Source organism: Anabrus simplex, chromosome 4 (genome assembly GCF_040414725.1).
Source record: "Anabrus simplex isolate iqAnaSimp1 chromosome 4, ASM4041472v1, whole genome shotgun sequence".
In the NCBI taxonomy this organism is placed as follows: Eukaryota; Metazoa; Arthropoda; class Insecta; order Orthoptera; family Tettigoniidae; genus Anabrus; species Anabrus simplex.
This window is the reverse complement of record NC_090268.1, coordinates 398,810,955-398,955,133: the sequence shown is the minus strand read 5'-3', so window position 1 is coordinate 398,955,133 and position 144,179 is coordinate 398,810,955.

The window sequence follows — 144,179 nt, the reverse complement described above, 5'->3', positions numbered from 1 at the left end:
TCTTCCACCATCACGTCGAAACGGCTGGATAGATCTCAACCAAATTTCATATTTAGAGTATACTCATCCCGGGGAAAGTTTCGATATGCATATCATTTTAAAATCTTTGAATAGACGGGGGTTTATAGGAAAACCAGAATGATTTTTCCACCATCACGTAGACACGGCTGGATAGATCTCAACCAAACTTCATATATAGAGTATAGTTCTCCCGGGGAAGGTTTCGATATGCATGTCATTTTAGAAACTTTGAATACACGGGGTGTTTATAGGAAATCCAGATTGTTTTTTCCACCATCACGTCGAAACGGCTGGATAGATCTCAACCAAATTTCATATTTAGAGTATACTCATCCCGGGGAAGGTTTCGATATGCATATCATTTTAAAATCTTTGAATAGACGGGGGTTTATAGGAAAACTAGAATGGTTTTTCCACCATCACGTCGAAACGGCTCGATAGATCTCAACTAAACTTCATATTTAGAGTTTATTCATCCCGTGGAAGGTTTCAATTTGCATATCATTTTAAAATCATTCAATAGACGGGGGGTTTATAGGAAAACCAGAATGGTTTTCCTTCATTTTCTCTTATACTATTGATTTTCTGTAAGCTTCGTTTACCGTACGTGAAACGTCTCTTCATTATAAACAACTTTCGTTATGTTCATAATTTACCTTACTCTTTACATGACGGAGAAATTTACAATTTTCTGCTGGTACCATGCTCTGCATTGAGTGACTGACAGACCGACAACGAACCTACAGGTTACCATGGCAACGTCTCTGACTGCATGCCAGCAGGGAAGTAACGTTTTGCCATTTTCCTCATCATGCTTTTAAATTCGTGGTTGTTCCTTAGGTAGAAGGCAAGAGAGGCGTCAATCGGCCTATCTGCGGGATATTGGCGGAATATCGTTGGATGTTATAACCGCCTTCGAATAGATTAAGTAATAACACCATTAGTCATCTTCTTATTTTTTGTTTACCTAGGAATCACTGGACCTAAATTTCTCCTCTGTTACCGCTTTGTTATATCCATAACTCACACTAGCATAATTTATTGAGGGTCATTTGATTTTCCAATACATTAACTAGGCATTTACATATTTGTCGTTATCCGGCTGTCCTCAGTTATAATCCATTTTCTATTACTTTCAACTCTCTTAACTGTATTATTTTCTTCCTTAATTACGCCGTATGTACGCGAGTGCTACATACTACTGGATGTATTTCCACCAATACTCATATTTAGAATACGCCTGTCCTTGATAGGTTTTAGGGCAAATATTGTTTCTAAATCCCTGAACTGACTGGGGGTTTATACGAAACCGAAACAGTGATTTTGCACTTCCACAAAATATACACAACCAACGTTAATTTAAATCTACCTGCCTTGGTAGAAATTTTTTTCTAAACCTTTTTTCTCATGTGCATCATTTCGATACGAGGATTAATAAGGGAGATATCATTAACGGACCGTTTTTTTGTACAAGTCCCAACGGACTTAACTCACGAGCGGGTGCGTGTAAAGCGTATTCCTTACAACTTGAAAACTACTGAAGACATTCGAACCAAAATTCATATTTAGCATCCACCTGTCCAAAGGTAGGTTTTAAACGTAAATAACATTTCATGTTCCGGAATGGACTGGCGGTTTATAGGGAACCGAAATGGTGATTTTACTCTTCCACAATATATACAGAACAAGACCAACCTGACTGGAAATCGACCAAACGTGATGGAATTCTACCTCTAAACCTTTTTTTCATGTGCATTTTTTCGTCAGGAGGATTAATAAGGGAGATATCATGAATGGTCAGTTTTGCAGGTTAAGTCCAGCGGACATAGCCAAAAAGGTGTTTTACATGGAGCAGATTCCTTATCTATATAAATCAAATCGTAACGACTGTGTGCCTCTACACTGACTATTTTGGCGAAATTTTCGTACAGCTTTCCGTTTAAGGGGTAATAATGACCATCTGCATAATTTTTCGTTTAGTTTCCTGAAAGTCCTAATTTTTACCCGCCTCGCCCAAAATCCAGATTTCGGCATAATCTGCCAGAAGAAAAAGAAGATAATTGAAACTGCCAAAATTATACGTTTTAGCCTGTAACGAACGGAAAACATCCAAGATCATTACATTTTTCACTTTTTATCCCCGAAGAATATCGAAATATGCAGGGAATTTTAATGATGGTGCAGACCTTCGGAAATTCCTATCACATAACAGATTGCACGATCTCCGTTCAATTTGGAATGATCTACAACCTTGGTCTTATGACTTTTTGCCGTATCTGTATCCCTTTTACGTTTGATTTTTCTCTATTAATGGATGTTAAGTCAATTTGGAATTTTCACATGCATAATTCAGACCTTCGATTACTTATATGAAATACAGAATCATCAAACTCTTCACGAAAATTGGCCCACCCAGTAGCCATATATCAGCCAAATGCTATGTATGTAGCTGTCACATAATTATCCGAAAAGTAATGTAATGTGAGATAATCTTACAAGAACGTTACCCTGTTCCACGTTTCTAACTCAATCTGACCCAATAATAGATGACATATCATAGGACCAGCCATTTAGGCCACTAAATCCGGCGTGTCTTATGGTATAATCATTTGTCTATATGACGTACGTTTAGTAGCAGTTAATCTGCAAATGAAGGTCTTCAATATTGTAAATACGCATATACTTTCGTATGACGATCTATATATATTCACTGATGTCGATTTGTAGTGATCGAGAAAGGGTTGGTCTGCTATTGTAATCAGTACTCCCCACACCGACTTTGACTGGCAGTATGAAAGGGTTCCTTCTCCTACTCCTGTGTAACTGTCATTAGTAAGGAAGGTCTACAATTGTAATGAATAGTTCACTTCTCGATTTGACTTGCAGAAGGCAAGTGAGCATGCAGTTTTGTTTAAAACTCCCCTACCCGATTGTGTTTGGCAGTAGGCAAGGGTGCCCGCCATTATAAAGAAATGTCCTCATCTAAAATGTGACTGGCATTAGGCATAGTGGCCTGCTATTTTGATGGAAACTCACCAACTTGGTGTGACTGGCAGTAAGCTGGCTGGAAGTAGGAAAATGGGCCTGGCATTATAATGATAACTGCACAACTCAGTTTCGAGTGATAGTAGGGTAATTGCCTGCCATTATAATAAAAACTGTAATCTGTCTGGAAGTAGGAAAGGGGGGCAGCCATTTTAACGAAAACTCCCCAAATCGATTCTGTGCGCATAGTAGGCAATGGGGCCTGCAATTATAATGTAAACTTCCCAACTCGATTGTGAATGGCAGTAGGCAAGTGAGCCTGCCGTTATATCACAAATCCATAACAATCACTTTACATTGGAAACAACGTACGGGGACCTCCCCATGCTCTTTCTCGGATAACGCTAAGAGACATGCAATTTTAAAACAATCTTATTTACTACATGCACACTATTTACTTCGATATTCGAATACAATGTAGAATACCGTAGCGAAGCACGGGTACAGTCGCTAGTATACAATACATATATTTTCTTTTGCTACTTGTTGAAATTCGCACTAACACATCGAAGGTTTTCGGTCATGAAGGGATGAGGAAGGGTTAGGATTGCGAAGGTAGTGGTGACCACGGACATAATTTAGGTACAGGTCTAGCGTTTGCCTAGTATGAAAATGGGAAACCACGGAAAACAATCTTCAGTGTTGCCGACGGTGGTATTCGAATCCACTGTCTCCCGAATGAGAGCTCACAGCTGTGCGACCTTAACCGCATGGCCATCTCACTCGGTGGTTTAATAAATCACATGATTTGTGCTTCCTGACATGCCATTGAACAGATATTCTGATTACTGTTAGAAATGTACAAAAATGTCTACATTCTATTTTCTATTTATTATTTTACCTTTCAGTTCTAATGTCTTATTTGAGGACGGTCGAAGTCACCTGAGGTTTTTTTTAGAAAAGGTTGTACTTTCATAGGCTATTTGTATTATAAGTTTCCACTACTATAGGTAAAATCCACAGTTGTATCCCTTCTGGCAAGCAACTCAATGTTGAAAGCATCCTAGGGATATGAGCTACGAATTTTAGGTAAATAAAATGTAATAAAGTGTGATAATATATTCTTTATTTGTTCCCAAAAATTTACAATCCTTTTGTTACTTTTCTTGTTATTATCTTTTTTGTTACCATTATCCGGTCGATTAGATTAGCAGTTTGCCTTTATCTACCACTACTAGCATTAATGTGAGTCAATGCATTGTTTCTGTTACCGTGGTTTGGTGGATTAGCAGAGGTGAAAAAAGGTGCCGGGGTGAATGGGTCTAACTACAAGGCCGAGATATGAATTAAAATTGCATTAAAGGTTATATTTTCGAAAATAGCAAAACATAACAATATTCACATAGAATTTCAAAGTTTAACAAATAACAAAAATTCAACAAATAACCGACATCAGGTACAAGACTAGGCAAAGCCAAGATTTATAGGCAATTTAACAATCTGGGCTTCAAGCCCCAAGTTTTACAATTCCTGAGCTCTCAGCTCACAAACACATATTTACCACAGGGCAGAAATCCCCAAATAATATGGAGCACTTACTCCCACCAAGCAATGTAAAGCCTCCTAGGGGCACATTTCCAATACTTAAAAGAGCTGACCCGCTCTCAGTTTTCCATGCCTATGAAAGGAAATACCAGGCTCAAACCTAAATTGCCACCAAAGCACAACTTACACAACATGAAACGGGGGTATCTTGTACCCGCCCTACTGGGCCTTAGTAGAAAAATAATAGGTTATGTTAATGGCCCAAAATGCAAAATGAATGGAGGCGTGAATTTGCACTCTTACATGAAACTTCTTAAAACCTAAGAGGCACTAGGCCGATGAAACAGGGGCTATTCCCAAACTATGGAGGTGACTCATATACTGAATAAATTTAACACCTTAAGGACTAGAAGAAAATCGGTTACAAAAACGTAGTCACCTCAAATCAAAATGAAGGGGAGCTCGATTAGGTAAAGCACTCTCTATCCCCGATTTACAGTTAAAGATATATGAAGTTTTTACATAAACAAGAAGAAATTTACATTTTTAATACATAGGTTACATGGTAAAAGTTTCGGACCTTCCGCGCGGGTTAAACTGCTGAGCTAGAAAGAAATAAAGATGTTAAGTGGCCATTACCTTACTGAAAAACTGCTGCCTGAAGAAAGAGGTGTTTCCCGCCTCCTGCTACTCGTTCATACACTAAGTCAGATCAAGTGGCCGAGAGACAAGAAAATCGGCAGTTTTTATACCCTCGGGGAAGATTCGAGACCTTTCATGAATAATTAAGCCACACCCACAGGCGTTTATTGGTTACAGTACACAGTTATCGAAGAAGACACGATTGGTCAAAAATTAATTGCAGAAATAATTGATTGGCTAACTTCGAAACTGGCGGAAAGAAAAGATTAATGTTGCCAACCCACAAATGAAAGAACTAAATTTAGTAATACAAAACTTATGAGTACAAAATATCTTCAAGAAAGTTCCCTCACTTCGCACCAGGGTGCATGATCATAGTTTTTAGTAGAGACATCTATGAGACAATGTCCAAACTTCTTGATAACTAGTAAACAAAAACACGTCGAAATTAACACCTGACATCTTCAGAGCAAAAGTTTAAGTAGATCCAGTTTTAAGTTCACAGTTTCTCCTATAGAGGAGTACTTTCAGGCGGAAAATTCAAATGTGCAGCGTAGAGGTGTACCAGTCGGTACAATTTCAAAGCCCTTATAACTACATTCAGTGAACAAACTTAAAAAAAAATCTAAAATCTTCTGAGTGTATTGAACCAAAGAACACATTACAGAAATAATTATTTAAATACGTTAATTCGGCTAGGAATTGAATAAAAGAAAAAACGACTGTAGAAACTAGCGATTTTAGGTTGTTTTTCCGGAACTCCATTTAGGCCGGAAGTGATTTTCTAAGTTTCTTTTTAGTTTGATAGAGCTATCCAATACTCAAAATTGGAAATATTTCTGGGCGCTTTAGCCCTTCAACTCTCGGCACGTTTGGGAAAATTGTTTAATTTTACGCTTTCCGTCTGGTAAGGAATATTTTCAACATGAAAATAAATTGATCTTTAATCCCGGTACAGTACAGCTATCGTATGTGTCCTTAATTTTATCGCGCAATTAACATTATTTCCGTCTTTCCTCACTAGTCCTCCATTGCTTCATGTAAATTGCGGGTAAATGTTGAAAGCAAGTGAATATTTAATGTGAAAGAGGGAGCAGATGTGTTCGATCCCACAGTTGTAGCATGTACAGCCCTACTCTGAATTATGCTGGGCTTTCCGAAACCCGACCGTAGTTCCGGCTTGTTGGCTCCGGCTCGGATTTCCCGGCCGTAATTGGCAAGTAGTTCAACCCCGCCAGCCGCCACGACTTTCAAAACGTTCTTTTATTTATCCCGTGGCTTAACGTTCTAGAGCTTCAAACAAGGACATGCTCTGCTCATGGCACGACACCGTAGCAGCGCCTGAGTTCTTCAGGTCAGAAGGAGATATTTATAAGAATGAACTTTTCGTGTATAATAATAATATTAATAATGTCCGACTCGTTGGCTGAACGGATAGCGTACTGGCCTTCGGTTCAGAGGGTCCCGGGTTCGATTCCCGGCCGGGTCGGGAATTTTAACCTTAATTGGTTAATTCCAATGGCACGGGGGCTGGGTGTATGTGTTGTCTTCATCATCATTTCATCCTCATCACGACGTGCAGGTCGCCTACGGGAGTCAAATAAAAAGACCTGCACCTGGCGAGCCAAACCCGTCCTGGGATATCCCGGCACTAAAAGCTATACGACATTTCATTTCATATTAATAATAATAACAGTAATTACTACAAGAAGAGATAGAGCCTCTGTGGCTCACGTGGCAGCGCGCCGGCCTCTCACCGCTGGATACCGTGGTTCAAATCCCGGTTACTCCATGTGAAATTTGTGTTGGACAAAGCGGAGTGGGGACAGATTTTTCTCCGGATACTCCGGTTTTCCCTGTCATCTTTAACTCCAGTAACACTCTCCACTATCATTTCATTTCATCTGTCAGTCATTAACTATTGTCCCAAAGAAGTGCGACAGGCCTCGGCAGCCGGCACAATTCATATCCTCGCCGCTAGATGGGGGCTTCATTCATCCCATCCATGACCCGGTCATTGACTGGGCAACAGGTTGTAGGTTTTCACTGCAGCAAGAGAGTCATATCGCCTAATGCAAAATTACGACATTGCAAGACAGTTGTTTTGCCGGAAACTGTATCCCTTGGAGGTCATTCTAAAATTACAGAAATCTAAAAACAAGAAAAGAAAATTATCCGGAATATTTGTGGTCCCACGAGAGAAAATGGAATGTGGTAAGAGGAGAAGAGCGGACCTCCACTCATTAACTGACAGGTTCATTGATGCCGTACGCAAGAGACATCTGAAGTTCTATGGCCGTATCTATATAATGGACAGCAACAGACTCATCAAAGGATTATTTAAAGTAATCCACTCAAAGAAGGTGAAAATAAACTGGCTAGAAGGAACTAAGTCCGACCTCCAAGAAATGTTTTTTTTTTTTTTTGCTTTACGTCGCACCGACACAGATATGTCTTATGGCGACGATGGGATAGGAAAGGCCTAGGAGTTGGAAGGCAGCGGCCGTGGCCTTAATTAAGGTACAGCCCCCGCATTTGCGTGGTGTGAAAATGGGAAACCGCTGGAAACCATCTTCAGGTTTGCCGACAGTGGGGTTCGAACCCACGATCTCTCGATTACTGATCCAAGAAATGAACACCATGGGCGACATTATAGAAGATCGTGGAGCTTTTAGCACAATAGTAACTAAGCACAAATTCGTGGAGAATTCTAATAAGAAAACAGGTAGGAAGTGGTCCACTCAAGATGCAATTACTACAAGAAGAGATAGAGCCTCCGTGGCTCAGATTTTAGGAGGATAAGAAGGAAAAATCCATCACGCCAACTATGAAGTTCAAAAACGCGTTCTTTGAATGGGAATAATTAAATAATAATAATAATAATAATAATAATAATATAGTAGAGGAAAAAAGAGATAAAATTTTCCACAATATTCTTGGCCTAAATTACAAAACGGATATGTACATAAGAACATCCGGACAAAAAACTACTCTAAGATAGACAAGGTCACAGACACAATGCGGAAACGCAGGGCTCGCTTCTACGGTCACCTACAATGGATGGGCGACTCTCGATGGACAAAATGCATTTTTAATAATTTTGACTGAAAACCAAAAACAACAGTTCCCTAGTACGTTAACATCAAGAAAGACCTCGAAGAAACGGGTCTACAACCAGATGACGTGCACAAACGAGGTTTTTTCTTCTTTCAGAAAAGGCATAGTGACTTTTGGGACTTTCCGGGATGTGAAGTGGACAACTGGTGCAAAGTGGGCGGATGACCGCCCTGCTCGACACAACGAGCTAATGTAAACCTACTGGATCAGTCGAAAACCGAGTAAACGCCATAATACATAGAATCCTATCGTGGTCCCGAGGTGGCCGATTAGCGAATAATAAATAAATAAACAAAATAAATAAATAAATAATAACAAGTATATAAGCCTGTCTTTGTTAGTCAAACTTAGTATGTAAAATATAATTGGAAATTTGAAATGAACATGTTAATAGATGACAGGAATAAATGCCATACTTCCTAAGTTACATACATGTCATTTGTATAGAATCGTAACCGGAATTATGAAATTTTCTTATGAACCATACTAAGTGATTTGAATTGGTCCTGCTAGTTGCGTAAAAGAAAAAAGAATTCTCGTTTGGATGCGAAGAAAAACCAATTAAGTATTGTACAATATTTTCTGGAGTATGCTTTTGAGAAATCTCAATGCAATTTTGGCGTACTTCTCCACTGCTGAGCTTTAGAATCCATTCACTATAGTTTGGCTCACCAGCATTTATATTCCTTTTTGGTTTAAACATCTTAATTTTGGGCCCTAGAGTAGAGTAATTTAAAACTGACTGAGAAAGGGTGGAGAAAAATGGAGACTGAAATTTGAAGTGGTTCGAAGTGATTCAAAACTTCTGCAGCTAATTTGACTGTAATTTTCAATTTCCGGTCATTGATTTGCAGATGTCCGAAATTTTTCCCTAAGTCCGTGTCTTCACTTTTGTTGCAACTCTTTTCAACATCTCAATAAACTCAAATAATAATACTGAATCCTTGTATTTACTTTAAATACAGTAACTTGGTTAATAACAGAAGCAACCGACCAATAATATTGTAGCCCAAACAATATGGCGGCCACGCATGATCGTTGGCTTCAATTCTCGCTGCACATTTGTGAGGTGCTGTATCGAATCTTATTCTATGCTCCTTGGCTGACGAAGACTGTTTTGATAACACGGCGACGTGCACAAATCTTTGCTGCATCCAGCGAATGCATTTTGCAATACGTGTCGCCATCTTTGTTATTCTACGCTAGTTGTCAACCACCTACAGCGAAGCTTCAAACACGTAATTCGCTTTAAAAAGCAACAAATTCCCGGTTTTGAGGGTTTCGTAGTATTTTTCTCATAAAGGAGACAGACAACATACATCTTGTTGGAATTTCAGTTCTTGAAACTGTCCCGTTTCTTTATAATCGCTGTGAATGACAGACGGAACAAGGATTTTATGTATATAGATAACAATAATAATGATAATAACAATAATAATAATAATAATAATAATAATTTATCCTCCAGCGCAAAGTAATTCTGCGGCTAAATTCCTTTGGGATGCAGAGGACATGATAAGAACTTCGAATGTTAGGCAAAAGTCTATTTACTTCCTTTAAGGACTAGGGGAAAATAATAACACAGTATGTTCACGATTGACGTAAAATAAAAGCGACTGGAAGCACTTTATATCGCCTAAAATCACGTGAATTATGAATTTGAGGCAATCATTGCCTAAAATGGCCAAAAATTCACACATTTTATGAACATCACTCATGCCCTGAAGTGTTACAAGTTGTTTCCTATGTTCTTCATAGGACTGAAACGGATTTTTCCTTTTATCCGTACTGCTAATCTAGTAACGTAATTCTCTCACTGTATGTCTTCAAGTGGATGTCGATTCCGGGCGACTACATGGATGGAGTGCCTGGTCCTGATTTCGAAAATGTATTTTATGTCCTTTAGCTTTCTTGAAGGTGTTCGCCCAACTCTATCCACCGTCCTCTTTCCCGTATTCCCTTCACTCTTCCAAACTACGATTTTCTCAACAGAATCATACTGTTGCATCGTGTGCTCAGAGTACCCCAACCATAGCTTCACAATGAAGGTCTCAAGGGATGGAACTGATATGACCTTATACAAAACCGTTTACTTTTATTTTAATTCTTTTCAATTCAAGGGACATCAACATTATCTTCCAGCATCGAAACTCAGGCGCATAATTGTGCTACCTACCTCTCAATGGTCCACCTTTGATAACAATATGTGGCTGTAGGAAAGACAAAACCATTTTTAAGGGCACTAAAGATCTTATCGAGACTTTGAAATCCTTCCTGTGAAGTAACTAAATAATATTGCTTTCGCCTGAACAGCACAGAAGTATTACTAACTGGCAGCCAAAACCAATAGTATACTGTCATGAAGGCAAGGAAAAAGACAATGTAACTCATGCTCTCAGTTTTACACTAGGACCTTTCAAATCACAAGTCCAAGAAGTATGTGTACCATCACAATATGATTTATAATGCACGCGTGGAATGGTTACTCTTGTGGCTAGGTACGACGTACAAAACGTGGAGAAATCAATACTGTGCGGCCCCACTAGAGGTAGCAAAAACCGCTGCTACATAACGAACCACTGAGAGGAAGAGAATTTGGATGTCCATGTAGGGTATCTCCACCCATACTGATTCGATACCTTCCAGGAGTTCATTTGCTGTGGGCGCGGGTATCCTCTAATAGACTTGTCGTTGTCTGACCATGTATCATACATTGTCTCCAGCGAACAAAACCTACAACACAACATCAATGTATGGGTGGAAGTGCTTAAGAAAGGTATGGAGGTGAATGTGGACAAGACAAAGACTTTGGTTATCAGCAGGAATGAGGAGAGACACTGTATCATGGTCGATAGTAAACCATTAGAGAAATTCACCAAGTTCAAGTATCTTGGCTCAATCGTCAGCTCAGGCGGGGAGATGCACGAGGAAATAACAGAAAGAATAGGAACAGCAGGGCGCTTGTTTAATGCCATCCGAACAAACTTCCTCAACAAGAAGGAGATCTCAAAAGGCACAAAGTTAGCTGTTTACAAATCCACCTTTGTACCCGCATTGAGCCATGGCTGCGAATCCTGGGCACTAACAGAAGGAACCAAGAGCAGAATCCAGGCGGCAGAGATGAGATACCTCCGCAAAGTAGTGGAAAAAAGCAAGAGAGACAGGATCCGGAATACAGCCATCCGGAAAATATTGAATATGAAGCCGCTAGAGAAAATCATCCAAGAATATCAATTGAGATGGTTTGGCCATGTCCACCGAATGTCGACAGACCGCTTTCCGAGTTTGATGAGGGAGGTGGGAGTTGAAAGAAGGCTCGAGGAAGACCACGCAAGACATGGGAAGAGAGGATTAGAGAAGCACTGTAGGAGAGGGGAGTCTCTGTACGAGAGGCCGTTGGCATTACCGGAGATAGGAGTAGATGGAGATCTCTCGTATCCTCGACACCTCATGGTACAAGATGACCGGATTAAGTAAGTAAGTAAGTATCGTACGTTACCGATGGGTGAGAGACCCGGTGATGCGTACGCCAAGGAAGCAATGTGATGTGGTGGTCATCTACGAACCGTCGGACTATGTGTGCCAAATGCGGTCATGCATTATCCTGTCGATGTAGGACCCAGGCTGGTTCTGAAGGTAGGGGACAATAAGAGGCTCCAACTCCTCCGCATGGCTACAAGCTGAGTGGACTAGGTAGGAGTGGGACTGGAATCCTATTTTACGTCCTATCATAACCCCAGGTGCCGGACCGGTTTGGCGGTGCACAAAGGAGGACTCGGTCAGGCGTGCGGTACGATGCCACCAGACACGCATGTGGCCATCGTGGTGTTGCAAACATGAACGGGATTCTTCGTAGAAGACCATGGCATGCCATTCATTCTTCCGTGCCCGACGTTCCACGATTCATTGACGCCATCTGTGGTGAGAATTTAGGGCAGTAACAGTAGCCTAATGGGCACCTGGATAAGGTGTCGCACTGCTCCAGACGGTGAATGGTCTTGCGTACGTACACTGACTGACGTACCACATGTCTGAAATCCTGAATGAAGGTGATCGTTTTGCCTGAATGGTCCGTTATAGCCACGCATAACAATCTGTCCTCACACCCTTTGGTGTGAGAGGATCAAGGGCTTCCTGCACATCACTCTTTGTCCCCATTTGACTCATTGATCCATTGTACCATTCCGTTTAGTTCCATTTTCTGTAACGCGAGAACCAGTTTCGCGGTACAATAATCCACAATCTGACAGACGACAATTCTACCACGATCAAAAGCGGAGAACTGTTCGTATATTGGCCGTCTTGTTCGAAGTGGCATCCAAATCCAGTCTGCGCACTCGAACAGCAGGGAAACACAACGTTACTGCCTTCCAGAGACCTCCACCTACGTACTAATTCGGTGTCGCCATTGGTGTACATGCTGCGCCACTAGGCTGAAAAACAAATCACATCATTTTCCTATCCAGATCTGCGAATTCCTCCATGTCGGGCCCATCAGGTACATCCATCTCGGTGTTACAAGTTTAATATTCAACATGTGTATTTAATTCCAGCCCCGCAGTGTAGGGGTGGTGTGCCTGCCTCTTACCTGGAGGCCTTGGGGTCGATTCCCGGCCATATCAGGGGTCGTTACTGATCTGAGGGCTGCTTCGAGGTCCACTCAGCCTACGTAATTACAATTGAGCAGCTATAGTATCTGACGGTGAAATGTCGGACCCCGTCTAGAAAGCTAAGAATAACGGCCGAGAGGATTCGTCGTGCTGACCACACGACATCTCATAATCTGCAGTACTTGAGGATGAGCAGCGGTCGCTTGGTAAACCATGGCCCTTCAGGACTGTTTCGCCATTTGGTTTGATTTTTATGTGTATGTAATACGTAGAACCAGTTTAAAATAGTACCTTTGCCAAGATTCTTCTTATTTATTTTCAGGAATGAAACCGGTATACTTTCCGGGTAGCGCGGAGTAACCGATTATAAATTAATAATTTAGTTAATTCCACACGTACGGCGCATTTGCACTACATTCTTCATAATACTTTTGGGACTGTTGTTGGGTTCCTAGCCTTGGCTCTGAACGCACAACTCTCCTACAAGTAATATCTATATGGTTTTCTTTATGAATTATTGTTATTTCAACTATGCTTGCTATAAATGGCACCAATCCCTTTTCTTCACAATACGTATTGTTACGTGCTCAAGCGGCTGTCAGCCTTGTCGCAGCTCTTTCGGTATCACCTGAAAGGGACTTCCCGGCCCGCCCGAGGACATGCCACGGCCCTTTCTCCATTGTCCCCTTCATCTAGTTTCTCCATGCGACTTCTGGAAGGAATGACGGGAAAGTTCGATCTCCAGCCGAACTCTGAATGTTCTAGTGGCCCAAAATTGAGGTATAAATACAAGGCCCCTGCGAGCTAGTGGTTGTCACATGCTATCCCAGGACTATGTGGTAACAGCCCCCAGTGAACCCACGTTCCTAGCACCAAACGAACAGGTCGACGACATATTGGACATCGCCCTACTGCGAAATATTCCTCAAAGACACACCATAAAGGTCATTAACGACCTAGGGTCGAGGCATCAACCAGTAATATTTACACTGGAAGCGAACCCGGAGGAATATGAGAATAACCCCAAGCGCCGACTCAACTATAAAGCAGCCAATTGGGGTAAATTCGAAAGAAAATTAGATTCACTCCTGCAGGGGACTGAGGACATACAAATAGTAAACCCAGCCCAAACGGATGAATCACTAAGAACACTCGTAAATGCGATCCAGGCAGCCACAACTGCGAGCATTCCGGTACACAAACCTAGACAAAACACTAACATTGAAATACCGGCCCACATTAAAGATCTAATACGCCAGCGCAACAGACACAAGCGCAACTGGGCCCGACACCACCGCGATGAAGACCGGATACGTAGAAATGAACTCAGGGTCGAAATCGAAACCGAAATAATGGAGTATAGGTCACGGATCTGGAATAACAAACTGAGTACATTCGACACAAATACCAGACCGGTGTGGAACTTAGCGAGATATTTCACGCGAGAACCACACGTGATCCCAACAATTAAGGGACCCAACGGACCAATATACGAAAATCAAGACAAAGCAGAGGTGATAGCCGACTCACTCGAGGAGGCCTTTAAGCCCAATGACGAACCGTCGGACCCCGCCTTCATTAGGCAAACAGAGGCCAAGGTAGCGGAATTCCTAGCAAACGCACCTAAGCCCGAGGTTAAGAAGACTAATATCCACGAAATTAGGTGGATAATAGATCACCTTAACCCGAAGAAGGCACCCGGCCCAGATGAGATTCAAAATATAATAATCAAAAAGCTAACACCGAAAGCCGTCGCACTACTCACTAAAATATACAATGCAATGTTCCAATTGCAGTATTATCCGGAACAGTGGAAAAAGGCGAGAATTCTTGTATTCGGCAAACCAGGCAAGGACAAATCTAACCCTAATAATTATAGGCCCATCAGTCTCCTGGACGCCCTCAGCAAAGTATTTGAGAAAATACTGCTGAAAAGGCTCATAGCACATATCAAGGAAAGAGGAATCATTCGAAACGAACAATTCGGTTTTAGAAACGGCCACTCCGCCCCGCAACTGCTTACCCGGGTCCTAGAACAAGCGACCATCGGACTAAACAAGCGGAGGGACACAGGCACGGTATTCCTTGATATCCAGAAGGCATTCGATAAAGTCTGGCACGAAGGCCTATTAGCGAAATTAATAGACCTCGAATTCCACCCAGGGTACATAAGATTAATTAAATCATACCTGGAAGGCCGAGAGTTCCAAGTAGATGTTCATAACACGCTGTCAAGCACGCGACCAATCAGGGCGGGCGTAGCCCAGGGGTCACTTATAGGGCCAATCCTGTTCATTCTATTTACGAATGACATGCCGACAGCGGAACTCACTACCACGCACCTCTACGCGGATGACACTGCTATCACAGTACAACATTTTCAGCTAGCATGCGCCCGAAAGAGACTACAAGTAGCACTGTTAACTCTCGAGCCCTGGCTAACCAAATGGCGTATCAAGGTCGTGTATGTGTATGTTTAGTCATCAGCCCGAAGGCTGGTTGGAGCCTCAACAGCTCCGCCATCAGCTGTCATAGATGGCCTAGGCATCGCTGAAGAGGCGTACTAGGGAAATGAGGAGTGAGGTAGTTTCCCGTTGCTTTCCTCACTGAACCAGAAGTTGCTATTACATATCAGTCTGCCAAGCCCACTGAAATGCATGCACCAACCGACCCTATGAGCAATATCTTCACACCATTCATAGCAGGGACTGGCTGCAGAAGAAATGGCATTACTAGCATCACTCATACCTCAGTCACTTTCATTGTGTTAAAGCTAAGGATAAAGCTGAGACAGATCAATGAAAGTAACAAAATTGCTCTAGCCTATACCAGAAGACATAGTGCACTGTAAACACTATGTCCTGCCAGCAAAGGTATCAAGGTCAACGTTGACAAATGCCAAGCTGTGATGTTCAATAGGAAGAACAGACGCACACGTATGCCAGCTAACATAAAACCGCTCAAACTATTTAATCGAGATATAGCATGGCACGACAAGGTCAAATATCTAGGAGTAGTCGTAGATAGAAAACTAACCATGCTATATCACATTAAAGACATCCAGCGAAAAACAAACGCACGACTGGCACAGCTCTATCCGATACTGAATAAAAGATCCAGTATTAACAAGCGAGTAGCAATAAACATGTACAAGGCCCTAATTAGGCCGATAATAACGTACGCAGCTCCCGCCTGGGGCTACACTGCTATGACAAACCTGGATAAGCTGGAACTAATACAAAACAAATGCATTCGAGCAGCGGCTAGACTCCCGTATGACACACCAATACGCCACCTACGCGCAATTGCGAAAGTCAGCTCGATAAGGCAACACATACGAAATCAAACACTCCGAATGTACAAGAAGTCATGGGGTAGTAAGGTCAACCCACTAGTCAGTGGAATAGGACGCTATGACGTCGATCTATACACCAAATACCCCACACCGAAACACATTCTGTTCAGGCACAGGGCCAGGAGGCCGGGGGGCCAAAACCGCCCTCGCTCTTAAACTGACACCAACTCACAATACCGCACCACTTAACACTATGCACACACACCGCAACACCTGTATATATGTGCATGCTTGTTTACAACATACATCCTTTCCCTAGATTGTGTTATGTTATTACCATGTTACAGATTTGGCCAAGCGAGCGAGGATTGAGAGAAGTAATACAACACGACGAAGGCAACACAGCCAAGAAAGAGACGATCCAATCCAACCCGCTCCCACCAACGACAAAGGAGTGGACAAAAAAAACCCACGCCTGCTAATATCATTAACTATTAATCTACTAATTGTACTTGTACTTGTTCTACAGGACACGAGAGCGGAAATGCGGCCCGCACTCTAAAGAAGAAAAGTAATAATGTATATATAATAGGATGTGTGTATATTTGTGTATATATTTACAGAGACAAGTGTGTGACACCAACACCGCAAAGAAGGGACGTCATCAGGCGGGAAAGAAGATGCCCCTTACAACAAGTAAGGCTTGGCACTAATCCCCTTCTCCTTAAAAGGAGACTTGGCACCAGGGACTGATGGCTGCTGGACCAAGGGACTAACCTGTGGCCCAAAGCCCAGACGCCAGCGGACCCGAGCCGCACCAGGCAGTGACAAGTAGGACTGATCCCCCATAATAATTGACAAAAGCTAGGTAAATGGTTATGATTGCATGACACATATTCCTAACTAACACAACCTCTGGTCTTTTTCCAGCCCACATCCTTGCATGTGCTATCAAAAGATGTCAGGTTTTACATGTAGGCTCTTTCTTCTTTCTGCCTATGTAGTTTTTCCCTGACCCTTCAATACCATACTTCAACACCATATACCTAACACAATCTCGCCTGGTAACGTGTCTGACATGGAAACAGGCAGATACTCCTTGTATCACTTCCCACTCTACCCAGCTATCTCTTTTCTACTTAGAAATTAATAGCATGTCGGAGGCCATGTAGATTGAGTCGATGGTCACGGCGGGGGAGCGGGCTACGGGGGCCTCCGTAAAAAAAAAAAAAAAAAAAAAAAAAAAAAAAAAAAAAAAAAAAAAACTAGTGGTTGTAGGACGAGTTCGACAGCCGTAGTGGAAGGACGTGTTCCTCCCGCTCGCTCTCTCTCTCTCCTTGCCAGGCGCTCTGTACTTTCCCAGTACTAGTCAGGCAGCTGTACTTGTTAGTACATTTTCGAAGGAGCATTGTCTGAGCTGTAGCACTTCTCAGTGCTCGCTCTTTCTTCTGTTTCAGGTTATTTTACAGGAGGACCAAGATGGAGAAGCCGACCCTACCAGTGAGACTGGTCGACTACGACTACCAGGGAGCCGTCGAGAAGCTGCTGGACGCGCTCGACACGGCGGATGTCCCCAGCTATGAACGCCCGGGACTGGTGGTGTTCAACCGGCCGGGGGAAAGCGACTACCAGGGGACGCTGAGCGTCTTCGACCACCTGAATGCGACTGCGGAGTTCATCGGAGAGCCACTCCTGCCGATCATCGGCATTATGGTTGCTTCCTGGGCGATCATCATCCGCCCTAACGACGCAGCCAGCTTCAGGGTCTACGAGGAGCGCGCGTCCCAGCAGTTCCAGGTTGCCCGGCTACCAGGACTCAGGGAGCACCTGGACGTCTCGGGCTACCAGGAGGCAGCCTCGCAGACGGAGCCAACGACCGAGGACGACGGCGGCGCTCCCGAGCGCCACGACGGCGCGACTCCAGTTGGAAAGCTGTACTCCACGAAGTACACGCAGACCAACAAGGCGACAACCAGGGAGAAGTGGTCGCAGACGCAGGCCTACCAGGAAGGGCCTGTTAGCCGGGCGCAAACCAGGAACGCGCCCGTGTTGGTGGAGAGCAGCACAGCGGTGGAGAAGGACGCCCCCTGGCGTACTGATACTACTGCCCAGGTCCAGCCTGCCTGCACGTCTGTCGAGTTGCAGACCTCGATGTGCGCCCCCCAGGACAGGGAACGCAGTCGAGTGTTAGCACCGACCGACGCCACCGCCGCCGCCAGCCAGGAGAAAGAAGAAGATGGCGACGCAGAGGAGCCGGCAGCTACCCCGGGGTTACCAGGCCGGGAGGAGGGCCACCAGGGCGAGGCCTCTTCCCCCGCCGAGAAGCAAACCTCGGGAACGACCGACGCCGCCGCCAGCCAGGGGAAAGAAGAAGATGGCGACGCAGCGGAGCCACCAACTACCCCGGGGTCACCAGGCGGGGAAGAGGGCCACCAGGATGAGGCCTCTTCCCCCGCCGAGAAGCAACCCCCGGGAAGAAGAAGAAGACGACGCCGCACCAGGAAGCAGAAGGCGACGCTGGCTCACCAGGAGAGGACCGCCAAGCCGCAACCCAGGACTGCTCCCAGGACAGCAGTCAACCGAGGAGCCAATCAGGAGAGGACCTCAGCGGGTAGCGGCAGTCAGGTGAGAGGGAAACGTCCCCCTCAGCAGCTCTTGCAGTGTTTCCGCTGTCTGAGGTGGGGCCACCGTCAGGTCAGCTGTGGGCTCGAGGTGAGGTGCAACCGCTGTGGTGGTGATCACTACTACACGGCCTGCGCAACACTTAGAGACGCGCCGGTGTGCGCCAACTGCTCGGGGGGCCACCCGGCCTCCCATCGCAGTTGCCCTGTCTACCGGGCCATGGCGCGGGCAGAGAGGAAGGAGGCCCGGCGCCATGACCCACCCCCTTCCAGGAGGCCCCCGCCTCGGCGGGCTTGGCCTCATTCTCCGGGATCGGAGACTGGGTACGAGGTACCCCAAGGAGGTGGAGTCGTGCGACAGGCCCTAGTGGTACTCGACGCATGGCTCCGCAGCCGGCAAGGACCGTGCTAGTCACAGCAGTGCCCAGACGGACTGATCCCCAGGTGATGGAAAGGCAATGAATTGGTTTATGTATTGTGCATGTTACCTGTTCCTAACTAACACAACCTCTGGTCTTTTTCCAGCCCACATCCTTGCATGTGCTATCACAAGATGTCAGGTTTTACATGTAGGCTCTTTCTTCTTTCTGCCTATGTGGTTTTTCCCTGACCCTTCAATACCATACTTCAACACCATATACCTAATACAATCTCGCCTGGTAGCGTGTCTGACATGGAAACAGGCAGATACTCCTTGTATCACTTCCCACTCTTCCCTGCTATCTCTTTCTTCTTCTTAGAAATAATAGCATGTCGGAGGCCATGTAGATTGAGTCGTTGGTCACGCGGGGGGAGCGGGCTTCGCCCCCCCCCCCCGATAAAAAAAAAAGAAAGCTAGTGGTTGTGTCGGAGAGACCAGTGAGTGCGTGGACTGGATCGACGGAACGAAAGACTAAACTGTGTGTTCGTGTATTTCTGCGTGAGTCAAGGAGGGAGACCGCTGTCGCGAGTGTGAAAGTAAATGGACCTGTGTTAATGTTCACTGTTGTGAGTATCGTCCTGCTGTTGAACCCCGTTGAGCTGTTTGGTTGCTCACTGCATGTGACTGTGTGAAGTATAAGTGGAGTCGAATCAACGAACAGTCGTCTTGTGTTGTACAGCCAGTGACACTGTGTTCAAGTCCTGCTGCCTAAGCACAGCGGCTGTAGGAGGTGACTGGACTTTGGGAAAGTGAAAGTAAGGATTAGTGTCCCAGGTAAAGGAACGGGCTGTACCCTTGCTGCGCCATAAGGTGGAGGGACCTGTGAATAGACTTGTAATTGGTGTGGCCACTCATTACTGGTTACAACTGCGTGTGTGTGTGTGTGTGTGTGTGTGTGTGTGTGTGTGTGTGTGTGCATTTATTAGGTCATCCTGAAATAAATTAAAGTAATAAAACAGACGGAATTTTATTCGTAACGGTATTATAAAGTATGTAGCAAAAAAATCCTCCTTCCACCCCTCTGAGTAGGAGACTCATGATTGTAGCGTTCCCCAATTGAAGAATGTGAGGTTTCCCAAGTATGCTAGACAGAATAGGAATGGGAGAAAAATTGGGATAAATAGATACACAGTAAAGAGGAAAGATTCATCAAAAAAGTTACGACCAGAGTGAAGGAAATGGAGAAACACATGATTTGGGCAGATTGTGAGACTAAAAGAACATTATCAGAATATTATGAAATTATTCAAAATACGGCAATAAGGAAAGAAATAGTCCGAAATAGAAAACTAATAGGTGTGGTGTGGTGGATAATGGGGTTTTATAAAAATAAGGGGCTGAGAGAGAAACACAAAGAAAGTCATTGTTTACTGTGTGTAGAAATAATGGAAAAGGCTCATCTATTGAGAGTATGTAGGGGAACTGATGCACTTAGAAGTTAAAATTTTGGTGGTGAATATAAATTAAAAATAGAAGGAGTGAAGGATTTCTATACAATAGATAAATTGTTAAACAAGGAATGGGTCTCAGCAGGAGGAATAGCAAAGTTCTTTTGTATTTTAAGAAGTATGTGGCAGAAGGAAATGAAAAGACATCAGCACTAATTATTGTCAAGTCCGGCCCCACGGTGTAGGGGGCAACGCGTCCGCCTGTCACCCGGCGGCCCCGGGTTCGATTCCCCGCCGGCTCAGGGGTTTTTAATTGTGAATGATTAATATCCCTGCCTGGGTACTGGGTGTTTGTATCGTCCTTGACGGTCCTTTCCTCACATTCAACACTTTACACTTCCGCCATTTACAAAATACACGCAGGTTCCTCCCATATGGTGCAAGTAGGGGCAAAATACATTTCTAGGTTTCTAGTCTTTTTAAAAAGAACAATTTTCAGTGGTAATGTGTTAAATTGCATGTCAATCTGCTTAGCTTGCAATAGATGAACTGTGTATTACTCAGCTGCCGGAATTCCGTGGTTGTAGGTCGAGAATTTACGATTTCTATTGCAGGCTGCTGCCTGCTGTCATTTCTTGATGGATGCAGTACTTTTGCATCCATCTCTTGGCACAGGCCAGAGTAAAGTGTAGCTTTCACCGAAGAGCCAGTCAACATCCATGGCTGTGACAATATGGAAGTTACTGGGGTATGGATAGTGCTGAGTAATAGTGCTGACAATAGTGTTATGAAAGGTGCTGCTCATAGGGTCAGTCGTGCTGCAATAGTACTTTCTGGCCCAGTGAGGAAAGCAATGGCAAACTACCTCACTACTCATCTTGCCTAGTACGCCTCATTTTGGTGCTGTCATTGGTTTTTGGGGTTTCCTTATAACCGCATAACCTTTGGTGGTGCTGTTTGAGGATCCAACCAGCCTCTGGGCTGATGACCTAACAGACAGACAGATTGCAAGCTGAGGAGAAATCTGTTCGGTTTCACAAGAAACAATTACTCGCGGAAATTAATATTAAAGGTAACATAATGTTGTCCTAGACAATAAAACACTGTTAATGCCTAGGACAAAAATAAATAATATTTAAATTTTTAACTACAATTTAGAAATTAGGCGAAAATTTTAATTAGGTGTAAGTGTACTGTTTAAGGTAGTAGTAGATAAATTTAAATGTAATAAAACAATATGCTTGTATCGGAATGATGAGTTGCAAATTTTTTGTGAAAAAAATGCTATTTGTTACGGGCGTCGACCCGGGTACGATGCGCATTGGTATCACCCAAATATCACTGTAAAATTTGCCACAAATGGAACATAATAATTGCTTTTACACATATCAAGTGAAAAATCCCTGGCAAATTAAGAAATATCGTCGTTATTTGAGAAATATGAAAACATACTTAAGGCTTGTAGACAGGACTGGTTTATGACGTACTGCGCTGCTGGTGCCGTCTTATGTTACTTTCTTCAGGTCCAGGGCTAGCACCGTGGAATGGGAGTGCTATGCCTGTAGATTCTCACTATCTTTGTCCATATGACTAGAGCGGCCAGTTCAGGCCAGTTCAAACAGCAAAATGGAAGTCAACAGAAAAATAGCATGATCCCTGGACCTATAAATATTTTTATTTCTGTTCGAACGAAAGTAGCTCGATCCCTGGACCAATAAATCACTAGTCCACTGAATTTTTCTTATGTACATTGGCCATACCATTTTGTCGCCTATTAAATATTGCATATCGCGATACAATTCATGAAATGATAATGTTTGACAAGTGAAGCAATGAAACGAAAGCAAAGAAAAAGCAAAGAACTTCAGTGAGCACAGATATCACACACGAAATCGTTGAAAGTGTAAGACAAAAGACATACGTGTGTCACTGTGAGCGCAACACCAAATGTACTTGTAAAGTGGTAAAGTACGTATACATAATATTCTCCAAACATCAAATATTTCTTAATTTGCCAGGGATTTTTCACTTGATATGTGTAAAAGCAATTATTATGTGCCATTTGTGACGAATTTTATAGTGATATTTGGGTGATACCAATGCGCACTATACCCCGTCGACCCATTTGGATCTTTTGTCCCTACTGTCACCATATTGTATGAACCTGCGTGTAATTGGAATGGCGGTAGTGTGGAATTTTGTGTGTGAGGAAAGTAAGATTAAGGACGTCACAAATACCCAGTCCCCAGGTCAGGGATATTAATCATTACAATTAAAAACCCTGACCCGGCCGGGAATCGAACCCGGGGACGGTCGCAATAAATGGTTACTCCCACTCCAGTTTCAGCTGATCCGGAACTAGGGGATGGGAGTATTCTATTCTATTCTGATGTTTCCCCAAAATTTGCAAGTAGCGGGAGATCTGATGCGTTACATATGCTTATGGTAGAAAAAAATATGCCGAAATTATTTGAAGGAATATTCACCGTATCAAGTGCTATAACTATTGATTTTACTAGCCCTTATATTACCTTTGAGATATTAATACCTGGGAATGAATACCGTAGCTGAGAATGAAAATCCACAGCCTGTTTCCACTCATTCGATCGGGTCAGGAATGGAATATATGAAGCCCGTATCTAGTGGCGAGGATAGGAATTGTGCCGGCTGCCTGTCGCACTCCTCTAGAACAATGGTTAATGAATGACAGATGAAATAAAATGATATTGAAGAGTGTTACTGGAATGAAAGATGACTGGGAAAACCGGCAAAGCCTGAGGAAAACCTATTCCACATCCGCGTTTGTCTAGCACAAATCTCACATGGAGTGGTAGGGATTTGAACCACGGAACCCGGCGGTCAGGTTTTAAAAAAGCTAGTAAAATAAATAGTTATAGCAGTTGATAGATGAAAATTCCGTCAAATAATTTCTGCATATTTTTCATTCTACCATAAGCATATAACGCATCAGATCTCCAGCTATTTGCAGATTTTGGGGAAACCTCATATTCTTCAATATAGGAACGCTATAATTATGAGTCCCCTAGTCGGAGGGGTGGAAGGATGTCACCGCTGGGTTCCGTAATTCAAATCCCGGTCAGTCCATGTGACATTTGTGCTGGACAAAGCGGAGGGGGGACAGGTTTTTCTCCGAGTACTCCGGTTTTCCCTGTCATATTTCATTCCAGGAACACTCTCCATTATAATTTCATTTCAACTATCATTCATTTATCATTACCCCATAGGAGTGCGACAAACTTCGGCAGCCAGCAGAATTGCTATCCTCGCCGCTAGGTGGAGGCTTCATTCATTCCATTCCTGATACGGTCGAATGACTGGAAACAGGCTGTGGATTTTCATTTTCAACCCAGCGGAGAGAGGCCGGCGGACTGCCGTCTGAGCCACGGGGGCTCTACCGTACCTAAAGTAGTCCATAATTTGTTTTCTTTATTGTAGACATTATAAAAAGCTGCAGTGCCATCTTGTGGCGTCTGGCAGGAGAGTTAAAGAACACAATGATGTTTTATAAATGGATTCTGTGTCAGTCACATCAGTAGAACAATTCCTTAAGAAGGTAAAACGAAGGCTTTTGATGCTTTATTCCACGAGGATTTTAATCAAATCTAAATCGGCATTTTCATAGTGATAAGTAGAGCTGGGAATTTTATGTAGTATCAAGTGGCATAATATGTACATAAATATGTAACAAAAAGCACCAAAATATGTAGCAAAATATGTAGAATGGGCAAAATATGTAATATCATATAATTAATATAAACTTACCATTTTGTCAGTTACAACACACTAAACATGCTTTATATTACATTTTGCAGCACAGTGAACAATTAAGTATTTTTCAATGTTCTTTGGAGTCATATTATATGAATATATCATACACATATTCAACAGAAACTCAATATTTTCAACACTCAAAGCACGTTTATTCCTTAAATTTTGTAGCACAGTGAACTATTAAGTATTTTTCGAGCTTCTCTGGGGTCATGGAAAGGCGATTGTCACTTAGGATGTTCTTATATGCAGAGAAAGATCTTTCAACATCACTTGATGTAACTGGGGCAAATTTTAGGAGAGGAATTTTCGCTGGAGAAATGTCCTCGAGAGGATCAACGTCATCTCCATTTAGAATTCGGCACACACTGTGAAATGTTGAATAACCAGGATTTCTCTTCAACATTTTTTGCAATTTACTCAATACACTTGCACCAGTTTCCCCATGCACAGCACTTAGTTTTTCAATAGCATCCTCCATGATGGCAATAGAATCTTGCAGTGGCAGTCCTGATGTTTCTAGACGTTTGATGGTTTCTGGAAGCCAGCAGAAGTTGCCCCTGATGTAGGTGATTGAGGAGACCACTTTGGAGTCACTAAAGTTATGTTGTGCATTACCTCGTCGTGGCAGACTTGAAGATCATTCTTGCGTAGTGTTGATTGGTTAGGAACATGTTGCTTGCAGTATTTTTCCAGAAAAGATGTGAATTCAGGCACTTCAAGTTCATACCATGGAATATTGGCTGCAATCATTGCACTGCATAAGTCTTTATAAAAAGGGTTACTTGAAGGTGAAGGCTGCATCTGTGTTAAAAGGATTTGTTTCTTTTGTAGACCTAACTGCTGGTTTTTTTCTATGCAGAACACTTAGTGCATGCTGCTCAAGCTGGAATTTCATGGAACATGCGATATATTTGTTGCATGCTTGGCAAATCACTACTTTGTCATCAGTTGCAAAGGACTCGTCAACTGCAATCCATTATTTTAACTTTGAAGCCAGCGAGGACGCTACTGGTGCCATGTTGACTCTAGAGGAGACTGATGTTCATGAATTATGTTCTTCAGCTGTTCAAAAGAAACTAAAACCTAATTGAGACATTTCAAAGGAAGACAGCTCTAATAACAGATTTGGAAATTCCTAAGTACATAACGAAGAGGTCACAGAAATGCGCTTAGAAAAATATTCCTGGAAACTCCAATATGAAAGTGGCTAGCTGTAAAGCAATTAACTCTAAAAGGGATGAAAGATTTAAGAGTGGCACATGTAAAGTAACAGTTTTCCTGCAGCTAATTGGAACCTTTAGAATAACCTACTTCGCAAGGGTCTCTACATCCACCTATCATCCTCTCAAATACCTGTCACTCGTAATTACCTTAATCCCCCTGTTGAGAGAACAGACAAAAGCCCCACATTAAGTGTGAAACTTCAATTCAGCAATTTATTATATATGAAAACAGGAAAACGCTAAAATATGTCATTTTATGTAATATCACTAAGAATATGTAGAATACCCACAAACATAAAAAAATATATAAAATGAAATTCGGTAATAATAACCCTAATATCGTGTTTTGTGAACATATGACTTTTCCCAGCACCTAAATAGCAAAGAAAGAAATATGTAATTAAATAGAAATCCCAGCTCTAGTGATAAGACATAGTATAGATTCTAGTTTCACCCGAATAATGTCTACAGTAATGTACAAAGGCGAATCCTGCAAGAAAGAACAACTAAACAAACTTTAGATTCGAAAATCTGCAGTAATTCAGTGATCCGCACATCGAACATTCTACATTCACCGACATTTATGTAATTTAAGGCCACTTTACAAAATTATAGGGGTGGTAGTGGAAGAAATGCACCGTAATAGCTGGAAGCATTATCATACATACATTTTATAACATTAAAAATACCTCTCCAGTTTGAAAATTTGAAAATTAAGAACATTAAGAAGTGGCCTATTACATGAATTACAGTACATAAAGTGTGCCCTTTCTTGATTGCTCCATTTCTTCTCCATGTCATTTTAATACTCTGGTTCCATAAGTTGGGATAACAACTCGGAGAGAGGCTGTAAGCTATATCTAGGCCACACCTCTCCAAGCCAGTTAATATCCGCAAAGGTTATAGAGCTTCATTTCCCTTCCCTTATACTGACCGTCCAATCCAGCTGTAATGCACTAAACTGGGAATGTTTATTGCCCTGCTAGTGGCAGTAGTTACGGAATACGGTGCAAGGAGAACGTTTATGAGGTACAGGTGTGCTTGTTTCCGAACCATACCTGGCAAAATACAAAGTTAATATAACGTTAAAAAGCGAGAGATAGTAAACCAATATTCAGAAGGATACTTTGCTCTGGGAAACAAAAGCACAGACAAAAAAGAACGCACACATGCACTGAAAAATCTCTGCACATACGCTCCAATTAATTTCAGTATTTTTACTCAGCAAGATTTACAGTTCAAAAAACAGGCACCAGTTGATCATCAAAGTATTATAAGCCCAATATTTGAACACATATTTTCTCGAAATTCACCAGTTACAAAAAAAAAAAAAAAGTCTTTTAACTAGAGTGTGCCTGTGTGTGGTGCACTTTTTGAAACCATGGATTTATAAAATGTGGTTGATGAACCTTTGGGGATTTCACAATAGTTTCCTGTGGGCTTACCAAAATGTTAGCGAGATAGTATATTTTATATTCTTCTTCTTGTTTCGTATAGGCCAGCTAAGGACCACGACATTCAACTATTGCATTTTGGAATGGGCTTTGATATTTGCCCAGTAGTTGCGCATCCTGAGGCTGTGTTGCTCCTTCCTCTCCTCTGTCCAAAGGGCGCCAGTCTTCTTTGTTGATAGTCTGTCCTGGAACTTCTTATGTTTAAGCATCTTCCTGAGTGCTGTCCGATTCTTTAAGATTCCTTCTGTTATTATTATTATTATTATTATTTTTATTATTATTATTATTACTATTATTATATTATCGTAATTATTCCACCACTCTTGCTACATCTTAGAGCAGGGGCTGGAGCGAATTATTTCGTACATTTGGACGTGGTCCTGTTCACGGGCAGATGCCCTTCCTGAAGCCTAACCTATGTAGAGTAATGTTTTCATCAATGCGTATTTCTGTGGTGGTGTGGTGCGTTTTGCGAATATAAAGAGGTTGTATTGAGACAAAGATAAACCTGCAGTCCTCAATTCAGAGGAATTTAAAACTTCTGGTTAAAACCCGATCCATTCAGGAACTAACCCAAGACTCTTTAAACTGAAGGCCGTGATAATGACCATTCAGCCAAAAGGCGGCATAATGTTACAGTTGGGGTTATTATTATTATTATTATTATTATTATTATTATTATTATTATTATTATTATTATTATTATTATTATTTGGCTTCAGATAATTATGCATCTTGAATATTCCGTATGCAATTACAAATCTGAAGTATTTTTATCTTAATAGTGCATAGTTTGTTCTTTCCTCCTGTTAGGACACATTTTGAAAGTATTCTACATTTTGAGTGTACACATCAATATTAAGCACAAATATAATATAACATTTGGCATATATTTGAGTTAGGTTCTGGAAACCTGTGCATCGTTCATACCGTTGTAACGGTTCAAATCCCGTTAAAAGATGATATCTGTATTTTTATTATTTTATTATTTTATCTGTATTATTATTAGTAGTAGTATTATTATTATTATTTTATCTGTGATATTATTACTATTATTGTAATTATCATTCTTATTCAATTCAATTTTGTAATGCTTGTCGCTTGCAGGATTGTAATTAGATGTAGGCCTATGCATATATACGTATGTGTAGAATAACACTCAAGATATGTACAGTGAGAATTGTTATATATCAGATGTTGGATATGGCATTGCTATATTGTGCAATACAGCTGACATTTCTGTCAAGTCATCGCCACGTCATGGCTACGTCATCGTGCTCACTTAGCTCTGAGCTCTGTTCCTTTGATTTTCTTAGGGAGCCCCAGGGGATTTCACCATTACATGCAACAGTTTGAGGCGTTGTGGTAGTAGGTCATTGTTATTTCTGGAGGTTACATAGCTGTGCCATGCAACGTCTATAAAACGTGGCTGCATATTGTAGCGTCAGTTATTAGTTAAACGGAAGCTGAACAGTGAAGAAGTCAAATGGATAAGTGGACAGTCATTATTCTACTGGAAGCAGAGAACACAGTTGGTCATTGTGTGAACGAGATGAAGACGACTCAATGAGCCATTAGTTGTTGGTCATTGAGAGAGTGAGGCCAAAGTTGGTCGGTCACCTAGTTGAAGATACGGACGCAAAGGCTTACCATAGAGTCACAGAGGGACACACTTGCATAGAAGTGATACCATACAGATTTACCAAGAAATCATATATGGAGAAGAAGCCGTCATATGGATACATCACCAAATTAGGCGTGACACATCTACAGTAAACACCAGATTTGAGGAATACGTCGTAATTACACTCAAAGTGTTGAAGGTACAGTCAAGTGAAACAGTGAGGGATATATTTTGTATAAATTGTTAAATGTCCGGTCAAGAAGAATTCAAATTCATGCCTAGTTTCTTTCAGTTGCAATGTCATAATTTCATGTTCTCATCTGTTTTATCGCAACAAGACTCACTATTTTTATATATTATTTAAAGAATATATTTTGTTCTATCAAACGAATTCATAGTTTTATTTCAATGACAGTAAAATATCTTAACCTCAAAATTAATGGGGAAACCGAACGCCAATCTCCTTTCCCCAGAACTTATATGGTATGTTGTCAAAAGTAAGCTTATTACCCCACACCCTGTTAGTATTAAATATTTACACCGTATTAAAGAATTGCCGTATTGCCAAATGTATAGCGCGTTTAAAATCAGCAACAGTATCTCTACATCCGGCCATGGCGTTGTTCTACATGGAACCCAATTAGCCAAGTAGGATGCTGATTCCTGGAATTTCACTTAAGCCAAGACCTTATTTTCCCCACTTCGTAAATAGTCGAATACATTGTCCTTTCATGCACAGTTAGGTAGTTCTTATCACTCCGGGTTTGGTTGCGTTGGAACAGCTTGTGGTTTATCGTACGTTAAACGACTTTGTTGTTGCTACTTAATTTATAATCCCTAAGGAGAAGAGAACTGTTGGTGATGTATTGAAAGCATATGTACGCGACTTTGAAGACTTTTCAGCTCATGGAATATTTTTTTGTAAATATTGTAGCACAGTTGTAATGGCAACTAAAATATTAAGTTCTACAACATCTTCAAACGGCGAAGCACACAAGGTGGTAATCTTGAAACAGGAACTTCAGCCTCTTGTAACCACACCTTTATTTAAACCTAGACCAACACGAACTAATTTTAACGCAGGCGTGTATAAAGCGTGTGTCTCGTTAAACATACCATTGGCTCAGCTAAACAATAAGAACTTAGTTCAGTTTCACGAGAAGTAGGCCTATACGAAACCACCAGTACAAAACTTACGTTCCTGATCTTTATAAAGTAGTATTGGGTAAACGAAAGGAAAAGGCTGATGAAAAATATATTTGGGTCTCACTAGACGAAACAACGGACATGGATCAAATATCTGTAATTAACTTTGTGTCTGAAATTTGGTGAGAAGAAGGAGAGAGTGAGAGACAAATCATATCTACTATATGAATGTGTTACCTAATATTAATGCGAATCACTCAACAGTTGCTGAATGTTTCAGTGATGTACTGAGATTATTGCGGGCATCACGCATTCTTTACGATCAGATTCTCATAGCCTGCACTGATGCTGCACCTTACGTGTGCAAAGCCATGGGATGTCTTGGAATATTATATCCCAAGATGATACACGTCACGCGTATAGCACATGAACTTCATCGAGTAGTAAAAGTTTATATCTCTACAGTCAAAAGAATATTTATGAAGGCTATTCACAAGAATACGTTTTGGGTACAGTTGCTAATGTACCGCTCCCGCTTTCACCAGTTCATACAGAAAGGGAACATAGCCGCTTATTATGCCGATTATTTTGAAGTACAAAACGCTATACCTACAGTAGTTGAAGACCTCGATTCTGAAGAAGGTGCGTCTATTAAAGGAGCAAAAGATATTCATCCAAAATGATATTCGTGAGAAACTTATGTTCATTCGTTGATTTGATGTGCATACCAATAGCCATAAAGAAATTGCAAGAAAAAGGACTGTCACATCACGTTGGTACTGGGATGTTTGAAGAAGTTGAACGCTCCCTAATGAACCTAACAAATCAAGTTTTCACGAAAAAATGCAGGGAATAGTATTAGAAAGCTCCGGTCTCCACCATCTTACAAACATTTGTGGTGTTATCCAAAGCAAAGAAAAAAATTACGATGCACCGATAGCCTACTGGAAGTCTCCGATTTCGGTATGTTGAAGTATCCTCCAATATGGTATCTGAAGTAGAGAGGGTGTTCTACATTGAGGTGTATGGTGATTTACTATTTCGTATAATGTGTCCGACTCATTGGATGAATGGTCAGCGTTGAGGCCTTTGATTCAGAGGGTCCGGGGTTCGATTCCCGGCCAGATCGGAGATTTTAAGCGCCTCTGATTAATTGTTCTGGCCCGGGGACTGGGTGTTTGTTTTTGTCCCAACACTTCCATGTTAATATTAAGAAAACACACTACACTACCAACCACCACAGGAACTCGCAATACTGATTACATCTATACTTCTATACTAATATTATAAAGATGAAAAATGTGTTTGTTTGTAACGAATAGGCTCAAAAACTACTGAACCTATTTTAAAAATTTCTTCACCCATAGAAAGATACATTGCCAGTGAGTAACATGGGCTGTATGTTATTTTCAAAACAATTCGATGTTGGGGGCACGGGGGAGAAATAGCAAAATAATAGGCTAATATAGGCAGAATATCGAATTTGTCGTATAAGGACGAGACAAAGCTCAATTTAATCCTCTTGACGCAAAGAACAAAACTTGGTAAGCCCTACGGGCCCGAAAACCATGTTTTAAGGCCCTAAAACCAACCGTTACAGAGATATTGGCGCCACACTACCCCTGCTCTAGGAATCGGATAAAGAAATGAACTGCCGTAACCATGACGACAGCTCCAGGATTCTAGAGCAGTGAGATTATGTATGTACGTTTGGGCATAGCTGCCAACGAAAACTGGTACGAATAAGACCTAATATCTAGAAAAAATATACTGTTGTGTGAGGCACTCATAGGATTCCTTTGGGCGGGGATGGAAAGGGAGTGAAGTACGAGTTTAAAAATCTTACTATATATAAAAATGGAAGTGCGTGTGTGTGTACATGACACATCTCCTCCTAAACCACTGGAGCAATTTCAACCAAACTTGGTATACGTATTACTTACTATCGGGAGACGATCACTGTTGGGGGTAAGTCATCCCTAGCGCCCTTAAGGGAGGGGTCAGGGGGGTAGTTATAATAATAATAATCGAGAATAGTGTCGAATTCATAGTTTTCGGGGTCGGTGAGTTGAAAAGTAAAACTCTAGAATTTTTTTAAAGTCCAAGTCCAGCCCCCTTTTAGGTAGGGAGCAAAGGGGGGGGGGTGAGATATAGAAATAATTAAAAACAGTTTCGAATTCATAGATTTCATGGTTTCTGAGATGAATAGTAATACTCCGGATTTTTTAAGTCCAAGTGAGGAGCGAAGGGGGTGAGATATAAATTTAATCGAAAAACTATATATAAAAATCTTATCTTCTTCTTCTTACTATATATCAAAATTGATGTATGTGTGTGCGTGGGTGTGTGTAAATGACACATCTCCTCCTAAACCACTGGAGCAATTTCACCAAAATTGGTACACTTGTCAATTAGTATCAGGAGACAAACCGCGTGAGGGTAAGACACCCCTAGCACCTGTCGTGACACAGGCTTTGCCACGACGAGAAATGATGAATAATCAGATTGACTTCCTCCGAGCGGTAATGAGGGGTTGTTCAATGGGCCTGGGAGATTTGCTACGTGTGAAGAGACGAAGTCCTCTGTTTCCCAAAACCTTCCTTTAATAGCAGACTGATGAGTATGTATAATTATATACAGTATTTACAATCTCCTTCCTAACTTCAAATGACGCTGACATAGAAGACTTGGCGTGGTCGAAGTATTGAAGTGAATACTCTAAGTCCACACTTGGACCTTATTATTATTATCATCGGAGACCTGACTGACAGGGCTTCCGCCCGCACTCCTAGTCGACTTGTTCCAAAAAAGCCTCGATCAGGGTATGTACCCCTGTCTTATACCTTCACTAACTTTCGCCTCCCTTCGAGAAGGCCATCGAAGTTCTCATCCTATGGAGACTGTCCTCAGACACACAAAAACGGAATTGCCTCCTTCCGTTCACTCTCTACCCACCTTTTCTGAAAATATACTACGCACCTTTAGCAGGGTGCAGCATATGATTCACCTACTTCGACCAAGCTTTACTTCTAATTACACAACTTGTTGCTTACAGCTTTTGGTGTGCCTTCAAACTCTTAAATCTTATATGATTCTTAATTTACTTATATCAGCATTATAATTATGATTCCTTGGCCTTGTTGCCATTACATAGTCATTACTATTAGCTTATAATTTCCCCTATAATATCAATGTATGTCTCAGCGACACCATTCCTCCTACGTTCCCGGTCAAGGGTTCGATCCTCCGAAGAATGAGTCCTGAGCTACAACTGGGGTTGACACGACACCTCCCCCCTTTGGGGAAAAATGAATGCAATACCTCTGCATTCATTTTTACTCTTACATTCTGTTAGTCTCCATGCTCTTGTTCGTGGGTGCGCTGTGCCAAGTTATCTCTGATAATTGCTCTACCCGTAGTAGGGCGTTCATGTAACTCTAATCCCGACAGCGATCCTGAGTGGCCGAGGGCCCTTTCAGCCAGTCGCGGATGCTGAAAATGGACAGTAATGTCCTCATCAGAGACCTTAGCTCTGTGGTCGTTAGCGATCACATTTTGGAAAATACATAAGTTGGGACAGTGCTCTCTACTGTCTTCTATGCATTTACTTAAAGATCTACACCTTCTACAGCAACCACAACAATAACAACAACAGACTATTATAAGTACTGCAAACAAAATAATACCAGTTACAATTTGATATACACTTGTATACTGTTGGGTCATTTGCATTTTAAATTCCCTTTCTTTCTGCATTACCAGTGCTTCTACATCTTCAGTCTTATGACTGGCTAACCTTAGGTCGCTTATATGATTCAGTAAACTTCCTACTGTAACCCTATTTAATTCTGGTACATCCTCTAATTTGATATCACTGTCTAATTGTTCACAACAATCATATATTAACATTACTTCTGGCAGTAAGTCCTTCTTTGTTGTCGTATTCACTGAACCTGCACTGTGAATTTTACTTGTGGGACTGTAAAATGTACACAAGTCTGTGAATTGTATTATTCCCACACCATTTAAACTTATATCACTGGTAATATCCTGACAAACACTGGTGACCTTTGTTTCATGAGGCGATACAAAAATATACATATTATCATCAATAGGTATCCATATGAGTTCATAAATCGACATCACACTTTTCTTGCAGTCTTCTGGAATAAAACTAACACCAGTTAACAACTTGACAATACAACTACCTTTTGACATTACATTATTAATAGGAAAATTTGCCTTGCATAATCTCTGTCCATTGTCAGTCCACTTGCATTGTTTCACTTGTTCATCACTTAATTCTACATATGTCTGTCTTTCTTGATCAACTAATACATACTGTTTTTCATTAGATATATACACAAAATGGTTTGGATTACTCTTCATGGGAGAGGGGAAAGGTACACAATGGTACAAATTGTACTTTATTTTGTTAGTAAGAGGGGTGCGTAAAATATACACCAAAGTATCTCGAGTTATATATACACTCACTGATGATATTTTCAGAATCAAGTACCCATAAGTGACTTGCAAATCATATGGCAGATCATAACCCTTAGAGAAATCTCTTTGGGCCTTCTTATATGCCCTTACTAGATCATCGGGACTTAACACTTGGACACTCACCGTGCCTGTCTGAGAACTTACAATACTATCTAATAAGATCTGATAATGTTCATGCAATTGCATCAGAAATCCTTGCAACTCAATTAAGTGTTTATTTAATGATATTTGCATTTCTGATTGTCTAAAAGCCTCATTTATACCCGTTGTTTCATTCTGAATGAAACTCTTAAGTTGCTCAAAATTTTCACTTAGTTTGAGTTCATTTGCTGTGATGTCATACAGAGTATTATTAATAGATTGCAAAGTTGACTTTACAACTAACATTTGACTTTTTGCTACTTGTATCATGGACAATTGTTCCTGTTCTAGTTCCTTAATTTTGCCTTCGTAATACATTGCAGCACTGTCATCGAGCGTACCAAATAACGTCCTTGCGATGGTACAATTGCATTTATTAACCCGCGCTTGCTTCGTTTCCCGTTGCCTTCCGGTGTTTCGATCCTAGTAATTTTCCTAATTAAGTCCTTAATCCCTTGAATCCTTTGAAATTGTTGCTCTACTAACATTATCTCATGTTCGCACTTAATATGTACTTCCTTTTCTATCTGAATACAGAGGGTTTTAGTCTTCTGTAAATTTCTACGGGCTATCACAAATAGATCTGCCAAACGTGTAAGGTTAATATAAGTAACCAGTTTCCATTCTACAGTGTATAATTGTACTTCTCCTTGATAATCAAAATAGACTCCGGCTGTATTCTCGTACCGTTTCATCTTGAAATCCAATTGACTGGTGGGTATGGACAGCCCTAGCAACATAACTGTGACGACCAGTACTCTCCAGGTCGTGCGGCCTGTCATCCCTTCCATCTGCCTGGTTCACTCACCTCCCTGCAAGGTAAACACGACTTTCACTTTCTTTGTTACTCTACCTTACACACTATACTGTTAGGTGTTGTGGAACCTACCGTCAACTGTTTATCTGTACCTGAATACACACTTAATGTGACTGACTGTCTTACTGTAACGTTCGTCTTCTCGTAATTATGCTCTGTACTAGTCTACTAGTATACTCGTGAGTAATTTTAATAAAATTTACGAATTCCTGTTCGTAACTGATATCTCTGTGAAACTTCACTCATGGGCAGCTCTAACAAAATTTTAGAGCCATCATTAGCCCATTCAAAAATTCTCTCCTTGTTTGACGTACCTGCGTCACTTCTCTTTGTTCTTACGGACAGATGATAGACATCATTGGCAATTAAGAATTTGAATAGCGTCTGTTAAAGACTGCAGCGGATTTACCTCCAGGAATGGTTACAGAAGTTAAAGTTAAATACAGGTATGAATCTACCGAATTGATCTTTATGGGGTTGTACTCCGTACCCTTGGAGTCACATTTCACGGGATGGTTCTCAACATGGTGAGAAAATTCCCTTCAGTGGATTCTGTTCCCACGAGAATCACACTGTTGTGGAAAATCACCGGCCTAATGGTGATATTTCGCAGGCAGAACCCGCCTCACTGGGTTCCATGCCTCACTCAGTGCGCCCGTATTCGTGCATAAAGGACTAAATACAAGGCCATTCCCTAAGTGGAACCTTTAGTCGCCTCCTACGACAGACAGGTTCGAATCGTGGTGTTATTCTGGCTGTGTAACTGTATGGGAAGAAGAGTACCAAAGTGTAGAGTGTTGTTTGCGTAAATCCCCGACACCACACGGGGTTATCTTCATGATAACGACCCTCATTTAGATATCCTATAGATTACGTAAAATATTTTATCTGTGAAATTTTTCTGTACCATGAATGAATTTCGTTTCAGTGAAACTAGGTTTGGCTTCACGCCCTTTCTGATTTTAATAATTACAAGCAGATCTCATTTATTTTTACATACAACGCTACCTAATTTACTCATTTAATTTCTAGTGACAGTAAGTGAAGGCTTTTTCAGAACGTGCATATAGCAAGTGCAGATAATTTTAATCCTCATTATAAACTAGAATTCTCTCCATACTCAGTTCGAACCCTGCGGTTCCTTTTTGACGAGTTGATATCTGGACATACAGTCTCGTCACCTGTAGTCTTTCTGACGGGTACTTAGGACGTACTCACAATGGTACTCCCGTACCAAAATTCCTAGGTTCCTCTCTTACTTAGGTTAAAATTTCTAGTACTTTCCTGATTTCGACGCGACCTGACAGAGTATTTCAACTAACTCTATCAGCGGTACACGATAATCCACAATGCCGTTGGAGTGAGGGAAGTGTAACTCACTGCGACCTAAATAGGAACCATTACCTTACATCCTTCTCTAATTAATGTACATTTTTAGTCTATTCTGGTGAACTAATATTTGTTTACCACGCTTGTTTACCTGTAACGTGCAATTCACTCCCGACACCTTAGTAATCTTATAAGGACCTTGATATGGTGGAGAAAGTTTCCTTGAACGTCCCCTTCGTAGGGCATCGTTACGTAACAACACGAGATCTCCTACTTTGAATGAAACTTCATTCTTAGCCTTATCATAGTATTCCTTATCTTGTTCCTTAGTTTTAATTAACGTCTTTCTAGCTATCTCATGGCTCTCTTGCAGTTGTCTGGTTAACTGCTCCAAGACATTCTGGCATTCGTTATAATTTGGTTCTGGTTTCCTTTGGAGAACACCAGGAATATTTGCCTTTCGCCCAAATATTAACTCAAATGGTGTATAACCTGTGCTAGTGTGCTTGGTCGTGTTATACACAAACATTGCCATAGGAAGATAACTATCCCAGTCATCTTGTGAACTGCATACATAATGTCTTAAATATTCTGCTAGCACCCTATGAGAGCGTTCCAAACTACCGTTAGATTGCGGTCGAAATGCCGCTGTATGGACCTTCTTGATTCGCAATATTCTACATAACTTCTTAAAAACATCTGACATAAAATTTGCACCCTGATCTGTCAGTATAATATTTGGTATACCGAATATACTAATTACTCTATTAATCAGAGTTCGTGCTATGGTTTCTGCACTTTGGTCCGGCATAGCACTCGCAATTAAATACTTAGACAGCTGGTCTTGACAGGTGAGTATGTACCTGTTTCCTGCTTCCGTTACATTTAAAGGTCCTACCACATCTAGTGCTATTTTCTCAAAGACTGCTTTCGGAGTATCTGTGATCTCCATCTTTGCCCTTACTTCAGGCCCGGTAATCTTATTCTTTTGACACGATGGGCATGAGCGTATATACCTTTCTACATCCTTTTGCATCCCTTCCCATTGATAGTGGTCTTTTATCCGGGCATACGTTCTGGATATGCCCTGATGGCCTGATACTAATGACTCATGACATTCCTTAATAATCTCTAATTTCTCTTGTTCTGTTAGCTCCGGGCTAGCGTTCCTAGCCTCTTCGGTTACATCCTCACTATCACTACCTTCTTCGCTTCCACTCTCAGGCTCTGTCACCTCTGCCGTGGCGTCCTCGGATTCAGAGCTGAGTCTCCGTGGTTGCACATTATTATCTGAGCTGACAGGTGCTTCTAAGTTGTCATTAGCCTCACACTCCTCATTACTAGTCTCTTGATTATTATCACTAGATTTAACTACTCGCACTTTTTGATCAGGCTCTTCGTTCCTAACTGGAATTCTACTTAAGGCATCTGCGTTGCAGTTACGCTTGCCTTCCTTGTACACTATCTCAAAGTCGTACTCTGCTAATTTCAATCGGAATTTAATTAATCTAGAGGATGGGTCTTGGACATTAAATACCCATTTCAAAGGCTTATGATCTGTTACTACCGTAAAATGCCTGCCGAACAAATACGGCCTAAAATACTTCACACTCCAAACATTTGCTAGTAATTCTTTCTCCGTCACAGAATAATTCTTCTCAACCTTATTTAAAGTCCTGCTAGCGTAAGCTATCGGCAAATCCTTACCTATCTGTCCTTGTGACAGCACTGTTCCTAAGGCCTCATTACTAACGTCTGTGGTCAATATGAAGGGTTTCTCAAAGTCTGGGTACTGCAATATTGGTTTCTCTGTTAACTTTTTCTTTAAGATTTGGAATGCCTGCTCTTGCTTATCCGTCCATTCGTACGGCACTTCCTTCTTAAACAGCTCGTACAGTGGTTTCGCTATCTTACTATAGTTCGGAATAAACCTACGATAATAGCCTGACAAGCCTAGAAATCCTTTCAGCTGTTTCGTAGTGGTGGGCTGCGGATATTCTCTTACTGCTTGAACCTTCCGATCATCAGGTTGAACACCGTCCTTAGTAATCACATGTCCTAAGAAAGCTACCTCCGTTCTTAGAAATTCGCATTTATCTGGACCTAATTTGGGATTTACCTCTCTCAATCTCTGAAAAACATCACGTAATCTTTGATTGTGTTCCTCTACAGAGCTAGCATACACAATCAAATCATCCATATACGCCAAACATTTAATGCCTTCTAAGCCTGCTAGTGCCGTTTTCATCAAACGCGTAAAAGTTGCTGGCGCGTCTCGAAGTCCCATGGCTAATCTCTTGTATTCATAATGCTTTCCTAAGGCAGAAAATGCTGTCTTTTCTCTGTCCTCAGGTTTCAGCAGTACCTGGTGGTATCCACTGGCCAAATCCATAGTGGAAAAATACTTCGCTTTTCCTAAGGCATCTAATATCTCAGAAATTAATGGAATAGGATACGTAGTTCCTATGGTGACGTCGTTCAAAAGTCTGTAGTCCACAACGACCCTCCACTTCTGCTTACCAGAAGCATCTAATTTCTTTGGGACTAAAAGGATGGGACTAGACCATGGGGAAGTTGAAGGAGTTATAATATCATCCTGTAACATCTGATTTATCTGGCGACCTATCTCCTCTTTCTGAGCCTCACGTAACCTATACTGCCTCACATGAATTGGAGGTTGATCTACACGTGTGGGGATAGCATGTTGAAGTATATTCGTATGCGTTAATTTATCCCCTTCTAGGTGAAAAAATCCTGATAAGCCGTACAGATAGCGTAAATTTTCTCCCTGTCTTGGGGAGCTAAGTGATCTACTCTAAGCAGCTCCCGTATTCGCTGTGTTCGAGATTTACCTTCCTGATTATGATTATTATTATTATCCTTCTGCGCGATCAGCCTCTTGGCTTGACTATCGCCTTTTACAGCTATGGCTTCTTCAACCTTGTGTACCTCCGCTGTAATTTCGCCTTCTACATCCAGTAACTTAACAACTGGGCTTTTTAACCGCCACTCCTTGTCAGTAGTGTTCAACATACTAACGAGTGCGACATAATCTTTGGCTTTCGTTAAACACTCAGCTAGGTATACACCTGGCTTTACTTCCTGCCGCTCTATCAAGCCTTCGGCTGACTGTTTGTCTACTTCTATAGCTACGATTTTCTCCACTCTTGGTTCGAGCACCACCCACATATCCTCTTTCGCCCCTAGTGGGTATCTTTTTCCTGCTATCACAGCATAGCCTTCCTTATAATTTAAGACGCTGTCTCTTAACACGTCCTTTCCAATTATACCGTATTGTTTCAAATTAAAGTAGTTGTCCACTACATGGAAGTCTGGGCATCTACCACCAACGGGAATTCGAACTTTTCCTTTGGTTTGCTTCGAACCTTTCGTTATGCCTCTTAACTTCAGAATTTCCTTGCGGTTAACCCAAGCACCGTAAGGAACACTACCTTCCTTAATAAGAGAGACATCACTTCCTGTATCGATTAAAAATCTTAAGGCAGCCTTACGCCCGGTTACCGTTATTAATACGGTACCTTCCTCATGCTGTCCGACCTTACTGGGACTGATGGTCTTATGGGAGGTCTCAAGCGTCCCTGACTTGTCTCCCTTATCTAGTTTAAAGCCTCTCTCTCGGTTTTAAACCAGCACTCTTTAGCTGAATGTGACCATCGCTTACAAATTCTACACCGCGCCTTTTCGCGTGATTTTTCACAGGATTTATTATTATTATTATTACTATTACCACTCTGAACATTCCTAGTTCGACTTCTAGGCAAGAACTCTGTCCTGTCTTTGGGCTCGCTATCGCATCTGGTGCGACACTGCCACTGTAGGTGGCCAACCCTGCCGCAAGCGTAGCAACGCCTGAATTCCGGCTTCGAATTTCTACGTGGGCATTCTGCCTTTTTGTGCCCTCTTTCATTGCACTTAAAGCATTTCGGTCCCACCTTATTCGCGCTCTGTTGGTAACCAGAGGTGCGCACTATGTTCACCTCGTTACCGGTCTTACCGGTCTCTCTATTTCTGTTTTGGTTAGCTAATTTCTTTCTACACTGCCGTGCCCAATGGCCTGGCTTTCCGCAATAATTACATTTTATCTCTCCTGTGGCGTTTCTTCGAGGAGTAAGGGATTCCTTTGCCTTTGAACTCTGATTCTTCTGCTTACAATCTCTAGCTATATGTCCCTCCTTATTACAATTAAAGCATATTAGCAGCACCTTGTTATAATGGGGAGATTTACTAGGTTTTTGCGCCCCTTGCGTGGCCTTGCCTTGCCACCGACCCTTCGTGTAGCTTACCGGCTGGGTGTGCGCGCCTTCTCTTCTAGAAGCCGTACTATTCCTGAGTAGTGCCTCTCTCTCCCTCTGGGAATTAATCATGGCTTCTTCTTGTCTAGCAATAGCTACAGCCGCCTCAAAAATTTGAGGGCTACGATCCTGTAGCTTACCTTGTATTCGCGCTGTATGAATCCCCTGAGTGAAAGCCGCTATCGCGATTTTCACTAACATCCTGCGTTGCCCTGTACGATATTCTATCGGTTCATTTTCTAGGATAGCGTTTCGAAACATCAACGCTATTTCTTCAATCCGATGGGCCCACTCAGCCACCGCTTCTTTCGGTCCCTGGCTTTTTTGGAACAATTGACACAAATACAAGTCAAAAGTGCCCTGTTTTCCATAATATTCCCAAAGAGCTTCCTTAGCTCTTTCCCAGTTGATTATGTCACCTCTAGATAAGAACTTTTCGCGAGCAGAACCCGTAATCTTTGTCAAAATATATTTAAAGAATAACGGTTGGTCCCTATCCTTAATCATACTCTGCGCGGCATCCACATTTGCAATAAACTCACGCAATTGCTCTAGTTTAGCACCACTAAATTCATGACCTATTAACCGGTATCCCTCAGTAACTGACACGTATAAATGTCCATCCTGTGCATCCCCCGCACTATCATAGTCAGAAACATTATCTGGCACATCATTGGGTACATTGGAATCTGCCATATTTACAACACTTGTGGGTACTTACCACTGCCCGAATATCTGCTGTCTTCTCTCGGTGTCTCGGCGTTGAGCTCCTCCAGGTGCCTCCTGCTGCTCTCCTGTCCTGATGTCCGCTTCCTTCTGCGTAGGCTGGAGCGGTAGGTCTCTCGTCTGCTGCTCTGGACCGGATCTGCGAATCTTCTTGCTTGAGCTAGCCTCTTCTGCGTGGCTCTTAAAAAATCTGTCTCTTCACTGAGGCGGAATCGAACCCAGTACCCCGCAGCTGCACACCAGTTTAGTTTTTCTGTCGTGACACAGGCTTTGCCACGACGAGAAATGATGAATAATCAGATTGACTTCCTCCGAGCGGTAATGAGGGGTTGTTCAATGGGCCTGGGAGATTTGCTACGTGTGAAGAGACGAAGTCCTCTGTTTCCCAAAACCTTCCTTTAATAGCAGACTGATGAGTATGTATAATTATATACAGTATTTACAATCTCCTTCCTAACTTCAAATGACGCTGACATAGAAGACTTGGCGTGGTCGAAGTATTGAAGTGAATACTCTAAGTCCACACTTGGACTTTATTATTATTATCATCGGAGACCTGACTGACAGGGCTTCCGCCCGCACTACTAGTCGACTTGTTCCAAGAAAGCCTCGATCAGGGTGTGTACCCCTGTTTTATACCTTCACTAACTTTCGCCTCCCTTCGAGAAGGCCATCGAAGTTCTCATCCTATGGAGACTGTCCTCAGACACACAATAACGGAATTGCCTCCTTCCGTTCACTCTCTACCCACCTTTTCTGAAAATATACTACGCACCTTTAGCAGGGTGCAGCATATGATTCACCTACTTCGACCAAGCTTTACTTCTAATTACACAACTTGTTGCTTACAGCTTTTGGTGTGCCTTCAAACTCTTAAATCTTATATGATTCTTAATTTACTTATATCAGCATTATAATTATGATTCCTTGGCCTTGTTGCCATTACATAGTCATTACTATTAGCTTATAATTTCCCCTATAATATCAATGTATGTCTCAGCGACACCATTCCTCCTACGTTCCCGGTCAAGGGTTCGATCCTCGGAAGAATGAGTCCTGAGCTCCAACTGGGGTTGACACGACACACCCTTATGGGCACGGGCGAGGGGGGCGGTATAAAAATAATCTAGAATATTATCGAATCCATAGTTTTCGTGGTCTCTGAAATGAATAGTGACACTCCGAATTTTTTAAAATTCATGTTCAGCCCCCTTTAGGGTGTGGGTGAGGGGGAGTGAGATATAAAAATAATCGAAATCAGTGTCGAATCTACAGTTTTCTGGGTCACTGAGATGAATGGTGACAATCCAGATTTTTTATCTCTTAGTGGTGGGGGGTGAGAGGGGGACAGTCTCATTGACAGTTGAAATCCTGTACATTGTATCTATAGTACGACGGCTAAATACATATAGTTATCACTTATTAATTTTTGACAGGATCAAATACTTCCCAGTCGATTCGAGCTTCCATAAGGACAAAGTTTTACTCGAAAATTAAATAATCTAAAACTTGAAATCACACACATCTAAATAATTCTAAAACTACATAATCATAACGTATCAATCTGCAAGTCAAAAAGGAATTCTATAAAAATTCACATCACACATAACTAACTGTTAATGCTAATCTTGACGGTAAATATTCAGAAACTATCCGGGCAACGCCGGGTACTACAGCTGGTCTGTCCATATAGGGAGGGCGTCAGGAAGGGTATACGGCCGTAAAACATGGCCAAATCCACAAGTGCGATACAGTTCACACCCGCCTACTTGGCTACATTAGGACTATGAATTCTACTACGTCACAGCGCTTCAGTATGTCTTTCGTTCATGTAACACTTTTGTGTGTGAAGTGTTTGCTCACTTCATTGAACTTCTTTGTTTTGCTTTGCTTTGCTTTGCGTTGCTTTGCTTGATGTTACTTGGTGGGGCGAGTTGTGCCTATAACTCATTAAATAATATAACTATTGGTCCAGGGATCATGCTATTTTTCTTTCAACAAAAATCGATTTTGTGTAACATATGATATACTTTTCACCTCCATGCTAGCCCTGGACCTCAGGAAGGAAACCAAAGACGGTACGATGAAGCGGAATGCCACAGAAGGGAGTCGTGTCTATATTCTCCGTAGTTACGTATCTATATATCTCTAGTAATAATAGTATTTATTAATTCACCACTAATTTTACTGTTGATTTGCGTGAAAGCAATTACTATCCTCCATTTAGGACAAAAATTGCAATGAAATTTCATGGATACGATTCGTTCACGTAAACGAATAAGCAGTTCTGCGAAGAATGAATTGAAATATACCGGGCGAGTCCTTGTTTATGGGAGGTAAAATGAGTGGATGAAGCAAATATTAAATTTAACACATTGATTACTTCGAGTTTTTTGTAATGCTCTTTCCATTGGATTTTTCATTATTTTTAAATTGTGTGTAGACCTATTATCTGCAACTTTTCACTTGAAGATAATTTTTGGACAATAAACTTGGTTCTAATTTCAAGTGTTCCTATGTTTTTTTCGTCAAATATTCCGCAGTCACCGAGGGAGTTAGCTGCGCGGTTCGGTTCACAATGCTGAAATATTGCATTCGGGGGATGGTGGGTTCGAATCCGATCATCGCTTATCCTGAAGATAGCTTTATTTCTCCGGTTGCGTACAAATACTCCGGCTTTATCGTGTAGAAGATTACCCAATATGCCTCAGGAATGATTTTTCCATGTCACGGAGGATATATTACACTGCTAAATGTCACGTCTTCGTAACTTCATCTCAATGTTTGACCCAATCAACCACAACAGTTCTGAAAAATGTTGCTATCCATACGCAAAAGTTCTTGTAATTTGCAAACGTAAGTGTAGAGTTCGTAATGACATGAGAAAATGGTGATTTATCTCTCAACAATTCCGTCAAGCACACACATGTTTATTCTTTGTTCTCATCAACACACGAACATCGCTGGCTGTCTACGGCCTACGCCTTTGATGGGATTGCACGTCCTGACATCATTCGGTAGATAGCGGCAAAGAGCGAGAAGATACGTCTGAATCTCACCCTCTGTATGATCGACCAGCCAGCTTGTCCACGTTTGAAATCAAGGGAGAATTTCCTCAGAACAACGGATGCTCTCGTAGGGAATGCACGCAAAGCCGGAATTTGCAAATGGCGAGGGAAGTTCAAACTCTCAGAAGAATGGCTGACGCCCTCCTGGTCATACAAAAGGTTGGCTAACATGGAAATCTCCCAAGATGCAAGATGCAAATCAAACCTGTTGAACAGGGGTTTTCGCGTAGACTCGCCATTATGTAATGGTGATTCTTCATAAACAACGCCTCAACTTCTCCAATGCAAACTGTCCAACTTCATGTACTATGGAAGATCTCATGCAAGCAACACCCGAGTCCCTGAAAGTGGCTAAATATTGGTCAGCAGCCATATAAATTTGCTCTTCTGCCATAGTCTGTGGTTATCTTAGAACCTTCTATTGAGGTTCGTCATTTCTAAAGAAAGACTTCACATTAAGGAACCAACGTTTCCAAGCACCGTCCTCGACAGGAAGTCACCTGTATAGTCCAGATCAATCACATTGGGACTTTTCCTAATGTTATGATTGTTATGTTGTTATATATTTTTCTTTTGGTTGTAGAGTTTGTATTTTTATGTATGCATTAGTTCTTCTGATATGATAAATAAATAAATGCATACATGAATAAATAAATACAATACGTACGAAAACGCTAAAACAGTCACAGCCACTTTCGAATTTTTACGTTGGGCCGTAATGTAAAACAGGGCAATGTTGGTTACTATTTGTCCCGAGCGCCGATTCGCAACACGTCCATCCGTGGGAAATTATGGATCGAGCGCATCGAACGGGGCTCGATCCGTGATCTCCCAGTCAGAATCCCTAATAATCATGGGCAGTGTAGGTGTAACGTATAAAGATAATATAAAGAAGAAACAGTGGAAGTGAGTTATTAAGTGTAAATCAAATATCAATGCAGTGAATAAGTGCAAAATTACAATTATAATTAAAAGCATTCTTAAAGCTAGTCTCAATTTGGAACATTCAGTGAGCCAGGGAGTGAAGCAATCTTTAGCATATTAGGATATTATTTGTCAGGGAATGAAGTAAATAGACCGGAAGGTCATGGCTGTAGGCTCAAATTGGGTGGACCAGTGAAAAACAAGCATGTTGTTGGTCACGCAGGAAAGTGCCGTGCAAACTAGGAACGCACGCAGTGGTGCAACAGTTCCTTCTAGAAAGATTATGTGGAAGGTCACTCACCAGTCACATGTATGTACAGGAGATGGGTGGGACCACGCTTGAAGTAACCAATAGGAAGCTAACATATCAGTGCTGTTAGAGAACATTGTAGTAGGGGATGACTTGTTCTAGAAATTCAGACAAATGATAAAAGGGAGTGACAAGGGAGACTCGTGGTCATTCTGGTCAGTCTGAAAGGAGCGGTTTCTCGGGAAGGGACAGTCACTAGGTCACATGGCAGAGAGCAGTCACTCTGTAGAAAATAGTCAGTGAAGGTAGCAGTTTTGAGGTGTTAGTCCGATCAGGCAGCAGTAGAGCCTGCCGATCAGTAGAACTGGTTAGCTGTGTCCGACAGGGTAAAGCACAAAGACAGTGCGTAGAGAACTCAATGATTGTTGAAGGAGACTGTAGCATCAGTTCGCGTTCGCCTCAGGAAGAGTTCTGTGTTCGAGTCTTGAGTTCACCAAGGATGAATCCACAGGAGCCCTACAGCGAGTAATCAAGAGAGAAGCAAGAAGAAAGAAGCTTCAAAACCCGAGATAAGTATCAACTAGTTAAGAGACTTTAAAGACTGAAGAGAATTTATAAGTGTTGTAGAATGAAACATAGAAGTGTGTGTATTTTTCTAAGGAAGTCAGAGACTGACAGACTGATTATTTAAAATCAATTTTGAGAGGAAAATAATTACATGTGTGCTGTAAGTGTTATTGTAAATTTGATAATCTATTTAGAATAAATTAGAGTAAGGATTTCATGGTGTCAGAAAGTATTTTCAATCAAGATCAATCTGATTTTTGAACCCTAGTGCGCAGCCTGTCAGTTCCCTAGGATACGACATATTATCAATTCGTTGTGAACTTCCCAGATTGGGGTATACTTAAGAGGCCCATTCACATTCGAGCGGGTTCGACAACCCGTCCGCGACCTTGGTTGCATTGACCGGCTCGAATGTGTAGAGGGATGGTTCGTGGTTTGGCTCGAGATGGGATTCATGTTGGTGGTTCGACAGATAAACCGGCGAATCCGTCCGGTCCGTCAACCCGTTAGTGAGCGTATGGCTAACTACCTGACCGGTTCGCCGTGCTTTTGTCTGCAGCTTCATCTACTTTTCAAGTATTTCTGAATGAGTTAATTTACGAAGTTAATCTCTTCGAATAACGGTATAATTTTTGAGGAGAATAACCAGTTCTGGAAAGAATGCATTGACATGTACCTAGTGAGTCCTTGTTTCCTAATAGCTGAGGAGACATTAGACTTCTCCCTGTCGCTAGAAACCGCAATGTTACGATTAACCTTTCTTCAATTGTTTTACGTCGCACCGACACAGACAGGTCTTATAGCGACAACGGGTTAGGAAAAGCCTAGGACTGGGAAGGAAGCGGCCTTAATTAAGGTGCAGCCCCAGCATTCACCTGTTGTGAAAATAGGAAACCACGGAAAAACATCATCAGGGCTGCCGACAGTGGAGTTCGAACCCACTATATCCCGGATGTAAGCTCACAGCTGCGCGCCCGTAATCGCACGGCCATCTCGCCCGATGAGGATATCGAAAACTATTAGAAAAAGACGATTGACATTCTATAGCCATATTCAGAGAGTGAACAATGCAAGACTAACTAAAAAAATATTTAATTATGCGTCCTCACTACAAGTCAAGAATAACTGGATAATCGAAATTGAAAAAGACGTCCAAGAAATCAGCATAACAGGCGAAATTCTGAGGGACAGGCCTAGTTTTAGAACGTTGGTGAAAAAACATAATTCTGCTGAAAAACCCGCCACTGCATGGAAGGGAGAAAGGAAGAAGAATCATAGTGATCGAATGAGAGGTTCTGGGAACAAAAGGAAGCAAATTAATGTACGTTTAATCGCACTCGTTAGGCCAAGTTAGGCAAAACGTTGTGAAATAAATAAATAAATAAATAAATAAATAAATAAATAAATAAATAAATAAATAAATAAATAAATAAATAAATAAATAAATAAATAATACACTACCCTTATAGGAGTTGAATTTTCCAACGCAAAAATTCCATATCTGCCATTAGACACATCATATTGTTTTCTCACCTGTAGTAGAAGCGAGAGGGGGAAGCGAAGTGTTTCCCATTGTTGAGGTACGCCATAGCTCGTGGTTTGCCGCATTGCCGATGGTACCCCAAGTCACGTGGCCGCCCGCCTCTTTCCTTCCCTGATCGCACTTAATTATTCCCACCTGCGAGCGGTACAGTCTGCTGCAATCAGAAAGGTCGACCACTTGCTTTGATGGCAACTTCCGTCTTTCCTTCGTAAACAAAAGCATAAGCTGAGTGTTAAAGGTGTTTAAACAGGCACCTGGTAGCGCGTTTGCTGAGTAGGTGTTAAATACGACGTTTTAAGTTATCTCTTCTACAAGCAACTGCGTTAAATGCTCCCTCTCTTGATAGCAGGAACATCGATACAGTAACCAAGTCTTCATTGACGATATTCTTACTTGTTTGGGATATTCTGTGTGTTCGTAGGCGGTCCCACTGTATAGAGGTAGCGTGCTTGGCACTTACCTGGAGGCCATGGTTGAGATTCCCGGCCAGGTCAGGAATTTGTACCTAGATCTGAGGGCTTTTGCATGGTCCAGTCAGCTTACGTGATTACAATTGAGGAGCTACCTGATGGTGAGATTGCGGCCCCGGTCTAGAAAGCCAAGAATAACAGCCGAAAGGATTCGTCGTACTGACCATGCAGATTTGTAGCAGATGCACAATAGCCCGTTGAACTCGAAGAAGGAAAAAAAAATGGTCATAGGGCTCATGCTGGGTGCAAGGGGCACCATTCCTAAACTACTGGTCACCTACTTACAGCGTTTTGGTTTTCCGAATGAGACCATCGTGAGCTGGGCCGTACGCACATTGAAAGCCGCGATATCGATCTTGAGGCATCACCTCTACGCTCTAACCACTTAATTAAATCAATTAAATCTGCTGCTTCTTTGTTTTCTCTACATTATCAATAGAATGATTGTTTTATACTCTGTACTAAATTTATATTACACGATATTGTTTGTCGGTTTGGCAACCACAGTCATTTAAGGAAGAATATGCCAGGCGACCCGCGAGCGCCGCACTTTCTACTTAGAAATGTCCCGCATGCACTAGTGACGCATTGGATGCCTAATAACTTGTTTCAAAGGAGCGCTACGACGTGCTGTATTTCGGATGTTGGGAAACAAGCAGCAGTCATTTTATTGCACACGTTCCATACCAAGGTGCACTTGTAAATACTCCAAAGATGCAGAAAAGAAAATTTAATAACTTATTAATTTATACACGTATAGACATTCCACTGTAAAAAAGAGTTATTTGTATGAAGCACAAACTAATATTGTTCGACAAAATACGTGTGTAGAAGACAGACGTTTGTTTGGAAGCTCCTGGGCATACCATCTGCGATCATCGGCTGTATTCCGACCAGATACTCTATAGATTTAAATGATGTCTGTGTATTCGTCGTTACTGAACACTCTAGCCAGTGCCGATATGTAGACAGCAAATGTAGTGCTGCTGTACCATACATCGGCTTCGTACTACGCGGTCGAAGACGAAGTTTACTAATGCAAGAGATTGCATTAGACGGGTAGCGCTGAGGAACATGCTGCGAGCGACCGTCCGGTTGTTATCTCTTCAAATTCTGACGTAACCTGCCTGTTGATAGTAATGCCCCTGTGAAAATCAGTTATCAGATATCCCGTTCATCATTTGTGCATGCGGAACACTTATAAGTAGAAAGTACGGCGGTGGCGGGCCGCCTGATATATATCAAATTTGTTTGCATCAGTCACTGATGATTGTTGTTTTAGGAGAAAGTACAACTGGGCAACCGTAGGGCCACCACGAATGGCGTGAAAACGGAAGACTCCTTGGGTCTCGCAAACCTAATATTGTCGTGGTTGGAAAAGAAAAAAAATTGAGCAATGGTGATCAGATATGAAAGGTGAAAGTGAGGATACGTAGGTGGAAGTAATGCCAGATTCAGCTATCGGATCCGTCCTTCCAAGTTGCGAGTCTCAGGCAGGGGTTACCGTGGATGTATACTACTGCCACATACATACAGTAGGTCCTGAGTGTTGACCATTACGTTCAAAGATACCAATATTACGCCCACACATAATTCTCTGACTCGCGATTTAACTTGCAGAGCTGCAGTTCTCGATATTAAAACAGTATAAATGTTACATTTTCTGTAATAGATTTGGCAGCTGAAGGTCTCAGCAGTCCAGTCAGCTGGTCGCTGTTGCTCTTCTGAGAAGAAATCAGATTTGACCCGGCTCTTAGTGTTAGAAATCCAGCAACTTGGAATAGTTACGGAATTCCTTTCGAAAAAAAAAATTGACAACCCACCGTCTTTAAAAACGGCTGTTGAAAGGCTGTTAAGCAAATAACATTATTACCATGTTTGTGATTAATACTATTACTACGGTACTGTTACTACTGTTGCTATTAACTATTAAGTATTAAGTATGACAGTAATTTCAACGATCTACATCATCGATACCACTTAACAAAATCAAGTACGAATACATTTAAAAAGTTAACTAAAAGCCGCTATGTCCAGTCTGTCCAGCTTATCTACTGGACCGATTTCCTACATTCATCTTTTATTCCCTCAGGAATTGCCTGCCAGTGCATCATCAAGTATTGAAAGGTCTCTAAGTTGAGCTGATTTTGAGTAATCGTAAAATGAAGTCGCTAAATGACTGTACTTATCGGGTTGCATACAGCGCAAAGCAATATCTGTACTTAAAGATATCGCCGAAGCTAAAATATTAAACATGGCAGACGTCTCTAGGCAAACCTGCAATTTCAAGCAAACTTGGTGCACGTAGGACTTCATGCTATCTGGATAGAAATACTGTGCGGGAAAGACACCCCTAGCACCCCCACGGTTTGGGATTGGAAGGGAGTGACATGAAAAGTAACTGAAAACGACCAATATTAGTGTCTAATCCACAATTTCTGGGATCGCTGAGGTGAGTTCTGACGCACTGGATGCCGTTCAAGTCCAAATTCATCCTCCATCGGCATGGGGGGGGGGAGGGGCCACGATTGGAAAGGTTAAAAAATAAACTGTGCAAAATGACCGAGATTAGAATTGAATCCACAGTTCTCGGGTTCACCAGGCTAATTGGTGGCAGTCCCAATTAGTAGCGGCGATTGTGAGCAAAAATTGTACAGCCGGGCTGAGCGGCTCAGCCGGTTGAAACGCTGGCCTTCTAACCCCAAATTGGCAGGTTCGAGCCTGGCTCAGTCCGGTGGTATTTGAAGGTGCTCAAATAAGTCAGCCTCGTGTCGGTAGATTTACTCCCACGGAAAATAACTCCTGCGGGACTAAATTCTGGCACCTCGGCGTCTCCGAAACCCGTAAAAGTAGTTAGTGGGACGTAAAGTAAATAAAATTATTACTACTATAAAATGTCTGCAGACAGCAAAACGTACCCGGGTTTGTGGGATATAACGGCCGGGGGAGAAGCGTGTACATGAAAATAAAAGGGAAAGGAATGTTACAACATGGTTACCTTTTGATTAGCTCTGAGCGAATTTTGATAGGGAGTTAAAGGCTGACGGTTTACCAGTGCGGCAGTAACAGATTTTCGAGATTTTGATTCAATACTATAGAATAAAACTTTCACCAAAGGAACAATATTAGACATGCATTGCAATTAAATAGAAATACGGCGTGATTTTACAATTAAAATTCATTTAGTATTTGACTACATACTAAGAAGCTAAGAGCCGCCGTGGCTCAGACGGCAGCGCGTCGGCCTTTCACCGCTGGATACCGTGGTTCTAATCCCGGTGACTCCATGTGAAATTTGTGCTGGACAAAGCGGAAGCGGGACAGGTTTTTCTCCGGGTTCTCCGGGTTTCCCTGTCATCTTTCATTCCAGCAACACTCCCCATTATCATTTCATAGCATTTATCACTCATTAATAAATCACCTTGGGAGTGGCGACCCCATTGTAAAAACAGCCTATATATGTTTCATTCATTCTATCCCTGACCCGGTCAATGACTGGATAACAGGTTGTAGGTTTTCATTTTCACTAAGAAGCTAACAGACGCGAGACTGCTGGACTGATGAATGCGCTCGGCAAGCGGATGAATCAATCCTCAGTGTCCCTGACCTTGGTAGAAAAAATAAAATACCCCTGCTAAGCTGTGGCGCTATACAAATAGTTTAGCCGCGACGAACGACATTTTGTGCGTATATCCGCTAATAATTTTGTTAATAATTAAAGGAAATGGAGGAATTAGCCGATAAGACAACAGGGCTGGAACACATTGCTCTTTTTAAATAATTTCTATAATTCCTGGTTTCGACCAGCTAAAATGGAATAAAATTGTAACGTTTTCTCCACGAAGAAGGCTCTTGCCGCGTTACTGAACAGTGATCGAAACCAGACGATTCGTGAGCATTCGCTTCAGAACTGTTGCAGAGATCCGACAGGCAGTAAACCGTTCCATTCGCACCACCAACAGGTCCTGCTAAAGGTATAATATGACTTCCACATCGCTGGCAACAACAGTTGTAAATAAATAGTTGCCACTATTAAAGTTCCAAATTTCGTATTTGTCTCAAATGACCATCAACTTCCCAGAAAATAAGGGCCGCAACAACCTTCGAAGTGAAGCAGAGTAATCTCTAACTTGTCCGGCCCCGCTGTGTAGGGGGCAACGCGTCCGCCTCTCACTCGACGACCCCCCGGGTTCGATTCTCGGCCGGGTCAGGGTTTTTTAATTGTAATGATTAACATCCCTGGTCTGGGGACTGGCTGTTTGTGACGTCCTTAATGTTCCTTTCTTCACACACAATATTCCACACTACTTCCATTCCAATAACACGCAGATTCATACAATATGGTGCCAGTAGGGGCAAAAGATTCACATGGGTCGACGCCCCGAACAAATCTTAAAAAAAAAAAAATCTATAACTTTAAATTAAACACACTCTAAAACTACAAGATATTGCGTAGAATATCAACTAACGTCTCAACAAAGAATTTTACAATATTTCCCTTGAAACATAGTTTATTCAAGACGTTAACATTCAAAAAAAGTACCCGGGCAACCCTTGGAGCAATTTCATATTGACACTTTATTCGACCTATTTATAACGAATGCTGCGGAGTGGCCCGGCTCCTCTACTAATGACTTAAATGTTGCACTTTTTGTTACAATTTGCTTTACCGAGCTCGATAGCTGCAGTCGCTTAAGTGCGGCCAGTATCCAGTATTCGGGAGATAGTAGGTCCGAACCCCACTGTCGGCAGCTCTGAAGATGGTTTTCCGTGGTTTCCCATTTTCACACCAGACAAATGCCGGGGCTGTACCTTAATTAAGGCTGTTACCGTGTTTTTGTGGTAGTTAGAGGTGAAAGAAGGTGCGGGGTGGTGAACAGGTCTCAAGCTACGAAAGTAAAATTAATTTAAAATTTAACAAGGTTATATTTTCTTTTCAAACTCAGAAATAACAAGAATGGCAGGTACAGAGTAGCAAGGCAACAAAGAGCAACAATAGTATTTACAGGTTTTGGGCTTCGGGCCCCGAACTTCCAATTCTTTAGCCCGAATTTACATGTACATAAGGTTTAGCAAAGGGGCAGAAAACCCCAATCATGCCCAGGAGCACTTGCTCCGAATTACACAGTAATACCTCCTAGAGGCACGCAGAAACAAATTGCAAAAGAGCGATCCGCTCTCAAAGTTTTAAGCCTATCACAAGGCCACACCTAACTCTACTTTCAAGCTGTCCTCTAAGGACATAAGCACAGGGGTAAAATACCCAACCTACTGAGGTCTATTAAGCGATAAAAGGATAATTACATGACCTCTAAAATAACAATTTGAGAGGAGGCGATCTGCACTCCTAATGTATTTGTTTCAAAACCTAATTTGGCTCTAGGCCACTGATGCAAGGGCTAATCCCATACTAAAGAGGTGACTTTAGAAAGAAACAAATTTACATAATGTTAAGGAAGAATAGGTTGAGAAAATAAGTTCACCTCAAAACAATATGAGTGGGAGCTCGAGAGGGTTAAGCACTCTCTATCCCAATATGTAGTTTAAAAGATAGAATAGATACAAGTTTCTTTACATTTTAAGGAAGGTTACATAATGGAAAAACTTCGGACCCGCCCCGAGAGTTAAACTGCTGAGCAAGCAAGAAAAGAAGTAATTAATCGGCCATTACCTGGTTGTTGACTGCCGCCGAAGAAAGAGGCGCTTCCCGCCCCCTGCTATGTACTTTACACACGAAAAGATGGAACAGAAGTGGCGCAGAGACCCTAAAATCAGCAGTTTATATACTCTCGCGGAAAGTTCGAGGCGTTTTAGGAAGGAAAACACCCGCCCACAATCTTTTATTGGTAGTTAAAGAAAACCCCTACACAAGATGAAGAAGAAACACATCATTGGTGGAAAATTAATTTAAGAAATTCGGGATTGGCTAAATTCAAAACAAGGGGAAAGAAAGGGTTAATATTGCCAACTTAAACAATGACTGAAGGAAATTTAGCAAAGAACAAACTTTTGAAATTAAATTTTCTCCAAAAAACAGTTCTTTTAGTCCGCACTAGGGTGCACTATTGTTGATCTTCAGTAGTGTCCTCTAGAAGAGAAAGTTCACACTTCTTACTACAAGCAAAACAAAAATACGTCGAAAATGACACAGTTCAAAAACTCCAAAATTTCCAGGTAGTGACATCTTCTGAGAAAGTAGAAAATTAATACCGTAGATAAAGTTCAGACTTCCTAAAGCAGAGGAGTTTCAACTGGCGCAAATTTTAAATAAGCGGCGTGGAGGTGTACCGCCCGGTACAAAGGCCACGGCCGCTTCCTCCCAATTCCTAGGTCTTTCCTATCCCATCGTCGCCGTAAGACATGTCTGTGTCGGTGCGACGTAAAGCAAATAGCAACACAAAAAAAAATTGCTTTATGTCGCACTGACACAGATAGATCTTATGGCGACGGTGGGATAAGAAATTCTCAGGGGTGGAAACGAAGTGGCCTTGGCCTTAATTAAGGTACATCCCCAACATTTTCCTGGTGTGAAAATAGGAAACCATGGAAAAATATCTTCAGGGATGCTGACAGTGGATTTCGAACCAACTGTCTCCCGGATGCAAGCTCACAGCTGCACGCCCTTACCGCACGGCCAACTCGCCCGATTATGCACCTTTTTCGAAGAAAGTGGAAAGTATAGCGTCTTATCTAATGGTTTAAAGGACAGCGGGAAAATCTTTCTCCACGCTTGAAAATACACAGCCTATGATTTAAACATACGGCCCATAATGCTTTATGTGGGAACATCGCCTTTAATTAACTGAAACAACCGAGTAGACCGCGAAGTACAGCATATTCTGTAGCAGAACGAATAATTCAGTACTTTTTTTTTTGGAGATCGGACAGAACTAGCACTGCCTGATGAAAGCACTGTCTGTTGCTCACTTTATGAGGCATGAAGCCTAAAGAGAATAGTCTAACCTGGAATATAAAAGAAAGTGCATTCAGCATAAATATTCAAGCACAGGATGAATTTAATTGGCAATCCGCTTAAACACAATAGCTAGCAAGACTGCATGCTCGCTGGTGTACATTCACAAGGCAGATTACATTCCGCCATGTGTTCCTGAAGTTATTAACCATCGTTAGAACAATTTCCTGCCAAAATAAAGCCCATCTCTGAGACATGTTCAGTATTCTATCCCTGAGTTCATGCCACACATTCTACAGACTATTTAAGGAACATTTTATAAAAATATTGCTAATGAATGATTCGAGAACTTAATGAAATGCCTTCATGCCTGGATGATCAGGGTTAAGGGTTTGTTTTTCTTTCTTTCTTAATTCCTTTACCGTCCAGGGTTGGTTTTCCCCTCTGATTCAGCGACAGATGCCACCTCTACCGCCTCAAGAGCAGTGTCCTGGATCGTGAGACTTTGGGTCGGGGAAACAACTGGGGAGGAGGACCATTATCTCACCCAGCGGCCTCACATGCTATGCTGAACAGGGGTCTCATGAGGGGATGGGAAGATTGGAAGGAATAGACAAGGAAGAGGAAAGGAAGGGATCGTGGCCTTAATTTAGGTACCATCCCGGCATTTGCCTGGAGGAGAAGTGGGGAAATCATAGAAATTCATCTTCAGGGTTGCCGACAGTGGGGTTCGAACCCACTATCTGTCGGATGCAAGCACACAGCTGCGCGCCCCTAACGAACAGCTAACTCACCCAGTGGTTAAGTTCTTGGTTTATCAGATGGTAAGTCTCTGGTAGGACCCCCCCCCCCTATTAGAGTGTGGCTCCAGTAAGGTTCCCACACAAGGATTATTTGATACAAGAGCTGGAAAAGATCCGAAAGAAAGAAGCACAATTTTTTATGGGTGATTTCCGGCAAAATAGCAATGTTACGAAAATATCGCAAATTTTAGGCTGGGAAGACACTAGGGTAGTGGAAGAGCTGCTCAACTAAGAGGTATGTTCTGAACAGTCAGCAGTAGAGAGATGGCGAAGAGTGACATTAGTAGACAAATAAGCTTAAGCGGAGTTTGTAAACGAAGGAAATATCATCTTATGAAAATTAATTTGGAATTCACGAGGAAAAATTAGAGTGGGGCAAATATTCATTTATAGGAAGAGGAATATTAAGAATTGGAGTAATTTTCAAGAGAAATATTCCATAATTTCTCTAAAGTCATTTAAGAAAATTCTCGGTGAGCAATTGATAGGGAATCTGCCATTCGGGAAACAGCCCTAAGTAGAGATCAGTGATGATTTGAATTTGATTTTTGATATAGGGTGGCTCTAAAGTAAGTAATGTTGGAGGATTTAAGTCCCCATCGTTGTCTACCCTCCTGTTTTGAGTGTTGCAATGGTGAATAGCCAATGAAGAGTGAGCATAACAAATCCTGCACATTTTAATACATTTTCTATTCATCCTCGAACCATTTCATTGACCTAAAATTCGTAGTTCATATCCCTAGGATGTCTTCAACAGTCAGTTGTTTGAAATGATGACATCACTGTTTTGAAAAAATACAGGGTGGTCGAAAGGTTTATTTTACACAAGACCATAAAGAATTAAATATTTTATAGGCAGTCTCCTAATACTGGTAAAAATGTCCTTGAGTCAGAAGCAAATTTTATTATCATTCATCCTGTATTATTAGTTTAGATAAGTGGGGGAGTAGCGGGTTCTAACATGATGGAGGATACAACTGATTTTGGTGTTGAGGAGCGTTTAGTGGCTTGCATGTTGGCTCAGAAACGTGCAACGACACGTAGGACAATAGAGAACGTTATGAAGGTTTTCGCGGTGCATTTTAGGGGATTGCCGCCATCACCAGTAAACGTTATTGATATGGGAAAAGATGTCTTTCGAAGGGAATGTTCGTGATACGCGCCGAGACTTTTGTTACTGTGGCAGAATCAATTGAACGATCGCCCATAAAATTAACTCGTAAACGTTCTGCCTGTGGAATTAACGACCAGAGGAATAGCTGACATCGTTACATTCTCGGAGGATGGTGCACTAGCACACTTTGCTCTGAGTGTCAGCAGACGGCTCAACGAAATGTTTTAGAACCGCTAGATCGGACAGGATCACAAGAGATTTCCTACCCCACTGCCATGTTACCCCACGAAGCTTGGATCTCACATGACACTATGGGTAGGGGCGGTACAATAACACACACCCTGCTTGTCGTAAGAGGCGACTGAAAGGGGCCTCAGAGGCTCTTAACTTGAAAACATTGGTTGGCGATCACGGGGCATTTAACTGGGTACTTGCATTGCTTTCACTTAATTGTGTCAGGCTCCTCACTTTCATCAATCATATACGACCCGCCTTGCTCAACCTTGTTCTTTTCCGACTCCGGCGGTATTAGGCACCGAGGTCTAGAATGTCTTTAATTTTCACGCGCTTCGTGCCCCTTGTCTTTCTTTGACCGGTATCTCATTTTTGAAAGTGTCGGACTCATTCAATTTTTTCCCTGTGATTAGTGTTAATATAATAATAACAATAACAACAATAATAATAATAATAACAATAATAATAATGCTATTGGATTTACGTACCACTAACTACGTTTACGGTTCTCAGAGACGCCGCGGTGCCGGAATTTAGTCCTGCAGTACTTCTTTTACGTGCCAGTAAATCTCCTGACACGAGGCTAATGTATTTGAGCACCTTCAAATTCCACCGGACTGAGCCAGGATCGAACCTGCCAAGTTGGAGTCAGAAGGCGAGCAACTCAGCCCGGCAGTGTTAATAGAGGTACACTTCCTCTTAAAATAATAATCACCACCACCACGTCCTCACCACACAGGGAAGTGCGCTCTGGGGTCTTGTTAAAGAAGAGGTGCCTAGACGTCACCATGTACATAACGATCAGCTGAAAGACGGACTTCGCGTAGCATTTTAAACGATCACCCCTTTTATGCTGCAGTGGATGCACGAAAGAACTTAGTGACGTACAAGCCTTCGCACAGAACAGGGAGGAATGCACACACACCTTTGGGAACCATAAAAGCATTTGTCTGCACCTAACTGTATACAGGATGTAGCAATATGGTACAGACAGACTTTCAGGACACATTCTTCACACATAGAAGAATAAAATATGTTACATGGACACGGGTCCGGAAACGCTTTATTTTCATGTTAGAACTCATTTTATAGAAGTCTACATAGTACCTTAATAAAAAGAAACACACTGGAACAGAACGTACCAGTATACCTTATGCACCTGCTTCTTACACGAAATGTTGAAAATTCCCTCCGTTAGCATGCATGCATCCATGCACCTGGGATTTAATGCTTCGGTGGGTGATCATCCATAGATTTCGTTATCGCTACGTATTGTGCGAAGCTCGAAGTAATCTTAAGGAGGTAAGGGATTTTTCTGCCCGAAGTCAGGTCCGAACCTCCGCAGAGGTGTGCCTGAGCCGGAGTTTACGTACGGTAGGGGTGGCCAATTCCTTTCAGCTCCTCCATTCCTTTACCTCCCACCAACAACGCGTGGCAACCCATCCAAATCTTGACCATGCCCAATGTTGCTTAACTTCGGAGATCTCACGGATCCCGGTGTTTCACCACGGCTACGGCTGTTGGCAATATTAAGGAAGGTAAGGTTAATTTCGCTAAATACACTACTCCACCACGCTAAAACAAATAAATCATCTTGGTTTGTCCTCTGTACTGAGCCTAGTAACAAAAACACACACACGCTCTTGTTTGATGGTTATACTTCTTATTTTGGTTCTGACCTCACAAGCTTCTTTCTCTGTTTTAGTTTCCTGGCAGAAAAATAGAAATGTGTTACTAGAGAGTCCATAGTACCTTCTGCATTTTACTCTCCTACGCACATTTATGAACTATTTGAGTTATCTCTAGTTTTGTGAAATTATACTAACTACACATCAAAATAACAAACAAATACATATTCGAATTTCTTCGCTACAAGGAAAAGCATAGAATAATGGATACGTTCTTGGGCTTATAAGACGAGAAGCCAGTACAGATTCTTTCGCTGTTCTGTTTATAACCTCTTTCCACATGCAGGACGGATAACGCATACTTTCACTCCACCCATAGGGGAGATAAAGAGTTCCAATAAATCGAAAGATCCATGATCTACGTCCACCAGGTAAAATCTATTTCCAGCAAAATTATAGCTGATTTAGCAAACGATCTTATGGACATAAATATTCGCAAGATACGTATTATGAAAAAAATACTACCTACTGCCTTCAGTGACGTTGCTCTGTCTAAGAGGCTTTGCTGTGATCTAGACGAAACGTCACAGAAATATGGTGGATACTCCTTGGATACGCCGCATTTTGTACCTAACGTAGCCTATTTAGAAAGCAGTGTTCTTGCACATGATGATAACTTGAGGAAGAAGGTGACGAAGACTGGTTGCCTGGTTACAACGGAGGCGGTTGTCCGACTCGTTGGCTGAACGGTCACCGTACTGGCCTTCGGTTCAGAGGGTCCCGGGTTCGATTCCCGACCGGGTCGGGGATTTTAACCTTAATTGGTTAATTCCAATTGCACGGGGGCTGGGTGTATGTGCTGTCTTCATCATCATTTTCATCCTGCACCTGGCGAGCCGAACCCGTCCTGGGATATCCCGGCACTAAAAGCCATACGACATTTCATTTTCAACGGAGTCGGTTTTCTGTCCACGCAAAATCGTCTACCTTAAATTGATAATGCTAATAATGTAAGATGCTTCAAGAATAGACACCGTAATTCCGTAATTTGTTTGTAAATTTCTGTGTGACCATGTCATGTTTTAATGCAACGCTCAACCCACTGCAAATATTTCAGTATTAAGACACGTGAATTGTTTAAGGTATGTGTGAATTTGTATATGAACGTTTTGTATGTACAATGCTAAGATAATAGAGAGTAATTGGACCGTTAAATCTACTGTAGGTTATAGTGTAAAATTTTGAAATACTTAAGGTACTTGTGAATTTGTATATGACTGTGTTGTAATTTTAAGTAAGTAGTAAGCTCAGCCTATAGTACTGTAAGCCGTAGTGTTAAGCACTGGAAATACTTAAGTTGTGGGTGAATTTGTATATGAAGATGCCGGATTTAGAATGTTAAACTAATAGCATTTCTTGTAATATTTTATTTCCGTGGATTGTTGTTCCCTTGTTGTTGTTGTGGTTGGGTAATTATGTTTTAACTTTACTTTATTATCACACTACTGTAAGTGATCACTATCACAGTGATATTTCCCAATTGCGATGTATCTGTTAATAATAATAATACCGGACGAGTTGGCCGTGCGGTTAGGGGCGCGCAGCTGTGAGCTTGCATCCGGGAGATAATGGGTTCGAACCCCAATGTCGACATCTCTGAAGATGATTTTCCGTGTTTTCCCGTTTTTACACCACGAAAATACTGGGGCTGAACCTTAATGAAGGTCATGACCGCTTCCTTCCTACTCCTAGGCCTTTCCTGTCCCATCGTCGCCGTAAGACCTATCTGAGTCGGTTCGACGTAAAGAAAATACCAAGAATAATAATATTGACTGAATTACAAGCTGAATAAAGAAAAATTAAAAGGAAAATACTCGTACCGCTAAGAACTACAGAAGTCCGGAAATGAAGAAGTAATGATTAAATATACCGGAACATTGAAAACATAACACATACATTGCGGAAGTGGCGATTGATATTTTTTGGACACTTGTACAGAATGGATCACAACACGTTAACCAAACAGATCTTAAAGTATCTTTGGAATAAGAAGTTAATAACAACCTGGATTCATGAAGTCGAGAAAGATTTTGAAAGGAATATGAGGGAATAAGAAGCAACAGAGAGAGACTTTTGGAAAGAACGTGTTAAAAATGAAAGAATTCCAAGATCGGGAGTGAAAGGAAACAGGCTCAAAATGGCCCGAGGCGGGGAAAAGGAGGCATAGTGAGCAACCGAAGGAATATTGGAGGAAGAAGAAGGAACACCAAAGGATAACGCATTGAAATTGTCACGTGCTCCCTCAAAAACTAAATAATAATTCCAGACAGATCCTTGGCCTAAAATAATATCCATGTTATTATACCATTTCTCTGCCGTTGATCAGGTCTGTGGTTCTGTGCGTCGATTAAGCGTAACACAGGATATTGCGAGCTCTGAAGGTGAGCTAAAAAGAATTGCTGACGACTTTGTAGTTACGTTATGTTATGCACCACTTTACATATCTGCACTCTACGAGTAATGGCAATAAAGTGACAGTAGGATAATACGCATACGTTTTAAAAGCCAATCATTTGATTAACGTCATTTCCTACTGATTTCTTATTTTTTTGCTAGGGGCTTTACGTCGCACCGACACAGATAGGTCTTATGGCGACGATGGGATAGGAAAGACCTAGGAGTTGGAAGGAAGCGGCCGTGGCCTTAATTAAGGTACAGCCCTAGCATTTGCCTGGTGTGAAAATGGGAAACCACTGAAAACCATCTTCAGGGCTGCCGATAGTGGGATTTGAACCTACTATCTCCCGGATGCAAGCTCACAGCCGCGCGCCTCTACGCGCACGGCCAACTCGCCCGGTGCTGATTTTTTGATTAGTAGTTTGGCTTCGCCCATTCTCATCACGCGACCTTGGTTTTGTAACGTCATTTCCGTGACACTTCTCGTGACATCCGATCACCGATTTCACACCGCCCTACCCAGGAGTTAGGAAGAAGTAAGAGACGTACTTCTACATCGAACAAGAGTCGGCTTCATCGGAGGTGTACAATGAGGAACTCAGGGTATTCATAGAGACACTCTTCCAGCCAGTGAATCGAACCACGAACTACTCATGAACTTACCATTTGAATGACAACTGTGCTTAGAGCGTAGCCCGCTCTTATAGTAGTTGTGATGATGGAAATACCAGACACAAGTTTTGTAACAGTTCTCTCCGTGTCATTTCCACTTTAGTAACGATTACACCGCACCAGGTTCTCATTGTCATTTATAATTACTTTTGCTGCTGCTGCTGCTCACAAAAATAAACAAAAGCCTGTTGGGTGGAAATTGTCTCTGGCTTCGGACAATGAAAAAAAATGTTGAAGGGACATAAATTAATTCTCCATTGCGCTGTGTTTCACTAGTCGATGTTAAACAAAAGAGGCATGAGACATTTCACGTCATAGAACGACATTAACTATCACCTTGAAAGCTTCCTCGTCCCTTCCTTGCCTGCAGTCCACTTTAGATAACATACATTATCTTATTAAAAGCTTGGTATTTTATCAACTGTAAAAGCAGTGGCTGTAACGGGAGATAATTAAATGTAACATGATCTACCTCAACGTAATACAAACCATCAAATATTCGAGAATGTGTGAATGTGAAGTGGCTCCTGTGGAGTTTGGTATTGTTTCCATGGCTTCTAATCAATTACACCCTACTTAGGGATGGTAAGGGAGAACATTTGCATGAAAATGCCCCCGTGTGGAACTTGTGTGTCATCGTTGTGACTGCAAAAACCACTATGTGAAATATTTTGGTATAGAACTTGGCCGGTATGGTTCTGTCATCTAAAGTTCAATAATGCGTGAATATTCGGAAAGAATTCCCGCTCATCGTAATATAATGTGCTGCGGGTGAATATTTCTTCACAAATATTATCGTTTATCACTAGACCTCGGATTTTTAGGTGGAAATAGGTTAGAATGCAAAGTAATTTGGTTTGTAGGAAGTGTCCTGCAACCCGTTGTACCATAATGTAGGAAGAGTAGCATCAATTCAATGAGTTCTCTAGGCTGTACTCCTAATATCTATGCAAATCTCATAGCGTAACCATTGCACAGTGTAGGGTATACTTGTCACTGGCTAAAGTATGTTTGCATTCTAACCTATCAGAACCTAATAATCCGGACTCTATTTATCACATACTGGTTTTCGCAGGTGCAACGACGTTATCTGTTTGTGAATACATGAACTCGCTAACGCCCAAAATTCGTTGACCGGCTCTTGTACAAATGGTCTCGGGTTCGATCAACGGCCGGGTCGGGAATTTTAACTTTTCGTTCTTAATCTTTTTACCGTTCAGGGTTGCTTTTTCTCTCGAACTAAGCGGGCTGCCTCAAGAGCAGTGTTCTGCAGCGTGAGCCTTTGGGTCAGGGGGATATAATTGGGAAAGAGGACTAGTATCTCGCCCAGGTGGCTTCAATTGCTATGCTAAACACGGGCCTTTTAGGGGATGGGAAGATTGCGAGGAATAGACGAGGAAGAGGGAAAGTTAGGCACCAACCCGGTATTTGCCTAGAGGAGAAGTGGGAAACCGCTAGAAACAATTTCGAAAGGAAGGTTGAGGTAGGAATTGAACCCCCTCTACTCTGATGACCTACCGAGGAAGAGTGGACCCCGTTCCAGCACTAGTACTACTTTTCTAGTTTCGTGGTAGAGCCGGGATTCGATCCCGGGCCTCTAGGTATGGCAGCTAATCACACTAACCATTACACCACAGAGGCGGACGACTTTAACCTTCACTGGTTAATTCCGATGGTTGGATTACTGGATGTGTGTTACGTCTCCAGCATTAGAATATATCATAAGTAGAGCCCTTTCTCACTGAAGTGTAGGTCGTCTTTACAAGTTGTAACCGTACAAGAGGGTTACATATTCCATTCAGTATTTATTATTATTATTATTATTATTATTATTATTATTATTATTATTATTATTATTATTATTATTATTATTATTATGATTAACCCGATTCATTAGATTTTATATATTCTGTTTCTCATCATTTAGACTGTAATAATTAGGTATCGCGTATATTATTGTATTTAATCATAGGTTAAGTGAAATTTATTTGTAATTATTCTGTATTGTAGTAAGTGAGATTTGTTGGTTTCATATTGTCATGCTGTGGCTTGTAACTCTGGCTAGATGAGCTGGCATAGTATTTTGCAATCGAGGCTATGTTTAACTGTGCAAGTAGATTTCCCGGTGACGCATTCAGCATAGTCATCCTCAATCCGCTTGGGCACGCTTAGACAACACTTGACTGATGACATCAGTGCGTGGGCACGTGATTGCGACCAAGTGTCAGTATTCGCCAGCTACTGTATGTTGAAGTGGAAGGGATGGATAGTGAGTAGGGAGATGAGTCGTCATCGCGAGGTTATATAAGTCAATGCAACGGTGGGGAGAGGTATTCTGTTCATATTCAGTTCATATTATTCAGATCATATCGTTCAGATCATATCGTGCAGATCATATGTAACAGTCGATGTATAAAATGGAAGAAGTGGTCTTAGTGTGATGGTCAGAGCTAAGAGTTGTGTTTGAAGAAGTAATAATCGAGGAAGTCTACAAGTGGTGGTTGTATCCGAGCAGAGACGGGTACTATGCTGATAAAGAAACATCATCTCCTTGTGAGGATGGACTTCACAAGATGTTTCAATAATATTTTCCAATTACTTATAATATATTGAGTGGACGTAATTACCTTGGAGCTCCGTACACGCGTACATGGTATGTAGGCCAACTCCTTGTTATATAAGAAGATAACAGCAGACGGCTCCCGACTTCAGCTCAGAGGTTTTCCCAAGAATTTCAAGTTCAACAGCGGTGTATGCCGACATCAGGTAATTAAAGCATCAGACATGTTATGCATTCATAACATGAAGAAGAATGTAATCAGCGGCGATATCACATCTCACTTCAAGTTAATGCCAATAGCTTTTTTGTTTAGATTAAATTTTCCTTTTATTAGTACCGCAAATCTCACGATATATTTCTATTGTTAAATTAAAAGACGTCAATGATTGTTCATTGTGACGTAAATTATAGTCATAAACTCAGTTTTATTTTAATTATAATAAGTGATTCCAATTCCATGTACAATCCTCAATTGTGGAAATGCAACAGTAATTTAATATTTTCCTGATCCATATCCCTGTATATTGCCAGATATGTGAGTTTATCACCTCACGCCTTGAGATAATTGATATAAGAGGTATGCTCTACCGAATTTTGTTGTTTTTCTTAAAAAAGCAACTGGCGCTCAAACAAATGTTATTTATATTGTGTGGAAGATATGAAGGTATAAGAGTAGTGGTTGGAGTAGCCACAACGTGTCGCCAGCAACGTGGGACTCGAAAGGTTCAGAAAAAGTGTTTCTGAATGGCAATATACATGGATCAGTTCTTTTAATGAGTACGCACATGTTAAATTCACCGAGTAATGTTAGGAAGGTCATTTTGTTGAAGTTTGTATTTAAGGGGTAATGTCAAGGGAAGTGCAAGGGGAAATAGCTTTGAGATCGCGAAAAATTAGTAGGAAACCGAAGATGGACAAGGATAGCAATATGCAGTCAGGTGATGAGGCTGAGGTTATTGTGTCCAAGGAAATCCAAGGTGGTAACATAAATAGGAAGTTGGTGACTAAGGTGGGACTTACCGAAAGTCAGAAAATAGTAGAAACTGAGGAAAACGCTGTCACTAAGATCAAAGTAAAGGGGTGATTGACTTGGGTTTATTTAATTTGCTGATGTCCAAAATGACTGAGCAGAATAATGCCATTAGTGAAAAAATTGAATCTCAGAATATTATTATGAGTGAGAAAATTGAAGCGGTCATTAGTGAGAAAATTGAATCTCAGAATAATATTATGAGTGAGAAAATTGAATCTCAGAATAATATTATGAGTGAGAAAATTGAATCTCAGAATAATATTATGAGTGGGAAAATTGAAGCTCAGAGTAATGTCATAAATAGTATTAATAAGAAGATTGATGATGTTAGTAATAAGATAGATCATAAGGTGTTAGAAATAAGTAAGCAAATTAATAATTTAGAAAGTAAGGTAAATAGGGAGTGTAGTGACATCAGAGCTGAGATGGAATTGGGTCGGAGCAATCTCCATACGGAAATAGAGCAAATTAGTGAGACATGCATCAAACAGATTGATGAATTAGGCGCCAAGATCGAGTCTAATAAAGGAGAAATCAATGAGTTAGTAGAAGAAAGGTTTGAAAAGATAACCAATACAGTGGGGCAAGAAACTAGGAAATGTATTTGTAGGGTAGAACATGTGGAAAGAAAACTTGGAGAAGTAGGTGATCTAGAGAGTGAACAAAAATCATTATCACAGAAGGTGAGAGAATCGGAAGAAAAGTTGCAGGAGGAATTAAGAAAAATTCAAGAAAAGGCTGAGGATACAGTGGAAGAAAAATTTCTGAGTTGCCAGAGAGTACTCCAGAAAGAAGTGCGTGATAGTAAGAATGTAGTGAGATAATTGTAAATAATGGTTTAATCACTAGAGATCATGATTTACCTAAGTTTTCTGGGAAAGAATTTAACCCGATGGAATTTATGAGAGTAGTAGAGAAGAAATTTGCTGTTCAATTAAGAGACAATATTATTAGCTGGGAAACTGTATTGGAGATCTTATCTAATGCTTTCGTAGGAGAGACTAAGTCTTGGTTTCAAGTATATAAAAGCTCGATGTCTAGTCTAACTGAATTTAAGGAGAAATTCATGGCTAAATTTTGGAGTGAAGGTGTTCAGAGTAGAGAGAGAGAGAGAGAGAGAGAGTTATGTTTGGCAAGTATAATTCTAACGAGGGTGTTAGAATGACAGAATATTTTTTAGCTCATGTTTTGGTGTGGAGAAATTTAGAATGTATTGGACCTGAGGCTGATATAGTTAGACTTATGGCTAAGCACTATCCCGATAGAATAAGAGAAGCTGTTTGTATGCAAAGAGTGGAGACTATTAAGGAAATGGAGATTTTGTTGGAAAGTTTTGATGCTTTAGGTAGTAGCTTGAATAATAGTAGGAAACTAAATAGGAATGCAGAAGGAAGGGGTAACCAATCTAATAATCAGGACAGGCCTATGAATAATCGTAACTACAGAAGAGAATATCAGGAGAGACCTAATAATAATTTCCACAGGGAGAGAAATTATCAAAATAGTTCGGAAAATTTCAGGACTGGGAGGCGTGATTATGGTAATCAACCAGAAGCTGGGAGGCGGGAGAATACAGGCCATAATAATAATAATAATGACGCTAGAGGAAATAGGCAACAGGGGAGGCCGACTGAGGTGTGTAACCAACAAGTCGTAACCGAACCAAGTACTTTAAACGCGCAACGGACTGTATAAACAGGTCACTGAGACAGTCCGTAAATGGTGAGTTCACGTATAAGGTAGATAAGTATGTTAATGTCGATCAGCCTATAGTTGTTAGTGAACATGATTGTGACCTAAGTAGCAATAATTCAAATGTTTTAAGTGACGACTTAATCGTAGACAATAAATTTTATAAGTGTAATTTAAATTTAGATATAAGGCAAGATTTGTTAAGTGATCTTATATTATGTAATGAGGATAATTTAAGTAGTGTTACTGTTACACCGACGATTGAACTGCTGATATGGGGCAGAAAAGTTAAGATTTTGTTGGACTCTGGTAGTGAGAAGTCATGTGTAAATTCCAAGCTGTATGAGGAAGTTTTGAGAGAGAAGTATGAGGTAGCGGAAATTCCAGTGAGGAATACGTTCATCGTAACAGCTGTTGGAAACAAGTCTCAAAGAGTGAATAAACAAATAGCTGTCTCCATTAGCATAAGTGGAGAATGTATTTTCCAACCATGCTTAGTTGTGCCTAATTTAGTTTATGCCGTTATTTTAGGTACCGACTGGTTAACGTGTCACACGGCTAAATTAAATTTTGATCTGTGTAATGTCAATCTTATTTGGGGAAAGAGTAGCAGGGAAGTCAGTTTACCATATGATGTTTTGTCAGAAATTAGTGCGAATAAAGTGTGTTCTAGTACGGAAGGGCCTTGTGAAATTCCTAATATTAGGAAAAATATTGATGTCTGCCATGTGTCTATACAGAGAGATTCTAGAGATGAATTGTATGAGACAGTGGAGAAATGTAATTTAGCGGAAAGTCAGAAGGATGAATTGTGTGAATTATTGATATCACATTGTGATGTTTTTAGTGACCGGCCTGGTAGAACACATCTTTACGAACACAAATTTATGTGCATGATAACTTTTGTAGGACTATATTGGATGAATTTGAGCTTGGTGACAAGGTTTTACTCAGAGTGCCACTCCCATCATCAGCAGAAGCTGGTCAATTTTCTAAGTTTTTCTTGTTATATCAGGGATACTTCACCGTAGTGAAACGGATTGGGAAATGTGCTTATTCATTAGAAGACAAGGAAGGAAATATCGTAGGCACATACAATATAAGAAATCTTAAGATATATCATGTGAGTTTGTGGATTAATTCTCATTACTATGTTAATTCACCAGATTTTATGAAGCTGGCACTGCGAACAGGACTTCAGTGAAATTAGCGTGTGTTGTGATATTAAGTAAAGCACGGCAGTGCAATAAACTCCAGTGCTAGGAGACAGTGTATATAATGAAATGTCTTCGAGAATTACTTATGAACACTCAATGAACGTTTGAAACGACAGAAGTGAGAAAGAAATGTAATCTCTGTATGTAAATAATACTGTATAATCAAAGTGAAAATGATAAGTGATCAATGTTTTATATGTGTAACAACGAACATCCAGATGGATGATACTATGTACCCAATTTGTAAAGGGCATTTTTATACATGTATCTATGGTGTACTCGATTTCAGGTGATTATGTATAGATTGTTAAGATTTCATGAATCAATCGATTCATTTAATCGATTATTTCATGAGGGAGGCGTTCTGTAACCGTACAACAGGGTTACAGATTCCATTCAGTATTTATTATTATTATTATTATTATTATTATTATTATTATTATTATTATTATTATGATTAACCCGATTCATTAGATTTTATATATATTGTTTCTCATCATTTAGACTGTAGTAATTAGGTATCGCGTATATTATTGTATTTAATCTTAGGTTAAGTGAAATTTATTTGTAATTATTCTGTATTGTAGTAAGTGAGATTTGTTGGTTTCATATTGTCATGCTGTGGCTTGTAACTCTGGCTAGATGAGCTGGCATAGTATTTTGCAATCGAGGCTATGTTTAACTGTGCAAGTAGATTTCCCGGTGACGCATTCAGCATAGTCATCCTCAATCCGCTTGGGCACGCTTAGACAACACTTGACTGATGACATCAGTGCGTGGGCACGTGATTGCGACCAAGTGTCAGTATTCGCCAGCTACTGTATGTTGAAGTGGAAGGGATGGGCAGTGAGTAGGGAGATGAGTCGTCATCGCGAGGTTATATAAGTCAATGCAACGGTGGGGAGAGGTATTCTGTTCATATTCAGTTCATATTATTCAGATCATATCGTTCAGATCATATCGTGCAGATCATATGTAACAGTCGATGTATAAAATGGAAGAAGTGGTCTTAGTGTGATGGTCAGAGCTAAGAGTTGTGTTTGAAGAAGTAATAATCGAGGAAGTCTACAAGTGGTGGTTGTATCCGAGCAGAGACGGGTACTATGCTGATAAAGAAACATCATCTTCTTGTGAGGATGGACTTCACAAGATGTTTCAATAATATTTTCCAATTACTTATAATATGTTGAGTGGACGTAATTACCTTGGAGCTCCGTACACGCGTACATGGTATGTAGGCCAACTCCTTGTTATATAAGAAGATAACAGCAGACGGCTCCCGACTTCAGCTCAGAGGTTTTCCCAAGAATTTCAAGTTCAACAGCGGTGTATGCCGACATCAGGTAATTAAAGCATCAGACATGTTATGCATTCATAACATGAAGAAGAATGTAATCAGCGGCGATATCACATCTCACTTCAAGTTCATGCCAATAGCTTTTTTGTTTAGATTAAATTTTCCTTTTATTAGTACCGCAAATCTCACGATATATTTCTTTTGTTAAATTAAAAGACGTCAATGATTGTTCATTGTGACGTAAATTATAGTCATAAACTCAGTTTTATTTTAATTATAATAAGTGATTCCAATTCCATGTACAATCCTCAATTGTGGAAATGCAACAGTAATTTAATATTTTCCTGATCCATATCCCTGTATATTGCCAGATATGTGAGTTTATCACCTCACGCCTTGAGATAATTGATATAAGAGGTATGCTCTACCGAATTTTGTTGTTTTTCTTAAAAAAGCAACTGGCGCTCAAACAAGTGTTATTTATATTGTGTGGAAGATATGAAGGTATAAGAGTAGTGGTTGGAGTAGCCACAAAGTGATAAGCTTTAACAGCTTCATTTGAAGTAATACTAATCCCGTATTGACTATAATCAATCAATGAATATTCAAGATAAACTTAAATATTATAATTAAGCGGTCCGCCTATTCAATACAATATATAATTTATTAATATCTAGGACATGTTTCGTCCCCTAAGGTACATCATCAGCTAATAATAAATTAATATTAATATATTAGAAATAAATATTAAAATTGGAAAGACACATTAAAATTTTTGACAATTTAAAATAAGATCTTCAAATTTGGTTAAAATTGTAAGTCATAAGACAGGTAAAACAGTTAAATTGTCCATATTTCTCTTGTTGATGTTCTGGAAAATACCAGTTTTGCTTATAAAATCTTAAAATATCATTTGTTGTAAATAGCACACTTGATTTGTATTCCTTGGTGAAAGATTTGTTGAAACTTAATAAGCATTCCTTAGATGGTATACTAAAATTTAAATGCTTCAGAATTTAAAGTCAGATCGGGGCCGTGATGGTAAAGTTCTGTGTTGCAATGGATATAATTTTATTTATTGTTGGCCCCAATATTAATAAATATTAGATATCAATAAATTATATATTGTATTGTATTATAATTATAATATTTAAGTTTATCTTGAATATTCCTTGATTGTAGGTCGTCTCTCAGACGTCAATACGAAAGACCTGCTTTAGGCTTCTAAGAAAGCCATACGCCATTATTTTTCTTGTTCTTTCTTGTGAGCGTTTCGGTACGAGGTCGGTTAGGAAGAGACTCGAAACTTAGTAGCAAGTTTTTACGACTGGATTCCCTTCCTGACTTCGACCTTATGGGATGAATTATTGTGGTAGAATGAACGGCGTAGTATATGGTAGTAGCAAGGGAGATGATGAAACCCGGTGCTGGAACATAGCCTATTCCTTTCCCTGTAGCCTATTGCACTAAAGGGCCTACTCAAGGCTTAATGTCTCATCCGATGGACGAATCACCTTCTATTTTATTTCAGGATGACCCAATAAATGCACACACACACATATATATATATTTAATGTACCCGTTAATACTAGTCATCAGTCGGAGAACACTGAGACACCTCAGGGGTGCTCAGTTCGTAAATAGGACGCCCAAGTAAAATAACCAAGGATGTGGCATGCATAGGAAAATGAACTTAAATTGTGGCATATAATAAAGAAAATACAGAGCAAAATTCATATATGGCATGGTTTATTAACAAAAAAATCTCAGATTGTCATCCTTCGATAACTATGATAGTGGAAATGATCGCTAATAAAATTAAAAATGCAGCTCTTGACGTACAAACAAAATAATCAAATGGGGTGGTACATGATTTTTCGCCCTATCTTGCCCTAACAAATCACAATTGCATATTAATTTCGATAGTTTTGTTTAGGTAAACAGATTATTTCATTTAATTCACTGAAAGCTCTGGGTTCTGATGATCCACTCTGAAATATTAGAAAGAAGAAAATAAAATTAAATTTTGTACGATAATCATATTAAATTTTCAATTATTTACCCAATGTTTACATTTTTACCATTACATAATTTCTCTTTAAACTTAATCGACTCAACGAAATAATTATGTGTTCAGTCACCAATCGCTTACTGGATTAGCGAAATTAAATAAATAACTAAAGTCTGGAAATATCGTGATAGTCATTTTAAATGGTCTGTCTAACACAAAATCTAGCTTCTGAAATGCCACATCACATATCCTGGATGCAAATATCAAAGAAAGTAACACTGCTCACATAGTAAAACAACATCTGAGACAATAAGATAAAAGATTAACTCAAAACTACCATAACCATGATTACAACACTAAGTCATACTAATATTTACAAATATTTTACAATATCTACACATTTGGCTACAAGGAAGATGATCATAGCGTCAGAATACCATCGAATAATTCCAGAATAGCTAAGTGTACCTCACGGTTTCTAATATTCAAGCAGATGACCTGGATGAAAGTCCTCGAACATTCGGGAAAGGTCTCGAATTCTGGAAAAGTCTCGATTATTGTTCCAGAACCACTGCGAGTTGACGCGAACATTACAGTTTTAAATTACGGAGGACTCGGGATAGAACCTAATTAGACATAACTCATCGAAGACGTAGTGAAACTCAAATATACGCAGACTCATCATCCACAATCACGCAAATATTCACCATATTACAATACCTAATTATCATTTGCCTCAATAATCATCTTCTATAATCATGGCGTGACTCTATTCTCGAAGAAATACATCAATTATGCACTACAATTTAATCTCTCTCGAAGACAAAATTATCACATTAATACTAGTGAAATCTATAATAATGACCCATATTATACGACGATATATTTGTGATCCGCCCCGGGATCTCACAAATTCATTACAATAGCATCACGCAACAAGTCCTACGCGTATACAATTCTCGAAGATCCAATCCATCTACCGGTTCTCGAGTCTCGATTTAACTATATCTACTCTGCATTTACATACACAGGTTCTGATTGAAAGTGATGGAATCATTTTTTCACGACTTTAGTTCAAATATCACACACCATTATATTCCGACGGATACCATATACAAGTATAATCCGCTTCTGTGCGACGACTGTACATCCAGTAAAATCTAATCTATGTACTCGAATGTTCTAACATCATTCTCCACCAATCGTGGCTATAATAAATTTATAAGATGAAACCATGAGAATTATTACCGCCTGATTCACCGAGCATAATTCATAAATCACGTATACCATTCAATATCACATTATGCCTATCTAACGGAGATAAATATGTGAAGATCATCTATTGGTACTACAATATGGCAAAGTACTACAACTATACAACTGCGACAAACTGCAAGACCATTTACCAATTATAACTACATAACTATCCCACTACAGAACAGATATTATTATACAATTGCGTCGACTTAGTTTTGCGATGTCTTCATGATGCTGGACGGCTGGTCGTCCTCAATAGTACAATCATATGTGCCTTCCTCTCAACCCATCGCTGCCAGCTACGGTCTCATAGTTTAGGCCTCCATCTCAGCACTCACACACACGGCGTTAGGTAACATCACCATGATGAGATTCGTAACTGTCCTCTTCTTGGATTTCAAGCTGAAACTGGTACAATAAAAATTAATACATTTGTCACACCACCACATCCTGGAAATATTGTCCAAAGAATATACGCTGTAGGAAGCTCGACTTATCTTGACGTCTGTTGTATTATGTGCGTTGACAAACAGAATATCCCAAATGATATATATATTTGTGGGGTATAAAACTACGTTAAATCAAAGTTCAACTTCTTCGGATCATGCATCAGGTATAGCCGTCCGCCATCGAACCAAGTCCTTCGCCTGAATGACGTATCGAAGACTGCTCACGTACGTCGACTCACTGACCCAGTAACCTACCTTCACCATCAGCTGGCGAGCTGGAGTCCTTGAAGCTTTGCGCACGCGTGCTCAGACCGGAAATCTCGTCAAATTCACGACTGTAATAATTTCCCACATTTGTTTTATTCGTAAGATAATATTCAGAACTGTTATCATTTTTATCATTATTATAATTGTTATTATTGGAATATACATTACCACAGAAAATAAAAGCTTTATCTATCTATCTATCTTTCCAGCACGCTGTTTAATAGTATCACAAGTCGTTTACTTAGTTGGATACAGCCCGTGACGGTCTACAGATTTATCGTACGCTCGCGAGGCGCGCTCTTTCTTTTTTTTCTTTCTTTCTTTCTTTCTTTCTTTCTTTCTTTCTTTCATAAACGGGTTCATTCCTAACCGCCGACACCAGTAAGAATTCTTATGGCTTAAATCAACTAATTAGAAGAGTACTAAGTCCATAGGTGAAGTCAATGTGAATGCAAAGAGTAGTAACTCCAAGATATACCACTCGGTTCATATATTTGAGCCATCCGGCCTATCGAAACTGTCACAATATATACACAATTCCTTTCAGCCATGAATAACAACACTTGTTAATTCCTATCTATTTACAAGTCTCCGTTCTTTACACAGCAAGGAATCCCTCCTCATTTGAATTACCTGAGAGGGCTTTAATCCTATTCACAAGATTATTTTCACTTCTCCACGTCCAGTCACCCCACACAGCAACAGCATGCGGACAGCTAGATTTGAATACAGGGCTACTCGCCACGCAACACCCGATGCCTATTCCTTGGTTCGACTCCAGAGACAGTTCAATGTTTCACACAGTCAAACACAGTGAACAACTAAACTGTAGCAGTTGAACTGCAGAACAATACTCCTCACAACAGCGACCATTAACACTGTTCCAGTTACACGCACGATAGCTGCTCCAGTCGCTGAATTTTTACGATCCTCTGTCCACAGAAATTTACACACACGCACACACACACACACACACACACACACGCACACACACAGTACTCCGTCACGTACCCGACGACACCCTGACGGCAGCCAACAGCCGTCTTCAGTCCAGCTACTCTCTCGACACTCCAAAGCAACGTCCACTCCTCGTTCAGCCTTAGGTGAGACACTAGCGACACCCACACCACTGTCACCCTCAGTCCAGCCACCGAACCCCGACACACCGAGTCCAAAATTGATACCAACTCTGAGCCCCACACTGATCCCAAACCTGAGTCCCATACTGACTCCGAGTTTAACACAGACTGACTGTTCGCGACTAGACTCCTTCGTATAGCTCGGGTGATGTGTACCGAAATATTCTTGATGTGGCTAGAGACGGAATATTCTCCCTGCACCTCGCAGAAACTCACAGAGAAATCAGCCGACAAGAACAATAGACGGAAAGACCCTCCAGGTAGTGTGGCAGCTCCCCGGTCGTGTGTCTCACTAGCCCCTTCCAGAAAAGTATCGAAAGGGGTTGTCACGTAACAATATGAACACTACGGAGAGGGATGGAAATGAATCTATGCTTTTTGACACGCAATCCAGAAAAAATAGACCAAAAGCATAATTAGAAATTTACTTGACTGAAGTGATCATGAGTGACGTCGTTCGTACAATCGTGACGGCATCGAAATGGCATTCTTTTCAAAATGCACACTTGCATTTATCCATATTTTTAAATAAAATGGCTAGATTATTACACTGAACTATCATATTAGTCATTTGGCTAGATTATTGCACTGAACAATCATATTTGTCATTAAACCATGCCTTTAGGGATCAAATAAGCTAAATTTAACAGAAAAACAGACATTGAAAACATTGAGCAGAGAAAACACAAAATCTTAAGAAACATTCTAGGCCCAAAACTCGCCGACGGACAATATAAGCATATAGGATATCAAGTAAATAGATTCACAGTTTCATCAGAAAACGCAGGTTAAGGTTCTATGGGCATATTAAAAGAATGTCCCCAGACAGACTTATCAAACATACACTCGAACTCTACGAAAACCGGAGTATAGCCAAACCAGATACAATGAAATGGATAGGTGAAATCAAAACCGACTACACCAGCAGCTGTCCAAAACATGGTAATCTTCATTTACAAAGTTCACAAATGGCAAGTTGACCAAGAGGGAAGACAGAAAAAGACTGGAACAACCTGGTCTGATGACAGAAAGGAAGTCCACAATACAGGAATGAAAGAAATGTGGGCGCAAATAAAGTCAATGCACGCCTCTTAAGTACTTTGCATATTCCTAATGGACTTCCTCGTATATAATAATAATAATAATAATAATAATAATAATAATAATAATAATAATAATAATAATAATAATAATAATAATAATAATAGTTTTATATTAACTAGGGTTAGAATTTCATCCATTACTGTATTACTGTATTTTTGTGTATAGATCCATTTTTTCAATTTATCAGAACTACTTGTCTCTCCTTTGGGTGAAGTCACCCCCTCGTGAGAGAGTACTTTAGGGGAACAACCAAAGAGACTGTACTCGTTCTCTTGTCTTCTAAGACCAAACACAAATCCATGATTCTATATTTTGCCGTGTAGCGAGGAAAATGGATGAGTGTGGATATTTTTCGAACGCAGCTCTTCCACTGGAAGCCACTACAGTATTTGAGTCCGTCAAAGTATATGATTTTCTCAAAACTGTTGGCTAACTGTATGTTTACTTCGATTGATTGGCATCGCGTTCATTTGCGCTCAGTTTCTCTGTGGCTAAGGGATTGCATTTTATAAGGGAATACTATGAGATGTGACTCCGGAGGGGCTCTCAATTTAGGAGCATGGTATGGCGACGAAGGGTCTTCTGGCTGAATCTCGGATTTATTCCGCTTACTTATCACGTTATACTTACTTTCATTATTCCTTCTGATTAAATTTTGTCACAATTGGCAAAAGAGGCATTTTTAGCACCGTAATGCCCCTACCAAACTTTCGAATTCTAGTTTAAACGAGAAGAATTTTAGTCCAGTTTATAGTTTTAGTTTAATGCCATAGGAAGAAATAAGCATTTTACACCTCCATACTGTCACGGTTAGCGTTATTATATGCATTCCTCCGAGTTCCGGTTCGATTTCCGGTACGGCCAGAAATTTACGATTGGCAGCTCACCTCCAATGAGGGTGTGTCTTAAATGAGTTGCACCACCTCGGAATGAGGACACGAGTTTACTTACCCCTAAGACCGACGTTTTCATTAAGTTGTGGTAAGTGCTTCCACACAGCCATTCGTAATTTAAGAGACGTGTTGAAAAAAGAAAGAATAGCCGAGCAACTTTACATTTCACGAAGATATAGTTCCGCTTCTTCAGAAGCATCCCAAGTGTGGTCATTTCTAATTATGTCGAAAGTTATGAATTTCATTGTAATTAATTGGTAGGCCTACCATAGTTTTCTTACCAGATAGATCACTTGTTCTTCTTTTTGGCTTTTTTCCCCAATTTATTGGGATCGGCACTTGTTGCGGATTTCGTCCGCTTTTACGGACGGATGCCCTTCATGACTCCAGCTCTATGTGGAGGGATGTATTCGGTATTGTGTGTTACTGTGGCGGTAAGTGGCGTGGTATGTGCAGAGGAGCGTGTAAAGCCGAAAACACACACACGTCCAGAACCAGAGAAATTAACCATTTGCTGTTAAAATCCTCAACCACCGGGCGAGTTGGCCGTGCGCGTAGAGGCGCGCGGCTGTGAGCTTGCATCCGGGAGATAGTAGGTTCGAATCCCACTATCGGCAGCCCTGAAAATGGTTTTCCGTGGTTTCCCATTTCCACACCAGGCAAATGCTGGGGCTGTACCTTAATTAAGGCCACGGCCGCTTCCTTCCAACTCCTAGGCCTTTCCTATCCCATCGTCGCCATAAGACCTATCTGTGTCGGTGCGACGTAAAGCCCATAGAAAAAAAAATCCTCAACCCCGCCCTGTAAACCGGAACCGAACCAAACCCCTTGGTGCAAGAGTCCCGAAGGGTCTTGGCCTACCAAGCGATAGCTGCTCAGCCCGAAGGCCTGCAGATTACGAGGTGTCGTGTGGTCAGCACGACGAATCCTCCCGGCTGCTATTCTTGGCTTTCGAGACCGGGGCCTCCATCCCACCGTTGGATAGCTCCTCAATTGTAATCGCGTAGGTTGAGGGGGCCTGGAACCAGCCCTTAGAATCAGGTAAAAACCTCTGACCTGGCTGGGAATCGAACCCGGGTCCTCCGGGTAAGCAGCAGACACGCTACCCCTTCACCGTGGGGCCGGCTCTAAACCGGACGAACCGAATTAATAAGATGCTCTTATTTTTTCTTCAGCATATGCAACTTATTGGGAATTAAACGTCTCCTAGTCATATCTTACACTGCATCTTACAGCAATTCATGTTCATACAACTTGATATAAGCTTCCATTTACATTTCAAGAAACATTGGCCGTAGGCTGTCCCTATTGCAACGGCCGCAGCGTTTTGTGGATTTCGTACTTATTTGTTATAAATAAAATACGAATATTATGTGGATAATACATTATATTCAACAGAACGTGGTACACTTGGAATGTGGGTAATAACTGAGTGAAGTATGGGTCTGTGACATGAGAAATAAAAGACGTAATTTAAGAGTTCGGGAGTTATACTACGAGTAAACGTAAGGTCAATAAATGAATTACTCAATGTGCTGGGATAATTGCTCGGCACAACATTCAAATTAAAGTGATGTTTGATAAAATCAAATGCCTTTTAATTTCTTTGGGTGTCTATATTAAAATCGGCCAATCTCATCATTAAATTTGTTATTCTATACAAGTGACCACGATGTAATCAGAACAGCTGAGCACGCGAGTCAACACAGCGCCATCTTATAAGATAGTATGTGTGTGACGTCACATCTTTGACACAAATTTTGCCTTACTTCGAAGCGCTACCTCATGAAAAGTACGATCCAGATTTCCAATTTTATTTTCGCGATAGGTATCCTCCTCTTTTATCTATCAATTCGGACGTTAAACATAATCGTAGGTTAAATACTCTCGGCGATATACGCGTTCTACCGAAACACTAAAAACCCCATTGTCGACGAACATAAGTCTACGTTAGAACCATGCAGCAGGGAGTATGTGTGGTCCGCTTAGAATATCTGTACCCTTTAATGTATTGCGGAGTCCACTCCAACAAGCATTTAGACATACATATGTCGTAGAGCTGGAGGGGTCATCCGAAAATGTGTGTAGCGAAACAGTGTCATGTAACAAAATGTGTGACGCGGTGTTACCAAGCAACAGTACCTTGAGTGCTGTACAGGTCGTGGACCTGTATACAGAGAGCTGCACAAGACGTGGACCAGTATAAAGAGAGCTGTACAAGCTTTGGACCTGTATAAAGAGACCTGTACAAGCCGTGGACGTGTATAAAGGGAGCTGCACAGGCCGCGGATCTGCATAAAGAGAGCTGTACAAGCCGTGGATCTATATAAAGAGAGTTGCACAGGCCGCGGATCTGCATAAAGAGAGCTGTACAAGCCGTAGCTCTGTTTAAAGAGAGCTTCACAAGCCGTGGATCTATATAAAGAGATCTGCACAAGCCATAGACCTATATAAAGAGAGCTTCACAAGCCGTGGATCTATATAAAGAGAGCTGCACAAGCCGTAGATTTGTATAACGAGAGCTGCACAAGCCGTGGCTCTGTATAAAGAGAGTTACAAAAGCCGTGCGTCTGTATAAAGAGAGCTTCACGAGCCGTGGATCTGTATAAAGAGACCTGTACAGCCGTGGACCTGTATAAAGGGAGTTGCACAGGCCGCGGATCTGCATAAAGAGAGCTGTACAAGCCGTGGGTCTGTACATAAGAGAAGAGTACAAGCCGTGGATTTATATAAAGAGAGCTTTACAAGCCGTGGTTCTATATAAAGAGAGTTACACAGGCTGCGGATCTGCATAAAGAGAGCTGCACAAGCCGTGGATCTATATAAAGAGAGCTGCACAAGCCGTGGATTTGTATAACGAGAGCTGCACAAGCCGTGGATCTATATAAAGAGAGCTGCACAAGCCGTGGATCTATATAAAGAGAGCTGCACAAGCCGTGGATTTGTATAACGAGAGCTGCACAAGCCGTGGATCTATATAAAGAGAGCTGCACAAGCCGTGGATCTATATAAAGAGAGTTGCACAAGCCGTGGATCTATATAAAGAGAGTTGCACAGGCTGCGGATCTGCATAAAGAGAGCTGTACAAGCCGTGGATCTGTATAACGAGAGCTGCACAAGCCGTGGATCTGTATAAAGAGAGCTGCACAAGCCGTGGATCTGTATAACGAGAGCTGCCCAAGCCGTGGATCTGCATAAAGGGAGCTGTACAAGCCGTGGATCTGTATAAAGAGAGCTACACAAGCCTTGGATTTGTATAACGAGAGCTGCACAAGCCGTGGATCTGTATAAAGAGAGCTGCACAAGCCGTGGATCTGCATAAAGGGAGCTGTACAATCCGTGGATCTGTATAACGAGAGCTGCACAAGCCGTGGATCTGTATAACGAGAGCTGCACAAGCCGTGGATTTGTATAACGAGAGCTGCAAAAGCCGTGGATCTGCATAAATGGAGCTGCACAAGCCGTGAATCTGTATAACGAGAGCTGCACAGACCGTGGATCTGCATAAAGGGAACTGCAGAAGCCGTGGATCTGTATAACCAGAGCTGCACAAGCCGTGGATCTGCATAAAGGGAGCTGTACAAGCCGTGGATCTGTGTAAAGAGAGCTGCACAAGCCGTGGATCTGCATAAAGGGAGCTGTACAAGCCGTGGATCTGTATAAAGAGAGCTGCACAAGCCGTGGATCTGTATAAAGAGAGTTGCACAAGCCGTGGATCTGTATAAAGAGAGCTGCACAAGCCGTGGATCTGTGTAACGAGAGCTGCACAAGCCGTGGATCTGTATAAAGAGATCTGCACAAGCCGTGGATCTGTATAAAGAGAGCTGCACAAGACGTGGATCTGTATAACGAGAGCTGCACAAGCCGTGGATCTATATAAAGAGAGCTGCATAAGCCGTGGATCTGTATAAAGAGATCTGCACAAGCCGTGGATCTGTATAAAGAGAGCTGCACAAGCCGTGGATCTGTATAACGAGAGCTGCACAAGCCGTGGATCTGCATAAAGGGAGCTGTACAAGCCGTGGATCTTTATAAAGAGACCTGCACAAGCCGTGGATTTGTATAACGAGAGCTGCACCAGCCGTGGATCTGTATAACGAGAGCTGCAATAGCCATGGATCTGTATAACGAGAGCTGCACAAGCCGTGGATCTGCATAAAGGGAGCTGTACAAGCCGTGGATCTGCATAAAGGGAGCTGTACAAGCCGTGGATCTGTACAACGAGAGCTGCATAAGCCGTGGATCTATATAAAGAGAGCTGCACAAGCCGTGGATCTGTATAAAGAGAGCTGCACAAGCCGTGGATCTGTATAAAGAGAGTTGCACAAGCCGTGGATCTATATAAAGAGAGCTGCATAAGCCATGGATCTGCATGAAGGGAGCTGTACAAGCCGTGGATCTGTATAAAGGGAGCTGTACAAGCCGTGGATCTGTATAACGAGAGCTGCATAAGCCGTGGATGTGTATAAAGAGAGTTGGACAGGCTGCGAATCTGCATAAAGAGAGGTGCACAAGCCGTGGACCTGTATAAAGAGAGTGTACAAGGCGTGGATCTGTATAAAGAGAGTTGCACACTCTGCGGATCAGCATAAAGAGAGCTGCACAAGCCGTGGATCTATATAAAGGGAAGTGTACAAGCCGTGGACCTGTATAAAGAGAGTTGCACAGGCCGCGGATCTGCATAAAGGGAGCTGTACAAGCCGTGGTTCTGTATAAAGAGAAGTGTACAAGCCGTGGATTTATACAAAGAGATCTGCACAAGCCGTGGATCTGTATAACGAGAGCTGCATAAGCCGTGGATCTGTAAATAGAGAGCTTCACAAGCCGTTTGTCTGTATAAAGAGAGCTGTACTGACCTTGGATCTGTATGTCATGACATCCGTTAATATCTCACATCACAGCCTGCAATGTTACTAGGTAACAACGCGTTACACATTGTATTGGAAGACATGCTTACGATCATTTCATTTTCCCAAAGGGAAATTTAATAACATTCTTATAGAATGCTGCTGTACTGTACCAACTACTGTCCGACGACGTAGTGAGACAATGGGGTGAGACAATGGGTTGAGACAATGTTAAAGAGAGAAAGGGTGGCAGTACTACGGATGCGGAAAACATAACAGGGCTATAAATAAACTAGTGGCAACGTTGTCCAGACACTCGCAGGAGATCGACATGCGCAAATACGATGTGGGAGCGGCCAAGCGGAACTGTTGTCGATACGCAGTTGCTCTTGATGGGCATTCAGTTGGTGCTGTGTCCCATTGAAATAGAAAGTGTCAATTTCACCGCTCCGAAGCATGTTTATATTTGGTTTTTTGTTTTCAAAAGGTGATCAACGTTTGTGGATTAAAATCGAGGTTGCCCGTGGCAAAAATGCTTCAGAATGTTAACAGCATTACATGGAGCATGTGATGAGAATACATTACCGAATAGGACGGTTACACGGTGGGTCGAGGCGTTTTGTGCGAGTTGGAATGATACTGCGGATTTGCACCGTCGTCCATTCCTCAAGATCAGATTGACATTGGAAGGTCTTCGACAACCCTCCGTACTCACCAGACCTGTTTCCAAGGCCTCTATACTCCACACAGTAGGGCGCTCCGTCACTGTCATCAACAGAGAACGCCTTGCCAGCGGTCCCCAACGGCTTTCCGATATTTGGCAAGAGATTTTGCGGGTGACTAAATTGAAGGAATGTTGTGCAGTTGTACTTGTTAGCTCATTAAATATTGCTGTCTATCAACATTGCTACTACTGTATGTACAGTACTCGTATAACCACGAGTTCATCACAAGCGTGTCGTTTGCGAGTAAAGCTAACGTGTGTAGAAGTTATAATTATTGTAAAGTAGTATCTTATTTAGTGTTAAACGTGTTTCCTCGGTTATCCAGAACCAAGCTGTATTGGCTTTACGTTGTCACAAGGGATGATTGTCTTGTACTATCACAAGGTGTATAATCACATCATTTAATTCTGAACAGAGGAAAAGCAATTATTAACAAGCTGATCCAGAGTTGTATGTCTGTTTTTAATAGGGGAACTCTGTTAGCGCCTCTAACATGCCTCAATAACAGAGCACCAATTTACACAATTATATGTCTCATAACTACTGGACGAATACGAAAGCAAAGAGTGGACAGGCCCGAAGTTTCTTTACCATTTCCTGTGAAGAAGAAGCAGCCAAGTAAAAAGAAACAGGAAGCAGACAGGTTTGATAGAGGTATAGTTCGCCGGTCTATGGAGGAACAAAAAGTCATATCAAGTTTTGGAAAGTTTCTGTCTTCGATCAAGTCAAAAATCAGTTTCCCTCGGCAAAGTGATGTTCTCAGGAATACATTATGATAAATAGGAGCCGTTTGGAAGTGTTCTGTGTGTAATTGGAAAGTATCAGTTAGAAAGACGTGGCACTGTAGATTGGAAATGGGCTAGTTCAGGGCAGACAGGAAGCCATTGCTTTTCTTCGATGAAACGTGGGTGGACAATAACCTCAAGCTTCGTAAATATTAGCGAGGTCGTGGCATACCTGGTGTAATGGAGTCCATAAGTGGAATTAATAGACTAATTGTAGTGCACATAGGATCAATGGACAGGTGTTTACCCGGCGCACAGCTAATTTACACGATAGGGAACGTGATTGGCGATTATCACAGCCAGATGAACAACGAGGATTTTTCTAAATGGGTCACTCACCAAATAACACGTAATTTACCACCATCCAAAGCAAAGCAAAGTCACCTCCGTACAGGCCATGAAGGCCCTTGGAGCAGTGGAACGTAAAGGCTTCCACCATTGTTAATCTCGCCACGTAATAGGGTAGAGTGGTTAGCTCTACACCAGGCCGCTTTTGCCCCCAAGGCGTACCAGGTTAATTCCCCAAGGAATTAACCTGGTACTCAATTTTGGTGTAGGATGAGTGAACCTCAGGGCCATATGCACCTTCGGAAATGGAAATCTCGTTTCTTAAATTCTACGACTTCCTGACGGGGATTCGAACCCCCATGTCCTTCCGGGCGAACCGAGCACGCCTTTACCGCCTCGGCCAGGCAGCCCCTTTTACCACCATCCAGTGTGATGGTAATGGACAATACAGCCTACCATAGCAAGGAACACAACAAATATCCAGGAAGAAGTACTAACAAATGAATTCTGGCAACATGGCTAAAGTTAAACTGGTTTCCTGCTTGTGTGTCCATGTGTTTTATTTATTTGCTATTTGCTTGACGTCGCACTGAAACAGATAGGTCTTATTGCGACGATGAGACAGGAAAGGCCTAGGAATGGGAAGGAAGGGACCGTGGCCTTATTTAAGGTACAGCCCCAGCATTTGCTGATGTGAATGTGTCCATGTGTAAAATCGTCCTTTTCGACAATATTGAACTTTGGAGAGGCGAATTGTTCAACGCACAGTGACATAGAGATCCCAAGACAACCACCGTACATGTGCGAAATTACTGCTACGTGGGATTCATTGACGCAGGTACGTAGCGGGTGTTATTCATATGACAAAACTTCCTGAAACAGTCCTGGATAGCATGAGTGAAAACGCGCCGGAAAATTAGAGGGGTAACGCCAATGACGTTAGAAAGATAAAATACCGAGCTCGATAGCTGTAGTCGCTTAAGTGCGGCTAGTATCCAGTATTCGGAAAATAGTGGGTTCGATCTTCACTGTCGGCAGCCCTGAATATGGTTTTCCATGGTTTCCGGTTTTCACCCCAAACAAATGCTGGGGCTGTACCTTAATTAAGGCCAGGGACGTTTCCTTCCCAGCCCTAGCCCTTTCCTGTCCCATAGTCGCCATAAGACGTATCTGTGTGGGTGCGACGTAAAGCCAATAACAAGAAAAAAAGAAAAGAAAGATTAAATAAACAAAAACTCTGGGATTGGAATGGACTACTGAAAAATGCAGCTGAAAGTCTTACTGTCCATTTTGATACCAGTGACGAGGATAACGACCATTTAGAGGTGGATGCAGAAGAGGAAAAATAAAAAGCGCGGGTGATTCAGGTTTTTACACCGGGAAGTCGATATTTTGCATGACAGTCGGTGCGCTTTCGAGCAAGTACTAGAGAAGTGCTGGGTAAATGGAGGGGATACACGAGCTCGGCCTTCACTATGCAGTCGGACAGGATTACATACGTGATTGATTCCGGGCACTTATTTCTATTTTAGGCAAAATGATGGAGCGATATCATACTGTTTTAGGAGGAAGTACAATTGGGCAACCAAGCTCTATTAACACTGACAGGGATAATATAAATTGAGATTTAGTTCTTGGCGCAAGAAAGGGAAGGGCAACTAAGGACAAGGAGGTGAAATACTTCCTAAGCCTCACAAACCATTGGGGTCGGAAAAGAACAAGAGTTGATGAAGGAAAAGCTGGAAGTGCGAAGACTGACGAAAGTAAGTGGGAGTAAACCCAGATTCTGATTATTTCAGGATGACCCAATAAATGCACACGCACAAATACACACACACAATTCTAATGATCTATGAACGGTCAAACTTACTAATTACAAGTCTCTCTCCTTCTTACGGCACAGCAGGCGGTCCATCCCGTTTCTATACCTGCTGACGGATAATCCTTACTTTCACTTTCCCAAGTCCAGTCACCTCATACAACAGTTGTGTGTAGACCGCTGGATCTGAACACAGGGCTACGGGCTATACAACACACGATGGCTTTTCCTTGGCTCGATTCCACAGACAGTCCAGTAATTCACAGAGTCACATGCAGTGAACAACTAACCAGCTCAATAGTGTTCAACAGCAGGACGATACTCACAACAGCGAGTGTTAACACAGGACCATTTACCTTCACACTCGCGATAGTAGCTTCCCTCGCTGACCTATGCCCAGCCTCAGTCCATAGAAATACACGAACACACAGTGCAGTCATCCGTTCCATCGTCTTCAGCCCACCCACTCAGTGGTCTCTACGACACCACAACAACAGCTCGCTCGCAACGGCTTGGCATTTATACTTCGATGTTCGACCACTAGAACATTCAGGGTTCGGCTGGAGATGGAAATTTCCTGTTGTATCTTCCAGAAATCGCGTGGAAAAACTAGATGAAGGGAACAGTAGAAGAAGGGCCGTGATATGTCTTCGGGCGGGCTGGGAGGTTTCCCGAGCTGGCTTAGTTTTCCACTATCAGGTACTACCGAAGAGTCTGCGACCAGGCTGACGTTCGCTTGAGCACTTAACAATATGTTGTGGATGTATTCTACACAGGGCAATATTATTGCTGAACGGCATTACGCTTGCCTCTGGTACCACAACTAAATTATAACGTGCCACCTAGATCAGTTGTTCTATTCCGTTTTCATTCCGCAGCGCCCTTGCTAAGTAAGGGTATTCGATGATGCTTCATATAAAAGCATGCATAATGATTACGCCTTGCTAATGCGATTAGATAAATCAGGTAAAATAATTTAAATACGAATTTAACACTAGATTGAATAATTGCACCATTGAAAAAAGTCAACTAATCATAATTTGTGGGAGGAATGGGCCTGTTTATTACCATCATTTTTCTCAAACTCTTGGAATCAGTCTGAACGCAGGCATTATAACTAACTTCTTGCTGGTCTTCACTCGGTTCTCTTCAATACAGTGACTGCCAAGACATTCGTGGATATCGTATTGCATCGGACGTCGACGTGTTTACTATGTACAAATGCCATTCCGTCGACAGCCCGCCAGCTTTTTCAAGAACAGAATTGATTGTTTCCTCACCCAATTTGCTTTATGTCACACCGACACAGATAGGTCTTATGGCGACGATGGGATAGGAAATGGCTAATAGTGGGAAGGAACGGCTATGGCCTTAATTAAGGTACAACCTCAAAATTTGCCTGGTGTGAACATGGGAAACTACACACCGCGTTTAGGGCTGCCGACAGTGGGGTTCAAACCCGCTCTCCCAAATGCAAGATCACAGCTGGGCGCCTCTAACCGCACTGCCAACTCGCTCAGTTGATTCATTTTGAGATATTAAATGTTCTACTATACTTTAAAGTAGGACCCCGTATTTGACCGACCCGTATATGGTATCCTTTTCCCCTCACATGTTCGTCCTTGGCCATAAATTACTTTGCTGAGGTGGTTATGAGTGCGTCATGGAATTTACCATCGTCTCTCACATTCGGCCTTTTTATTTCCCTGCATAATGTGTTGTGATAGGTTAATATTGCATTTTATTGCATTATGCCTGTTTGTTTTATACTCTAGTGTATGGACTCCGAAAGTTGGCAGTGCGGTTAGGATCGCGTAGCTGTGTGCTAGCATTCGGGAGATGCTGGGTTCGAATCCTACTGTCGGCAGCCCTGAAGATGGTTTTCCATGCTTTCCCAATTTCACATCAGGGAAATTCTGGGGATGTACCCAATCAATCAATCAATCAATCAATCAATCAATCAATCAATCAATCAATCAATCAATCAATCAATCAATCAATCAATCAATCAATCAATCAATCAATCAATCAATCAATCAATCAATCAATCAATCAATCAATCAATCAATCAATCAATCAATCAATCAATCAATCAATCAATCAATCAATCAATCAATCATCTATATTATGAATTTTTGCCCAATACAAGAAAATACCAAACCATCACATATCAATGATCTGCATTTATAGCTGTCACCCAGGTCGCAGATACCCTATGAATTGTTCACCTAGCTCTTTACGTTTAAAAAACTTGGAAATTTATCGAACATTTTAATTTATTCCAATCCGTTAATCCTCGTCCTATAAACGAATATTTGCCCAAATTTGTCTTCCTGAATTCCAACTTCATCTTCATCTTGGGATTCTTCCTACTTTTAAAAGCTATGCTTCGTATATAAATCACTAGAACCGCCGGAACATACTGTATACCTAGAACCGCCGATGCGGTCATTTTGACCGCTGTATTGGAATTATTATTTTTATTCTCAATACGTACAGTAACGCATTATTATCGTTTTAAATATGTATCAATAAGTTTATAGAACATTAATTATGGCATCTATCACGGAAAAGAAACAAATTATTTAATTACATTGCAAATGTAATATTTTCCTCATTTATTACAAACACAAAAACGTCACTATGAAATATACTTATCTAATAAACAAACATTGTTTTACTTCAAATTCTTTTAGTCTAAACGGTAAAAGAGTCTTTACTCATTATCAGAAAAGAAAATTTAACATTTCATTTGATGTAATTTATGACCAAGAACATGTTTGCCAAATCCACGTACCACAACATATTTGTGTCTTTCTTTTCCTGCAGTGTATTTGTACACGCTGATGCAATTCTGCTTCTTTAGAAGCAGGAACTGCATACCACGACTTTAGCTATGTTCTTTGAGCAAGAACCACACACTCGCTTTTTGCACTTTCTGCAGATGGAACTTGTCTCATTCCTGCATTTTTCATTTCGGATTGCCTCTTCTGTACCTTTCCTTGCACTAGCTTTCATAGCGTTCACAGTTTTAGGAATTTCTCTCCTTGATCGTCTAATGGTTCCAACAATATTTGTACAATTACTTTTCAACTTCTTACCAAGTCTCTCTGTTGTAAAAAGTTGTCTGTAGTCACTTTTCGTCCTTTCTTTTGAAACGACTCCATCAACTTCATTACTAAACTTTCGGGAAGAGTCCCGTCACGTGGTCTGAGGTTGTCTTTTCCTAGGTAAGAATACCCATTGCACGGAAAATTTGAGTCAACGTCCACAAGAAGCCGAAACTTAATTCCAAACTTATTTGGTTTGTTGGGCATGTACTGTAAGAATGGACACCTTGTTTTGCTTGGAAAAAGCTGCTCATCAGCAGGCAGATTTTACCTGGAATAAAAGTCCATTGACAATTTTCAATGAATTTGTTCCATACTTCTGACACTAACGCAAATTTATCAGTCTTCAAACGTTCTAACCTTGTAGTTCTGATTTCGAAACGCAAAAATATTCGGATTTCTCAAAACAGTTCCGCCCCATTTTTTCACCGAAGAAAGGTGACCCCACTTTTTAGACCAAAGTTCATCAGTTTTAGTGCTACTGGCTCCAAGAACACCACGAGCATACACTAAGACAATGAATGCCTCCGGTTTTTCCAAACTTACACTCCAAAATTTATCTCCTAGAACACGTTTTCTTTCCATTTCCGTACAGTGTTTGATGTGTTTCAATATAGATTCATCAATAAAAAGACGCCATGCACTCGCTACACTATCGTCAGGAACATACCGCTTTGAATATGGAGTGGGTTCTGGATTTGCTTTCAAGATGTTGTGACAAGCCATCCTGCCAGGTGTAGTATTCCCAAATTCCCTTACAGTCCACTCCGTGATGCCATCTGTACCTAGTAACGTAATACTTGGTCCTGAGAGGCTTGTGTTGATGCGTCCCCTCTTATTTCCAGCTTTTCATATTACATTTATTTTACTGCTGTAATAGAATACTTAAAAACTTTCAGTTCTCGGCCTATACCAGGCATAATTGCAGTCTAAATGCTGAATTTCAGGACCAAAGTTGAAATGTTGACATCAAGATAACGTATATCATTAGGGAATCATGCCAGCGGAAGAATGTTCGCTACTCTCAGAGGAGAGTGGCTCTTTAGCAGCTCTTGTAGCCACCTTTCGATACATGAATAAAGAAGAGGATGAAGAATGGCCGTACATAGACTATCAGAGTTTCATTTTTGTGCTTACATTATTGCAGGGAGAATAATTATAAACAAATATTATCTCAACCAGTGAATAAGCACATGTTCTAACACATTTTATTATGATAATCAATACAACGGTCAAAATGACCGCTCCGGGGGTTCTAGGTATACTCGTTACCTACGTCCTAACCAATGATGAAAAATTAATTAAATTTAATACGGATGATTCTGAATGGTAATCAGGAAAAGCCACTGAAGCTCTTTGCAATACGACAGAAAATGTGGTCAAAATAAGGCTTTGAAAATGTGTAGCGGTCATATTGACCGCTCCTGCGGTTATAGTGATTTGCCCAAGTTTTTGTCTTCCTGAATTCCAACTCATTTTCTTCATCTTGGGATTCTTCCTACCTTTAAAAGCTATGCTTCGTATATAATGACGTTCCTCGCCACATAGCCGTGTCTGTGATTCCAGTTTCTTACTTATACCATTTATATATGTAAGAAAATAATAAGGGCCAATAAAAGTGCCCTGAGGGACCCCCACTTAATCATTACAGGGTCATATAATACTTCACCTACTTGAATTCCCTGTTTCTTAACTAAGACCAGGGTCCCTACCTTCGCAATCCTAGCCCTTTCCTATCCTTCAGTCACCGAAAACCTTCGATGTCTTAGAGCGACGTTAAACCACTAAAAGTAAATCTACTTTATGGTGCTATATATTCTTACTACATATTGTGCTATACGGTATGTGTAATCAGTCCTTAAATAAATAAATATATATATATATATAAATAAAACAGCTAAATCACTGCTTCCAGGAGTAGGAGTGAGATGGATTCAAGAAAGAAAAGACATCCATAGCACTAGAATGAAGGAATACTGGGCTAAGAGGAAGAAAAACTCACAAGTGTTAAGAACCACGTGGTCCATCGTAGGCCTAAACGAAAAATAAGAATAAATAAATAATTAAATAAATAAATAAGTAAATAAATAAATAAATAAATAAATAAATAAATAAATAAATAGGGTCCTGGGAATCAACCTGGGAGGAGTCATTATGACTCTGGCAAATGGGAGTGAAATGCGTTGTTGCCAATCATCTGCAACATGAAGATATTGGATTCAGCAAGAGAATCCAACTAGCCTCTTTCACTCCAACTCCAGCACATAACCTGCAAGAGGTGCCCCTGCTAAGCCGAGCAACCCAGTGGAAGGTTGGGTACCAATCCCAGCGGGAAGTTGGGTCGGCGAACAGATCAGTGCTGGGGGCTTGAAGGCTTACAACCTTGACAGTTAACAAATTGTTACCTGCGGGTAACCACCCTAAACGTTTTTCTTAACTCTCGCAACATGGATAAAACGACCAACGGAAAAACTACCCCAGGTGGTATAAAATCCACCCCCAGTTTTGATGGGGCAAGCAAGCCTTTGGATTCTGGGGAGCTTGCACTTTCATGTGAGAAGAAGAAACGTTTTAAGTTCTTGGCGACCATCAACATCAACTCCCTCCTAGAGACAGGAAAACTAAAACATACGCTAGATGTTTTAACTGAACACAACATCCTGATAACAGCTGTGCAAGAGACCAGATTCCTCGATCAAGAAGTGATAGAATCACAAGGTTATCGGATCTACAAAGGGCAACCCGGTGAAAGAGTGATGAAGAATGTGCCTCACTTGGGGACAGGCTTCATAGTCAGCAGCAAAATGATCAACTCCATCATCTCCTTTTCATCTCCAAATGGAAGAACGTCCACTATAGCTTTTAAAACTCTCAACAAAGCATACACAGTTGTTAACTTCCATGCACCTACTAATGACACCAACAGGAAAGATATTGAAAATGTGGAAAACTTTTGGAGGGTACTCGAAGAGACAATGGACCGGATCCCAAAACACCACATAACTATTTTAATGGGGGAATTTAACGCCCAGATTGGCAAAGAGAGAAAATTCAAGAACATAGTTGGAGATTACCCAGCCCACAAGAGGACCAACAGGAGAAAGGCTGATTGACCTGTGCAGAAATTACAACTTAGTCCTCAAATCTACAGCTTTCAAACGCCTTCCTAGGAAAGCCATGACTTGGAGATGTCCTAACCCAATGCTTGGGGAATTCCAGCTGGACCACGTAGCCATCAGTAGAAGCAACAGCAAAGAAGTGCTGAATGTCAAAGTATTGAGAAGCGCAAACATTGATTCAGACCACTATCTTTCTTTGATAAAAACAAATTTCATCCCTCTTAAAAGCAGCAGGGAAAACCACTGCATCAAGTCGCGAATTCCAAGGTTCAATCCAGCCAGGCTGAAATATAACAATAACTTCACCGAGACCCTGGCTAAAAACAAAGACAAAAAAGATTGGCCCCAACTACAAAAGGCACTAATAGATGCAGCGACAACCACCATCCCGGCAGTCAGAAAGAACAAACATCCATGGTGGACAACTACTTGTGACAAAGCAATAGAAGAGAGAAAGCAAGCATGGCTAAAATGGAACCGTAAGAAAAGTCTGGGAAACCATAAAAACTTCTTAGAAGTTAGGAAAACTGCTACTAAAATTATCAGAAACACCAAGAGGCAGTACAATAAAAATATCATTGAACAAGCAGAGAGGGATTTTCAAAGAAACAACACTAGAGACTTCTACCAAACTTTTAAATCTCAAATAACACCCTACTCAGCCCCTACACTTCACCTTCGGGGAGCTGACGGAAATCTGAAAATGAACAATGAAGAGTGCACCACAGTTCTAGCAGAGTACTTCAACAACCTTCTAAATTCAAGGGAACCCAAGGAGAAACTGCATTTCGAACCTCAGAATGTTACTAAGTCGGACTCTCTCCCACCAACAAAGGGGGAGATCAAGAAAGCCATTTCAGAATTGAAATGTAACAAAGCAGCGGGCGAGGATGGAATCATAGCAGAGCTCTGGAAATACGCCGATGAGGAGTCAATCCAAAGTATCCATGAAATCATATCAAACATCTGGGTGACAGAAGCGTTACCTAGCGACCGGACCTCAGCTATCATCCACCCGTTACACAAAAAAGGCGACAAATCAGATCTCAACAACTACAGAGGGATTTCCCTTGTATCAGTGACGTGTAAGATACTCTCCAAAATATTAATCACAAGAGTAGAGGCTCAACTAGACTCCTGCATCGGAGAGTACCAGGCTGGGTTTCGCAAGTCAAGGTCATGCGCCGAACAAATCCTGAACCTCAAAACCATCATCACTTACAAAAACCTAAGCGCCTCGCCCTACGTGGCAACATTTGTTGACTTTCAGAAGGCCTACGATTCAGTAGATAGAGAGTCACTCTTCCAGGCACTCGCTGAACTGGGACTAGGTAAGAAAACCTTGAATCTAGTGAAAGCAACTCTTACCAACACTACTGCCAGAATCAAATTCAGAGGGGAACTGTCCCAGAGATTTGAGATCAAAACAGGTGTTAGACAAGGGGATGGCCTATCTACAATCCTCTTTAATTGCCTACTTGAAAAAGTCATTCGTGAGTGGACGAAAATGCTACAGGATGACTCTGGATTGAGAATTGGCTACAAGAAAGACAAGTTAACAGTCAACTGTTTAGCCTTCGCAGACGACCTTACACTCCTGGCATCCAGTGTGGAGGAAGCTATCCATCAACTATCCTCTCTCGACCACATAGCAGCTAAAGTAGGGCTGAAGATCGCCATCAACAAAACACAGTTTATCACCAACATCAAAGATGCACCCAAATCAATTCCACTGGGGGACAAAACAGTACAAAGGACTAACTCCTTCAAATACCTAGGAGAATGGATAACCCCAAACATGAATGAAGATCAGGCCATGAACAGCAGATGCATCAAATTGGAAAATGCCTACCACCTATGTAAGAGTATGTACAAATCCAAATCCCTCTCCCTTAACCTCAAAATCAGGCATTACACTACTGTAGTGAGACCGTCAGTACTATACGCCTCAGAATGCCTAAACATGGTAAGAAAAGGGCAACTTAGAAAACTGGAGCTGAAGGAAAGGAAGATCCTGAGAAAAATCATGGGCCCCATTAAAGAAGAAGGCAAGTACAGAATCAGGCACAACAACGAACTGTACCAACAATCGGAGAGCATTACAACATCTATGAGGAAGAGGAGATTGAACTTCTACGGTCATGTCATGAGAATGGACAATCAGAGGCTCACCTCCAGAATCTTCCACACCATCTCTAGAGGGAAAGCGACTAATGCCAAGTGGGCAAGACTCGTCAGAAAAGACCTTCAAGAATTGGACATTGCTCCCAGTGAAATTTATGACAGGAATAGGTACAGAACGTTGATCAGAACATCAAACTCTCTCCAGTCACTAACAGAAAAAAACAGTACGTCCGGGAGGAGGTGTGAAATGGACTCAGGAGCGAAAGACATTCACAGTGCAAGAATGAAGGAGTACTGGTCAAAGAAGAAAGCTGCTAGAGATAAGAACCACGTGGTCCATAGCAGGCCCAAACGGAACAAAAAAAATAAATACATAAATAAATATATTAATAAATGTAACACCTAAGTCACTGCGTCCAGGAGTAGGAATGAAATGGACTCAAGAAAGAAAAGACATCAATAGCGCTAGAATGAAGGAATACTGGGCTAAGTGGAAGAAGAAAGCTCACCAGAGTTAAGAACCACGTGGTCCATCATAGGCCTAAATAAATAAATAAATAAATAAATAAATAAATAAATAAATAAATAAATAAATAAATAAATAAATAAATAAATAAATAAATAAGTCAATACTTTTTTTGCTATTTGCTTTACGTCGCACTGACACAGATAGGTCTTATAGCGACGATGGGACAGGGAAGGGCTAGGAGTGGGAAGGAAGCGGCCGTGGCCTTAATTAAGGTACAGCCCCAGCATTTGCCTGGTGTGAAAATGGGAAACCACGGAAAACCATATTCAGGGCTGTCGACAGCGGGGTTCGAACCTACTATCTCCCGAATACTGGATACTGGCCGCACTTAAGCGACTGCAGCTATCGAGCTCGGTAAATAAATAAATAAATAAATAAATAAATAAATAAATAAATAAATAAATAAATAAATACATGTTCTGCAAATTACTACCAGGTTTTGTATGGTTATATCATTGGATTCCATGTAGTATTTATAAACTGCCTACTGCGCGACCTTCGCTTTATGTCACTGACCTCTTTCCAGACAATTCCTTGACATGCCTTCCTCTAATTGCTTACACAATTGTATCATATGCAGAATGCACCCAGTCGCAGGCAGAAGCAGAGAGATTTCTTTTATATTTTTAACCGTGGTGAAGTGTTCTGTACCAACATATCTGAAAGAAACTCTGCATTCTGAAGGACGCAGATTTTAAAAGCGTTATTGTAAAGAAGTGTGATGAAGAGGTATTAAACAAATGTTTAACGAATCCGATGTGTCGCGCCACTGAAAGAGCTGCGTATTGTATTAGAGTTTCGGAGAATTTGTGAAATGAATTCATAGAGACAAAAAGCAATTTCTTGAGAGAGGGGAAAGTAGTGTGTTATCAACTCATGAGAAGAAAGGAAAAAGATGTATGTAAATTTCTCCGTTACACGGAAAAAAACATAAAATCGCGGAGAAGGCGAGTACGGATTATTTTGTTGTTTCCCTCTTAATAGCCTCTTACGACGTGCGGACGGTACAGATAATGCAACCTTCCACTCCACCCACAGGGAAGATAAAGAGTTCAGATAAATCCAAGGAAATATAAATAATCAAGATCTACGTCCAACAATATGGCAGCCGATCCAACATACAACATTCACAAGCCACGTCACAAGACAGCCCCAACTGTCAAGGTCTACGTCCAACAAAATGGTCGCTACGGAGCGAGTTGGCCGAACGTTTAGGGTCACGTAGCTATGAGCTTACATTCCGGAGATTTTGGGTTCGAGTCCCACATTAGATGGGATTCCGTGGTCTACCATTTTTACAGCTATCAAATTCTGGGGCCGTACCTTAGTTAGGACACTAAGTTACCTTAGGGCAGGGCCTCTCAGGGTGCATGCGCGTGGTGCATGCACTGTGCACGGTGCAAAAGACGACTTGGCTTGGTTGACCAGCGTGCAGACCCCTCCACTCCTCTCTCCCCACACCTGTCTCACCCGTTCGGCCTGTCTCCGCGTTCCTCACCTTCACTGCTGTTTCTCCCCCACTGCGAAATGTGTACGTGTGGTGAGCGGGGACGCTCAGTTGTATGGGACAAGGTTACCAGTGTTATTAAAAAAATTAAAAAAAGTGAATTAGAAATACACATACATGTTTGAGAGGAATGTAAACATAATTTAAAAAAATGCAGAACCCGTAACCACAATGAAAATGCTACAGTACTGGAACAAACCTCATTTGTGGATATAGAATGCTCTTCTTCAAGATGTTTCAACTTCCTTAATTCCTCTCTGACGTTTCCTATGATTTCACAATAATTTTCCGAATGTAGTCTGTTGTAGTGTCTTTCAGCAGATGATTTTCTTACGCACGTAATTATCGTCCCTATCGTCCCACAGATTAAGCATTTGGCGTTATCGTCACGACAGACAAAAAAAAAACAAAAAAAAACAGAAAGTTCCCAGTTCGATTGAAATGGACTTTCGGAAGTCTTTGCTTTCTTCGAAACAGGTTGCTCCATTATTATGTTGTTGTCGTGCGCTTATCTATTTCACTGATAAACACATCGTCTACCACTAAACGCTTCGTCGCTCTCAGCACACTACACCATCCGAGTCAAGCCGAGTTGAGGCGAAGCGTACCGATGCACAGTGCACAGAGCCTATGCACCTCGCTCTGCACGCGTGAGAGTTTGGGCGTTTGAGAGGCCCTGCCTTAGGGGCTGCCTAGCTGAGGATCCGTTCACCCGGAAGGACGTGGGTTTTATTCCCCATCAGGAAATCGAAACATTTAAGAAACGAGATTTCCACTTCCGGAGGTGCACATGGCGCTGGGGTTCACTCGGAATACACACACAAAGGAGTACCTGGTTAATTCTTGGGAGCAAAGGTGGCCGGGCCTAGACCTAACCACTCTACTTCACTAATTACCGAGGTTACAGTAAGTGGCCCCTCTCAGGGCCTTCATGGCAAACGGAGATGACATTACTTTTTTTAAGTTACCTTCCCAGTCCTAACCCTTTCCCATCCTCGGGTCGCCGAAAATGTTCGATGTGTTAATGCGACGTTTAACCACTAGCACAAAAATCCTTCAGGTAAGCAACTAAATGTCGAAAACATCCTAGGGTTATGAGACACGATGTTTAGGTAAATAATAAAATATAATAAAGCATAAGAATATATTCTTTATTTATTCCAAAAATGACAATCTTTTCCTTAATCATCGTCATCCGGTCGATCAGATTAGCAGTTTGCCTTTTTCTACCGCTAGAAGCGCTAATGTGAGTCAATGCAGAGTTTAACTTACGCCCTTTTAACTACATTCGGTGTCGACATTTTTTCAAAAATTAAAAAAAGCACCTGAGGGTATGGAACAAACCAACACATACATAAATAATTTTGTAAATAAGTTAATGTGGCTAGGATTTGAATTAAAAAGACGAGTAAGGAAACAAGTGATTTTAGGTTGTTTTACCCTAACTGCATTTAGGTCGGAAGTGATTTTCGAAATTCGCTTTTTTGTTTTGATAGAGCTATCCAAGACTCTTCTCCTTCTTATTAATCTGTTTACCCTCCACGGTTGGTTTTTCCCTCAAACTCAGCAAGGGATCTCACCTCTACCGCCTCAAGGGCAGTGTCTGGAGCGTGAGATATTGGGTCCTGGGATACAAATGGGGAGAATGACCTGTACCCGCTGTGCTGAATAGGGGCCTTGCAAGGGGGGGGCGGGAACATTGGAAGGGATGGACAAGGAAGAAGAAAGGAAGTGGCCGGGGCCTTAAGTTAGGTACCACCCGGGCATTTTCCTGGAGAAGTGGTGAACCACGGAAAACTAATTCCAGGATGGCTGAGGTGGAAATCGAACCCACCTCTACTCATTTGACATTCCGAGGCTGAATGGACCCCATTCCAGCCCTAGTAGCACTTTTCAAATTTCGTGGCAGAGCCGGGAAACGAACCCAAGCCTCCGGGGGTGGCAGATAATTACACTAACCACTACACCACAGAGGCGGACTACCCAAGACTCGCAATTTGAAACTTTTGTGTGCCCATTAGTCCTTCAAATTTCGACACAATAAATGCAAAATTAAGCAATTATTTGTCTGCTAAGAAATGATTTGAACATTAAATAAAAAGTGGTCGCTGATTTAGCACACAATATTATGGCCATAAATATTCGTAAGATACGTATTATGAGAAATATTTTGTTGCCTTCAGTGACATTACCATGTGTAAGGGGCGTTGCTGTTACCTAGACGAAACACTAGTCAAAGACAGTGGAAACCAATTTAAAAAATGGCGCCATTTATACCAACTGTATATTAAAGGCAGAGTTCTGTCACACGGTAATAACGTGAGGAAGAATATGACGAACACTTATAACAGGCAGATGACGAACACAACTTGCCGGGTTAACATAGTGTCAGTTGTCTGTACACGCTAATTCCAGATAGACCCACAGTCCAAAAACATATCCATATTAAAACAGAACTGAGCATACTGAGGTGCATTTCGATAATTTCTAAGGTGTTTGTTCTTATTATTTGCTTTAAGTCGCACCGACTCAAATAAGTCTTATGGCGACAATGGGATAGGAAAGGCCAGGAGTGGGAAGTAAGTGGCCGTGGCTAATGTACGAACTCTAATGTGAGTCAATGCAGAGTTTCACTTAAGCCCTTATAACTACAGTTGGTCTCGACTTTTTTCGGAAATCATAAAACACCTGAGGGTATGAAACAAAGCAACACATCACAGAAAGATTGATGTAAATAAGTTAATTTGGCTAGGATTTGAATAAAAACGAGTAAAGAAACAAGCGATTTTAGGCTGTTTTTCCCTAACTGCATTTCGGCCGGAAATGATTTTCGAAATGTGTTTCTTTTGTTTTGATAGAGCTATCCAAGACTTCACAATTTGAAACTTTTCCTGGCTTTTGCCTGATGTGAAAATGGGTCACTATGGAAAACTACCTTTAGGGCTGCGGACAGTTGAATTCGAACTCACTATCTCTCGAATGCAAGCTCACAGCTACGCGCCCCTAACCACACTGCCAACTCGCCCAGTGTCGATAAGTCTGTGTCCATTTTGGATGATAAAATTGATTTTTCATGGGGAAAACTTCATTGTGCGGGGAGTTACGTGTATTGGGTTCATATGGAGAATAACGCTTTATAATATAATGTTATGGACTCCCCACTAACTTATTTTACGGTCTTCGGAGACGCCGAGGTACCAGAATTATTCCCATATGAGTTCCTTTACGTGCCAGTAAATCTACCGACGCGATGCTGAAGTATTTGGGTACCTTCAAATACCACCGGACGGAACCTGCCAAACTGGACTCAGAAGGTGAGCGTCTTAACCGTCTGAGCCACTCAGCCCGAAAAAAGAACTCTTAACACAACGAAAAGTGCTTATTGAAATCTTCGTAGTTTATCGTGGTGGCATGATTATGTAATAAAAATTAAAGAGCTTAGGTAAAGATGGATAGATAATAATCTGACATTCGAAAGGTGTTGGCGAAGGGACTACGAAGAGCAAACAAGCTAATAATAGGAACAGGCTAATATTAGCATGGCGACGCTGTGAACATTTTCGTGGAAAACTTCTTCTCGTGCAGTCTGCAAAGGCAGAATATAACGACAAATGACCGAGGAGAAGTTTGAGGAGTAGCTACAAGAGAAATTTGCATCTATCCCCTTCGTCATACACTGCCTCTTATCAGTTCCTAGAGATAGGTTAAGGTGCCTTCTCAAATCGGTAGCGGCGCTAAGAAGCTCGGGAACCCCGCAATAATTGAAAATGGACCCCTTGTTTCCTGATAAGGAAAGTTACAAATTTATTTACCAGTACAGGGTTGTATATTATTACAATGAACAACAACGATGTAACGATAATCATAATTACATAATTTAGTTTTCAAATCCGAACGAATTAAAATGATACACTTATATGATACAAACACACAAACCCAAGAAATGCATATTCCAATTACAGTAACCAAAACAGGCTCACCGCACAATATTAAGAAATAATCTCGTTTCTAGGACCAAATAATTTACAACTCAACCGTCCATCGTAGACCTACTTAGCAACACTGACTGCCGAGAGTTATAAACAGGCTCGAAACTTCAGTATTTAGAGTTTAGATAAGGAGAATGACTTTGTTATCGCGTTTACTGCGTTCTCAGAACTGGCTAATTACTTCAAGAGCCTTGTTGATTGTTGTGAGTGGCAGCAAGGGATACTTATTTTTGGAACAGGGTGGGAAACCCACATTCTTTCAGAAATAGCTTCCGTACTCGTATTGAAGAAAGAAGCTGTTCACTACGACGGCCTAAGTTTGGAATAACCCTCTGTAATACAGATAATACTGTGTTGTATTCTGTAGATTTATCAATATGTAAAACTACTCTTCAGCTACTGAATTAAGAAACAGTCATGGGCCCCTCACAAGCCATGGTTCTCACCGCCCCGCGGGGACTGCAGGGGTCCTTATTGCTGCCACTGTCTTAAAATGCAATTAAATCACCTGTGGTAACTTAGCCACGAAAGAAAAGAGTTCAGATGTTACGAATCCATGAGAAAATTAGCACTTAATTTACCGAAATCGTCAAACATAAAGAGCGAAATTTTGGTATTGATGTATACTTTCGATTTCTAGATCATACCGTCGTTCGGATTCCAACCTGGTAATTGAAAACAAACTAATCGCAGATTATCCGTCATTAACTGCGGGTAATCATGGATCAGATGGCCTGGAGGTGAGATCACACCCCACGTTTTCAAAACATTTGAATTGCAATTTTCCGGTCTATATGAATACTTGGTCTTTCCTGAACAGTTTGGTATATCATTTTTTGTAATAAAGCTGCATGTGTGTGTATTTTTAATTTAATTTTTAAGTTTACTTGACACTGCTTTTTTTTTTTTGCTTTACGTAGCACTGACACAGATAGGTCTTATGGCGACGATGGGATAGGAGAGGCCTAGGAAGTGGAAGGAAGCGGCCGTGACCTTAATTAAGATACAGCCCCGGCATTTGCCTGGTATGGAAATGGGAAACCACGGAAAAGCATCTTCAGGGCTGCCGACAGTGGGGCTCGAACCCACTATCTCCCGATTACTGGATACTGGCCGCACTTAAGCGACTGCAGCTATCGAGCTTGGTACTTGACGCTGCAAGATGTATACATCAATGTCTGCATCCTTTCAGATTTATATTCATACCTTAGTAACTACATGATCTAGAAGGCTGTGGTTTTGCTTGCTTCTCTTTGGATTTGTTTATCTGAGATTGGCTGCACGGATTGTGCTTATTTTTTGCTAAAGTAGGAAATACTTGCTATAAAATTGGCTTCATGGGAAAACACAAAATGTAAAAGGGGGATTTAACAATACCGTGTGCTCTCGGATTCCAAAAAGTAGGCATAAAACTTTTAGGATTAGGTGTGTTTAATGCAGTGATCTCCTTCAATGATGGGAATTCTGGAAGATTAAAGGTCTTAGATCAGGTGGAAATACATATAAGACAGAATACATTGGAAATTCTTGACCGAATTAGAGTGCAAAAAGCTGAAATTTCTGCTCAGCATACGACCAAGAAACCAAGAAAGAAGAAAAGAAGGAAGAAGTTATGCCTTAAAGATATAGAAGAAAGATCTTACTATGAAGAAGGGTGCTTTTAACCAGTTCTTCTGCAAGAAAGATGTAGGTTTCCATCTAATAACTGTTTAAATTGAATTTTCTCATCGAGATCGATAACTGCAGTTGCTTATGTGTAGCCAGTATTCAGTATTCGGGAGATAGTGCTTTCGGACCCCACCATCAGCAGCCCTGAATACGCTTTTCCGTGGTTTCCCACTTTCACACCAGGCAAATGCTGGGGCGGTACCTTAATTAAGGCCACGGCCGCTTCCTTCCCACTCCTAGTCCATCCCTGTCCCATCGTCGCCATAAGATTTACATAAGTGAAGCACCTTGTAAAAAAAAAGTCTCAAAACTAGAAATTTTCTACAAACGCCCCTAGGGAACTAATAGAGATGTAAGCAAGAAATTTATGAAAATAATGAATATAGTATAGGATCCACATTGAGTGTTTTGAGAGTGGTATAGTTGTTGTTTTTCCCAACCACCACAGAAACACGCAATAGTGATTACATCCCTCCATATAGGGTTGGCTTCAGGAAGGTCATCCGGCCGTAAAACAGGGTCAAATCCACACGTACGGCGCAGTTCGCACCCGCGACCACATAGATGTGGGAAAAAGCGGTAGAAAAAGAAGAAGAAGGTAGTTGATGTTGTGTTGTAAATTTTTTCAAAATAGGGGGATAATTAAAAAAAATTGTATCCCAGTTTCCAATGTGTACCTTCCCCATACTGGATCAGTGCAATAAATACATCCAGAGTTATAATTGGTAAACGTTTGGTAGTGATATCTTCAATAGTTTCAGAGATAATGTGTCAAAAATGACAGAAATTATCGTTGTCGGTATAGGGATGAGTCTCACTTTAGTTTAGGTATATTTCCAGCATTTACAGCATTTACCTGGTGTGAAAATGGACAACCAAAGAATATTCAGGACAACTAACAATGTGGTTTGAACCCAACATCACCCGGTTGCAACCTTACAGCTTAGTGACTCAAATCATGGAACGTACCTGAAGTCATTGACAGTGAAATAATTCCTTTGGAACAGTAGAGTGATGATTCCTGGTCATCTGAGCAGTGAGATCTGAATCACAAACAATCTGAATTAGCCCATCCACTGGAATAGGCTAGCTAAAACCGGGCGAGTTGGCCGTGCGGTAAGGGGCGCGCAGCTGTGAACTTGCATCCGGGAGATAGTAGGTTCGAAACCCACTGCCGGAAGCCCCAAAGATGGTTTTCCATGGTTTCCCATTTTCACACCAGGCAAATGCTGCGGCTGTACCTTCATTAAGGCCACGGCCGCCTCCTTCCCTTCCTAGGCCTTTCCGACCCCATCGTCGCTATAAGACCTATCTGTGTCGGTGCGACGCAAAGCAAATAGCAAAAAGAGAAAAACAGGGGTAACTAAAAGTGGTTTGCACTGAACGGTAACAATAGTAGTGAGAAACTCTCACCTGTTGGGGCTGTTAAAACATCCTCGTGAACATTTTCTACATTTGAATCAATTCAATCAATCGCTACTGATCTATAGATTCCCTATTTGTTGTCTTCCTAGACTTTTCTTAAATAATTGCAAATAAATTGGAAATTTATTGAACACCTGCCTTAGTAAGTCAATCCAATCCCTAATTCCCCTTATTAGAAATGAATATTTTCCCCAGTTTTTCCTTTTCAATTCCAACTTTGTCTTCATATTGCGATCCTTCCTCCTAGTAAAGACACCACTCAAACTTATTCATCTACTAATGTCATTCCACGCCATTTCTCCACTGACAGTTCGGAACATACCACTTACTCGAGCAACTCGTCTCCTTTCTCCCAAGTCTTCCCAGCCTAAACTTCGCAACATTTTTGTAACGCTACTCTTTTGTTGGAAATCACCCGGAACAAATCGAGCTGCTTTCCTTTGGATTTTTTCCAGTTCTTGAATCAAGTAATTCTGGTGAGGGTCCCATGCACTGGAACCATATTCTAGTTGGGGCCTTACCAGAGACTTATATGCCCTCTCTTTTAAATCCTTACTACAACCCCTGAGTACCCTCATAACCATATGTAGAGATCTGTTCCCTTTATTTACAATCCCATTTTACATTCCTTTCAGAGGTCTCGAGACCAACATATGGCAGTATGAATCTCTATACGGTTAATAAAAACAATGCGATTTGCCGCTGACCCCTGAGGCTATGAGAGAGAGTGGTCGGTGTTTTGCGGTGGACCAGATCAATAGCTCGTCTGCGAACCGCCAGCAGCAATCAGCTTCAGCTGGTTACCTACTTCCAACACTGTTGTTCCTCGGCCCACTCACTCTCCCAAAACAAAAACAGCCCCATGCGTGAATACTTTAGCATGGCCTTCTGTCTCGCTCTCACACACGCACACAGTCTAAAATGGAACCAGAGCTAATTTGACGTAGCAGGTAACTGGCACTAGTGTTGACCATAACATACAGCAAGTCAGGTGAAAAAAAAATGTGTTCAGTTTTCTATGCCAGTGATTAATGTGATCTTGCCCTTAGACTGAAATATTATTACACTTGTTCCGGGGATTCTGTAGAACGCAGAGGTGTAAGAAGGTGCGGACATGAATGGGTGGATAGAGAAAAGATTAAATTTTAATTTAAAATTCTAAAATTACTGGGCGAGTTGGTCCTGCAGTTAGGAGCGCGCAGCTGTGAGCTCGCATCCGGGAGATATTGGGTTCGAACCCCACTGTCGGCAGCCCTGAAGATGGTTTTCCGTGGTTTCCCATTTTCACACCAGGCTAATGCTGGGACTGTACCTTAATTAAGGCCACGTCCGCTTCCTTCCCATTCCCAGGCCTTTCCTGTCCCATCGTCGCCATAACACCTATCTGTGTCCGCGCGACGTAAAGCAACTAGCAAAAAAAAAAAAAAAATCTAAAATTTGAAATTTTATTTTTTCCTAGGTTTTTATTCTCAGATTTTAAACTTTGTTGAACAGTAACAAATAATAATGGTACAAAGGTTAGCTCGTGAGCTCGAGAAAAAATACTAGAGCAGCCTAGAACAACCAAACAACAACGATTTAAAAATGAGCTTGAATCCCCCAAGTCACAAACTTTACAGGAGCACCATTGCCCCTTTCTATAAATCCTCAAGGAGACTGAGCTCCAAAATACACTACATTCAAAAAGGAGCGTCTTTGTTTAACATACAAACTTCTCTCTAGGAGACCACTCTCCAATATTTACAAGATTCCAACCTTTCAAAGGCACAATTCAACTATTACATCAGGTAAGCAACAACCAGGTTCCACTACCTTACTCGCTCGACAGTCTACATTGCATTAAATAGGAAATGGAATAAGAGTATTTAACGGGGGCAATAAGTGCTCATTCTATCTGGCCTGAGTAAAAAGGAAAGGTTAAATTTATTGGCCGGAAATCACAATGTTAGGTGAACACTTGCACTCCTTTGCAATACATTTCAGATAAGTTCTAAAAAATTTGCAAAGGTGTGTTCTTGTAAGTTATGTTAAAGCAGATTGCTCCAGCTGTGAGCCACAGTACAGAACTGAGTTTCTCCCTATTGGTCTAGTAACAAAATGTCATTGTTGTCAACCATATTGGAAACTGAGATTTTGTCTTGATCCGTTGACATTATTTAGACGAACACAAAGAGCCAGCCGCCAGTCTACAGTAATTAAATACACAATGCTACAATCCGCCATGCTGCGAGGAATTGAACCGAGGTACATCGGAAATGAAATCCACTACACTGCCCATTCAGCCGAGAAGCTGCACCCATACGTCCTCCAATCATTTCCCTTATTTTTATCTCCGTGGATGCCATTATTTATCTTACCAATTTTACTTTATGTTTCCTGCAATATATGAAAGTAAGCAAATGTTCTTCCAGCGAGTTTCTAGCCTCGAGCAAATAAGAGTTGATATATCATAGTTCATGGTCTGCAGTAGATTGGATTGCCTGCACACTCTTGAAAACATTTATACGACGGTGAGCCTGTCGACAGAGCCTCGTCCGCGAAAACAGGGATATGAGCTTAGATTAGTTCACATAGGCAGACGTGGAAAACAGGATTATCCCACTTTCCAGTCTTCGAGCTCAAACACCAAAATCCTTTAACCCGTAGTAGTCGCGCTCACAGTTCGCAAGGAGTTTTCTCTTTCCCTTCAATATCCTTGAAATTACGAAGCACATCCTGTAAGCAGTGTGGCCAACATATTGGTGAATTTTAATTTTGAAACATTTCTTAGCGAAGTAGGGTCCCCATACTGCGAAAACGTCAAATTAAAGCACTTTCCTCAATTGCACCGAAATTGAAAGGCTAAATGGTCCGAAAAGATTTCAAATTGTGAGTCATGGATACGTCTATCAAACTTTTAAAAAATCGGAAATCACTTACGACCTAACTGCAGTTCCGGAAAAACAACCTAAAGTTGCTTGTTTCTCTACTTTTTCCTTTTTGATTCAAATCCTAGCTAAATTAACTTATTTACATAGTAATTTCCGTTAAATGTTCCTTGGTTCAATACCCCCAGGCCTTTATTTATTTTTTAAAAATGTCCACACCGAATGTAATTATAAGAGCTTAAGTGAAAATCTGTAACGTTCACAGCTGCATCCACATGTCTCACTATTCGATTACCAATCTGCGTGTTCGTACTATCAAGTTGCCTGAGGATTGCTTCAGCGTGCACCGCGGATTGTACATTTGCCGCTGTCAGTAACTGTTGAACATCCGGAACGGAACTATGGCTCTGACCATTCCTAGCTCCGTCGGCGGTGAATCTAGTTCTTACAACCGATGAAACTGCATAGTGAAATAGTCCGAGAAACGACTTGGTCCACCAAGCGAATATTCCTTGGAGTGCAGTTCTAATCTGATATTCTGCTGAACGTCAATCCCCCAAAATCGTAGTGGTAGAAGAAAGCAAACTGCTAATCTGATCGACCGTATAACGATGATTAAGAAAGGGATTATAATATTTAGAGATAAATAAAGAATACTATAACCTTTGCAACGTTGCAACCTTTCAATGGTCTCGAGGTCAAGAGCGAAGGAGCCATTGAAATAAATAAGTAGATCAACAGAAGCGGTGCATAAGTACACAACCAGTCGGAATACGTCCAGTCTATACGTCCAACTACGTACGAAAACCGAGACAACTCGCTCATTAAAAGGAAATTTAATGGAGTGAAATCAGGAAATTCACAAGCACAGAGCCCCGTGGTATTCGGAGGATTGAATTAAGAACATGAGTTGGGGTACATATAGAGACCGGTAGATGAAAGATCGTATTAACAGCTGTGAAAGAGAAATCTCATATGTAACATTCAGGTCCAGAAACGTCGCGCTGCGGAGACCATGGAACAGTGTAGAAATCATCAAATACGAGTTTACGACACAGCATAGAGGTAAAACGGATATATCAGCGGATGAATTGTTAGGAGAGACGGTGAATGACACATCTAAACCGTAGAGTAAGTTGTTTAAGAGGTTAATGTCAATTTAATGAAATACGTTGGCATTCAAGGTAACTGCTTGCTGTAGTTATTTGGCACTAGTATTATTTTCAGGAAACATTGGAGGAGAGCAGATGCAGTACATACCTTCCGATATTACAGTTTCATTGAACATGCCAGTAGTTAGATGTTGTTGATTTTCAGACACGGCGAAGCTGAATGTTCCCGATGAGTGTGACAGCACCATGATTGTTCATTTATTGAATTTATTTGTGTCTTTTAGATGATTGGCAGATAATCATATTTTTTATGCAACGTTAGGGAGACTAACCGTCAGGATATTCAAGTTGTATATTAGATAGCTAGACAGTTAAATGATCAAACAGATAGAACTGGGGAAAGCAGACTATGGACACATATTGACTCAAATGAATGAACAAAGTGAATGACTTCACGATTGGCAGATTTCATAACTATTAATAATTTCATATGTTATGGTGAATTATTTAAGAGTTAAAAAATTAACGCCAGATAATGTTTTTTCTTAATGTGTTTGCGGAACAACGAAGATTGATAAGATGTGTGTTACTTGTAATTCTCCGTCATGTTGTCTAACTAGATGATTATTATATTTTCTTCATGATAACTTAATTAAATGGAATATCCTTCCAAAATTTTATTGCGATCTTTCATTTTAAAATACAATTTAAGAGCCTTTACATAGTTACAGTAGGTAGGACGTGGGAATTACTCTGTTTGAGCTGATGTCGGAAGAGATTTGACCGGTATTCGATGAATGGCATGCCCGCGAGTGGAGTTTCTTGCGAACCTTTGATACTAGCCGAGGTTTAATTGAAGAAAATCATATCATTTCGAACCACCTACATCCGCGAACGGTCATAATACATATATTCTCATACTTAATTTTATTTGCTTAAAAATCGTAGCTCATATCTCTAGGATGTTTTCAAAACTGAGTTGTTTGCCTGAAGGGTAAAACTGTAGATTTTTAATCATCAGTCAGAAATGTTATGAGTTTAATGGATAGCGAATTTCCAGCAGACTTTTATCTTGATCTTCATTATGGACCATTAAGCTCGACACTGAATGTTTAAGCCAAGCGGAGAGGGCTGTGTAGCTGTGAGCTTGTATTCGAGTGGTTTTGTGTTCGAATCCCATAGCCTGCAGCCCTGAAGTTGGTTTTCCGATGTTTCACATCAGGAAAATGCTGGACCTTCATATTAATTTACGCCATGGCTGCCACCTTTCCAACTCTATCATTTTTACTTCCTTGTGTCTGGCTCCATGGCTAAAGGGTTAGCTTGCATGTGGCGGTCCTCTTTCCGGCCTTCATGGAGAGAGGCCGTAATATTATGTAGCCCGAGGATAGTTATTGGAGGACGTATGGATTCATGGTCGCAGGGATCCCGGGATCGATTCTCGGTAGGGATAGGTATTTTAACCAACATTAGTTCATTCCTCTTGCATGGGGGCTGGGTGTAAGTGTCGTGTTCATCATCATTTTATCCTCGTCACGACGCGCAGGTCACCTGTGGGAGTCAAATCAAAAGACCTGCACCTGGCGAGTCGAACATGTCCTCGTACACTCCTGGCACTAAGAGCCATACGCCATTTCATTTCCTTTCTACCGTCGCCGAAAACCTTCGATGTGTCAGATGTTAGGAGCTCTGCAGCTTGCACTGGGTGACGAAAGAGACTACTTTCTTGTATATACCGACTCGTTTTCTGTGCAGTCTATTTCCATCTGTTTCCCATAGCACCCACTGGTGCGGTGAATTCGTGACCATCTAGCCAGGTTGTGTGATGCTGGCACTAGAATCACTTTCACGTGGCTCCCAAGCAAAGTTGCTAGAAATTAATTTGCGGATAAAGCTGCAAAATAAAGAAAACCGCACTTTTACAACTCACATCTATGAATATACCTACTACAGATATTAAATTTTGTTCCCAGCTACGCCGAACAATCTTGGCGTCCTGAGATTCGGAGTAGCTAGCTATCCAAACTCCCAACATCCTGAGAGCAATTAAGACAACTCCCGTGTGGCGGTCCTCCTTCCGGCCTTCACGGAGAGAGGCCGTAGTTTTATGTAGGCTGTGGATATGTCATGGAAGATGTATGCACTCTTATCTCCTGAAGAGGGAAGACCCCCCCCCCCCAGTGAGTTCTTGTGGTGCCAAATTCACCGTGCTCCACATCGCCACAGGGCGTGCCTATCTTTCTAGCCTAAGACGGAACCTTGGCCTGCAGGACATACTCGATCTCATACTAGCCGATGACTGCAATACTGCTGTCTCGTCATTCGCTTTATGTGTGAGTGTGAATTAATAATAATAATAATAATAATAATAATAATTTCGTGTGGCTATTTCTAACCGGGCAGACCCTCCGATGAGGGTGGGTGGCACTTGCCATGTGTAGGTAAATGCGCGTAATTGTGGTGAAGAATAGTGTTATCTGTGGTTTTTGAGTTACAGGGATGTTGGAGACAGCACAAATCCCAGCCCCCAAGCCATTGGAATTAACCAATAAAGGTTAAAATCCCCGATCCGTCCGGGAATCGAACCCGGGGCCCTCTGCACCGAAGGCCAGTACGCTAACCATTCAGCAAACGAGTCGGACACTGTGGTTTAATCAACGGACTCTAAATTTCAAGTTTTCAGTGCCATTTTCGGCTCAATAAAATATTCTTTATTTTTTTAAAAATATTTTCCAATTCCTCCGTTTAATATATTTTAAAAAAGTATTTTAATTTTTGTTTCCAATTAAATTGTTCAGAGAGGATAGTGACCTGATTGTACTTCTTCTTAAAACAAAAATTGCCACCACTTAAACCACTAGCAAAAAAAAAATAAAAATAATAATAAAAAAATACGAAGCCTTCAGGGTTCAATTTACAAGCCTCTCTGAATTAAGTGAGTTCCACAACAATTTTACTTGCCCCGAGACTTCTTTTAGTGTCACAAATTTTACCTTTAAATTAATAAAATAGAGTTTAATTATAGTCGCATTAGTCTCCAATTTTTCAACCTTCATGGCCGAGTCAATTTTTATCCTTCTGCGTTCACCTCACACGACCCAACCATTTAAGCCGGTTTCTTGCGTACAGCTTCATTACTCGAGTTTCTTCCTAAATTAACCTTCCCCTCCTCATTACGATACCACCTGGACATTGTTCTCACCCTAGATTACAGCGAATGATTCTCGCTACTGTAATGTACATTAATTTTAACCTATGAAGAAGGTATCCTTAGTCAACCCATCTTTCGCTCCCCTTCAACAAAATAGGTCTGACGGTAGACCGATGCAAAGATACTTTCGTCCTAGAACTAACTTTATTCTTACATAATATCGTAGATCACTCCTGGGAGTGGTGGTGGTGATTATTATTTTAAGAGGAACTAGGCAACCATCTTCTAAATAACACTAATCAGAGAGAAAATATGGAGGGGATCCGACACTTCGAAAAATGAAAGTTGGCCAAGGGAAGACAAGGGGCACGAAGGGCGTGAAAATGAGACTCCCTAGGTCTCAAATGCTCTAATACCGTCGGGTCGGAGAAGAACAAGAGTTGATGAAAGGAGTTCGGATGGGATAAATGAAAGTCAGGAGCCCGTCACAAGTAAGTGGAAGTAATGCCAGGACTCAGCTAAAGGCCCCGTGGGCGCAAATCCACGCTCCAAAGGTAAGAGCGCCCGGGGCGCTTTGTGGTTTCCTCTTACTGCAAGCAAGGGATACCGTGGGTGTTATTTTACCGCCCGCACCCACAAGGTGTCTTCCTGGGAGAATACACATTCTTTCTTAATCCGGTTACCCTCCAGGATTGTTTTTTCCTTCGGACTCACCGAGGGATCCCACCTCTCCCGCCTCAAGGGAGAGACTTTGGGTCGGGAGATACAACTCGAGAAGAGAGCCAGTACCTCACCCAGACGGCCTCACCTGGTATGCCAAATAGGGACCTTGTGGGAGATGGACAGATTGGTAGGGATAGACAAGGACGAGGGAAGAAATCGTCCGTGACCTTACGTTTGGTGCCATCCCGGCATTTGCTTGGAGGAGAAGTGGAAGAAGCACGGAAAACCACTTCGAGGATGGCTGAGGAGGGAATCGCACTCCTCTCCACTCAGTTGACCTCCCGAGGCTGAGTGGCCTCCGTTCTAGCCCTCGTACCACTTTTCAAATTTTGTGGCAGAGACGTGAATCGAACCGAGACTTTCGGAGGTGGCAGTTAATCACACTAACCACTACACCACAAAGGAGGACCGAACACCTATTCTAAGTATCTTAAATGATAGCCTACGCCTGCTTCGGTTTCACATTCCTAAATTACAATATTTCTCCTACACTTTTCAGAGGATAAATTCTCGCTGACATTATGTGTAAGTAAATCAGCATTTTACTTCACATAAATTTATCGAGGTTACAACATTCTAAGCATGAGAAGAAAGAAAATAAAGGGGTGAGTTTCACGAAGAACTTCCAACAATCATTTGGTGAGTTAAACGGAAGTATTAGTGTTCGATCAATTCTTACTATGAAGGTGACATACAAGGGAGGTCACGAAAGCACAATTAGCACAGTTGTTACGTTTTTCTTTATCTTGTTTGAGGTTATACCGTTTTAATTATATATTGATCCAGTTTAGATTACAAAATGTAATACGATAAAATTAGCAATATTAATTCACCGTATAATGTGTATGTGGTGTTTGTATGTAATTCCAGCACTGTGGTCTATGCGGTTAACTAAACATATTGATACATATTTATTCGTCATTTTAAATTTTCTGCGAATTAATATTGTGAACGTATATAATTAATTATCTGGATAAAATGAAGAGCACTCACCCCTTCACTCTGTTCATACCTCTCTGATTTCTACTGAGAAATAGCTGCTACATGCTGAAGGATGTTGTGGTTCGAGCCAATAATCATAGAGATAATAATCACCTTTACTCCTCACATTCCTTAGTATTTTTGCGAAGAAAACTTTGTCTGTTTTACGGTTTTAATTTATTTCTGGAAGACGTAATTAAAACACATACACACACACACACACACATTATGAGGGGGCGGATGTTTTTGGCATAAAAAGTCCCTGAGAATTATCAACGAATTCCCTTAAATTTATGGGGAAATATTATAAAATAATGTAATAATTAGTTTAAATTCGTGTTTTTTTTTTTTTTTTTTTTTTTTGCTAGTTGCTTTACGTTGCACCAACACAGATATGTCTTATGGCGACGATGGGACAGGAAAGGCCTAGGAATGGGAAGGAAGTGGCCGTGGCGTTAATTAAGGTACAGCCCCAACATTTGCCTGGTGTGAAAATGGGAAACCACGGAAAACCACCTTCAGGGCTGCCGGCAGTGGGTTTCGAACCCACTATCTCCCGGGTGCGAACTCACAGCTGCGCGCTCCTAACCGCACGGCAAAATCGCCCGGTTGGCTATTTCTAGCCGAGTGCAGTCCTTGTAAGGCAGACCCTCCGATGAGGGTGGGCGGCAACTGCCATGTGTAGGTAACTGCGTGTTATTATGGTGAACGATAGTGTTATGTGTGGTGTGTGAGTTGCAAGGATGTTGGGGGCAGCACAAATACGCAGCTCCCGGGCCATTGTAACTAACCAATGAAGGTTAAAATCCCAGACCCGGCCGGGAATCAAATCCTGGGCTCTCTGAACCGAACTTTGAATGGTGAAATTTGCCATTCTTAAAGTTTTGGCAGTATCGGGAATCGAAGTCGGGCCTCCGAGGAAGGCAGCTAATTGCATTAACCGTTGCACTGCGGAGGTGGACATATAAAATAAGTAAAAATGACTTTTAAGTACTTTATCAAACTAATTCTGGTGATATTCTAACAAAGGTTTTATAAGTAATATAGAGGTAGTCCGTGTAAGTTGGACTTGCGTGTAATTTGGACCGATAATATGTTTGGTAATTGCAAGTTTGGTTACCCTCTGTCTGAGGCAAGGTCTGCAAGACAGCCGAGGGAAGTTTTCTTCCTGGAAGTTGTTTTGCTAATGAACTTAAGGTTGAAAGGGAAAGAGGAAAGCAACCTTAATACTCCATTCCTTGTATGCTTATTATGGTGACCTGTACTGTGAGGTCATTGTTTCATCATATACAGTGTTTAGCTATTACAAGTTGTGACTGACTCCTCGCAGCTAGCCTCCTTCTTATATCCTGATGATGGAGCATTAGAACCTTCGCGGTGCGGCTAGAGAGATAACTTTCTCGTTTCCCGTTCCAGAAGGTTCACGGGGAACACGGCGATAACACAATCGGCCATTGCTTCCAGCCGTCTGGGAAATGGAGTACCGATGGAGGCTACCACAGGGCTGTCACGTAACTGTGTCTATTTATCAAACTCCAACTTTTGTCACTCAAAATATTGTGACGGATTACCTGGTCCCTGAATATAAAGTCACTACTCAGAGAGGTGGTGTGTTTTCTTAGCGACAAAATGTATTAAATTATTATTCAGCGCTTTTTTTTACAAGTTCACTTATGTTTAAGATTCCCACAGGACACATTTTGTATTGACGATCGTAATCGAACGCACACCTCTCTAGTCTGTCGAACATCTGCTCCCCACAGTGCAACATCCTTCGCGGAGCAATTTACTGCACAGCTTGTCACATTTTCCTTAGTCAAGATCGTCTTACTCCTCCCAGGTGCACTGGCGGCTGACTCCTTGTTACTCACTCACTATTGGACTGAATCACGTTTGTTTCGTAACTCATTCAGGCGTTCGTCAGCTCCGCTCTTTATATAGACTAGAGAGAGTTTCTTGCTGTTTCCATTTCCAGATCATTCAGGGCGCCTTCTCTTTCGTTGATCAGCCTCTTCTAAGCAGTTCCTTTGTCGGGATCCTCAACATTTCCCCGATTATTTTGGTTGGCTCGTTGCTGACCAAATCCACTACGTCACCACTGTTCCTGCATTATCACCTCACGGCGGCACTGTAGCTTTCGCAGCTCACCTGGAATCTCAGTGTTCATTGTCACATTACTACAGCAGAATCTATTTTTGTCACGTTCATGAATTTGGAATTTACTTATCATCTTTCTTCTTCTTATCATTCTTTCAGTCCTGAGGATTGTGATCTCCGGGGATATTTCTGTTCTACAACTTTTCATCCGTCGCTATCTTCTGTCAAATCGGTTGTTTGTGTGAGCGAAATTCTGGTTGTATGTTTTGTGTAGTTTGTTCAACTTGTAGGAGTTCGTCCACGTTGCTTGTTCTGAGGGACATTGCCTAGGATTAGTCTATGTCTTTCTCGAGACTACCATCTGTAAGTCACATGATATGACCAAAGTACTTGAGAATTCTTGTAAGCATGGGCCAGTTCGTTTGGTATGGTGAAAACTACCACAGATTGATGTCTCCCCTAAGATTAAGAAATACAATGGGCAGCAGAATTAGTTTTCTCAAGTAGAGAATATGATATATATATATTAGTGCTATATAGAGGATGGTTGCCTAGTTGTACTTTCTCTTGAAACTATAATCACCACCACCACCACCACCAACACCACCTGCCCATGTTAGAGTGATATTAAACAGCTACCTGCCAGCAGGTCCTTTATTGTATCTTGAGGGTACACTACCATAAGATTTTCAGCTCGTGGAGGATGGACTTAATGGTACGAAATGTTAGCCCTGAAACCTGCAGCTCAAAAGATCTACGTTTCAGCACTATAGAACAAGATAAATTGCACTGGAGTCTGGACTGATTTCATATTCAGCTTTCCTGAGAAGATTCAGTCCTTTCAAGTATGGCATAGATGAGTCATTATGTTCTTGTCCATGCTTGTGCTTCCGCGGATCTCCATGTCACAGCTGTTGTTTCTAGTTATAACACCAAGATGCAACGGAACTTAAACTATAAATTCCTGGCGTAGTCTGTCCCAAAATAGGTCCTACATATCTTAAGAATTATTTATTCACCTCGTCCCGTACAACTGTAATGAAATAATTTCTCCTCACAAAGGCACACTGTATGAACGCTGAAAACAACCTACATTGCCGTAACAGTTCTCAGTAATTCTGTAATTTAAATATATTTTAATTTTCTTTTTTGATGTAGTAATTGTGTACACATTTCTTCCATCGAATCACATTTTAATACTGGCTCAATTTGAGGATGTCACTTTCTTTTCTTTATCGTGTGGATTCTTTCCCAATTACAGTTTTCACTGCTCCAAAATAAGACCGAGACCTTAAGAGCAGTGTAGTAGGAAATAGTTTAATTGAGATTGTCTCCAAGGATAGGGGCGTAATAAACTGCTGTGTGGAGCACTCGAAAAGGTAGTAAACACGAATTTCATGGCTAGTTAATGTGGGAAGTGACTTTGAATGGCACTCAGTTGAAAGCACTTCCAATTTTACTTGATGTCTCCATAGCTCTTCTTTAAATTTTAACTGCACATTTTCAGTAGTGATAGTATGTGTATGGTGTCATGAGGCACAGTTTGGTATTACTTATATATATTTGTTCTACTTTCATTTTTAACGTTTTGTTTATGATAGATTTTTGATCGGTTTTGCTTAGCTTTTTCAGGGACAAATTACATTTTGTCCTTGTTTTGTTGAGAAATGTTTGTATGGTAGTAAATAAGGAAAATGAACACTTTGTCGTAGAATTTTTAAATTTACGAATTGTTTCCCTAAAAATGTATTAGCCACATATGTGTCAGTCTCACTGAGGAGGTTCATTTTTGACAAAATTGTGTGTGCCGATAAATATCCCATTTTTCATCTCCAATACTTATCGATGTGGAGAATTAATTCTTGTAGTGTTCATAACTGTTGCGTCATTTGTAATTTGTTAGATGATCTAGATGTTATAACCATTCATCTGACCCACGGGTGTGCTGAGAGCGGTATGACGGCAGGAAGGCGTTCCCTCATCACCAAGGATACCGCGATCAGCCAGGTGTGTCTTTTCTTTTTGTTAGGTAGTTGTAGAGAGTAGAAATTTAAGTTTTAGTGAAGCGAGGTGCAGTTGATGGTCTGGAGATCCGCCTCAGCAGCATCTTCAAATTAGTTTAATTGTGTTTTTGTGTGGATTTTTAGTTTTTTGTCTTTTTCTCTCTGCTTTGTTTTGTTGAAAGATAGAATATATTTTGTTGGTTTATGTAGCCTAGTGGGTGCCCTAACATGTGGACAGGTCATCCGCCCTTGTTAGGAGCATCGTAGTAGATTTAGTAAGTGTGTTTTTGTGTTTTTCTTTTTTTCTGCTTTGTTTTGTTGGAAAATAGAATAGATTTTGTTTGTTTATGTAGCCTAGTGGGTGCCCTAACATGTGGACAGGACATCCGCCCTTGTTAGGAGCATCGTAGTAGATTTAGTGAGGTAGTTAGGTAGTTTTAGGAGAGTTATAGTAGATATTATATGTTTGTATGTTTGCCTTTGTTGTCTTTATTGCCTGTAAACCGAAGGTGTAAACTAGGGTGGGCAATAAAGAAATGTTTAATTAAAAAAAATTATAACCATTCGATTGAACGTCAATCTATTAACAACAACTCAAGAATTATTGTGATAACTGCCATATATTTGTGTAAATAATATTCAGAAATTCCCTCAAAATGAAGGAACCCGTGAAAAAGCAGAGTATGACGTGCCTTTCCTATGGGAGATGCTACAATTTGATTTAAGTCGCACCGACACAGATTTATGGCGACGATGGGATAGGAGAGGACTAGGAGTGGGAAATACTCGGCCGTGACCTTAATTATGGTATAGGTTCAGCATTTGACTGGTGTAAAATTGGGAAACCACGGAGAAACATCTTCAAGGCTGCCGACAGGGAGATTCCAGCCCACTAGGGAGATGATAATTCTATAAACATCTGCCGTACATATATGTACAATACTAATCGTTCATGGGACCTTGATATAGAAAATAATTTGTGCAATCGACTTGGTATATAAAAGGCTGGGTGGAAGTTTAATTTAACAAAGATTGCCAGCTTTGCATTCCGAGGCAGTTTGATGTTGAAATAATTTCAATTTCTCAGCCTTCATGGCGCTTTCATTTCTTTTGTGGAACCTCCTTTCTTAGACGGGTATGGTTTCTTCCACTTTTCCTCTGGCTATTGTAGTGAGAGAATGGTTAAAGAGCTTAACTTCTACTTAAAATAACCTCGCCATCAATGGTTTCTTATACCGTGCTTAAAGGCACTTACGGTAACTGAGCTTAAGTCGATGCATACTGCTGAACAGTAAACATTCCCTAAAATGGCAGACCAGGGACTCTCGTGTGACTGAATGAGTTGCTGTAGGCTTTTTTTTTTTTTTTTTTTTTTCAGGAAGATGTTTGATTCGAACCATGTCGACGGCAACCCTGAGTATGGTGTTTCTTAGTTTCATACATTTATTCTAGGTAAATGCTGGTACTGTATCTATATTACAATTACGGCCACCAATTTCCCAATCTTAGCTCTTTTCCATCCATGTTAACCCCCTTTGTTTGGGGGTGATAGAATAACACCCACAGAATCCCCTGCATGTCGTAAGAGGCGACTAAAAAGGGCCAGGGCTCTCAACAGGGGAGCGTGGGTTGTCGACCACGGGGTCCTGAGTTGAGTCCTGGCATTGCTTCCACTTACTTGTGCCAGGCTCCTCACTTTCATCGATCCTATCCGACCTCCCTTGGTCAACTCTTGTTCTTTTCCCACCCCGACGATATTACAGAACTTGAGGCCCAGGGAGTTTTTCAATTTCACGCTCTTCGTGGCCCTTGTCTTCCTCTGCACGATACCTTCGTTTTTCGTTATCGTTTTCTCTTTGGTTAGTGCTGTATAGAGGATGGTTGCCTAGTTGTACTTTTTCTTGAAACAATAATCACCACCACCACCACCTACCCATGTTAGAGTGATATTAAACAGCTACCTGCCAGCAGGTTCTTTACTGTATGTTGAGGGTACACTACCATAAAATATTTGGAGACCGGATCTGTTTTAAACAAAATGAGGCGTTGTTCAAATAATAATAATAATAATAATAATAATACTAATAATAATAATAATAATAATAATAATAATAATAATAATAATAATAATAATAATAATAATAATCATAATAATACCGAGCTCGATAGCTGCAGTCGCTTAAGTGCGGCTAGTATCCAGTAATCGGGAGATAGTGGGTTCGAGCCCCACTGTCGGCAGCCCTGAAGATGGTTTTCCGTGGTTTCCCATTTTTACACCAAACAAACAACAGACCACGCGTCTCAATGGATATGCGGGCTGGAGCCCGGATCCTTTGAGCCATTTTAGCCCTTCGACCTTCCGGTCTTGAGTGCTGCTTTCGACTGATGTTATCTATACTGCATTGATGTGGATGGTGGTGGTACCTTGAACGGAATCGGACTGGTCAGGATGTGACCTGCACCCCGAGGGGTGGTTTAAATTAGGATGGTCTTGGGTCTCTTATGACGGAGACCCTCGGTTTCATAGTTTCCAAGAGTGGAGATGAGGGGGTTTTTGTTTGTGCTGAGACCTGAATAAAATTTCTTAGCCGATTTTAGGATCCTGGTATAAATTTCTTGAATATTGAGGTCAGTGTGGATGTCTCGATTCCGTTCAAACCATTGGGCACCTGCAATCATGCGAAGGGCACGATTTTGGAATCTCTGGACTTGTTGCAGGTGCGTTTTGGCTGCGATCCCCCAGACGGGACTGGCATACTCGAGGATTGGCCGAATGGAGGATTTGTATAACAGGAGTCTGTTTTCCAAGTTGAGCCCATTGTCGGCTTTCATGAGTGGGACAATTTCATGGAGGCGGCGATGTGCCTGGGCCGAAATTTTAGCAACATGATGTTTAAATGTTAGTGCTCTGTCAAGGGAAACACCCAGATACTTAGTAACATCAGACCACCGAATTACTTCGCCGAAAAAATTCAGTGGTTCAGGGTCCGTTCTTGTTCGTTTTGAAAAAAGAGTAGCACAACTCTTATTGACGTTGATTTTGATTCTCCACTGTCGAAGCCATGGTTCGATGGTGGAGAGAGCATCTTGCAGGTAATTTTGAACTCTGGGTGGTTGCCAAGAAACAGCAGAGATTGCAGTGTCGTCTGCATACATGTAGACATTCACGCGCGGTGGGCGGGGTATGTCAGCCATATATAAGTTGAAAAGCACTGGAGAGATGACGCCACCCTGGGGGACCCCAGCCTCGATAGGGCGGGGGTCCGACAGGGAGTGACCCACCTGAACCTGAAACTTCCTGTCAGAAAGGTAGCTATGAAGGAGTTGGACCAAGTAGCCGGGGATTCCGAAAAGCTTGAGTTTATAGATAAGCCCTTGGTGCCATACCCGGTCGAACGCGCGTGAAATGTCTAAGAAACAGACTCCTGTATGCCTCCTGTGATTAAAGTTCTTGGTTATCTCCTCAGTGAGTCTGATTAGCTGGTGGGTAGTGGAGTGGTCACTACGGAAACCAAACTGTTCATCATTAAGGAGGTGGTTATCATCGATGATTTTCTGTAAGCGGGTGAGAAGAATTGCTTCGAAGAGTTTTGAGAGGATGGAAAGGAGAGAGATTGGTCTATAATTTTGTGGAAAGATGGGGTCAGCTAGAGCTTTGGGTATCATGATGACCTTAGCTAATTTCCAGGGAGAGGGGAAATGAGCAAACCTAAATATGGCATTAAACAGTTTAGTGATGAATGTTAACGCCTTTCTGGGGAGGTTTTTGAGAAAGGTGGCCGAAATGTTGTCGATACCAGGAGATTTTCTATTTTTCAGTTTACGGATGGCGGCCGTGACTTCAGAGGGAGTGACAAATTTGAAATCAGTAGGTACACTGTGTTCGCCTAGGTTTTCAATTTCCTCCTCAACGATATCAATGAAGTTATCGTCTGAGGGGTCAATGTTGGGAGTGCAGGTGGTTTCAAAGGTGTCGGCAAGAGCGTTGGCTTTGTCAACATCTGAATGGGCCAATCCTCGAATACCATGGAGGGTGGGTATGCCAGTACGCTTCCTAGTGAATCTCCTAGCCATCCTGTGCAGTGAGTTGTCGGCCACACTTAACTCGGCTAATCTGGATCTCCAGGCTCTGATTTTGTGGTTTCTAATAAGTATGGCTAGGTTTCTGGTTTGCCGGTTCCAGAGGGATTTTAGGTACGGGGCTCTGAACCGGTGCCATAGTTTGCGGGTTCGGTTTTTAATTTTAATTTGATCTAGTACTTCAGTGGGAAGAGTTTCAACTCTTGTCTTGGCGAAAGAGGGTCCCACGGCGGAAGATTCAGCAGCCTCGATGATGGCGGAGGTGATTGTTGTAGTCAGTGTATCAATATCTTGGGGTCCTTTGATGCTGGGGTTGCCGGTAATGTTAGATTGGATATGATCACGAAAGGATTGCCAGTTAATTTTGCGGAGGTGGATGGGAATGGGTATAGGTGAGTGAATGGGGCTGGAGGTTATTGTCATGAGCACAGGGAGGTGATCGGAATTTAGAGCTTCAATGGTGGTTAATTTGATGTAGTGACGGATATTGGAGGATATGGCAATGTCGAGGGTGTCAGGAGCAATATTTGGATTGTGGGAGTAGTAGGTATGTCGATCCGGACCATGGGTGAGGAGGAGTTTGTCGTCGCAGTGACGTGAGAGTTGATTGCCTCTTGTATTCGAAGTGCGGCTGTTCCAGCGGGGTTTCTTGGCGTTGAAATCACCCGCAAGTACATGTTGTTGTCTATGGCGTATAATTTTATCCAGATCAGCCGGGTCAAATGTGGCTTTGGGCGATATATAGCAAGCAGAGAGGCTGAGGGGACCTTTGTGTGTGGCTACTTCTACGGTGGTGGCTTCGAGAGCGGTGAGGTCGGGGGGGGTGGGAATACGCTGGTGGGAGAGGGTATTTCTGATGAATACAGCGGTACCTCCATGTTCACGGTTGGGACGGTCGTTGCGGTATGATTTGAAGTTTGGTATATGGCAGGAGTGACGGGGTTTCAGCCAGGTTTCACAAAGGAGGGCGATGTCTACCTTCAGGTCCTTGAGTAGCTCACACAATTCAACGTGCTGGCGCTGAAGACCTTCAGCGTTCCAGAAAAGGACCCTCAGCTCTCTGGGGGATGCCCTGTGGTTGTTTGTATTACTCATCTTGGAACCACTCAAAGACTGCTTCCAAAAGGGCTTGTTTTTTAGCAGAAGGCGTGGGGGCAGCAATTATGCGGGATAGGGTCTTCTTGATAAGGTTAATTATACTTTTGAGGGAGGGATCAGAAAGTAGTTTGAGAAGTTGAAAAATTTCAGAAGTGTTGCTGGTCAGGGAGGGGGTAGGCGGTGCTTCCCTTTGTGGTAAGGGGGCCGCAGAGTTTGGAAGAAGAGGAAAATCATCAAGTGTGAAATTGATACTATTGGAGGGAGGGGGAGATTCTGCTTGGATAGGTTGGCCATTAGTAGCATTGGCGTACGTGACGTTTGTTTTAAGCTGAGATCTTGACGGTAGGGGGCCAAGGGCACCTTTGCGGGCGGAGGGGAGTCTGGAGTTGTATGATTGGACGAGCTTGAGGTAATGGGTACAACCCCGGTAGTTGGCAGTGTGCTGATCTCCGCAGTTGGCGCATCGTGGTGTTTGGGTGCGGTCTCCTCTCTTCGGACAGTCGTTGGAAGCGTGGTAAGCTCCGCAGATGACACACTTGGGAAGACAATGGCAGCCTCCAGAAAGATGGCCAAACCGCTGGCATTTGAAGCATTGAACAGGGCCATTTGGGCTGTTGTATTTTTCAACCGTGATGTCCGTGCGAAGCAGATGCTTGATGTCGAACATGTTCAAGTCGTCAGGATGGTTAATGTTGTAGGTGACCAGGAACAATGGGAGTTGCCTCTTGGTTTTCTGGGAGGACATTTGAGCCACAGAAATGATGCGGAAACCTAAGTCACCAAGTTCTTCGGCAATGTCAGCTGGTTCTTGGGTTATATGTAGACCACGGATGACGACTTTTCTGGTTTGTCTGTCAACCAGTAGGCGAGTATGATATTGCCCTTTACATTTGGTGATCAGGGCCTTCAGGGTCTCGAAATCTTCAATGTTGCGGGTTTGAACCCTGACTCCATCATGAAGCACTTTCAGAGAGTATTCAATGTCGTTGGCTCTGAGTAGGTCGGTAAATTGATTGATGTTTTTAACATCCTTGACGTAGACTGGAGGGATTTTGATTCTGGGTGGACGAGTGGTTTGGGGGGTTTGGGGGGTGTTCTGAACAGTTTGGGTTTGATTGGTGGAGCCAGAAGATTGAGAAGGGGGTAGGGGGGTAGTAGTAGAGCTGGCGGGGGTGGGAGCTGTTGCAGAAGTGGAGGGGTTGGGAGGTTTTGCCTTGGGTGAGGAGGGGGGGGACAGAGGATTATTGAATATATCAAAGATATTAGAGAGTACCAGTGGCCTAGGTTTGGCGTCCAAGTGTCTGGGACGTCTTCTTTGTGATCTTCCTGAGGGGGAAGAAAATTCAGCATCTTCTGAGGCGTCGTCATTGGTATCTTCTGGGGCGTCGTTATTAGTGGTTGCAGCATTTGTTAGGTTGTCAGTGCTGGCAGACAGTAGGGCAGGGGACCTGCTTCTTGAAGATGGGGGTGGTAGCGACGATGACCTTGCTCTTGAGATGTTGGCAGGAGGGTTCGATGATTCACCAGGCAAATGCCGGGGCTGTACCTTAATTAAGGCCACGGCCGCTTCCTTCAAGTTCCTAGGCCTTTCCTATCCCATCGTCGCCAAAGGACATATCTGTGTCGGTGCGACGTAAAGCAAATAGCAAATAATAATAATAATAATAATAATAATAATAATAATAATAATAATAATAATAATAATAATAATCCAGCACATAGTGGCTAAATGCCCTCATCATTTGTACCATGCAGATATAAATTATTATTTCTTCTTGTCTGTTCCATCCACATTTCAGTGGATTAAGCAATTCACCTTTAAATTCTAATAGTTTGTTTTATTTTCAAGATTTTATTCGACACTTGTATATTTACTTTGCGATATGAGCCGGAAATAGTGTTAGTAGAGTAATACCATACGCTAAATAAATAAATAATTAAATAAAAAATAAATAAATAAATCCTACACCTGGTATACTTTTTAGGCGTTATTCATACATTTTCCTGCTCCTTACGCTGTCCACTCCTATCTGTATATTTCCATTTGTCTGGTAGATCCCGCATTTGTGTGAAAAAGTACTGTAATAGTTGACCTGACTTATACCCCAATCATCATATATGAGGATTGGGGCATAAGTCATACCTACTACTTTTCTTCCTCACATTGTTACGGTGCTACCATACAATCGTCGTATGTCGTGGAAATCATGAACCATACTGCACATGGACATAGCACGAGATGGTGGAGTAGTGGACAGGTACCACGCACTGGTTGATGAGACAGCAGTAGTGAGTGCGTTTCCGTGCAGAATGGATGTGGTGAGGTAACTGTGAGTGCAAAATACTGGAACATCCGCCATGCTTGCCGGACCTGTCCGCGTGCAATTTTGACCTCATCCCCAAAGGGAAAAAACTATTGCGTGGGATGTGGTTTGGGACACTAGAGGATATTGACAACGCTGAAAAACATGAAGTTGTAAAATTCACACATGGCGAGGTGACGGGTATCCGACGTCGTCGCATCACTGTCAACGTGCAGTAGACAATCTAGAGGACTAATATGGAGATTTTCAGTTTACCTCTCCGATAGTAAACATTATGTAGCACAAGGATTTCATGGCCGACAATTTCAGTGCTTTATATCCTACACCAGGCAAACCTACTCAGCATTATTAATGCAGTGGAACCTCGATGTTACGAATCACCTCGGGAGCTACATTTCATTCCGAGTTATCGAAATTTCGAGATATAGAGAATGCCGTTTTGAGCATAATTAATCATATGTATGTACGGGCTTATGCTGAATACAGTATTTAAAAATATACTAACAAACTCGTATATGACAGTATCGCTGTAATTATCACCCCTATTAAAGTATCTTTAATACAGTAGTGAGACAAGAAACATACCTCCGTGAACACCTTTCAAAAAATATTCATTAGTCTCTTCTGTTTTTTACTGTTAACAATATTTTCTTCTACATACTTTTCAACAACTTTTATTGCTTCGAGAAACACTGTCATTTATATCCGACTGACTACTGATCTGCATTTAGGGCAGTCACCCAAGTGGCACATTCCCTATCTGTTATTTTCCTAGCCTTTTCTTAAATGATTGCAAAGAAATTGGAAATTTATTGAACATATCCCTCGGTAAGTTATTCCAATCCCTAACTCCCCTTCCTATAAAAGAATATTTGCCCCAATTTGTCCTCTTGAATTCCAACTTTATCTTCTTACTGTGATCTTTCCTACTTTTAAAGACACCACTCTGTCTACTGATGTCATTCCACGCCATCTCTCCACTAACAGCTCGGAACATACCACTTAGTCCAGCAGCTCGTCTCCTTTCTACCAAGTCTTCCCAGACCAAACTTTGCAACATTTTTGTAACGCTACTCTTTAGTCGGAAGTCACCCGGGACAAATCGAGCGCCTTTTCTTTGGATTCTTTTCAGTTCTTGAATCAAGTACTGTAATCGTGGTGAGGGCCCCATACACTGGAACCATACTCTAGTTGGGGTCTTACAAGAGACTTATATGGTCTCTCCTTTACATCCTAACTAGAAACCCTAGATACCCTCATGACCATCATATGTATGTGATTACCCCAAAGAATATCTTTCCTTATATTAAGCCCTAGGTACTTACAACGATCTCCCAAAGGAACTTTCACCCCATCAACGCACTAATTAAATCTGAGAGGACTTTTCCTATTTGTGAAACTCACAACTTGAATTTTAACCCTATTTATCATCATACCATTACCTACTGTCCATCTCACAACATTATCGACGTCATTTTGCAGTTGCTCACAATCTTGTAACTTATTTATTGCTCTGTACAGAATAACAACATCTGCAAAAAAGCTTTATCTTGGATTCCACTTCTTTACACATATCATTGATATATATATATAAGAGAACATAAAAGTCCAGTAGTACTGCCTTTAGGAATACCCCTCTTAGTTATTATAGAGACAGATAAAGCTTCGCCGACTCTAATTCTCCGAGTTCGATTTTCTAGGAATGTAGCCACCCATTCAGTCACTCTTTTGTCAGGTCCAATTGCACTCATTTTAGCCAGTAGTCTCCCATGATCTACCCTATCAAACGCCTTGGATAGGTAGATCGCGATGCAGTCCAATTGACCTCCTGAATGCAGGATATCTGCAATATCTCACTGGAATTCTACAAGGTGAGCTTCAGTGGAATAACCTTTCCTAAACCCAAATTGCCTTCTATCAAACTAGTTATTAATTTCGTGAATATGTCTAATATAATCAGATAGAATGCTTTCCCAAATCTTACACGCAATGCAGGCCAGTCTTCGAAACCAGCCCAGATTCGTAAACGGAGCTTGTCATTCATGACTTCCGGGGTTGCTTTTGTACGTGGCCGGTAATAAGGTCACATCCGAAAAATAACTAGGCTTCGCCGATTTTCCGATCACTAGAAGATTTTTTTTGGGTTCCCGTCATATTAGCTATCAGCATCACTGTAACCCTTTCTTTAATTGTTAACCGTTCCTCACAAACCACAAATGCTGTATTGCACAGTCTGTGTTGTACAAAATTTGAGTTAGAGAATATTTTGTTTCTTCAGGGGAGGAAACGTTTGCTTCTAGAAATCGAGAAATTAGTGTCACCGAATTTCGAGTAATATAGAAATGAATGCACGTGAAGAATGGGACAAACGGGCGGGAAATTGAAGTTACTTCGAGATACTGAAAATTCGAGTAATGGACGTTCGAGATATTGAGGTTCACTGTACATTTCACAGCACCTTACGCTCCCCTTTCCCATCTTTATATTTCCATTTGTTTGATAGGTCCAACATTCGTGTAAAAACAGTAATTTTTAGTGACTTATGCCCCAACAGTCATATATGCATCTATGATTAATTGTAATGTAATTCGACACTCGTACATTTACTTTGCGATGTGAGCCAAAATTAGTGTTATTCTCCGGCCGGTAGCTGTACTTCGTAGATATCATAGATGTAGTGGTCTGTAACATAAATTCAGGTTTGCGTTCAGCACCGCACTAATAATGATAAAAGTTATCTATCAAATGGTGTCAAACATGAAATGAATGCGTGTTGGAAATGAGTCGGAAACGCCGATGCACGTCAGGCTAAATTGACCAAGCTAATGACCTGTCTGTTAGTGCTTATGACCTTGTTTACTCTTGATTTCCATGGATATCAAGCTGCTAACTTCGTTTACACTGTGACTGCTGCAGGGGTCTACGGGTTAGTTAGTAGTTCCGTTGGTTTCTCAGTTGTTCAACTCGTTGGCTGAATAGTTAGAGTACAGGCCTTCGGTTCAGAGTGCTCCGACTTCGATCCTGGTCCAGGCTGTACATGTATACAAATTCGATTCATTCGTCTCGATCGGGGCTGAATGATTTTGTTCAGCTTAACTCATATTTATATATAAGAACAAGCATCATGCTACACTATACATATAATACTACTACAAACATGTAGTAGTTAATGCGTCCCTCTACTTGGTATTGGCGTTAGGAAAAGCATCCCGCATTAAGACAGGAGGAAAGGTAAATTCTTCACTGTGTGTCGCAAAAACCACTGAAGGTTGCAGTGGGTTTCGAATTATTCTCTCACTCATCTAAGAAATGCTTATTGGCGTTCTCATACCTAACTTCCATCGTACTCCCAGAATGGCACCTAACATACAAGCCGCGACAAATTTTCTCAATCCTAGCCGCACTTCAATTCAATTCAATACAAAATAGCACACGGCTGTTACGACACTGCAGTCAGATGGTGATGATCAATGTTTTAAAAGGAACTAAGCAACCCTCATGTACCGCTTTCTCGCACATTTTCATATCCATTTCCTGTCCCTTCGTCGCCATAAGTCATATCTGTGTCGGTGCGACGAAAATCCAATTTTGTAACAACAAAAAGTACTGACACAGCATTCACTTGGCACATTAACTAACCACCCTTGGAGCAACAAACCATTGACATGACGAAGTCTCAATCCACAGGCTTGCATGCACGGAAAGCACTATTTATAATATTTGGCGAATTTTCGAAAATATTTCGATTGATGTAATTCGAACAAAAGCAGAGAAATATTGTGTGATAGATCCTACCCTCTCACTTCTCAACCGCTCACAGATATGAGACCATTTTCTTCGAAGAAGGGAAGCAATTTTTATAACACCTCTTTTTCTTGGAGTCAGCAGTACTGAAGAAGCCGTCATTTCTCCGGCTGTACATTGAGAGAATTACTTTCTTTCAACGTTGTACTGTTTGGTACTCCCGCAATTACTGCCTCTTCCAAAGGTAAACCCCTTATAACCTGCTCGTTGAGTTCTGTGCGAGTCTGTCTGCAGAGTATTACGTAGGAGAATATTGCCTTTACTCAGATAAGGTGAGTTTTCGGCCCTGGAACAGTCGGCCCACACATCATAATTATTTTATCTTATTACCGGGACAGGAGAAGGGGATGGGCTCCCAGAATATGCCACGTAGCTAGTATACTAGTTCCAGGGAAGTTGTTATTTAATTCCATTTTTGAAATTTTAGGTTGTGATTTTACCTTGTGTAAAAGGGCATCTAATGTACCCTACGTGGATTAAAGAATCCCTACTCCTGATTGGTCTTGGCCTACGAAGCGACCGCTGCTCAGTCCAAGACGTTTGTTACTGACATAGTTACACTTCCATTTGGGAAAAACAAATTGTCATAAATATGTACAGTTTTGACAGAAAGTTTAGGGACATACTGTGATTTGAACACATGCGACGCTGTCGCTCTATTCTTAGGTTAAATAACAATGTTTTAGCTGTTCATTAACAATGGGAAACGAGTATTTGTTTCGCCCAAACAAGGCATTTATACGACGATGGATACACCTAGAAAATTGTATAGATTTTTAAGCAAGCGCATTATTTTGATTTTTTGACAATAAAATGCAAGATTACTGAATAACTAATTGTGATGCAATTTTGATTTATTGCTGGATTGTTTCTAATACACTACACTTAAAATTAGCAAGGACGAAATACGCATTGATTTATTATTTCGCAAACTGCGAAGCATTTTCTGAGTTTTGTTTGTTCTAGACAAAGTTGTTTGATATAAACTTTCAAAGGAAAAAACCTACTCTAGGGTGCCACGGTTTACAGAGCAGCGTTCCTTGGGGTCCGCTCTGTAGGTGAGGCATGTTCTGCATGCACTAGATGCTTCCACTGAAGGGTTATAAGCAACAACTTATACCATGATTTCTCCCACATTTGTCCAGAAAAAGCAAAACTCAGAAAATGCTTGGCCATTTGCAAAGTAAGTTTTCAAAGGCACATTTCATCCTTGCTAATCTATATAAATAAAATTATGAGCGTGTCTGTACATTGACTATTTTGGCGAAATTTTCATACAGTTATCCATTTCAGGTGCAATAATGATAATTTGAATTTTTTTTTTTTAGCTTTGGTGTCAGTTTATCTCTTTGAGTTCTTATAATTCTAAAACTACTGGATATATTTCTACCAAACTTGATATTTAGAATCCGCCTGTCCTTGGTTTAACGGCTAATATTATTTCTGAATACATAAATTTACTGGAGGTTTATCCGAAACCGAGACCGTGATTTTGCACTCCCACAATATATAATGGCTAAACATCCAAATTTAACGGAAATCAGTTTCTAACACTTTTTTCACATGTGCATCATTTCGATAGGAGGATTAATAAGGGAAATATCATTAACTGACAGTTTTTCAGTACAAGTCCTAGCGGACTTTACTGAAACGTGGGTGCGTGTAAAGATTATTTCTTATAACTTGGTAACTGCTCGAAATATATCAACCAAACTCCATATTTAGCATCCACCTGTCCAAAGGTAGATTTTAAGGTCAATACCGTTTCAAATTTCTGAATTGACTGGGGTTTATAGGGAAACGAAAAAGTGTTTTACTCTCCCTCAAAATACACGAGACCACCATGAGTAGAAATGTATCAACCTCAATGGAAATTTATTTCAAAATTTTTTCATATGCACCTATTCGATAGGAGGATTATTAAGGTAGATATCATTAACGGGTGGTTCTACAGCCTAAGTCGCAGTGAACATTGACGGAAAGGTGCAATTTTGATTTATTCCTGGATTATTTCTAATGTATTATATTTTAAACTAGCAGATGTATCCGTGCTTCGCTGCGATATTCTACATTGCATACAGATATCGTATTAACATATGATAATATCGGCAAACAAATACTCGTTTACCATTATTAATTAATAGCTAAATAAGTTGTTATTTAACCCAACAATATAGCGACAGGGTCACCTTTGTTCAAATTATGGTTTGTCCCTAAACTTTCTGGCAAAACTGCATTTGAATAAAATGTGTGACGCGAAGTTACCTAGCATTCTTGCTGGCTGCGATGTGAATTAATGACGGATGGCCTTGACATACCGATCCATGGCCTGTGCAGCTCTCAAGGTTTACTAGGTAACATAGCGTCACACATTTTGTTGCATGACACGATTTCGTTACACAAAATGTTCGGATGACCCCTAGCTCTAAGACATATTTACAGCAAAATGTTGCCATGTTTGAGTTATTGTATTCTTTTAGTGGTATATATAAATTGTAGAATTTTTTGCGTTATGTATGAATTAGTGTTAGCTACGACACAAGTTCATTATTTAACGCCTTCGTGTTTCTTTCATTATATGACACCTGACTGGGATCTCTGTTATACTTCGGAGAATTGTTAGGCATCACTATCTCCGAGTATTGCGTTGTTGTACCTCACTGTAGATCACAATTATTCGCATCATATATAACGTCGAGGTTGCCGGAAAGCTGTCAAAGCAACTCTATAATTAACACATCTAGATTTCGAGTCATGAGAACTTATCTGTGTCGGGAACTCCCTTAGCTATGCTCCCTTTGAACACAATTACCTGGCGTAAGAGTTTCTGGTTCGATGTCACGAGCATGACTAATTATCCCAATTGCTCGAAGGCTGTTTCTCTCCTCATAAATGTTCCACAAGCTCCCTCGGCATTAATTAGATTTACTGATTTCATTTTTGCACATGTGCTGACACTTCATTCATATTCACTTATACCAATTATTTGTGTTTAAAATTAAACCCTTAATCCGTTTCATGTCATTTTAATGACATCTATGCTGGCCTCGTGGTGAAGGGGTAACGATCTTGTCCGTTACCCCTAGATTCAATCTGCATCTGTGGTATGGTGCGAGGTCCATTCAGCCTACGTCAGAACAATTGAGGAGCTATCTGATAGTGCGATAGCGGCCCCGGTTTGAAATGAGCAGCGGTAGCTTGATAGGTCAAGATCCATCAGGCAAAGGGATTTTTTGTTAACGGAGGTAGGGTACATCAGATACCCTTTTACACAAGGTATCGTATCCGAACACCTGATCACAAGTGCACCTGGCTGTGCGGTTAGGTGCGCGCAGTTGTGAGACTGCATTTGGGGGATAGTGCGTTCGAAATCCACTGTCGGCAGCCCTGAAGATAGTTTTCGTGGGGTCCAATGTTCATATCAGGTAAATGCTGGGGTTGTATCTTAATTAAGCCCACGGCCGGTTCCTTCCCACTCTTAGCCTTTTCCTACTCCATCGTCGCGACAAAACCTATCTGTGTCGGTGCGATGTAAATCAATTTGTAAATTTAAAAAAAGATGATTCCAAGATATTTCACATAGTTACTGTAATATAGGACTTATTTCTGTATCAGTGGAGGAGTTGCGCGAGATGTTTCAGGTAACAATCGTGGACTGGCTATAAGGACTGTTTGGGATTTGTTAGGGTTGAGAGACATTCCATGCTTTACTGCCCACTAGTTTACTTATTCGAGATGTAAACTTAATTTCTCCTTTGTTTTTAAAATGTCTTTCGATTTATAATGAATGTACAGTTGCACATCGACTGCGTATGTGTGACATCCGCAGTAATTAAAAGATTTAGATAGATCATTGAAAATGAAGAAATGGCATATGTCTTTTAGTGCCGGGAGTGTCCGCGGACATGTTCGGCTCGCCAGGAGCAGGTGTTTTGATTTGACTCCCGTAGGAGACCTGCGCATCGTGATGAGGATGAAATGATGATGACGGCACATGCACCCAGTCTCCGTGCCAGTGAAATTAATCAATGATATTTAAAATACCCTACCCTGCCGGGAATCGAACGCGGCACCTCTATGACCAAAGGCCAGCACGCTAACCATTCATCCATGGAACCGTAGAGGTAGATCCTTGATATACAGTGAAAAAAGAAAAAGTTTTTCAATCACCACTAGACTGAATTGGGACGTTCAGCTCAGAAACTAAGTGCTCTGTGGCCTGAGCGTTTCAGAATAGATCAACCTGTTACTTCATTCCACGTTAATAATTCATTTATAACGTAGACTTACGTTCCTGGACAACGTGCACATGGAAAGAAAAAATAACACGTTTTTAGTGTTTGAGTATGAGGCATACATCGTCGAGTATTTAACTTACGGTTATATTTAATGTCTCAATTGACAGATAACAGGGAGGCTACCTGTTCAAAAAAAATCTTTGAAAAGATTGTGCTCATGAAATAGCGCTTCAAAGTAATTAAAAATTTGTGCTAAATATGTGACGTCACAAGCATACTCTCTTATAAGATGGCGCTGTGTTGACTAGCACGCTCAGTTGGAGGTTAGCTGAAACAACGAAAACAATTTAGAAGTAAATCTACGAAATCCTAGAAACCCTGCGGCCATTACAATACTGACAGCCTACCACCAATATATTTATTTTTTTGGTGGTCGTTTAACCTTACTTTAACACATCGAAGATTTTCGGCGACGCAAGGACGGAAAAACCTAGGACTGGGAAGAAAGTGGCCGTGACATTAGTTACGATATAGCCCCATAAGTTACCTGGTGTGAAAATGGGAAACCGTGGAAAACCACCTTCAGGAGTCCCAACGGGGGGACTCGAACCAACCATCTTTGAAATATAAGATCACAGACACGCGACCCTAACCGCGCATCCAAATCACTCGATAATAATTCATGTATTGACTTAATGAACTCTTAATCATTCAAACAATTCCTGAGGTCTCTTGAAATTCAATTTATCGAGATTGTATTATATAATTTTATTTTACATAACATCCACATCCTAAATGCTGAATGAAACACAGCATATCTTCTATGATTGTCATACATTTTCAGTTATAAATATTACTATAACACTGAGTTGTCTAACGATAACGATATATCATTTTTCCCCTACGAAGTTTGAAGTTCAATAAAACACTAGCGCTCTGACACTCATGTAATGAGTTTATCCCCATAATGGTGAACCGCGGCTGAAAAACAGCACACTGCACAATGTGTCTGTCCATCAAATAGAAACTGAGATGGACATGCCAATTGTCTGGCAAATGACCATAGAGTCCATTGTACAGAAAGGCCGCAATATATCTACAGTGCTACATCGTGCTATTTACAAGAAGCGAGGAAGCTTTTTCTATCAGTATGACTAGGTATTTGGCTGAGTAATTCTACGTATATTCTTGTACAGAAAAATGCATGGAATACTGGCCATATAAGAAACAGTGGGTCATACTGGAAACTGAACGTTACAACGTCTTTGTCACACCCGGTGCCAACCACACATTTGGTTCTACCAATTCTCTTTCTTGATAGCTAACCTGCCCTACGCTTTCTTCGCAGTCGGCGTATGTAATCGAGATCAAGTTATAACCATTTGACAGGTTGGAATCCTTAACTAATTTTCGGAATTTATCACATTTTTCATTTAATTATATGCCCAGTGATTTGCTAGAAAATAACATGAAATCGAATATTTCAATCCCTTCCACACGGCACGAAATGCTTATTTTTGTGTCAGCCTTCATTGGAATGGCGGCCATAAAATTGAACTTACAATTTGCAACACTTTTATTCCTTTTTAAGGACTGTAAATACAATAAAAAGAAAAAGCGAAGTCGTTTCGGTACAGCCCATTTAGGGCGTTGTATTGGTGGAAGGGAAAGGGTTTCACCATCCGTAACCAAGAATGGCGAGCTCTATGTCCGGTAGCCTTAAGGAGGGGAGAGCCAGCTTAAAACCCGTTTATGCCCAGAACTTTTTATTTCGATTTTGAAAATTATAAGCATTTTATTAAGTCAAAATGAGGTATATTTATTAAATTTAGAGTAATTTTCGCAAATATAGTTTTCTTCAAGCAATACGGGAGTGGGTGTGAAAGTGCCCATTGATCACGAGTCCTATTAGAATACCACGGAATGATATTTCGATTATAAATGTAGTTGATGATGATCAATTACATTTTTTACTGTTAAATAACTTTATATTTCATTACAGACACTATTTTACAAATCTTTAGTTAAATCATCTATTTAAACTAACGTTTGAATATAGTCTCAAAGCTATAAAATCTGAATATTTTCACCACATTTGTTTAGATTATATGACACAAATTTTTTCTCTTTGTGATATTCAACAAAGCAATATCTGTAAAGTGGAACTTGGCATCTCTCATAAGCCATTACCGTCTTCACCTTGTGAAGCTTGCCCTTTTGTGATGAGATGACGTTCATGGGTCTCAAGAGCAGGTTTGCTTATCCTGTAAGAATATCGCATTGGCCCTGGTGTCTTCGGAGCGGTGTCATACTTCTGTGGAAGTGTTGCCCAAATCTTCACCTGATCTACCCGTTCAGGAGGTAGCACCAAGAGCATCTGGCAAATCTAGAGTCTGAAGCTTCTCAGTTATCTTTGCACAGTAAATGCCATATGCTGAAAGATGCATGTTGAGATATAACGGTGATATTCTGTGCAGAAACATAACAGAAACAAGACCAACGGTGCTTCATAAGCAGACTAGATATCCATTGAAATTCAACAGAAATAACAAACATACTGATATCAAAAATATGTTTTTGAATCTGATTTTTATATTTGGAACTTTTCTTCAATTATTTTTATCAAGGTTTAGATAATTGTTGTAAAACCATATCTTCAAGCATTATGTGTCACAAATATTGCAATTACTTTGGTTAAAGCCCAATGCTCTACCCACTGAGCTATCCGGGCTCATTACTTTGGTAAAAATGCCTAATAGGTTACGAACATGTTTGTAGGACTCATGTCCAATGGGCACTTTCATGTCCACCTTAAGTTTTTCGTATCATAGAATCACACTGAGTGCACAAGAACACAATCTAGTGACAATTACATCAGTGCACATATTAGTATGATCTTTCTCAGCTAACAATTCAATTACACAGATTATAGTGTGTGTATGATGCTTACCACCTCTTTAGAGCTTGTGATGGCATTCCAAACATCCTTCCTTCCTTGTAGTTGTCAAAAAGTGATAAAATGTGATAATTAATAGGCACACACGCATACATGCTCATTGTTGTGTCTATTTCTTGCTGAGAATATCCAGACATATTTAAAAAGTCTTAGATTCCTCTAATAATTTAATATCTTAGAGGGCACAAAGTGCCCATTGGGCACAAATGGGTTTTAACAAAGAGAAAATAGTTTAATATTCATTCGATTGTTAAGCATGATAGAATTGTTGTTGGCAATTGCTGCACATATCCCAGTATTGAAATGCTTCCTGGCAACCAGAAGCAACTTCAGTAATGTCAAAATTCCAATTTTAACATTCTAAAATAAAATATTCAAAATTTCCCGTCTTTATAACAATATACTGTTTCCCTTTTGAATTCCATGTTTATAAGAATTTTCATCCTTTTCCTTGTTAGAGTGTGTATAAAACCTCCACCTACAAAATGAACCTCAATCACTAACACAGCTTGTGATTTATATATTTTATTCGGAACATCTGAAAATATTAATATTTTTGTAAATAAATATGTTATATAAAATCTAATATAAATCCTATTGATGTGAATGAGGTACAGATTGTAGTACAACACTATGGGAAGAAACTCTGAAAAAATCATAATTATCCATGAAACACTAAGGGAGTTATGAAGAAAACCGTGATATATTGTTAAAAAGGCGAGAAAGTTTGAACATCTTATTTGTAAAGGTTATTATTAGTATTATGACAGTATTGAAGTTGCTTCTGATTGTTAGGATGCATGCCAATACTGGGACATGTGCAGCATTTGTCAACAAAGTTTGTAGCATATTTAACAATCGAATGAATATTGGCCTATTTTCCCCATGATAAGTTGGGACTCCCCCCTCCTAGTACTCATTTTTAATGTAGGCAGAGTGAACCTTAGGGCCATGTGCACCTCGGGAAGTGGAAATCTCTTTTCTTAAAAAGCTATTCTTCCGAATGTTGGGCAAGGCAGGAAAAAGTATGACCAGCGAATCCATCTCACAGAGATTTGGATGTTGCGATGGTTGGCATGACAGCGTGCGCAATGGGCATGTGCAAGGAAGGATCTTTCAAAGTCGTGCCCCATCAGCAACAAGATGGTGAAAAAACAGCTCCGCTAATATGGTCACGTCAGAAGAAGAAATGAACACCACTTAGCACTGAAAGCTCTTGCAATCGAAGAGCCGAAGAGAGGGAAGAAGGCGTCCTAAGGCGACATGGAAACGAACTGCTGAGAATGCCTTAAGGAAAAGTGAACTGCCGTTAGATCTGGTGCAAGAACGTCAGACGAGCCGACCGTGAGTGAGTTCGGGAGTGCCGTTTTATGGGTACATATACCGCATGAAGAAGGAGAAGAAGTAAATTTTCTGATGGGGAATAGAACTTACGTCCTTCCGGGCGAAAAGAGCACACCTTCCCCTCCTCGGCCAGGCATCCCCTGTTGTAAATTCAAGGAGGTACATTATTTAACATTGTATTTCGTACTAATACTGCTATTATAACTATGTGTTAGAGGGGTTTGCTGTCAAGAAAATGTAATAAAACTGATGTATGTCACCTCACATTCGGGAGATAGTGGGTTCGAATCGCACCATTGGCAGTCTGAAGATGGTTTTCTGTGGTTTTCCATTTTCACACCAGGCAAATTCTTGTGCTGTTCCTTGAGTAACGCAACGGCCGCTTCCCTCAAACTCTTAGCCCTTTCTTATCCCATCGTCGCCATAAGAACTATCTTTACCAGCGCGACGAAAAGCTAATTGGAAAAAATTGATAGTTGGGGTTGGTAGAAGATATTCAGTGTATCTGCTCCGTAAGAGGTGACTAACAGGAGCATGGTTTGGCAGCCACGATCTCCTCAGCTGAGTTTGATATTTATTCTATTTTCTTGTGTCAGGCTCTTCGCTTTCATCTTTCCTATCCGGCCTCTCTTGCTCAACTCTTGCTCCTTTCCGACCCTGACGGTATTACGTTTATGGAATTTAGGGAGTCCTTCATTTTCACGCCCTTCGTAGTCATCCTATACTTTGCCTATACCTTGATTTCTCGAAGTGTTGGACTTCTTTCTTTTTCCACACTGATTACTCTTGATAAAGGATGTTTGCCCAGTAGTACTTCATCTTAAAAAAATAACCACCACCAGCCCTTTCCACGCTCTTCCGTTACTGCTTCCACTTATATTTGCCATATTCGTTACTCGACCTCCATTGGTCAAATCTTGTTCTCTGCCAATATCAACGGTGTTAAGTTGTTCTTTCCACCCGGCATGAATAGCTTCGGTGGTAGAGCGCTGGCTTTCTGACTTGCAGTTTGCAAGTTGGATCCCGAATCTGTCCGGTAATATTTGAAGTTGTTCAAAGACGTCAGCCTCGTATCGCTGGATTTATTGGTACGTTAAATAACAACTACGGGACAAAATTCCTGCTTCTCGATGACATCTCTCTAAGGCCCAGTTGTATAAAGACATCTGACCGGAGATCAATTTAGAGGAACCTAGTTCTGAAAATGAACTGAGATTACGAATTCGTCGCGTTGTATAAAACTGAACTCAGTTTACAACTGTGTAGTTCAAATGTAATCGCAGTTCAGAAAAGTGGACGTTGCAACACCGCAAAACAAGTGAAATACGAAATAGCTTTGTCCGTTGGATAATACTTAAATGGTTGGATTGACATGGCCGTCACTGTCAGCAAATAAAATACGAAATTGTTTTGCTCCTTGGATAATACCAAATACAGTAGAGACAATACGCGACACTCAGCGAGATATCGAGGGACAGCTATTAGAGCTCTCTCCAGCGGATTGACCTGAGAACTACTGATTCTGTCATAGGAGCACGTGTATTTGTGTGTGAAGTTTTTGGTGTTATTTATGCGTTTTCAGTGAGTTAACATAATTAAATAGTAGCGTGTGTCATTCCTTGATATCTTCTCTCAACATGAGGGGAAAGGTATGTGCTGTGTTCGGCTGCAGTAAGTATGAAGTAGAGAAGAATGGGCGGTCTTTCTTCCGTTTCCCTCGTGACAAGAAAATGTAAGTAATATTGTGTTTGCATATATGTTCTTCCAGTGACAAAGAGATTTTATAGTACTTCATAATCTTCTGACCTGCTCGACCCATCTCTTAACTGGCCTAAAATATAATGCGCATATTTTATTGTATAGTGCAGCAGTTAACCTTCAGTACCGATGTGTTGTGGTAGGTGCGATCTGTGGGTTTGATTTAATTCAGGAAAATACTTATGCATATGAGTGTGGCTGGTTGTGTTCCAAGTTACCCCATTCGGAATGCCGTAATGCGTTGTCTAGCACTGAAGAAAATATGGGTGATTTAAGAAATGTGAATATTTTGTTAAAGCAATATAATGATGCAAATTTGCTTTACCGTAATGTAATGGCATTACGGTAAGTATTGATTATAGTGAAAGTTTGAATGTTTTTGAGGCTAAATTTATAGATTTTCTTTCTGTTAGTAGGCTTCAAGTTAAAAGGAAAATTGTCTAGCTCTTAAATGTAAATTCATTGAATCATGTGTGTTAAGGAATGTGGCGATATATTTGTTGACAAGTGTTTTAATATGATGATACAATTCTTTTAAATGAAAAAAAAGAAATATCTAACCGTAAACGTTCAGGCAAGAATTCTAAAGCTAAAAAGGTAATGCATAAATGAAAGATCAAGCCCTTTCAGAGCAGTCCATTTCACATCTTCATTTATGTCTAAAATAAATAATAACATGTTCTTTCATTCATTTATCCAGAGTTGCTTTAGCAACTTTGAAGTTAATATCTTAGTAACACTTTCTTTCTAGACGTAATTTATTTATCCATTTCCGTTTTTGAATTTAGCGCGAATTTTCAGGCCAAGCCACTATGAGCGACTTGTCTCCCATTTTAACAAGGCTAAATCTGGAAGTGTCGGGTATTGACTCTGCTGTATTTGATATTACTTACACGATGAATTGAACTGGCCGTGACTGTCGGCAAATGAACATCGTTTGCAGCATGTACTGAAATTTCTCCACATGCTTTTTCTTGCAGCGAACACAGGAGAAGGAAAAACGGATCTCCGACTTCGCTCAGTCAACCCTTATCTTTTTTTTCTGAATTCGATGGTATTAGATTTGCGAAGCCTAGTGAGTCTTTCATTTTCACGGCCTTTGTGGCCGTTCTCCTTTTATTCATTCTTTGAAGAATCGATTAGTGTTAAGAAGGGGTGATTGCCCAGTTGCACCAGGCTCGTTCGGTCTTGTGTGGTTTAATATCACGTCAGGATAAAACTGTTGTCACATAGAGCCTGTCGCATGTCCGATTTTCCTTTACGGTACCTGTTACCTACAGCGATATTAAAAGTGTTAAATGCGGCCAGTATCCAGTAATCGGAAGATAGTGGGTTCGAGCCCCACTGTCGGCAGCCCTGAAGATCGTTTTCCGTGGTTTCCCATTTTCACACCAGGCAAATGCCGGGGCTGTACCTTAATTAAGGCCGGGCCGCTTCCTTCCAATTCCTAGGCCTTTCCTCTCCCATCGTCGCCGTAAGACATATCTGTGTCGGTGCGACGTAAAGAAAATAGCAAAAAAAAAAAAGTGTTAAATCGTACATTTGGCCATAGTGCTTTTATGAGCACAGCATAGCGAATACGTAGCTGTCAGGAAAAGGTGAAGCAACTCAGCATGTCAATAGCTAGCTCATATTTCGTACACAGCCCGAATCGAACAGGCAGTCCTCAGCTGGCAAATGAAGCACGTTTGAATACATTACATTTTCTCGAGAAGTACTCGGGTCGCTTTTCGGAATAATCACAGTACTGAACTTGTAATATTCATAGATTTAAGGCAAGGTGTAGAGAACAACGTTGTTCCATTTCAAAAACAAAGTTAATAACATTATCTCAGAGGATATTGACGCCATTGTATCTTGAACGGTCCATAGAAAATGCTGAACCCTCTATATCCCAGTAATGAGACATCTTAAAACATGAACGAGATAATGTAAATATCGAAAGCAATTCATAGAGGTTATGCTGCAGAATTATGTTTCATTGCATTATAAGAGACACAACACAGCTTATATAGGGACAACAACTATAGCTAACAATGTATTACGTTAGTCTTTTGCGTATTTTCTTATGATTTATCGTAACAAAGCAGATAATATTATGTTCACAATCAGCTGTTCTTGTATCTCGAATAGAAAACAACTCCTTGAACTGAGATCAAACAATTTAATCGGAGAAATTTCTCCAGTCAAAGTTAATCTTAATTCAGCGTGAATTGATCTCAGATTAACGTATATACAAAAAAAATCCGAGTTTAGCGTGATGAGATCAAGTTCGTCTCTGATCTACGATCAAACGGTTTATAGAACCGGCGAGAGCGAGAAAATATTATTATTATCATTATTATTATTATTATTATTATTATTATTATTATTATTACGGTATTATGTCTGTTTTGTGTAGACAGTATTTCATTTTCGCGTCATTCATGGTCCTTTCCTTTTGTTGATCAGTATATCCATTCATTTTACTCAGTGCATCAGTATCTGAATAATGAACCCAAGATCGCATGATACATCCTGGCTGGTGTAGTCGATTTTCAAAGAGCGTGCCAAAATCTTGTGATTCAAAGTCATCGTTGGTGGTATGCTTAAAAACTCTGATGGTACATTGAATATCAAGCAGGAAAATGATACTTACTCAGCCATGGAAACCGTGCAGCAGAAATACGCTTTCGCCGCCGGACAGTAGCACAATCGGGGTGCCGAAATTGGTGTACAAAACTCGCTATCCGAGCTAACATTATTATTATTATTATTATTATTATTATTATTATTATTATTATTATTATTATTATTATTATTATTACTTCTTTTACGGAAATATTGGACTTCTGCCGGTATTTTTGTAAGATTACATTTTAGAAGGAATGATTAGCAAGGTAATAATCGCCTCCCAACATCTCGCACCAACGTAGTGCACTGATTTCTCTATCACTCTGGGTTGCATTCAGTCTCGTCTAACTCACACAACGTGATTATATGCAGGTCGACATCTCATAGCTTCGTACAACCATACATTGAAACCAGTGGACAGAGCAATTCTAGTAAGGATGACCTATGCGTGTACCTTAAATAATCAAGTCGAATAGCATTTGACAAAACATTATTTTCTGTGCTATAATTAACTATTATGTTTAAATTTATCTTTCAGAAAGAAATGGGAATATGTCACGGTATAGTTTCATATTGCAAAAGTGCCAAACTTGAGCTGCACTTCCCAGCAGAATCCCAGGCATTGTGAGAGTCCCCGTTTTATTTTAGCACCACAATCGATTTTATTGCGTCTTGCTAATCGCAGATTGATGTGCGATGCTGTGCTCACTTCACCTCCGGCGCACTCAACTGCCCTTCCCCGCCACCACTGATCCTAACAGTGCTCTGTTACTGCACCACTCTGCGTATTACTTGCATACCACCTCTTCCCCTTTAAACGTTCCCGGGCCATTTATAAACATGACGGAATCATGAATTACGTATCTCCAGGGATGTGTTATATCTGAATACATGACCATAAAACTCTCATCTTCATAAATAAGGGAAGGTTATACTATTATCACGGAATAAAGTATTAGCACCGCATATTTTCATTTCAGTTAAACAATAATGTATTGAGTATTAAGCTCGCCGGTAAAAAAATTAATCGCCCACGGAGAAAAATTACAAGCATTATTTAATACCGCGTATCTCCTCCTTTGGTCTTGATAATCGTCTACCGAGCTCGATAGCTGCAGTCGCTTAAGTGCGGCCAGGATCCAGTATTCGGGAGATAGTAGGTTCGAACCCCACTATCGGCAGCCCTGAAAATGGTTTTCCGTGGTTTCCCATTTTCACACCTTATTTAAGGCCACGGCCGATTCCTTCCCACTCATAGCCATTTCCTGTCCCATCGTCGCCATAAGACCTATCTGTGTTGGTGCGACGTAAAGCAAGTAGCAAATAATAATAATAATAATAATAATAATAATAATAATAATAATCATAATAATATTAGTAATCATAATAATAATAATAATAATAATAATAATAATAATAATCGTCTGTGTTCGGTTAGAAAGTGAGTCCACAAGGTTATACAGATAGGTCACATCCAGGTTAAGCCACTCGTTGAGGATTTGATCCCGCAGTTCCACCAAATTGCGGGGATGCTAATGTCGGCGTTTTATCCACTGTTCCATGTACCACAGATTTCCTATGAGGTTCAAGACAGGTGATTTTGCAGGCCAAGCGAAATGCAATACGGTAGGGAAGTGTTCATAAAACTGGTCACATTCGTCCAGCCCGATGAACTTCGCTGTTTTCAACTCTATTATATTTTAAATTCACCAAAATCCTATGTTTTAAAACAATGGGCAATATGTTTTTCTTATTATTATTTGTGACTCGGTTTTCCATACGTGCGAATGGTTCCTTTCAACCTAAAGTGAAGAAATGGCACTGGCATGATGGTCCTGATTTGCTTTTAAGTTGAGGGTATTCTTTTTTTATTATTTTATTTACCGAATTTTTTACGCGAAATTTTCTTCAGACGATCAGTAAAAGTTCCCCCAGTCTATGAGGCCCGACGGGGTACCACTCGATAGAAAAGACATCGTTTTCGATAAAAAAAAAAAGAATCTTTATTACATTTTTAAAACAGTCCCTATTCCTTGTAATTTTTTGTACGGTTTCGGTGAAAAGACCGCTATCTTAAAAAGCGAATGTATGGTAGAATACGCCTTAATTCAAAACTACTAATGTATTCTAACTAGGAAATACTGACGGTTTCAAGTTATGGACCAGAATAGTGTTTTCCATTAAAATACGCAGTTTTAGTTTATTTTTTAGAACTCGTATTCCACAACCGTTAAAAGCAATAGATTTAACAGCTATTGGTACAATTTGACATTCGACATACATGCTCTTCTACCTGCGTACACTGTACATAAAAATAAGATATATATATTTTTTAAAAAGAATGAAAATGAGATTACCGTTCGGGAAATATTACATGCCACTATGGCTTTAAAATTAATTGACTCGGTTAGGAATCGTTTGTGAAGATTCGGATGGCTGTTGCGCCACGGTGTTTGGTTTTGGTTTGGTTTAATGTCACACTCATCGCAGTTATTCATCGGAGTTTTCAGGAACGTAAGGATGGGAAAGGGGTAGGATGCAGTCTATACTTTCCAGTTATACGTAAAGTGATGAGTACACGAATATGATATTACCAGCAAGACGTAATACAAAAGAAGCACGGTGTTTATACAAAGAACGATTTCCTGGACGAAGACTACCCGCTCAGGATCGGTTTCGAAAGGATTTAAAGACGGCTGAGTGAAACGATATCCTTTGGAAGGGACCAATCCGCCGGGCTGAGTGGCTCAGACGGTTAAGGCGCTGGCCTTCTGACCCCAACTTGGCAGGTTCGATCCTGGCTCAGTTCGGTGGTATTTGAAGGTGCTCAAATACGTCAGCCTCGTGTCGGTAGATTTACTCGCACGTAAAAGAATTCCTGCGGGACTAAATTTCGGCACCTCGGCGTCTCCGAAAACCGTAAAAGAGTAGTTAGTAGTACGTAAAACAAATAACATTATTATTATTAGGGACCAATCCGTGATGCGCCAGTGGCTTCCGATGACACTGAAGAAGCTTCGGGGCCGATGACCTAGCTGTTAAGCCCGATTAAACAACATACGTCATCACCAAGAATCTGCGTGTGATATGATATTGGGAACAACCAGCACTCTACCTCATAATCTGAATACCTAAGCCAGCGTCTGTGCTGCGCATATTGCATCGCAATATATTGAACACTTCGGATATGATATGTGATCATAATTACAACTGCTATGCTCTCAATTATTACGGCTCATGTATGATTAAAATAAATGCGAACACAAATTTTACTTCTACCGAGATTGAGAGCACGACAGAACATTGGCCCATAAACGCCACGGAGAAGTCGCTTGCAGCTTTTCGTATTCTGTAATATTTCAATATCAATACAGTTTCTGATCAAATGCAGAGCGTTCCCTTCATGTTTCTATGCTTGCATTCATTAATTACCTCCTTATAGCTGGTTTGACATTAACGAATACACGTGTTTCAAGCCATTTACAGAACAGTATTAATTATCGGAGGACAGGGAATGCGTTTTCTGTTAGATTATAAAATGCGCATTACATTGATAGCAAAGAAACAGGGATGGTGATTAACGTGGTGTATTTCCAACCATTGTTGTGTTTCTCTACGGGTGCGGGAAGGAAGTGAGATAAATCTTCGTAATGAGTTTTTACTATCGGATGCCCCTCCTCAGGTCAACCTCATAAGATAAGTTAATGAGATGAAATGAAATGGATGATGTGATATACTAGATGTATGTATAAGTCTTTTCCGGTTTCACTAAGAAATGGCGCTAGCGAACAGTACGCAGCGTATGAATTTGAAACAT